This window comes from Zingiber officinale, chromosome 5B, assembly GCF_018446385.1.
Source record: "Zingiber officinale cultivar Zhangliang chromosome 5B, Zo_v1.1, whole genome shotgun sequence".
Taxonomy (NCBI): domain Eukaryota; kingdom Viridiplantae; phylum Streptophyta; class Magnoliopsida; order Zingiberales; family Zingiberaceae; genus Zingiber; species Zingiber officinale.
Window position 1 is genome coordinate 1379951 of NC_055995.1, and position 107858 is coordinate 1487808.

General features: G+C 40.1%; 9 protein-coding genes across 15 annotated transcripts; 7 read left to right on the top strand and 2 right to left on the bottom strand.

The window, feature by feature from the left end:
- The first annotated feature begins 5559 nt into the window (after positions 1-5559).
- On the top strand, positions 5560-6661 carry LOC121983852 (trihelix transcription factor ASIL1-like). The gene has a single exon (XM_042536504.1). The coding sequence runs from the start codon at positions 5636-5638 to the stop codon at positions 6551-6553; it is 918 nt and encodes a 305-aa protein (XP_042392438.1). The 5' UTR covers positions 5560-5635; the 3' UTR covers positions 6554-6661.
- Positions 6662-6803: 142 nt separating this feature from the next.
- On the top strand, positions 6804-9493 carry LOC121983853 (WRKY transcription factor 22-like). 3 transcript variants are annotated; one of them, XM_042536506.1, is made up of 3 exons: positions 6804-8596; positions 8669-8782; positions 8881-9493. In XM_042536506.1, exons 1-3 carry the CDS (start codon positions 8325-8327, stop codon positions 9212-9214), a joined length of 720 nt encoding a protein of 239 aa, XP_042392440.1. In that variant the 5' UTR covers positions 6804-8324; the 3' UTR covers positions 9215-9493. The 3 variants fall into 3 exon arrangements, with proteins under 3 accessions (XP_042392440.1, XP_042392441.1, XP_042392439.1); XM_042536507.1 differs by having other exon boundaries at positions 6804-8572; XM_042536505.1 differs by having other exon boundaries at positions 6804-8782.
- A 2733-nt stretch (positions 9494-12226) lies between these two features.
- Positions 12227-14007, top strand: LOC121983856 (interactor of constitutive active ROPs 1-like). 4 transcript variants are annotated; one of them, XM_042536513.1, is made up of 4 exons: positions 12227-12454; positions 12686-12763; positions 12863-12998; positions 13083-14007. In XM_042536513.1, the coding sequence occupies exons 2-4, from the start codon at positions 12750-12752 to the stop codon at positions 13926-13928; spliced, it is 996 nt and encodes a 331-aa protein (XP_042392447.1). In that variant the 5' UTR covers positions 12227-12454; positions 12686-12749; the 3' UTR covers positions 13929-14007. The 4 variants fall into 4 exon arrangements, with proteins under 4 accessions (XP_042392447.1, XP_042392443.1, XP_042392444.1 ...); XM_042536509.1 differs by having other exon boundaries at positions 12228-12454; positions 12544-12763; positions 12839-12998; XM_042536510.1 differs by having other exon boundaries at positions 12228-12454; positions 12547-12763; positions 12839-12998.
- Positions 14008-14180: 173 nt separating this feature from the next.
- Positions 14181-19192, top strand: LOC121983855 (sugar transporter ERD6-like 4). The gene is made up of 17 exons (XM_042536508.1): positions 14181-14627; positions 14729-14818; positions 14910-14969; positions 15075-15140; positions 15222-15287; positions 15381-15456; positions 15743-15807; positions 15891-15983; positions 16117-16197; positions 16281-16365; positions 16635-16681; positions 16789-16851; positions 16939-16998; positions 17170-17235; positions 17324-17383; positions 18624-18738; positions 18839-19192. The coding sequence occupies exons 1-17, from the start codon at positions 14181-14183 to the stop codon at positions 18949-18951; spliced, it is 1653 nt and encodes a 550-aa protein (XP_042392442.1). The 3' UTR covers positions 18952-19192.
- A 130-nt stretch (positions 19193-19322) lies between these two features.
- On the bottom strand, positions 19323-28456 carry LOC121983857 (peptide deformylase 1B, chloroplastic-like). Its single transcript, XM_042536514.1, has 7 exons — positions 28198-28456; positions 27953-28091; positions 25718-25910; positions 21410-21520; positions 20084-20146; positions 19703-19841; positions 19323-19616 (listed from the first exon to the last, which is right to left on the bottom strand). The coding sequence occupies exons 1-6, from the start codon at positions 28421-28423 to the stop codon at positions 19707-19709; spliced, it is 867 nt and encodes a 288-aa protein (XP_042392448.1). The 5' UTR covers positions 28424-28456; the 3' UTR covers positions 19323-19616; positions 19703-19706.
- A 1201-nt stretch (positions 28457-29657) lies between these two features.
- Positions 29658-36559, bottom strand: LOC121983858 (AMSH-like ubiquitin thioesterase 2). Its single transcript, XM_042536515.1, has 12 exons — positions 36308-36559; positions 36169-36233; positions 35842-35917; positions 35591-35767; positions 32946-32977; positions 32431-32614; positions 32141-32230; positions 31968-32030; positions 31778-31852; positions 30549-30611; positions 30115-30167; positions 29658-30033 (listed from the first exon to the last, which is right to left on the bottom strand). Exons 1-12 carry the CDS (start codon positions 36377-36379, stop codon positions 29850-29852), a joined length of 1134 nt encoding a protein of 377 aa, XP_042392449.1. The 5' UTR covers positions 36380-36559; the 3' UTR covers positions 29658-29849.
- Positions 36560-57050: 20491 nt separating this feature from the next.
- LOC121983859 (ABC transporter G family member 22-like) lies at positions 57051-60166 on the top strand. 2 transcript variants are annotated; one of them, XM_042536517.1, is made up of 9 exons: positions 57051-57189; positions 57300-57643; positions 57710-57780; positions 57854-58089; positions 58154-58493; positions 58561-58869; positions 58943-59236; positions 59315-59707; positions 59791-60166. In XM_042536517.1, exons 2-9 carry the CDS (start codon positions 57322-57324, stop codon positions 60004-60006), a joined length of 2181 nt encoding a protein of 726 aa, XP_042392451.1. In that variant the 5' UTR covers positions 57051-57189; positions 57300-57321; the 3' UTR covers positions 60007-60166. The 2 variants fall into 2 exon arrangements, with proteins under 2 accessions (XP_042392451.1, XP_042392450.1); XM_042536516.1 differs by having other exon boundaries at positions 57300-57780.
- Positions 60167-72261: 12095 nt separating this feature from the next.
- On the top strand, positions 72262-72857 carry LOC121987191 (basic leucine zipper 8-like). The gene has a single exon (XM_042541088.1). It carries the CDS (start codon positions 72281-72283, stop codon positions 72755-72757), a length of 477 nt encoding a protein of 158 aa, XP_042397022.1. The 5' UTR covers positions 72262-72280; the 3' UTR covers positions 72758-72857.
- A 19900-nt stretch (positions 72858-92757) lies between these two features.
- On the top strand, positions 92758-94507 carry LOC121987968 (1-aminocyclopropane-1-carboxylate synthase 1-like). Its single transcript, XM_042541669.1, has 4 exons — positions 92758-92901; positions 93019-93150; positions 93251-93411; positions 93502-94507. Exons 1-4 carry the CDS (start codon positions 92758-92760, stop codon positions 94466-94468), a joined length of 1404 nt encoding a protein of 467 aa, XP_042397603.1. The 3' UTR covers positions 94469-94507.
- Positions 94508-107858: the final 13351 nt, after the last annotated feature.

The window sequence follows — 107858 nt, forward strand, 5'->3', positions numbered from 1 at the left end:
GAGAGGATCATTTTGTTTAAACTTGTGTAAATATAAATTTTGTATGCAAAATTATTTATGTGGACCTCTTTCAAAGAAAATAAGCTACTCTAAAATGAAACATCTCCAATAACTTAGTCATGGTGGTTTGACTCACTATTACAACTAATTTCCATTAGAACAGAATCTATAGTATAAAAAGTCTATAATTATTTTCTGATGCAGCAAAGAAGCACATAACAAAAGCTTAGGTCACAAGCCAACAATTTGAATCATGGCAGTCATATGTTAATATCTTAACACAATTCCTGTCTTATGACTTTGTTGTCTTGTTGGATAAAGTATGATGAGGATGATATAAATAACTTGCAAATATATAGGTGTTTGTTTATTATGGTCAAGCAATCATGTAATTTATGCAATATTTAGTTATTTAAATAATGATTGAATCATGATAGAATTGTTTTATGTGCTATTAATTTAAATCAATAGTATTTTTTCATGTGGACATTTGACATGCCTGCCACCATTAGAGTTCATGGCTTTTGGAAGTAATGTTTTCTACATTCCTATGTAGTAAGGTAACTCATGTCGTCTTTCCTTAAATTTTAAATTTACTATATTGAATATATAACCAGAGCAATTCGTATTCTTTTTCTTTTCTTTGTATTGAATTTCCTTTGCTTTTGTCATCATTACTCAAAGGAAACATCATGGTTAGGCCAACTAAATTGTGCTTATTTCAGATCAGACTAGAAACTTATTTCAGATATAACAATTTTAGTCAATGTTATATTTTTATTTTTGCAGGTACCATTGGATCTTGACTATCGTCAATGAAGATAAAAATATGATATATTTATTGGACTCTATGTCTAATAGAAACCGAGACGAAGCATGGAATACTATGGTGACCAAGTAGGTAGTAGATTGTGTTGATTTTGAATGCATTCACTTATAAATATGAAAAATATAACTTTTTTACTTTTTAAAATGTAGTTAGGTCAAGATGTACAATGTCTCAAAGGGTATTGCTAAATCACCAGGTTTTAAACAATTGACGGTATGTATTGTACATATATATTAAGACATAAATGGATAGTTCTTATTATTTGGATTGTAATTGTTGTATTACTTTTTTGATTACATTATAGGATAATCTAAAACAAAGTGGTTATGTTGAATGCGGATATTGTGTGATGAGGTACATGAAAGACATAGTTGAATGTGTAAATCCACAGTTGGAGAAGATGGTGAGTTTCTTCTTTATGATATATAATGAATGTAATGATTTTATAAATCTAATGTATTTTTGTAGATTTTATAAATTTAATGCATTTTTGTTTTTTTTTACATAAAAGTTTGCAGGAACAATCAAGAATCAATATTACAACCAATCTCAATATGATGAAGTCAGAAGTGAATGGAGCAAATTTATCTACTTGTATCTAGGTGCCTAAATGGGTCATGTACGTTAGGATAAATATTTTATTTTACATTATGGATTTTTTGACATACATACCTGTGGATACACTTTTGGTTTGTGGATGTACTTTTTAGTTATGCTTGTGGATATATATATATATATATATATATATATATATATATATATATATATATATATATATATATATATATATATATATATATATATATATATATATATATATATATATATATATTTGTGGATTGATGGATAAATTTCTGGATTGTTATGGTATTTGTCATTTTGTGGATCTAATTAATACATTTTAATTTTGATGAAGTGAAAAATATTTTTAACTTCATCACATTAAAATTGTGCCGAAGTCAAAGGTAACATTTACTTCACCGCAGTTTAATAATTGCGAAGTCATATCTTATCAATTACTTCAGTATAATACAAAACAATGAAGTCTTGGTAATCAATTACTTTGTTAATAAATATAAACTATGAAGTAACATAATACCAATTACTTCGATAAATAAAAAATATGGCGAAGTTATATATTATATTTACTTCGCCAATCAATATAAACCGTGATGTTACATGTCATCTATTACTTCAACACGTTACACAACCGATGAAGTAAAAGATATTTTTTTACTTCAGCAATACATTTAAAGCGGGCGACGAATTCGGAGACTGCCACATCATGGCTGGCGGCGGCGGCTGAGGAAGCGGCGGCGGCTACTCCCTGTGCCTTGCTTGACCCAACTCCTTCTTTCCTCGCCAGCATGATGCAGGAATAGACGGCGGGCACGTAAATAATCGATCTTCCGGCAGAATTTGCTAGATCGACTCGGTTGCCTGGCTGACATTGATATAGACCCGCAAGTTTCCTTGTTGCCTTGGAGAAGGGGCTGGGGTGACTGAGGATGACAGATCACGTGTGTACTGGTGAAGGTCAAAGTTCCTGATTGGGTGGCATTTGACTGCCGTCTGTGGTCAAAGATTCCTGTTTTTTTTTTCTTTTGGCTAATTTTCCACGTCACGTGTTTATTATTTAACGAAGGATGAGCGTAGAAAAGTATCACACCAAGTAAACTCATCCTTATCGATAGCTTTAAAAAGAAACAAAATGATCCATGGAAAGCAACGCAACTAGCTGCCTTGAGCCTTCATCCTTCCTTGCTGCTGACAACGATAATAAACGATCGATGAATGAGAAAGAATAAAGGTTCGTTGCGCTTTGGTTAATGAAACCGGCAAATTATTTAAGTGACTTGAGCTGGCGTTGTCGAGCCGGAGCGTGGGAGAGAATGCCTTGAGGAAACGTCCACGTATTCCTGATATCCAGTCAACCACGGAGTCCAAGTCAATGCTCACTTGCAATGGCGGAGCCGAGTATGGGCTTACCCGGGTTATAGCCCGGGGTGTCCAGTTGATGATTAAATTGATTTTATTTCTTCATCACTTATATTTTGGATTTTTAAAGAGAGAAAAAGGATTTTTAATCCGGATGATAATTTTAGCTAAAGTGGGCTATGATTCCGGGCTCTGTAGTGATGCCCATAATCAATCAGGTGATTATATATATATATTGGTGGTAAAAAGACGATTACGTTCGCTCCTAGCGTTTTCGTCAATCTGTCCCAGAATCAACACGGAGGAGGTGGTGATTATATATATATATATATAATTTAAGATTTTAAGATTTAAAAATTGAGTTAGAATGAGTTTAAGTTAATAATATTTTAAATTTTTTTAATTATAATGTTTAAGATTAAAAAATTAAATCTAAACGTCTATTGTAGAGAGATGGCGTATACTGTAGAATTGTCTATTGTAGAGAGAGATAATTGCTCTGCTTTAGATCGTCTACTGGGAATTGTTTGTGCCTTGACTAAATGCGCCTCTAATGTACGATCGTCTACTGTGGAATTATTCATGCCTTGACTAAAATGTGCCTCTAATACATTGGAGGCGCCTTGCCGTTTGTTTTTTTAAAGGAGTGGAGGCACTTGAATTTAATTGTTTTGTTGTGGAACACTATACCTATGAGGATATAAAATTTTTAATTTTAAACATTATAATTCAATAATAAAACCTAAATCATAAATACAAAAATCTTATTAACTTAAATCAATTATAACTCAACTCCTAAATTCTAAAATCTTAAACCCTAAATTAATATAATATACTCCTGTGAACATTTAAAATTTTTAATCTTAAATATTATAAATCAAGAAAGAACCTGAACTTTAGAGAAAAAATCTTACTAACTCAAATTTATTATAACCCAACTTTTAAATCTTAAAATCTTAAATCTTAAATATATATAATATGCCTAAAAATAAATAAATAAGTAATAAATAAATATATATAAAGAATTATTATCCTACGAACCTATTGCTTTTGCGAAATGCTACGGACTTGTTGATGTGGCAAAATTATGTCATTTTTTTTCTAAAAATATCTGCGTCATTTTTTCTCCCTCACCAGGGGTGCCATTTTCGAGATCAAATCTTTTGTCCCGAAACTCTCCCTGTCCCTCTGTCCCACGCAGAAAACGACACCCGACTCGTGAGAAACACATGACGAAGGCGGAAACCAAAAGAGCAGACCGATCCGCTGGACCGATCAGGACATATCCTGATCGGTCTGGGAGGCTTCTGATCGGTCTGTGGACCGATCAGCCTATAGGTGGATCGGTCCACAGACCGATCCCTATTGCCCTCTAAATCCCATCGCTTCCTGATCGGTCTACAGACCGATCAGATAACTTACAGTGACTACTGTTTGGTTACTGATCGGTCACCAGACCGATCAGATAATCCACAGAAAGCTACTGTTTGGTTACTGATCGGTTTGTGGACCGATCCACCTATAGGCTGATCGGTCCACAGACCGATCAGAAGCCTCCCAGACCGATCAGGATATGTCCTGATCGGTCCAGCGGATCGGTCTGCTGACCGATCCACAGGCAACAGGCTAATCGCTCTTTTGGTTTCCGCCTTCGTCACGTGTTTCTCACGAGTCAGGTGTCGTTTTCTGCGTGGGACAGAGGGACAGGGAGAGTTTCGGGACAGAAGATTTGATCTGGCCATTTTCCACCTTTCTCCTCCCTCCTCCGATGTCGCGACCTCCCACTTAACTTCGCCTGCGACACCGGTATTTGCCTCTTCCTCCCCTCACCCTCTTTGCCTCCCACCGGATCCAAGCTCCCGATCATCGTCTACATCCACGGTGGCGGATTCATCATCTTCTGCTTCGCTTCCTCCCCCTTCCATGGCCTCTGCTCCCGCCTCGCGGTTGCCCTTCCCGCCGCCATCCTCTCCGTCGACTATCGCCTCAGTCCGCAGCACCGCCTGCCCGTTGCCGTTGAGGATGCTCTCTTTTGGCTCCGGGCCCATGCCATGGGGGTTTCTGTGGAGGGAAACCTCCCCTTCCCGCTCACCGAATGTACCGACTTCTCCCGCTACTTCCTCATGGGCGACAATGAGGGCGCGACCATCGCCTTCCCCGGCTCCCTCCTTGTGGCGGCGATCCAGAACTCCTTGGCCCCGTTAAGCATCACCGCCCTAGTGCTGGACTATCCTTACTTCGGAGGAATTGAGCGGACGGATTCCAAGGAGAGGCTGAAGAGTGACAAGATCCTATCTTTGGCAGAGAACAAATTAATGTGGGAGTTGGCGTTGCCAGAGGGCACCGACAGGGACCACGAGTACTCCAACCCATTCAAGAACAAAGAGAAGCTATTCGCCGAACTGCGTGATTTCCCGCAATACTTGGTTAGAGGACACATATGCGATTCCTCACCTACGGAGCCCTGTCCTCTTTGCGCCAATTCCTCCCTCCTCTCTGCGCCCATTCGTCCCTCGTCGCGATGTTAACTCTCGCCGCACCCTCTTGTGAGGGGTTCGGCGGAGGAAGATATTTTTAGAAAAAAATATGACCGATTTATCACATCAAGAAATCATAGCATTTCTCAGCAATATGTCCGTAGGATAACAATTTTCTCTATATATAAATATATATATATAACTAAAAATTTTAAATTTTCAGAGAGATCGTCTTACATGGGATAAAATATTTCTAATATTTATTAAATAAATTAATAATAACGGTATATTAAATAACGACACGGTCTAATGAGGCGCCGACGCAGAGAGGGGAAACGAGGCGAACGAGAGAGATAAGAAGGGAACGGAGGAGTAGAGTTTGATCCTGTAGATGGAGAGGCGGGATGCTGCGCCGACGAGGCCGCCGAACCCCGGGGCGGGGGTGCCTTACCGAGAGGACTGCTGGAGCGAGGGGGAAACCTCCGTGCTTTTCGACGCCTGGGGTGATCGCTACATCGAATTCAACCGAGGGAACCTCCGGCAGAAGCAGTGGCAAGAAGTCGCCGACGCCGTTAACTCCCGACGCGGCGCCGGCCGCCGACCGTTGCGCACCGACGTCCAGTGCAAGAATCGGATCGACACGCTCAAGAAGAAATACAAGGTCGAGAAGTCCAAGGTTGCTGACGGCGGCGAGAGCCAGTGGCCCTTCTTCTCCCGCCTTGATGACCTCATTGGATCCGCCCTACCTCCGAGCTCCGAGAAGCAATCCATGTCTCCGCCACCTCTCGCTCATCCGATGCCTTCGCATCGAAAAGGCTCTGCCTTGCCCGTTGCCTCCGCCGTTCGACCAGCGGAGCCAAAGAAAAAGCCTGGGGCTCCTATTTCCGCAGCTGTAGACAACGCTTTCTTCAGGCGTGCTGCTGCTGCGGCGGCTGCCGCAGCTGCAGACGATGATGACGACGATGAGCAGGAGAAGGAAGATGATGGTTCAGATTCGTTATCAAGGTCGCCGTCAAGGTCTGGTAGAGGATTGAAAAGGGCGAGGGAAGAAGAGGGCAGCGGCGTTCGCGAACTGGCTAAGGCAATCATGAAGTTTGCTGAGATATATGAGAGAGTGGAGGAATCAAAGCAAAGACAGATGATTGAGCTGGAAAAACAGCGGATGGAGTTTGCTAAGGCGTTGATGTTCCAGAAGGTGCAGATCATCGTGGATTCGCAGATGCATCTTGCCAAAATTAAGCGTTCGAAGCGATCTGATACTGGTAAAAGAGTTGATCTTTCACTCCACCCTACCCTAGCCCATTTGTAGGTTAGTTTATTCTTCTTCTTGGCCAATGCCTACTTGTGGTACTGAATTATCTCTTCCTAATGTGAATTGGAACTGGAGCTTATATTCATGCCATGAATTCTGTCTGAATTTTCCTTTATTTGCTAAGTTGATTTGCACAGTTAGCATCATTAGCATCACTGGATTCTATGAGGTTTTTATGCACTGTTGTTGAAGGTTAAGATTCACTCAGTTTTTATCTGATTAGGATTGGTTTACTGAGGTTTGGTTGTTGTAATTTAGTGTCACTTGTTGGATGTTTCATTGATTTAGTGGTCGATGATAAGTCCAATGCTAAATAAAAAAAATCACCAAATTTAAATTTGGTTTGATAATGTTAGCCATCCATATCCTAGTCAAATGGGAGATGCAATTTTTCCACTCAATAATTCTGACTTGAATAAAAAGGACACAAACTCTAGAGGTTCTTACCTTCTGTATATGCATCTTTGAAGGATAGTGTGTTCAATTGAAGGGCTTGCAACAAGTTAGTGAAACTTCCTGTACTATTGTTTCTTGATCGAGTGATTACATAAGATTTCTCTCCTTCAGTTGTGTTTTCCTAGTGTGTGTGTTGTTTGTTGCTACTTCTTGTGTACTCCCTTGATTGCTTTTGTTCTTCAACTTCATCCCATGTGAAGGATAAAAAAAATCTCCTCCTTCGTTCCATAGTCATGATCCTGGTAATGAACTTGTCTCAGCCAGTCCCCTCTCTCTCCCTTGATGCAATTTAAAGAGCTTGTCATGTTGCTTTTGAGCATTGTTGTGTTCTTGCTGCTCTAGATGAAGCTCAGAATCATCTGTCTCCTCCTATGCCTTCTATTGCGGTGAGGAAGGCAATGAATCTGTCATACTGGACTTATTCTTGCGCCCCTTATGCAACACGCAGCAATCATATCACCATTCCAGTAGGGTAGGAATGGTTACTTCATAGTTGATACCTCCACTCAGAAATTAACTATTTTATTGTTTGCAAGATCTATAGTCCCTAATTCTGTATAGCAGTGGCCCAGGTTAGCTAATCCTGGAACTGCTAATCTTGTCAGTCAGCATTTAATCCTTCTCTTGGATGTATCATTCATTTGTAGCTGGCTAACGAAGAGATGGTGGTGGACTTGGAGGATTCATCCTGATCCAGGAACGTTTTAGCTTGTTAATCAGAAGCATATAGACTATAGAGGGCCTGTAATTTAGTAGCTTTAGGAACGTTTGAATTAATTTAGTAAACTTCTAGCAAGATTATTCAGTACCTTCTGAGGATCTCTGAGATTTGAGAATGCTACTAGTTGCCCTGGATACCAAGTCCAGACCTTGATAAGGATATTGGAAGTGGGACATCCAACTACTTTTAATGCACGTGGAGTGTAGTGTGGGACTTCATTACCATGTAACGTAATATAGTGCTAATGGATAGGACAATGACTAATGAGGGCCGGAATAGATTATGACATGAGCACGTGAATCGTGTGATTCCTTGACGGCTTCTTCTGCCTACTAATTAGGATTAAGGCACCGATATAGAAGGAGGTAACATTGAACATCAGCCGTTCGATCAGCATAACTTTTTGACTTGTACCTAGAGTCAACGCTGACTTGGCGGTAGGTTTTCATGATCTTAGATTGTGTGAATCCATTATCCAGTCCCTGGCCCCACCAATTCGTCTAACAATCTGTCTCACCCATTATAAACACCCCCACCACTTCCCTCAGTTCCCTCCATCCGATTGAAGCTCTACTGGCTGACTCAGTTTCCATGCATGCTCCTCCCATGGACGACAACAACTGGGATCTATTCGCCGTGGTCAGAGCCGCCAGCTCCTTCGCCATTAGCGACTCCTTATCCAACTCCAAGGAGGAGGCTGTACGCGTTTCAAAAGACAACGACGAGGACGACGACCTTTTCGGCTTCGGTGAGCTACAGGATCCCATAGAATTCCATCGACGAGCATTCAAACAGCAGCAAGTGCTCTCTGATAGTCAGCAGAGCAGACGAGCCGAGAGGTTGATTACCCGTTCCAAACTAAGGTACAGATCGAGTCACTTTGCGACTCTCGCCTACCATTCGGTAACAGTGGACGCCGGTGAACTTGATCGCAGGAAGAATCAGCAGAAGAAGGTGAGCTGCCAAGTGCCGGCGGACGGCGCCCAGCCGGACCTGTGGGCATGGCGGAAGTACGGGCAGAAGCCCATCAAGGGCTCCCCTTATCCACGGTATAATGATTCTATGATTTGAAATTGATGATCGATTAATTTAGTTTTTGCTATCTTTGTTTCGATCGAAATTGATTGAGATTTTTGGGTGGAAACAGGGGATACTACAGGTGCAGCAGCTCGAAGGCGTGTGAGGCAAAGAAGCAGGTGGAGCGGAGCAGGGCGGATCCGGAGATGTTGCTCATCACTTACACGGCGGAGCACAACCACCCCGCCCCCGCCCATCGGAACTCGCTCGCCGGAACCGCTCGCCGGAAGCAAATCCTTCCGTCGACGATCTCGCCCGGCCAGGAACCGGCGAACGGCCGCGACGTGCACTTTTTGGAGGGCAGTGGGAACTTTGACGATCATTTCTATCGTTCGACGACGGCGCTGACTCTCTTCGATCCACCGGCGCCGGCTGTTGGCCACTCGTTGAGTTCCATCACTTGATTTGAATGATGTCGCCATCGAGCAGGTTTAAGGATAACGAATTGTATGCCTCCGCAAGCTTTAAAACGATTTATGGCTGCGCAAGCAATCCGGCGTAAGATCGCAACGAAAAATAGTAAAATTCCGGTGGAGGTCAACTCGCTGAAACAGAGATTTTTAAATATTTAGGAAATGGGTTGGCAGATCTACCCATGAAGTTGTTGTAGTAGCTCTGTAGAAGAAACCAGATTTGAGTTTGAACCTTACGTATCCTTTTTCGCTATCGCATTGCAAAAGGAATATGAAATTTCTCTAAACTACTGAAATATATAATTTTTAAAATTTCAGTTTTGACCGTGTGTACCACCAATTTTATGGCCCAACAAGATTCTAGAGGGAGTAAATCACGGTTAATGTTGGGCAGAATAGGTGACTGGGGGTCGAAGGAATTTTTGGCATAGCAGACCAAAGTTTTATCCCCGAGTGCAACTGGCGATCTTCGACTCCACGACTTCATTGGTAAACTACAGGCACCCAACCAGCTGATCCAGCCCGTGGGGGTAATTTTTTTTTTACCTATTAATGATATGATATGTGAAGAAGTAAATTGAAAAATTATAATTAACTACTATGGAAAATTATTCATTAGGTCCAAACCTATTGTAACAAGTTCTATCCCATTAAAACTAACTCAACCTTACCTCAGAGGCACTCTACATAAAGATCAAATGACAAAGGTGATTTCTTTGTTTCCAGTGTCCCCATCAATTCGTCCTTAGATTAACACGGTGAAAATAAATCATGAATGATTACTAACCATTATTATAAGTGACCAAAATATCAAGGAAGGTATAGTCGAACACACTAAATTTTAATCTCAAAATCTCATATAATAATACCTCATATTTTAATTATCGCACCGTCTCATAACACTATACATAAAGATTAAGTTAGTTCATAAGGCGATCAAGCGAGCGATTCATTAATGATTTTTAATAAATAGTTGAGGGATAATTAATCTTGTGCAACAGTAAAATAATATTATTGTAGGATTTAAAAGTCACATATTCAAATTTTAAAAATAACCTTTTACATACTAGTACGATAAAACTCAACTTCCATGGAAATTTAGTGAACTCTTTTATTAAAATATTTAACATTGATATTTTATATATTTTTTATAACGATTATTTTTACAAGTGAATTAATCATAGATGATTTATAAATAATCTCTTGTAAAAATATAGGATAAAATTATGTACAATGAATCTTTCTTTACAGGAATTTTTCTTCGGAATCTCATGTAACTAAAATTTCGTGCATCAAATTGCATTTTTTAATTAATCATAGATCAGTTCTATAAAATATTTTTTTTACTAATTCCAAGTAAATTTTGGAAATGCAGCCTTAAGTTGCTAATATACTGTGATGATAAGGTCAAAGGCCCGACCAGGAAAGTGCAAGTGGAGATGCTATCCACTGTTTCTGCACGTGTTGTGTGGGCGTTCACTAGATTCTTGTTAATGGTATATCGCCTATAGACATTGCATGTGGCGAATGGTGCACTTCTGATAGTGGAATGAGAGTAGAATCTTAGTTGGATACGATAATGAGATCGTGGGCTTAGATGGATTATGGATAGGATAATGAGAACATTCACATTTCACATGGCATCCCATTGGATTGGATATTTGGATTAGATTGGATGGGATTGGAGTGAGTCGGCAACGCGATATTATAGATGCAATGTCTTGGGTTCTTAGTTTAAGAGTGATAGTAAGTAATAATGTATAAAAGACATTGATAATGTAGGATCCATAAAAGAAAATTATAGGGAGATTTTTTGCTTGGGGAGAGAGTGGTGGGTTTTCATATTTTTCACATTTCATTGAGGTATCCTCTTATGTATGGTTAGCATTTCAAAGGTCAATGCACAACTTTAAACAAAAAAAAATTATCAATGAATCCATTTACAACGATGAAAAAAATTAAAAATGAATTGATTAAACAACATACAATGAACTTTATTTCGACTATAGAAAAAGAAAAGGACTTTTCTAATCCTAGTAATAATTCAAATACTTATTACGATTTATCTTCCTTGTCCCAAGCATATGTATTTTACAAAATATTACAAATCCAATTACTTAACAACCATCACTTTAGATCTGTACTTCAATATCACGGTACCCATCCTTTTAATCTCAGATGTGTCCGTATCAATGGAATGGGTGACTCATTATTTCGATGAATCATTTCTTCGGACAGAAAGAGATTATGGAAATACTTACTCGAAATCTTACTTTTCAGAGTCAGAGTTCATTGTGGAAGAATCTTCTGAGGAATTGACCATGATATATCTGATACATGCATAATATCTCTCAAAACGATTTTCATTTTATCCAATTTTATCATAAGTAATTCTTAAAATGAAAGTAAAAAAAAAAAAAAAAAAAGAATCGTTAGTCCTTAGTAGAAACTTGAGTAAGGAGTAGTTCCTTGTTTGTAGAGTTTTTCAAACAAACTATTAAAATAAAAAACAATTCCCTTTTTTGAAGTAACTACTTGAGCCGGATGAAAGGAAACCTTCATGTCCGATTTTAAAGGGGGGGGGGGGAATCCAATCCTACAAGAACCTATCTCGATTTTTCTTTTACTAGGCCCATAGCTAAAAAAACCTACTTTAATTCATATAAAACTCTAAACATTAGATATCCTTAAATTAATTGTTACTTAGACATCTACAATAGCTAGAATTCTATATAAATTTGTGGTAGTCTTCAATATATCACTTCAATGTCGTATTAAAAATATAAAAATGGACCTTTTATCAAACAAAATGGGTCTTTTATCTTTTTACGCAGTTTCATTGGCTCTATAGCAATTTTTAGGGTAAAGCCTCTCTTATTTATTTATTTATTTTTATCGTGCAACCATAAAATGAATCATATGAATTTATTATTATTTTTTCTTTCTTACTTTCTAGAAAGTAAAGTGAAAAAAAAACCAAAAAAAGCCATGGCAATATACGACAGTGGTGCTCCCATACTTTGTGACTGTCTGCCGCTGTTTAGAGAGGTAGGACATTGCAGCAGGGAGGTCACATGCAAATGTTCATCCGAAAGCAAGAAACTATGCCTCGAGCTTCACATGCTTTCACCTTCCTCCAGGCCGCTTCGTTCTTGTTTGAATGGATTTCCTTGATCCAACTACATCATTTCATTGACTGTAACGAAGATGGACGTAGAAGCTAAATCGAAGGTAACCAAAATAAACAGAAGATTTTGAGTTCTTGAGTGTTGAGTGGTGCCACTTCCTCATCCTGACTTCATCCTAATTTTTTGGGAAAGGAGATAAAAATCTTGGCAGCATGACTTCCAAGAACTTGAATTCCACTGTCGCATTGGCATTGGCATTGGCACAGAGTCTTCTGCTTTGTACAATATTTAAATGCTGCTGCTCGTTCAATCTCTTTTCATTTCCTCGAGACAGAGCGTTTGAATTTTGAACTGCAGCAGCAGCAGCAGCAGCAGCTTACGCTTTACCCTTGAATCAGATGCCGAGGTCGAGGTAGGGTTTTTTTTTTTTCTGTTTGTTTGTCTGTTTGTGAAGAGGCTTTGTTTAGATCCGAGCGATGAAAGGCAGGCGTTTTCTTTCCATGGCGTCCAGGGTATCAGATGCGTCGCAGCGGCAGTCGCCGCTCCACCTCAAGAGCACCGCCAGATCGGAGGCCAACGCCGCGCGCCGCCCCGCCGGCAAGGAACGCAGCCCCAAGGTGTCCCCTCGCGGCGGTGTCTTGCAAGAGGTAGTGTATCTTCGATCTCCTCCACCTTGTCCTCCGTCGGTGGGAACTAACTGATGTGATTTTGTGTGCGATTGGCTAAATTAGAGGAAAAGGGGCACGGAGCTGGTTGATATGGAAACCAGGCTGAGTAAGGTGCAGGAGGAGCTCAAGAAGCTGCGGAATCGACTGGCCTCGGCGGAGGTCGCCAAGCTGGAAGCCGAGGAAGCTCTCGTCCGGGCCAAGAAGCGAATCCCGGCAGCCCCACCGGCCCCCAAAGAATCAGGCGAAGAAGATGAGGATGAGCGAGAGCGAGAGAGCAGATCCGAAGGAGAAGCAGTTACTTCGCCAGAGACGATGGATGTATTCGAAGTCGTAATCCCAGCCGAGTCCGTGCCGGAGGAGATGAAGACGATGGTCGCGAAGGAAGCCGTGGGAGAGGACGGAAAGGAGAAAGAGGAAAAGAAGGGAGATCCATCGGTGGAAGATCTCGAAGCCAAACTGCTCGAGAAGGAGAAGGAGGCGGAGATCCTGCTCGAAGAGAACATGGTCTTCAAGACGCACGCCGCGGAGGAGGCGAATCGGATCGCCAGCGCCGCGGGAGCGAAGGAGACGGAGCTGCTGGCGAAGCTGAGTTCGATGGAGGAGGAGATGCAAGAGAGCGAGGCGAGGGCGAGGCGGCTGGCGGAGCAGCTGGAGGCGGCCGAGGGCGCAAAATCGGCGATGGGGGAGGAGATGAAGCGGCTGAGGGCGCAGACGGAGCAGTGGCGGAAGGCCGCGGAGGCCGCGGCGGCGGCGGTGCTGGCGGACGACGACGACGAAGTGGACAAGCACATCGCGGCCTGGGCATCGCCGCTGGCGATGGAGGAGGGCGACTGGAAGAGGAGGAAGGGAGCTGGGATTCGAATGTTCGGGGAACTCTGGAAGAAGAAGAAGAAGGGGCAGCAGAAGTGAAGCTCCGATGGCTTTTTTGTTTCCTTGGACTCTCTCTCTCCCCTCTCTTTCGCCACTTCACCGCACGCCATCGTCCATGCGGCTGCACCGGCTAGTCAAACTTACCCCCGCATAATTTTTTCAAAATGCAATTGCATTTTTGCCCTCGTACTCCCGTTTTTCTCAAACTGCCCTCCACAATTTATAATTTTCTATTTACCCCTCAAATTTAGATTCTACGGGAGGTTTATCAAGGTGGGGAATAATATGTAAATGAAATATACTAAACGTCGGAGGATATTTTTAAAAATTAGAAAATGGAGGAGGAAGACTATGCGAGCGCGATCACAGTTGTGTCCTGTTTTGTTCAATACGTCTCTTCTTCCTTCTCTCCCTCGATTGAATCCTCTCAAATCCGTTTCCGCCACGATGAGCTTCAGAGGGGAGGAGAGTGGGAGCGGCGGTGAGGACGGTCGGGGCGACCTTAGGAAGCCGTTCCTCCACACCGGTAGCTGGTACCGGATGGGCACGGCCGGCATGGGGTCGCGGCAGTCCAGCCTGATGGCTTCCTCCGCCTCCGTCCTCCGCGACTCCTCCATCTCCGTCGTTCTATGTACCCTCATCGTCGCCCTCGGCCCCATCCAGTTCGGCTTCACGGGCGGCTACTCGTCCCCGACCCAGGACGACATCATTTCCGACCTCGGACTCTCGCTGTCCGAGGTCGCCTACTACTTCCCTCTTCCATCTCCGTTTCTTATCCTTCTCAGAATTTTCTCTTTCACGCGATTGGCTTGGTGACCGATGTAATTCGATGCTTTCAGTTCTCGATATTTGGCTCCCTATCAAACGTCGGTGCCATGGTGGGTGCGATCGCCAGCGGTCAAATTGCCGAATATATCGGGCGCAAGGGGGTGAGACGAATCCAAAACCTTGTTTTGACTTCCTTTTTCAAAGTGAATTCCCATTTGGATGACTGATCAATCGCCATTCTTGGTGTCGTAGTCGCTGATGATTGCTTCCATTCCTAACATCATTGGATGGCTGGCTATTTCCTTCGCCAGAGTTAGTTCTTTTTGCTGTTTGTCTGCTTAATCTCACTTACTATTAGAAACCACATTTTGTTATTCTTCTCCAATTAATTTAGGCTTTTGGGATGTGTTTTTGAAGGACGCTTCGTTTTTGTATATGGGTCGGTTATTGGAAGGATTCGGCGTTGGAGTGATCTCCTATACAGTTTGTTATAGTTCTTATGGAAAAAATTTCTATGATGGAATTTGTGCATTCGAGTCTCCTGACTTCCTAACTATATATTAGGTGCCTGTATATATAGCAGAGATAGCTCCACAGAATTTAAGAGGGGCACTTGGCTCTGTGAATCAGGTAAGTTCAGGTCCTGAGCTGAACACATTCCTTATCGCAACAAGTTTGTTCTGCATCACATAAAGACCTAATTTTGGCCTCTGTCTTGTGTAGCTTTCTGTGACTATCGGCGTTTTTCTAGCTTATCTACTGGGTATGTTTGTTCATTGGAGATTGCTTGCAGTTATAGGTAATAATTTTGGGTAGCTTGATCCCAGAATCTCGATTTCATTTTGTTTACCATTTGCAACTGCTAAAAATATGCACTTCTCTATAATATTCTTTGTAAGACCAGCATGAATTTCTGAGATGTTTTGCACAGTTAAATTTGTTCTTGTATTTGATCACATGTGAACTTTTGTCTTTGCTAAATTAATCTCAATTGATTGCGCATCCAGCATCTGGCATCATTTCTAAATTAAATCATGGATCTGGCATTGGTGTAGATTGAACCAATTTTTACATATGCTTTTTAGGAATATTGCCATGTACCATCCTCATTCCCAGTCTTTTCTTCATTCCGGAGTCGCCAAGGTGGTTGGTAAGGTTTCATCAGATAATTGTCTATATCAAGAAGAACCTAAAGTTACATATTTAGATTTATCTTTTCCTTTATTTGTGCAGGCAAAAATGGGCATGATGGAAGATTTTGAAGCTTCTTTACAAGTTTTGAGAGGTTTTGATACTGACATCACTGTTGAAGTGAATGAAATCAAGGTATGGACTGCCTATCTCTAATTTGTGATGTGCAAACGTTTTACTAAATGTAGAAGTAAATCAGATATATAAATGGTTCTTATTTGAATGCAGCTTTCCTCCTGTTGACTAAATTTAAATTCTTTTTATGCAGAGATCTGTGGCATCGTCAACAAGAAGAACAGCTATACGGTTTTCGCAACTGGGACAAAGAAGATACAAACTTCCTCTTATGGTGATACACTACAAAGACTTATTTGTTCTTTTGTTGTCAGGAGAAAATCACATCGTTCTCATCATGAACTATGCAAAACACAGATAGGTATCGGTCTGCTTGTACTGCAGCAGATAAGTGGAATCAACGGGATCCTATTTTATGCCAGCAACATTTTCAAAGCTGCTGGTAATTAGCCTTGAGAAACTTAAATCTGAAATGTTTTATTTCATTCATCAACAGTCAATCTTATTATATTTTTCATCCTGTCAAATTTACTCTAGAATCTTTTTTAATTGGAATTTTATACACATTGAACTGTTAAGAAATGGGGGTTTCCATTTGTTAATATATGTGGATAAATTGATGTCAGTCTGTAATGGTAAACCTCTAAACCTTCATTTGAGTCAGATAATTCAAACATGTCCAATTTTGTCTGGATTTTTGTACTTGAACAGGGATTACAAATAGTGACCTTGCCACATGCGGTCTTGGAGCTATTCAGGTAGTCATTTTGAATCTCATTTCAGGATTTTAATATAATATTCTAAAGTTTCAGTGTCTCATCTTCTTACCCATCTTCTTACCAAAGGGACATCAACTATCTTTCAGGTGGTTGCTACTGGTGTTACCACATGGTTAACAGACAGAGCTGGTCGGAGAATTCTTCTTATAGTAAGCTTATGCAACATAAATTACCTTTTTTATGCATCTGTTTTATAAGTAGTAATAATGTACATGGAAAATCTTATCTGGTTGCAGATCTCCACTGCAGGAATGACACTAAGCCTTCTCCTAGTTTCTGTTGTTTTTTTTCTTGAGGTCAGTCTGGCAATAGTCAGTTTACTAAATTGATTCTAGTACAATGATTGTTTTGTGGCACAACTTGATGTTCCTTTTTAACGTGATCAGGCATCCTTTATACTTATCAAGGCATTCTTTGCTCAAGTTTATTTCAATAATTTTTTAGATTTTTGTAATTGTTGATAACAGGGAGTCTTTTCTCAAGAATCTTATCCATACCATGTAATGAGCATTCTTTCTTTGGTTGGACTTGTGGTATGTATATGTCAGCCGTGAGTTTGTCATTTTATGTAACAGAAGTCATTGTTTTGTAATCCCTAATCTGTTGTTTATCTTCTCATAGGCTTTTGTCATTTCCTTCTCTCTTGGGTTGGGAGCAATTCCATGGATTATTATGTCTGAGGTATGTGAGTTAAAGCTAATTAGTTTACTCTCTTCAGAAAGACTGCTGCAGGTTACTGGTGTTCTTGTTGAATGTATGGTCGGTTAGCACATTTCTCTGAAAGTTTAAGAAAAACTTATTAACAAAATCAACGATGATTCATCAATTATCCACAAACTCATTATATAGGTGCTTGTGTAATATACTTAATGACTCCGGTCTCACAAGAATCCTTTAATAATGGATATTAGCATGTATGTTCCTCCTGTATTTTGTTATACTTAATTATTTCAATATTGAAATATAGATACTTACAATCTACAATCTACATAACAAGTGTATTACATTTTATTTTCCAAGTATTCCACCGACATCTTCTTCCTTGAATGTCCTTGTGCTTATGTTAATTGTGGTATTTGTAGAGGACCTCAGATGACAATTGTCACAATATTTAGGGTAGAGGTACAAGTAGGTTATGTGATTGAGACAAGTCACTGCAAATTTTGTTTTAACATAAAGAGTTTCCTACAAGTATAGAAAATTAAGAGTAAAAAAAATAAATTTGAGATTTTATATGGGTTCTAATGTAGCATATTTGTCTTAGTAATGTCTCTTTTACCTTGATGGATCTTATTGTGTTTTATTGTTGTTCATTTATTTACTTTTTTGCAAATTATTGACCTTTACTGAAATTATTGAAGTTTTACTATAGAATATTGAGTCATTGAGGTGTCCAATTATGAATTTTATAGTAAACATTTTAATTGTGAAAACTAAGAAATTTGACTGTAGATTGCACTGCTTTATGAATTTTTGCTTGGTTGACATTTTGGATTTCTGAGAAATCTTTTTGTGATTTTATGTTGTATGCGAAGTTCACACAGAAAGTGATAAGCATTATTAGTCCTGAGTCTTACCCATGCGTCTTCACTTGGGAAGTTGAGTCTCAATAAACGTTGCGGTATTAAATTATATCTACTTATGAGATTTTTCATATGCGATATTTTTCATAATCGTTGTGGATATCTATATCAATGTAATACTAGAAATGTGGTACAGAGAAAGCTTAATCTTCATTCATGATACTGATCGTTTGGAATGTGACAATAACTTGCATATTGAATCTGCATACAATCATAGCCTCAAGGCCATTCCCTTGTAACATTCAAATTGCTATGTCCTATCAATTTGTTAGACTGACGATACTACTTAGCTAATATGTTTTCATCCTCCCTCGTGTATTATTTTATGTCTATTGCAGATACTTCCTGTTAACATAAAGAGTCTTGCGGGCAGTGTAGCAACACTTGCCAACTGGTTGACGTCGTTTGCGGTAACAATGACTGCAAATTTGCTTTTGAGTTGGACCTCTGGAGGTTGAAATCCCGTTACCATGTGCTTCTCTCTGAAAATTGGCACCTATTTTTGTTGCATTAACACAGGATTTTTTTTCTTCTTCTCTTTTATCTTTGCCAGGTACCTTTTTGATTTATGCAGTTATGAGTGCCCTCACCCTATTGTTTGTCATAATATGGGTTCCTGAGACCAAGGGAAGATCTCTTGAAGAAATACAATGGTCTTTTAGATGAGTTCTGTAAATACTCATCAAGTGTGCTCTTTATATCTACTTGACTCGAGACCTCGCGGGTTCTTGAGTTTGTTCAGCCATGGGTGAAGTACCAAGATGATCAAACCTCGGCTATTGCTTGTACCTGTTGTCTCTTGTAGTATATATATTTTTGTATCATGCTTGTTTAGCGAGTCCACTCAATTTTCATTTCCAGTTTTGCTAAATCGATATGGACATAAATAAACAGAAATGTGCTTTCACAAATTTATAGTCGAATAATGAACATTATCAATTCTTGGTGGCTTCAGAATTCACAAGTGCAAGGGATTTCTTGAGGTTGAAATTGTAAACACAGTTGAACATTCTATGTAACTTAAAAGCAGAATACCATTCTCAAGATCAATTCTCAAGTTTTTACCACCATTTTAAATTAAACTTTACATGTGTGTATTCCAGGATAAACAATCAATCAAGTTGGGTAACAAGAGGTATAGAGCATAAGCCATTAAGAACTTAGAAAATTAACATAATCTTTTCAATAAATCTTAACATGAAGCGAGCATAAACTATATGCATTTAGCGCAGGGTGGGATCAAACGATGCGACATCTGTAGGTTCCTTGTGAATAGGTCTGCTTGTTCCAGCCAAAAAAAAACCAAAAAGTTTTCAGCACATATTGACTTCCTGTAGATAGAGAAATTCAGCAGCATCAGTGTTCTATAAGAGAGTAGAGTGATATAATTAGATGAGTAAAGCACTAAACCACAAACTTGATCATCTTCTAGCAAAACCAGTAATCTCTTTTCTTTGAGCAAAACCAGCAATTTCCTTTCTTTGGCCACTGATGTTCTTATCAATGCTTTCAGGACTCTCAAGTCCTGTTGTGTTTTCATACTTCTTTTCCAATAACTGCAGGAATTAAAAGGACACTTGCAGACTATAAGTAATAAATTTGTTAGAATGCAAGCATAATAGCATAACAGGCCACTTGTTCACAATGTAGAAATCTCAATGAGCCATTGTATTGTCCATGTTTTACTGTGGTTGGTAGAGTGGAATCATAATCATGAATAGCTTGATGAACTAGAAAATAAAGCAACAGCACAATTGAATTTTGCACATCGACTTAAAGATAAATTCGTACTACTAACCTTCAGCTGTGAACGGATAGTTTCAAGAATATCTTCAGTCATCCGATCAAAGAAAAGAATACCCTGAAAGGTTGACATAAGGTATCTATTTTAGTAAGTATAAATACGCAAAGAAATTACAAGTAAATCTACAAGTTGGAGAGTAAATCAAAAGCAAAGAAATAACAAGTCGAGCTACAAATTGGAGAGTAAATCAAAGTGAAATATATGTAGACATGAAACAACTTAGCCTTTGTGTTCACCAAAGTAAACAAGAATGTGTTAATCCAAACTATTCAAGCCATTTACACCTCTCCGTTAAATTGTATTCAAGGTTCTCTTAAATCACTTTTGATTACGTTGCCTAGACTTTTGGTTCCCTCTACCTCTCATACCTTTAATTCTAATTGATTCGATTTGTTGAAGAAAATAATTTATTGGTTGTTTTTGTATATGAAAATGTCTATGTTGTCCTAACATATTTTCTCTCATTGCATCACCTATTAGAGCTACACCTAATTGCTTGTGATCAATAATATTTTTGAAATTCTCTTTCCCAGTAACACCACTAAGCATAAATCTGAGCATTTTCATCTTTGTTATCCTAACGTTTAAACATGTCATCTCCATAGTACCCGACACCGTGGCTCATAAACGATGATTGATAATACACAATCATACAAAACATTTTTTTTTTAATCTTAAGCGTCACAAGGTGCTTACACTAGACTTCAAAAGCTACTCTCTCCAATAGCCATCGACTCTTTGTGCTACAAATGAAATCTCCAGCATATCTCAAACTTGTAGGAATTTAATATTCATTTATCATTATAATTGCATAAAGCTCAATAGAGGGATAAGATTTATGTGGTTGACTTCCCTAATACCATTTGAATTTGAGGGAAAAAGTAAAAGGAAAATTAATACCTCATATAGATTCCTCAATTGATATATTAGATTCAACATGTTACATGTAGATGATTATATATTTACATAGCCATAAGTTGGTTTATCAACAGAATGGACATTACCGTATAATTTGAGAAAATTATTATTATTCTCTATTCATGTGTTTGATACTATGAAATTCAAACTATATCCAAATATGTTGCCTCATTAGTGCTTTTATGCATTATTGCGTCATGAGGTTGCAATTAACAAATTGGTTTGTTTAACTGGTATGCATATGGTGCATACTTATCTTATGACACTATTGTCAATGAAACAATTTTATAAACTTCAAAGATGCATTCTGTCAAGCTTTGGCTCTAATTCTTTTTTCCTCAACGCATTTGGAAACAGAGAAGCAGAAATATACATGGTAGAAATGTTTGACAGAGTCCATACCTGTAAATGATCAAATTCATGCTGAAAAATCCGAGCAGGAAGTCCAGAAAGATTGACTCTAAACCTTGCACCGTTTATATCTCGAGCATCAACCTTTATAGATGCTGGTCTCTGTAAGGGTAACAAGATTAATCGGAGTGAAGAAAGATTAATGAATGAAAAAAGTGTCCTGAAATGAACATGAGATAAACCATCATAATCACAAGGGTAAGATATTATATCTTAGTTGTAGGTCTAGCATTTAGCAGGTAGGACACAAGCAGTTAAGAGGCAGGGTCATAAAACAGTGTAAAAAATAGCTTCTAAAACATTTGAATTTAAATCATAATAACTACAGAAGCGCAGATTGAAACAAAAAGGGTAAACAGGTGTATTTGTATATTAACATGCAGTGTATTACAACAAAAAACTCACACGGATCCCATAGTAGACTGGTATTCAATATAGATTAGTGTTGAAATGCTGGATAAGGTAAGAAATACTAATATCCAAGTGCAATTTAAGTGTAGCACCAACAACAACAACAACAACCAAGCATTTTCCCACTAGGTGGGGTCGACTGTATGAATCCTTTTACGCTATTGAGCTCTATCTTCTATTATATCATCATCTATATTTAAATAAATTTTATCTTGTTTTATTGTTGCTAACCAAGTCTTTTTTAGTCTTCCTCTTCTTCGTTTGATATGCATGTTTATCATAGTTTCACATCGCCTAACTGGAGCATTTATTGGTCGTCTAAGTACATGTCCGTACCATCTTAAATGTGTCTCTCGGAGTTTGTCCTCAATAGATGCAACTCCGACTTTCTCTCTAATGCTCTCATTCCTTATTTTGTCCATCTTCGTATGTCCACACATCCACCTTAACATCCTCATCTCTGCAACTCTCATCTTATGCTCATGTGCTCGAGTCATAGCCCAACATTCAGCTCCATATAACATAGCAGGTCTAACAGCGGTTTTATAGAACTTACATTTAAGTTTAAGAGGTACTTTACGGTCACATAAAACACCCGACGCTCCCCTCCATTTCACCCATCCTGCTTGTATTCTATGTAAGACGTCTCTCTCAATCCCTCCATCATTTTGTAAAAATGATCCTAAATATTTAAATCTCTCGGTTCCGAGCAACTCGTCCTCTCCTATCTTAACAATTGTTTCATTACTTCTAATATTGCTAAATTTAAATTCCATATATTCTGTCTTTAATCTACTAAGCTTAAAACATTTCCCTTCTAGTGTTTCCCTCCAAGATTCTAGCTTAGCATTTACTCCTTCACGTGTCTCATCTACCAAAATAATATCATCTGCAAACAATGTGCGCAGTGAGTTCGTCCATAATTAGTGTAAAAAGATAGGGACTTAGGGCTGATCCTTGATGTAACCCTATCTTTATTGGAAATGATTCAGTTACTCCGCCTGAAGTCTTTACTCTAGTCGTTACATCCTCATACATATCCTTAATTAGTTCAATATATGTTACGCTAACACCTCTGTTTTCTAAAATTCTCCATATAATTTCTATCATAAGCTTTTTCTAAGTCAATGAATACCATGTGTAGATCTTGTTTTTGCTCCCGATATTTTTCAATTAATTGTCTAAGGAGATGTATAGCTTCTATTGTCGGTCACCATGGTCTCCTTAATCTTTTTATTACTTTTTCCAAAGTTTCATAGTATGACTCATTAGTTTAATATTCCTATAGTTTACACAATTGTATAGTCTTTGTTCTTATATAAGGGAACTAGAGTACTTATCCTCTATTGATCGAACATTCTTTTCGTTTTCAATATCATGTTAAATAATTTTGTAAGTCATTCAATACCTTGTTTCCTAAGCACTTCCATACCTCTATCGGAATATCATTGGTCCAACGACTTTTCCATTAAGCTTCTATTATCTATTTCTATACTCATTTGACTTAATTAAATTACCTAAGTTAAGTTGGTCACCTAAACCTTCATTAAAAGTTGATGAAAATACCTCTTCCACCGCTCTTTTATTTCTCATCATTTACTAATACCCTATTACATTCATCTTTAATATATTTTATTTGGCTAAGATATCTTATTTTCCTTTCTTTCACTTTAGCTATTCTATAAATATCTCTTTCCCTTCTTTTATATCTAATTTTCGATATAAGCGTTCAAAATTTTTATTCTTCATTCACTGCTTTCTGAGCCTCTTTCTTGGTTACTGTATAGTGTTTTAAGTTTTCCTCGTTCTTATAAGTATAAAATTTGTTACAGGTTATTCGTTTTTCCTTTACTTTCTCTTGTACTTTCTCATTCCACCACCAAGATTCTTTACTTAGTGGTGCATGTCCCTTTGACTCACCGAGTACACTCTTAGCTACTATTTTCAACTTTGATACCATCTTATCCCATGTTGAATTAGAGTCATCGTATATTTCATCTAATGCTTGTACTTCTACCTTCTCCTTAAATATATTTTGTTTCCCATCTTTAACTTCCACCACTTAATTCTAGGAATTGTATATATTTTCTTTCTATTGATACTATGTTTGAGACGTATATCCAACACTACTACCCTATGTTGGGTAGTTAAGCTTTCTCCAAGGATGACTTTGTAATCTTTACAAATCTTTCTATCCTTCTTCCTAACCATAAGAAAGTCAATTTGCGATTTATTATTCCCACTTTTGAATGTGACTAAGTGTTCTTCTCTTTTCTTAAAAAACGTATTAGCTAATATAAGGTCATATGCTATCGCAAAATCTAATATAGTTTTCCCTTCCTCATTCCTCGTTCCAAACTCATAACTCCCATGTACTCTCTCATATTCCTCATTTTTCACTCCGACATGCCCATTTAGATCACCTCCTATTAAAATCATTTCACTTGGTGGAATATTTTGTAATATTTCATCTAAGTCCTCCCAAAACCTTGATTTGGTAGCTTCATCTAATCCTACTTGTGGTGCATATACGCTAATTATGTTCATAGTTTCTTTCGCCACTATTATCTTAAGGGCTATAATTCTATCCCCTTTTCTAACTACTCCTACAACTTTATCCTTTAACAAATTATCTACAATGATACCCACTCCATTTCTTGCTTTACTCTTCCCAGTGTACCATAACTTAAAACCCGAGTTCTCTATCATCTTTGCCTTCTCGCCTATCCATTTTGTCTCTTGTACACACAAAATACTAATTTTTCTCCTAATCATCATATCTACTACCTCTATTGATTTACAAGTGAGAGCTCCTATATTCCATATTCCAAATCTTAGATTATTAGTTTTTCTATCATATTTGTTCTTATCTAACCTATGGTGTGAGAACTTTTGCCTATTTAACACTACACCCAAGTTCTCATGGAGATGTAGCGGTGCTTGCTGAGACGTTACAGTCGGACCCTGTAACGCGAACTCTTGCCGAGAAGTTACAGTCGGACCCTGCAACGCGTTCCTTCCGCGGAACAACCTAGCATTAGCACAATAGTTTAATAGATTCATTCATTGAATATTTGTCATAGTTTGACGCTGGCTGGCAACCTAACGCAACCCTCCTCCTTTATCCGGGCTTAGGACCGGCCATGACCGATCATCATGGGCGGAATTTAAGTGTAGCACCAATAGATGATAAATGAAAGAAAATAGGTTGAGATGTTCAAAGATCACTAATCAATTAGAGGAGTTGAATAGAGGTGTAAGGGTAGAAAAAGACTAAAAATATAGTTAATGTAAAAAATATATATTTTAATTGATTTGAATATTACAAGCAATATAACATTGCATAGAGCTCTACATAGATTTTTGGTCGACTCATTTGGCTTTGTTATACAAATTTGTGATAGTTCACCATCTAATATCATCCTAACTGATTCCAACCTAATTATGAAAATATAATTACAGAAATTATGATTTCCCTGGATGTATTTTCCTATGAATAAAAATTCATGCCTGAATTTTCAATTTAATATTTTTGGTTGACTTATTTAGCTTTGAAATACAAAATTCTGATAGTTCACCATCTAGCATCATCCTAACTGATTCTAACAGACTAACCTAAACATCAAAAATATAATTACACAATTTATGCAACTGCAAGATTGCTTTTGTGATCAATATATCTAGAGAATTCAAATAGAAAAAGAGAAATAACTACATTTGAACTCAGTCAATGGACATATAAAAAATATATGAAGCTCAAAAAGGAGAAAAATTACCTATCAGATCATGACTTCTTTCATACTGTCAAACACTCAAACTACAGGTTTGGTCCTAAAAGATAAATAAATGTGCTAGATAATAGAATGCTGAAGGTAAAAGATGTATTACCTCTACATCTGCATAAATTCCTGGAAAAGATAAGCATCCCTCATTGTAAAAAAAAGTGCGTGTTGAGGCTTTATACATTTTTGGGTTCACAAGAACAATTTCCTCTCCTTCACCTCGTTCACCAGCAGGATTAAATACCATAAGTTGAACATTCACTCCAACTTGTGGTGCTGAGAGGCCTACACCATCAGTTCTGCCCATAAGACAAAGATTTTCCAAGTTAAATTTATTGGGAACTCTTCAAATTATTTAAGGAAATCCTACCAAACAACAAAATTATTACAATAGAATCATCTGAATAGTCCTTGCATAGGAAAAAATTATATGCTAAAGAAATATACTACTTGATCTAATATATGCATGTGACAATCTATAGAATCTGTTACTATAGAAATTGTGTTCATACAGACCAGCTAAGTCAACAAGAAGAGTAAACGTCTCTTGCTCTACTCAACAAATGTACAATTTCATCAGCTCTAGTTGAATAGGTGTAATATAAAAGAGGTAAGTCCAAAAAACTTGTCAATAAATGCGCAACTTTATCAGCTTAGTTGAATAGGAGTAATATCAATGAGATAAGTCCAAAATGGATATGCCGGAAACTAAAAGATTAATCTCTAGAAAACTTCCATGATGTTTGAGAGTTTCTTGTATTGCAATCTTGTGACTTCTCCCCTCCTTACAAAACAATGAAGCTTTGAATTGAAAAAAAAAAAAATTTGATCACAGATTACCCTGAAACTGCAAGCGGTTGATGACCTTCCAAGTAGTTCCATATTTTGAGCTTTTGATACTCAAATAAATTGTGTCATCCTTTGCCTTTAGATCTGTGCTTCCTAATATAGGTGGGGATAGACCAGTCCTAGTGCAAGTCAGCACACAGAACAACTCAATAGGATCACAATCATTAAAATTGTGTTGGTATTGTGTGTTTTGACCAAGGCCGTCTATAAGAGTTGGTTCTGCCTGGTACTGCTCAAGATCATTGCCAACAACCACTACAACTGTAAGATGTCAGAATTGGCTATTCCATCTCCAAAAGTTAATTTAGTTGTTCTCACCCATTTCCAGCTCTATTATACTCCTATCAGCCTGCCTCTTATCCACCCATCTATAATCTTTCTAAATACTCTCTTGGGCAGCTCTCAACACTCTTAAATCTTCTTGAGGGCTTGATTTGTTGGAACTCGCAAGATAATTTTTATCTTTAGATGATTTTGCAGCTAGATATACTTTGATTCACTTCTCTTTTGTTTTTTTATTTAATATTGTGATAAATAAGTTTAATCGAAGGCGTTAAATAATTAAATCAAAGTAGACAAATGGCACCAAAAAGACTAGTCAATTATTACTCGTCGTCATTCGTGATTATGGTTAATGACCACCATAGGCAAAGCATATGCTGAATACATCGGTTACAACACAGGCATCACATGCCAAAGTAGCATATTGCTAGCAAATAGCCCCTATCATTCCACAAGAAATCAAATGTGCATAGCCTCAATGCTGATTATGTCATCAAACAAAACAGCCAAGAGCACTAGGAATCAATCAGTGAGCTTCTCAAAAAAAAAAAAAAAAAAAAAGGCAAAAGGGCAGCCGGTACACAAAACTCCCGCTATGCGGGGTCCCGGGGAAGGATCCATTGTGCACAGCCTTACCCTACTTTTTGCAAGAGGTTGTTTTCAGGATTCGAACCCATGATCTTTTGGTCACAAAGCAACAACTTTAACGTTGCGCCAAGGCTCCCCTTCCAGTGAGCTTCTCAACAACCCAAGACAAATTAAAAGGTGGAGTGGAGATGATATGAAGCACTATCTAAAGTTGATAGCTTCCTTTCATGATTTCTAAGCCAAATACTACTATGAGCTTTGAGCTTAGGAGAAGAATGTCAAAGGACAAGCACCATTGACAAGACAGAGACACTAGTAAAAATGTCCGATTGATCAGCAGTAACTATGAAGTGCTTAATAGAACTGCTAGTGTTTCAACTAGCTCCAGAGCAGCAGTAGAAGACCACCTATCACCACTTCGAGAGCTTGAGGTACCCTGGTTCTTCTTCCCTTTAATAAACACGAGGCTTCCAGTTGATGACATCAATTTTCACCTAAAGGTCTTTCTATCTCAAATTAAAAACAAAACGTCAACGAAATAAATCACCAGCAAACCTAACGCATTACTTTGTAGAAGTGAAAAATAACCACGACAACTCAAAACATAAGAAAAGTGCCATACTTGTACATGATATCGAACATCTCATCAACCAGTTTCCTCAAATTCTCGTCAAACGCACTAATACGTTTATTCCTCGCCCTCAGGATCGGGTCAGGGTACTCCACAATCTTCAAAGGCGACTCAAAGCACAGATCGGCAGCTAAATCGATCCAATTTCTCATCAATTACGCCGAAGAAAGAACACATTTTGTTCGCGTAGTGAACCACTATAACTAATTTAACAAAGTGAAAAAAAAAATACTTACGGGAGGCGAAGTCCCCGACCTGAGAAGAGGGACCGCGCCGGGCTTGGACGGAGACGTCCGCGAAGGGGGAATCGCGAACAACGGCTAGCGGTTGAGAGGAGAAGCCACGAAGAGCCGCCCCCGAGCATGGGAAAGGGAAGGGTCGGGGGAAGCAGGAGGCGGCGGCGCGGCGAGAGACGAGAGCGGCGTAGGAGAGGGCGGGCGAGGCTGAGAGCCGCGCGGCCATTTGGCTTCCTTCCTGTTCGACGATTTGCCTACCTATTGATTTTTCCACATTTTACTTTATATATATATTTCATATGGCGCGGACCGAAAACCTGAGTTAGCCGGACGTCCGAAAGGGCCTCAAGTAAGTCGGAGTGGTGCACCCGAATCACTTCGGGCGTCCGACCCTCAGGTCCGAGTATCTCAAACATTATATATACTAGTGTGATTGTGCACATGCGTTGCATGTGTAATATAATAATATATAAATTATTTGGGTCTTTGAAAATCTGAATTGTTTGGATTTTTTAGTATCACCCTTATAAACCAAGAATTAATTATTTGGGTAAGATTCATCAATTATTTGGATAAGATTCGTCAAACCCATACAATAGTGACGCTAGAGAATCCCAGCAACAGGCTTCCCTATGTAAAAAATTAATTTAATTTAATATTATACTTGTCTTAGTAAAAAAACTAAAAAATATATATTTTTTAACATCGTCGGCCTAAAATATTTATAGAACCTTATTTGATCATAGTGTTACCAATTTTAAGATATAGGACTAAAGAGAACTATATTTTTTTTATATAAAACAACCTTGATTGTTTTATATAAAAAAACAATCAACGAAAACCTGAGTCTCGAACTCTAAATCACTGATTGTTTCGCTTGTGGAATTACTAATAAACCTTGGAATTATTTTTAGTGTAAATAGAAAAAAGGTCATTAACGTAAATACATTTTAGGCTTCACCAAATTTAGTTAGTAAAGGGGAGAGGTTTTTAATAAAATAGTAAGATACTTCATATGGTGCGGACCGAAAACCTGAGTTAGCCGAACGTCCAAAAGGGCCTCAAGTAAGTCGGAGTGGTGCACCCGAATCACTTCGGACGTCCGACCCTCAGGTCCGAGCATCTCAAACAAGTCGGAGTCTGGGCATCTGAATCAGAGCCTCAAGTAAGTCGGAGTGGTGCACCCGAATCACTTCAGGCGTCCGACCCTCAGGTCCGAACACCTCAAATAAATCAGAGTCCGGGCATCCGAATCAGTTAGACCCTAAGGTCCACAGTATATAAAATCTCTATTCAGATATATAAATTGTGGCGCCAGACGAATGCTCGCAGTTTGCGGCTCCAACCGGCCCTTCTCTTTCTATTCAAATTTTTAAGTGGTCGTTATTTATTTAAAGGAATAGAACACTACAATAATTAAAACTATTGTTTCGCACTGAAAGTTAGTTAAGCGAAAAATGTTTTTAGCCATGTGAATTGCTTAGTGCAAGCAATGCATTTCATAACTACTCTTACAAGAATTTCTCATAACTTTGTTCTTCACCTAGATGCTAACAGTTAACTTAGTTCAGAACTCAATCCTATACATAGATTTGCAGTCTTTATATGTATATATATACATACACACATATCATATTATCAGCTGAAGATGATCAGGACGAGATTCGGAGGTCGATGATCTCGAACCGCAGGTTTGAATTTGTATAAATATTGGAGCAGATCTCGTAGATCGGACTACCGTCGGCGGTGGTAGAGTGAGGATGAAAATCCCTCTCGTTGCATTCTTTCAGAACAGCGATTCCTCCGGGATCGGTCAGACGAAATATTCCGCATCCCCTGAAACAAACAATTTGCAGCACGAATAGAGTCATTATGCATTTCATGAAAGAAAAGAAAAGAAAAGTGGGGATGGCAAACTTTGAAGGATCTGTTGGTGCCAAGACGATTGCTATTGCCTCGGGTAGCATGACCTGTAGGGAAAATTACCAATTTGTTTGTTAATTATAAGAATGGCTATAAAGCAATCGAGCTATGGTGCAGTTATCATACTTAAGAATTCATATTTACGCATGGGATCGACATACAAGACGATTCCCCTGTAACCAAAGCTCTATTCAACAGGCTAGACAACTGATAACAACTTTAAGAGTTCAATATGGAACTTCCAATCAATGAAAATAGAAGTCGATGAACTCAAGAAGAAAAAAAAAATTTCTCAGCTTGTTGATCAGCCATGTTCATTAAAGGCAAATATATTATTGCAGACAGATATAAGGAATGGCAGAGTTGAATTTATCAAGTGCAGTAGTATAATTATATCAAAAACAGAAAATAAATATGCCGTGGAGTACCTGGTATGAGTACTGAGTATGCAAATCTATCGATGACAGAAAGCAAGTTTGTGAAGGGTGTGTCTGCCACAAAAAGAAATTGCATGAGTCCAGAATGTTATGTTCTCAGAAAATGTAAATTCAGATTAACTACAGGCATAATGACAAAACCATTATGGATTTCTCTCGATGAGTGATTGAAAAATGGTTTAGGTTACAATATCAAATTGGAAGGTTAAACAAGGAGGAAGATTTGATTAAGACAACATAACATGGTTTTGATTCATCTACAATTCCAACCAGTAAGGAAGTAACAGTGTGCCAGTCAAAAGGGCTACTGTGTAATTAACTCATTTTAGAGCATAGCAAAAAAAGAGAATCCCGGAATATCCATTTTGGTTCCATAAGAGATAGTTATCTACATATTATGGATATATGAGAGCAATTAGTCCTATTTTCTGTGAATAATAGGCAACTTTGTATAGAACTATCCAATAAATTTACTCATTTTAAAACCAACCTCTTTGAACAAATTACATTAAAAGCTTTTGAGTAACCAAATGATGTGATGTAGAATTCAGAAAGAAAAAAAAAACACTATGAGATATGTTAAATGAGGAATGTGCTAGATTTATCACAAAAACATCTCTATTTCTATTTGTTAAAACTGGAAGCTCGCGATAGATTTGTTAAAATCATAAAAGCTTAGTGATTAGCTCTATTTCTTTAACACTTTTCTACTGTGTGGCAAGTTGATCAGCAATTGATATCTATATTTCATCTTGCAAAAAGTATTAGAATATATGGTTTAGAGCATATAGCTTATCCCCACATGGGGTATTTCTCTCTTAGTAATCATGTTATGGTCCTTCGGTCCTAGACTCTTAAATATCTGAGTACAATTAGTCCTCTTTTCATTGAACACTATTGTTAAATTAAAACCGACCACTTGAAACAGTTAGAAATAAGAACTATAAAGATTCATCATATAGATAGATCGCAGATGTCACCTAAACAGTTTTATGAAACAAACAATAAGGAAAAGGGGGAAAACCATTTGTGACTATAGTGTATTAGTATACTTTGAGCAAAGAAATAGTGACATTAAAAATTGTCCCATTTTTCTGACCAAAATAATAAATGATCCACAGAAGGAAAGTGAAAGACCATAGTGTATTAGTATACTCGGAGCCCAGAAAAAGAATAATAGAAGAGTATAGGAAATGCAAGGGAAGTAATAAGATGCTTACATGAATCCATCCTGCAGGATAAAGAGACCTCTCATCCAATATGGCATAAATTTCTTCCTCATTTAATGCCTGGCACTGCATTCATAGAAGGTACAATTGCTAAGAATAAAGTTATAATATCCCCAAATAAATCATGTATCACTGTGCAAACAACTTGAAAATAGATTATCCAACGAATATACTGACATACTGAATTGGAAGTTGACTCCTGCTTCGGTATTATTAGTGTTGTAATGTAGAATGTGTGATTCTTCTGCTCCAGAACAAATCAAGTAGTAAACATACATTTTAAATTCCAATAAAAAGGAATATGGTACCCTTTATCCTAAAAGATATTAGTAAAGGACAAAGATTTAGGCTTACAAGAAAAGCACCAAGAATGCCGCAAGTCTCTAAGTCCCTATGTGTGTTTTCTTTAGCAAGATCCAAAAATTCTTCAGTCAATTTCACTGACTGAAATGAGAAAGCACGTAGACATATAATTTTTAGTATGATACTAGTATAGATGAAACATCAAAACAACATAAAAAATCACCCCCAGTGCATATCTCAAACTCCTACACCTGCAGAACAGAATATGCCTACAGAAAGCACTAAAGCAGGAAATATATATATATATATATATATATATATAACAGAAAGTTGATGCTTACTATATGCATATCCTTAGTAGAATCTGAAGTTGAAGATCCTTCAGATATACATTTTGAATTACCATCGTTTGAACTGGGAAAAATAACATGAGAAACTTGCCCAGAAGAACCTCCCTCTTCTACCCAAGAAACAACAGAAGAAGGAAAGTAGTGCTTCACAACATGAACTTCATTGTCATCACCTCTGACATTTTCAAGAAATAATAGAAAAAAATAAGTAGTCTGAAGCTAGAATATAGAGCAACATTATATATTGCAATAAACATAATCTGCTATGAAACTGTTTCAATTTCTTCTGGTCAGCTTTGTAGGTTTTGTTGCCTGCACTTATCTGCATTGAACCCTTAATGTAGGTATGTTCGGAACTTATTCTACTACTCGCGTACTATTTATCTTTTTTTTTTCAAAGAAGTTTCAAGTTGTTCGTTCATTGGTTTTGACATGTTAAATTGGTATGATCCACAACAAGACAACATATGGTGGCATGTATATATTTAAAGTAACAGAGAAAATACCTTTGACATGTTCTTGAATCGTAATGTCCAATCTGCAGATACAATATCAAGATTCACAGAAGGAACTATGTGAAGGAAGTGTGAGGCAATCAGGAAATACATTGACCACCAAAGCTGAATGTTCATGTATCTCACAGAAGGAGACAAGACATTAAAATAAAGTAAAACAAATAAGGACATCAAAATTTAAAAATCATAGAGAAAGAACAATATATAAATGCTTCAGTTACCAAATTCAATTTTAAGTAAACCTTAAAATCCTTCGAATAGTGATGACATCATTAAATGGGCAAATATAAAGTAAAACAAATAACTGCAAAACAGTCACCTTTAGGACACCAAAATTTCAAAACCATAGGGAAAAACGATATATAAATGCTTCAGTTACCAGATCCAATTCTAAGAAAACTTTAACATTCTCCAAATTTAGAACGCATCATTAGATGTGCAAATTTTAAGCATATTCCAAAACTGAGAGTTCCATTCACATCTAATCGATAGAAATTGAAAATGACAATAAAGTTCCATGTGCTTAAACATGGAAAAACATGCCGAGAAAATTTCAACAAATTTTCTCTCCAGTCATCACATATAAATTATGAAATAATTCAAATATTAACTAATAAACATCTTGACATCCTTTTCCAGATTAGCCATGTTATATTGATGCCAAGGAAGCTGGTGCGTTGTGTTCAAAACAGTCCAGATTATCCTTGTTATTCAAAGATTATCTAATAATCATCTTAACATCCTTTAGGGCATTGTGTGCATCAATTATGAAATTGTTAGTGCATTGTGTGCATCAATTATGAAATCCGTAGTGCATTGTGTGCATCCACCAAAGCTAGTTGCATCAAAGTAATTTCTAGTCCTTACAATCAAAAGACACTATATGGAGTAATCCTGGATCATTGTAAGCTAGAGGGTTGAGATTTGGCAGCAACAAAGCAACCAGACTCTTAAATGATATTGATTTACTGTTCTCCCAAAACCTTTATCAGGAAGGCCTATTCCCTGATTCAACAGTGCTATCCATTTGACCAACATCTCATACTATTGGCATCATGATTTTGTCCCATAGAGAAATATAACACTAAATCCAGGAACTTCCTGGGAGGTCAACTGTCCTGGAATTGCTTTACACTCAGCATGCTTAACCACATAATTGTTATAAAGATCTTAGCTAATTCCATCAAAAGATGTCTCATTATTAAGAATACATGCTTAATCTATTTGAGAAATTTTACATTGATGGCCTAGTGCCTTAGAAGCCTGCCATGAGCTACACCTTGTCCAAGCTCTCTGCCCCATCAATCGCTCTCCACTATTGATAGAACAGGTCATAACAAGCTCACTGACTTCTGTTAGGTTCATCCTCGAACAGCAAGCCCATATTGGAAATTAAAATTGTATTACCTCTCAAATCATTGGTAGTCCTAATATATGGGATCCTAAAGCCCTTTTATATATTGACGATGCAACTTATTTTTCTAGCAAACTTTTTTAATAAAACCACACAATCTTATCTAAAAATTAAACTAATTTATATATTTTTTTCAAAAATAATAAAGACATCTACGCTATTATATTTTCCTAGACTTCTAAAAACATAATAAAAAATTGTTGAATATTTCAATAGGATCCTACAATGGTACCAATATGTAAAACTCCACTTTGACCAATATCTCATACTGTGAGACATGATTTTATCCATGGTAAAATATAACTCTAAGTTGAGGAGTTTCTCAGGAGGTCGCCCATCTTGAAATTGCTCTCCATGCAGCATACTTAACCAAAGAGTTTTTATGGAGAACTTAGTTAATTCCACCAAAAGGCAACTCATTAATTAGAGTGCATACTTGATCCTTTAAAGACATTTTACACCAATGGACTACTCACACTTTTTCCACTTCGTATGTGTTCTGATCCGTTCTTGCCTCTAGCATCCTAGAAACCTGCTAGGAGCCACACCTTGTCTAACTCAGTTAATTCTTCCAATAATCACCTCCGTATGTAGAATCCATACTTAATCCATTTAAGACACTTTACAATGACGCCAAATCAAACTTATCCTGCTTCGATGTGTGTTTGGGTTCCTTCTTGACTCTATCATCATTCTAGAGGCCTCCCAGGAGCCATACCTTGTCTGAGCGTTCTTGCCCCGACGATCACTCCCTTCCCTCATCAAACTAGTCACAACAAGGACCCAAATATAAACTCATGATTAACCATAATACAACAACCCTTTGCTTTAGAGTTTAGATCATAACAAAATCACATAAAGTAAAAAATAGTGGACCCAGGAGAACAGGTCAATACAAATCACAAGAAAAAAACAACACGAAGCACATGGCAAGCTTCCAAATACATGTCCTTGGTCTCAAGGCCTTCAATAGCATATTAAAATTTGATTAGACAACCACCTTTATCAGAAAATTTCAACTTCTGATAGAAGAACCCAATTCATACATGTACGATTTTACAAACAAGATCATCATCTCCCAGCAGGAACTCCTAGTTCCTTTTCTTTCCACCATTAAAATTATAAGGACATAAAGCATGCACAAGTTTAGTACAAAGTCAAATGGAAACTTCTTGTTCGTCACAGCAAATTTATCAAAATCTTGTAAGAAGTTAAAATGTACCTTCCCTTCCTTGAAGCTAGAAAAGTTCAAAATCTTCTTGGTCCACCTTTGCGATGTTGATCTGAAGTTATTTGCGCTATTCTTAGATCTCCTACCTAGCTGCGAACCACTTGAATTGATGTTAGTCGTAGCTAATAACTTCAACTTTTCAGCCTCTTTGGTCGACTCTTGTAGAATCTATAAAGCAATGGGTTTGCTATAAGAAAAACGAGGTAAACTTATTGTGTGCGCCGACCGTACAAATAACTCACTTTCGTATGACGAAGTTTTTCCTTTGACGAGTGCTTGGAGTAATTCCGATGCTGAGGAATCACCTGGGACACCAACCTGCATCGCAGACAACTTAAACCAATATAAAAGAGCAATTTGCACCAAGCGCAGTTTCCTACTACAAGGAGAACAATGAAGAACAAACTTTGGGACTTAGTTTCAAGAATCGTTGGGAAATTCGAACACGCAAAAGGCTACCTTCCAAGGTTCTTTGAGATCAGACAGACCAGAATCTCACCGCAGTATCACAACAGTAGAAAAAATAAATAAATTCGAACATCCAATAAAAAAATGAATGATTAAGATACCTGACGTAACGGTTAAGAGTAAGGTGAAGACAGTCTAAATTCCCTTCTTTCCGATAAACATCAGCCTAAATCCCAGAAAACAAAGATATGAATTCTCGTAAGCAAAAGAGAAACCCAAAGGAAGATAGGGTAATCGCACCTGCTTCAACAGTTGGTCGGCGATTCTGAAGTAGAAGGATACGGGGAATCGATCATCCACCGAGGGCACCATAGTGGCATCCAAAAGATCCCTCCCTTCTGGATCGTCGATGGCGGTCTTGATCCGAGCAAAGGAAAGAGACAAAGCGGAGCAAGACGAGGAGCTGTGAGTGGGGAGACGTGAAGGTCGGCTCCGAACAACGCTACGCCATCAACGCACGCGACGAGACGAGCTGATGGTGACGGTCCTTATCCCACACTATCGGCCGGGCACTAACAATGACCGTTTCAAAAAAACCCTCATTATTTTCTCCAATTATAAAAAGGCACTTCATCCAACGCTATCTCCTATCTGCCCACTAACAATGAGTATTTGAAAAACACCCTCGTTATTTTATAAAATTATAAAACGCACCTCAAACTCGTCAACTCGTCGCTATCCCACACTATCCGCCCACTAACAATGAGCATTTCAAGAACACCCTCGTTATTTTCTCAAATTATAAAAGGCACATCAAACTCGCCATCTCGTTTACGAATGGTTTGTGTACAGAAGGCGACAATCCACTCGAGAAAATCTCCAAGGTGCATTTAAAATTTATTTTATATATATATATATATATATATATATATATATATTAATTTTGTTAATAAAATATTAAAAATACTAATTAATTTAGCAGTAATAAATTATTATAATAACTTCACTGAAATAAAAAGTCTAGATAGAAAAGATCATTCATATAGATATCCTATTCAAAAATTTTATCTTAAATTTTAAATAGGATAATTAAAATTTTTTTACATCAGACACTCTATCCATTCCTTAAATTATGCATTTATGAACCGTATTTCTTTTAATTTAATTTCATTCCCTAAATATTATAGAGGAGAGAGAAAAATAAGGAAACTGATATATGATGTATTGAAAAATGGATATTCAAATTTAATAAAATAATTTTTTTACCCTAAATTATATATTTTGGATAGAAAAACTAATGTGAATACTCTTATTTGTGAACTAAGGTAATAATATACTTAGGATCCCATAAAAGTATTTTTTTTAAAATATACTTAATTTAGTTAGTAAATTAAACTTTCGTCAATAAAAAAATAAAAAATTATGGATCAAATTTTAATAATTATAAAAATAAATTACCAAACAAATCTAATATTAATAATAAAAATTTAAAATTATCGACCAAATTTAATTTGACAGTAAAAAATAAAAACTAACAAATTTAACTTTAATCTATAAAATATTAAAAATTATTGGTAAAATATAAAAAATAAATAAAAATTATTAACGAAATTTAATTTGGCTAATAGAAGGGGAGTCTTGGTGCAACGATAAAATTGATATTTTGTCATCAAAAGGTCATAGGTTTGAATCCTAGAAGCAGTCTTTTATAAAAAATAAGGTAAGCTCGAGTACAATGGATCTTTCTTCGGGATCCCGCATAGCGGGAGATTCGTGTACTGAATTGTCCTTTTTTAAAATTTAATTTGGCTAATAAAAAGTTAAATTTATCAATGAAAATATATCTGAACTAAAATTTATTTTAACCATAATTTTTAATATTTAATATCCAAACACATATATTTTATATATTTATATATAAAATTTAGTGAGCCCCAATATAATAGAGGCTCTGGGTATAAATTTTAATGGCTTATGAAGTGGCATTACATTTACATGTAACATTTAATCTATTTTCTTTCCTCTCTCATAATTTCCTCTTTCTCTTCTCTCCTCTCTAAAATTAATTTGGTAATAATTTACACAAGCTCTAAATTTGTTTATTTTGTTTTTTAATTTTAGTTTTTAAATTTAATAAAAAATTAATAAAATATAAAAGAAAATTAATAAAACACCCAAAATATTTTTCTATTTTTTATATCTTCTATTTTTAATATCTAATTATAAAAGATTAATAAATTTGATTATATTAATAAAAATTATTTTGGTATTGGTCTTTAGAAATCAGTATCACAATTTAAATACCAATATCGTTATGGTGTTGGTTTCCGAAGACCACCGCCACAGTATCATAAAAGTTTCAAATTATTTTGAACACTATTGAAAAATTCTTAAAATAATAAACGAGAACTTATTTTGACTCAAGTTCACCTAATAAACATATAGGAGTTAAAATGAGTATGATAAGAGCTCTCTAGGTCCATCAATGGATTTTGATCAAAATTCAGTAATGGATTTAGGAAATTTAGATTTCTAAAATCTTGAAATGAGATAGAAAAGGTGAGTGTGTAGAAGGAAAATATGGTGAAAAATCCTAGTCTTGAGTCCCTTACACGAAGTTATAGGGCTATGTCAATTGGTACAAAGTCTGAACTTTTTAAACATTTTGAGCAATGCTGAGAATCTTTTACGATGATAACGAAGGGTGCCCTTGAACTCTAGGACACTATAAAAATTTACAGGAGTTAGAATGAGTCTAATCAAAACTATCTAGGTCTATCAATAAATTTTAACCAAAGCCTATTGATATACCTAGATGACTTGGATTTTGAATTTTTATAATGAGATATAAGCGTGGAGTGTGTAAAAAGTAGATATGGTAACAAATTTTAGTTCTGAGTCTCTTACATGAAGTTATAGGCCTGTGTCAATTGACACAAAGTTTGAAACTTTCTAAACTTTCTCAAAAATGTTAAGAATATTTTACGATGATAATGGAGGACATCCTTGGACTCCAAGGAACGATAGAAATTAAACATATAGGAGTTGGAATGAATCCGATCAAAGCTCTCTAAGTCCGTTAATGAATTTTAATCGAAATTTATTAATGGGCTAGATAACTTGGACTTCTTAAATTTTATAATGAGATAAAAATATGAAATGTGTAGAAAGTATATATGGTGTCTAATCTTGATCCTAAGACACATAGACACTAGGTAAAATTATAATTCCATGTCAATTAACATTAACTGTGGTGTTAATTTATGAAGATTAGTATTATTATGGTGCTAATCTTTAAAAATCAGCCCATAGTGCTAGTCTATAACACATATAATTTTTTTTGAAAAATAGAAATAAGTAATAAACTAATTGCACGAATTAAGATGAAAGTTGTTTCTTCTACTGGCTACATAATTTAGTTAGCTTTAATTTGAGAAAACAAAATGAAATCAAGTCTGTCCAGAAAGATATTAACTAAAAGGAACCTAATTTATAATAATAATAATAATAATAATAATAATAAATAAATAAATAAATAAAAAGAGGTTACACATAATTAGTATATTGTTTTGTTTGTTTGTTTTGGAAGTTCGTCCGTGAAGAATTTAACTTGTGGCTCCAGATATGAGATTCGACAATTCATCTCTGTTTTACATGATGGACGAAGCAACATGCTGGTGTGTTTCGTTAAATATGATGGTAAAAGATAAATATATTCGTCTCTAATATTTTCATCAATTTATTTCAAGATTAATATGGAAAAATAAATTACAGATAATTATTAGCATGTAGAATAATATTAATACATAAAAAAAAATATTTACTTTAATTTTATCAAAATTTAAACTTCAAACCTAATAATAATAATAATAATAATAATATCAATATCTTATCTATTAATTATTAGACAGTCCGAAGGAATTTATGCTTCGTCAAACATGCTCAATATGCATAATAGATATCTATTATGCAAACACGCACAATATGCATAATAGATATCTGACCAAATTTGTACTTTGGACATACAATAATTAACTTGCTCCATGCGTCAAACGTTAATATCCGAAAATCAGGACCACGGTAGCACTGATCTTCGTAAATTAGTATTATTATAGTGCTGGCATTTAAAAATTTGCATCATAGTCCATGTTAATTAACACACGATCATAATTTCACCTATGTCTTAGGATCAAGATTAGATACTAATACGGTGACGATGAGGGGCTTCCGCCCCTGGTATAATATAATGATGAAAGTTAAAAGAGGTCAAAGTCAAGATGCTCAACGAGTTGATGGTGTTGACCGGTCGAGCGAATCACACTCCGACCAGGGATTAAGTATCAATCCATCGACATAAGAAATAATCAAACCGACGCTCAAGGGACACGCAGAAGCCGAGCTAAGCGGCTATCCCACTCGGCCAAGCAATAGAGCATGTGGACAGTGGGTTTCTGGCCAAACGACCATCCCGCTCGCCCCAGCAACGGACGATACTTGGACAGGGGACTTTCAACCAAGTGGCTATCCTGCTCGGCGTGACATCAGACAACGCGGGGATAGCAGAATTCTGACCGAGCGGCCATTCCGCTCGATCAAGCAACAAACACAACAGGATATCTTTAGATATCCTTTTGGGAGCTAGTGCCGCTGACAAGCGGCATATGGTCAGACAGAAAATTATACGGCAAAAGCTTCCACTGTCACTTCAGATATATGCTCGACTGGTTAAAGTATTGTGTCAGGGACACTTTATTGACACGTCTTTTCAGGGAAGCTTTGAGATGCACGCTCGCCTTGGGAAGCGTGCACGTGCACTTTTGGAGCTCTATATAAAGGGGGGTCCAATCATCAACGGAGGTATGCTTTACACGCGATTTCTACTGTTGCGCTACAATTATGGCTTCTTCTTACTTTGTCGGAGACTGACTTGAGCATCGGAGGACCATCGTCTGAGACCCTTTCCCTGGCTCGACACTGACGCTGCTTGTGTTGCAGGTGGGAGCGAAGTCCACCAGAGGTCAATAGGAGCACCACGTCCCCAGCATCAATCTCTTCGACTTTCAGACAGGATCATATTTGGCGCCGTATGTGGGAACATCACCTGAATCAAAGCCGAGAAGATGGAAGACGCTGGACGACTAACCACCGTAACGCTCACTCAGGAGGAGATGGAGATGCTAGTGCAAGCACGAGCAACAAAAATGATATAGCAACAACAACAACAGTAGGCGTTAGCCAATCGACTAGCACCGCAGCCTGCAACATCGGCAGCCGATAGGCGAGCGGGGCAAGAAGACCGAGCGGAGCAACTCTCCGTATGGGGGCAGAACCAAAGGCCGAACGACACCCAAGGGGAAGCACCACCCACGTCGATCCCCTTCCATCGAGCTTTGTTCCAAACCCCCTCGGAGATAGCCCAAGCGCATTAGGAGCGGGGATCATCTTCAGACGATGCACCCGTTCTGGATGCGCGGAAAGGTAAAGCGTCCCGAAACGCCGCGTCTCCCGAACAGATCAACAGGCAATTCTTAGAGGAGATCCTACAAGACTCTCTACCCCTATATTACACCCCGTTGGTGATTGGGACGTACAATGGGTCGACCGACCCAGATGATCATCTGGATCGATTTGACAATGAAGTTACGCTGCACCAGTACACAGAAGGAGTGAAGTGTAGAGTCTTTGTCACGACTCTCTCCGGATCAGCGCAGCGCTGGTTCAGAAGACTGCCGGACAACTCAATACGAAGTTTCAAGGATTTCCGAGCTGTGTTCCAGCATCACTTCGCCAGCAGCTGGCGCTACCAGAAGACAAACGTCAACCTCTTCGCCCTGAAGCAAGGGTCCAAGGAAGCGCTCTGAGCATACATTTAGCGCTTCAATTAAGTGACCATGGGCATCCCCTTGGTCTCGTCCGAGACCATGATGAACGCTTTCACCCAGGGGCTCACCAAGAGAGATTTCTTCCGATCACTCATCTGGAAGTCACCCAGGGACTTCGACCACATGCTCAAGAAGGCCAATAAATACATGAATATGTAAGAAGCACAGGCGACCAGAAGAAAGGAGGCGCCGACCCAGAGTACGACACTGACCCAGCGTCGACCGGCGAGTAGCCATCTGTCGCCCAAGGGGTCGAGGGCTGAAGGAGCACGACCGCACCAGGAGACCAAGGCACATGTCGTACAGCATGTGGCGTCCGGTCGGCCTAAGGCGTCGAAGGGAAAGGTATGGACTCCTATGTGTTTGTTCATTCCGCTAGTCGGCGATGCACAACATGCGGGATTGCCAGGGACTGACACCGATTGTCAACCGACCGGCTTCAAGAGGATACCACCGCCGATCACCTTCGCCTGATCAGCGACCACGGCACAAATCCGCTGAGCGTCGGGATGACAGAAGGGAGCCTGAATGCCATCACCATCACCAACATCAGCGGAGGGAAGACACCGATCCCCGGGCCCAACCGAGTAAGATAGACCATCCGCTCGAGAAGAAGAAAATAGGAACAACACTTCCCAAGGAGAAATAGACATGATCACTGGAGAGCTGACCGACGGTGACTCTAACCGAGCCCGGAAGTCATACGCTCAGTGGTTGGAGATCCATGTCGTCGGATGCAAAAGGAGAGGGTCGAAGGCCCCTAAATCAGCTTCGGCCCCAGCGATTTGGAGGGTGTCGAGGTCCCTCATGATGATGCTCTAATCATCCGAGCGATGATCGCCAACTACACCATTCACCGGACTTTCGTTGACACGGGAAGTTTGGTGAACATCATTTTTAAAAAGGCGTTCGATCAGCTGCAGATCGATCGAAGCGAGCTGCTGCCCCTGACGACCCCGCTATACGGATTCACAGGCAACGAAGTTTTACCGATCGGTCAAGCAAGGCTGTCCATCTCGCTGGGAGAGGAGCCATTGAGGAGGACCTGGACCACTAATTTCATAGTAGTGGACGCACAATCGGCCTACAACGTCATCTTGGGCCGACCGACCCTCAACGAGTTCTGGACAGTAGTGTTAACCTACTGCCAAAAGCTAAAGTTCCCAGTGGATGACCAGGTGGGCGAGGTCAAGGTCAATCAACTGGCCACTCGGCGTTGCTATGTGGAGATGGTCAAGACCGAGGCCAAAGCTGCTCGAAAGATGCCGCGGCTAGAGGTAAATGCTATCGTCGAAAAACCTCCCACTTTAGTATATGAAGAAAGGAAGAGGTCCAGATCCACCCAAGTCAGTCGAAAGCCACGACCTTCATCGTCGCCAACATGGAGGAGGAGAAGAAGGCAGAGCTGATCGCCTGCCTCAAATAGAACCACGATGTGTTCGCTTGGTCGACACATGAGCTGACCGACATCTCCCCGAGCGTGGCTTAGCACAAGCTTCACGTCCGACCGGACGCTCGGCAGGTCAAACAAAGGACAAAGGATTTCAACGCAGAGCAGAACGTGATCATCCAGGCGAAGGTAGAGAAGCTACTAGAGACTGGCCATATCAGGGAAGTACAATTCCCAAGTTGGCTTGCCAACGTTGTGCTAGTTTCCAAGTCAGGCAACAAATGGTAGGTCTGCATCAACTTCCATGTCTTAAAGAAGGCATGCCCGAAGGACTTCTATCCGTTTCCTAGGATAGATCAAAGGTGGACTCGACGGCAGGATGCGAGCTCATCTGCATGCTCGACGCATATCAAGGATACCACCAAGTGTCGCTCGCCTGGGAGGATCAAGAGAAAGTTAGCTTCATCACAACCGATGGAACATATTGCTACAATGTCATGCCATTCGGACTAAAAAATGTTGGAGTCACCTACCAGAGGCTAATGAATAAGGTGTTCCAACGGTAGATCGATCGTAATATGGAGGTATATGTCAACGACATACTGATTAAATTCCTCTGAGCTGTTGACCTATGTGTAGATATTGACAAGACTTACCGAAAGCTAAGGACATACGGAATAAAGCTGAAATCGAGCAAGTGTCTGTTTGGTACGAAGAGCGGACGCTTCCTGGGCTACATCATAATCGAGCAGGGCATCGAAGTCAATCCGAGTAAGGTCCAAGCTTTGCAGAACATGCCTCCGCCTCGGAACTTGAAGGAAGTTCAAAGGCTGACCAGTCGGATCACGGCATTGTCCATATTCATATCTAAGTCATCTGATCGGAGTATGTCATTCTTCAAGGTGCTTTACCGAGCCACGAAATTCCAATAGGACGCCGAGTGTGGCCGACCGCTGGAGGAGCTGAAGGAATATCTAAACTTGCTGCCTGTATTAGCCAAGCTAGTTGTGGGTGAGCTGCTCTGGATCTACTTGTCATTTAATGAGCAGGCGGTCGGGTCGGCCCTAGTTGGGCAGAATGGCCAAGAGCAACAGCCTGTGTATTTTTTGAGCCACATATTAAAAGATGTTGAGTCCCGCTACACTGGTCTCGAAAAGTTGGCTTATGCATTGGTACTCGTCATACAAAGGCTTCACCCGTACTTCCTAGCGCACTCAATAATAGTGATGACTAACAGCGCTTTGGGGAGAGTTCTTCTCAATCTGGAGGCGTCCAAACGGCTGATTAAGTGGACGACAGAGCTCAGTGAGTTCGACATTCAGTATCAACCCTGATCGACGATTAAGGTTCATGCCCTAGTGGATTTCATCATAGAGGTCTAGAGCGACGAACCGGCAGCAACATCGAAGATATATGTGGACGACTCGTCCACTCGGCAAGGCAGCGGGATCGACATATTGCTTATCTCACCATGGGAGGACCGAATGCAGTTGTCCGTTTGGCTGGACTACCGAGCCACTAACAACAAAGCAGAGTACGAGGCATTTCTGAATTTTAGCTAAAACTTGATTTCAGGAAATCAGAAACTCAATCGATCGGTCGATCGATTGAGGATGCTCAATCAATCAGTTGATCGATTGCATTGGGTTTTCCGTGAATAGAAGCTCTTGGAATCGATCAGCCGATTGATTGAACTTTGTGTGGATCGATCAGTTGATTGATTCAAGTACTTTTCTGAGAACATCCTTACTGAATCGATCAATTGATCGATTGAAAGGCTTCAATCGATTGAGTCCCAACTTCAATCTATTGAAAAAATTGATTTTTGACTGAAATTATCTAATTTCAATCCATTAAACCACGGTTAGACATGTTAACCATCCCTAGCCTTAAGAAATTTTTTTGTGAACATTTAAAGGTAGTTTTCTTGATGAAAATAACAAAGGAATGATCTAAGAAGACTAACTTGAAGTTTAGGATGAGATTGATATTCAATATTGACTCTTGAACCTTAAAACTTCAAATTTTGGATTTCCTAAAGTCTTAGGAATTCCAAGTCATTATTGGTGTAATGAAAAAAATTTTAGAGTGTGTTTTGAGAGGGAACTACTCTTTAAAAACATGAATTCATTTTCCACAAAACTATGGAAGGTTGTAAACTTTCGTTATCGTGAATGCTCAAGGTTGAGCATTGAAAAATAATGGAAGATTAGATATCTTCATTATGGTATGTGAATGCTCTAGGATAAGCATTTGAGGTACAATAAAGGGTATGAGGCCTTCATTGTGGTGTTGTGAACAACGAGTGAGGTTGTTGAACAATGTATGGATAACTCTTCAGACAGAGAGTTTTTAATGTGCTAAAGGGGGAGAATGTAGGATTTAAGTTAGGCCTTCATTACCTAAAAAGAGGGAGTTTATCCTTTGGGGAAGGGAGAGAATGAAGGAACCCCTCATTCATACTTTGGCATGAAGAAGAAGTTAATGTTATGAGATTAGCCTAACTTAAACGTATTATCAAACATAAAAAAGAAAGAGATTGTTGTTACAATTTCTCTAGGTCAAGGTTGACCAGGTTGACTAAGCTTGAATTGACTCAAGCTTAAATCTTGATGTTTGAGTTTTGATCTATGACAATGTATGAAGATTATAGGTGCAATCGTCCATTTGGAGAGATTGTTAGAGTAATTCTCCTCTGGTCAATTTGACTAGTTTGTTAGAGTAATACTCTGTTCATGAGATCCATGAATGTAGCTGGAGCATTGGTCATGCCAAAGGGCATGACTACGAACTCGTAGTGTCCGTATCTGGTTCTGAATGCTGTCTTGGGTATATCCCTTTCCTTAACCTTCACCTGATGATAACCTGATCTGAGATCTATCTTAGAGAACACTGCTGCTCCCTTCAGCTGGTCGAACAGGTCATCGATTATGGGAAGGGGATACCTGTTCTTGATCGTGACTTGGTTCAGTGATCTGTAGTCTATGCACAGTCGCATGCTTCCATCCTTCTTCTTCACGAACAATACAGGCGCTCCCCATGGTGAATGACTCGGGCGTATGAAACCCTTGTCAAGCAGCTCCTGTAGTTGCTCCTGAAGTTCTTTCAGTTCTGCTGGAGCCATGCGATAAGGCGCTTTGGAGATAGGATTTGTACCGGGAATGAGCTCTATCTCAAAGTCAATCTCCCTGTCTGGTGCTAAGCCTGGTAACTCTTCAGGGAAGATTGCTAGGTAGTCACATACGACTCGAACCTCTGCTAGCTGTTGGTTATTGTCCTGGCTGGCGTTGACTACGTGTGCTAGGAATCCTGTACATCCTGAATCCAGTAGCTTCTGTGCTTTCATAGCTGAGAGAAATTTCTTGGCCTTTCTCTTTGGTTCCCCGCTGTATTCAAATTGCACTGCTGCATCAGGTTGGAAGATAACTTTCTGTTTACGGCACTCTATGGTAGCACCGTATCTGATCAGAAAATCCATTCCAAATATAACGTCATAGTCGGTCATGTCTAGCACTATCAGATCACAAAAGAGCTCTCTGTCTGCTATAATGACCGGCACTGCTCTGAGCTAGTGCGTGGATGCCATAATCTCTCCTGAAGGTAGTGTCGTCAAAAACTGACCACTGAGTACCTCTGAGGGTATTTCTAATTTTTCGGAGAACATCCTGGCTATATATGAATGGGTTGCCCCAGTATCAAATAGAACAGTAGCACTATACTGTAAAATGCTAATCTGACCTGTGACGACTGTCGAGGCATTGGCTACGTCCTCTCTGGTGAGTGAGTAGATCCTCGCATTCGCCGTAGCTGGAGGGGCTTCTAATCTGCCCTGGCTGATAAGTGGACCTTCTAGAGCGGCCTGCATCTGATATAACTGAGCTGGCTGGCCTGCATACTAAATCTGCTGTGGCTGAGGAAGACCGGTCTTGTTCGGGCACTGCTTGGCCATGTGCCCTTCTTGTCCACATTCAAAGCATCCTCGTGTGCCCTTGCGACAAACCCCTGGGTGGAATTTCCCACAAGTAGCACACTTTGGATAACTGGGTCGCTTGCTAGATGGTCCTCCTTTTGGGTCACTCCCTGATTTGCGCTTGCTGTTGGAGTTCCCTTTCCAGTTAGAGTTGTGGCCTTGCTGTTTTTGAGTGTGAGAGTTTCCTTGGCCCTTGGACTCTGAGGAGACTTGCTTCTGCTGCTTTATGCTGTTCTGGTAATGTTCTGTGGTCAAGGCACTGCTCACTAACTCCTCTGAGGTTTGTGGCCTATGTATGCCACCAGCCACGTTCACTGCTATCTCTGGCCTCAGCATCTTGAGCATCAACCGGATTCGTTCCTTCTCTGTGCTGACTAGCTCTGGGCATAGACGAGCCAACCTATTGATCTCTCCACGACTTCCTTGGGGTTGCAGCTTGACGAAACTCAGTGAACTCGTCGTAGTGGCGGTTTGTAACCCGTATGTGAAAGAATTCCTCGAAGAATTCCTTCTCGAAGTCAGCCCATGACATCTGATTCACTGGGTGCTTCATTCTGATTATTTCCCACCACATGCGTGCATCTCCTGTCAGGCAGAAGGAGACACACTTCACATTTTCGTGTTCCGGCCAGTCTAGAAGCTCCATCGTGCTCTCCAGTGTTTTAAATCAGGCTTGTGCATCCCATGGTTCACTAGTGCCTGAGAAGTTCTCTGACTTGACTCGCTGCCACTGGATCAGATAGACTTCCTTTCTTGGCTCAGCTGGTGGGACTGCTAGTGCTGGTACTGGTGCTGGCGCTGGCGCTGCAGGCTGGGCTGATGGAACCTCTAATACTTCTGGAGTCGTCAGATTCGGTTCTGGGGTGACTGTGGGGGTACTCTGCTGATTAGCCTTTAAGGTGGCTATTTCCTGTTGTTGTTCAGCTAGCTGCTGCTGTAACTGAGCCACTAATGCTGTAAGGTCTGGGGGAGGCATTGAACTGCCTGCCTCTTGCTGGGGCTCAGTAGCTAGTGCCCTTCTAGCTAGGCGTCCTCGTGCCATTGCTAAAGACATGGAGAACAAAACATGAATAACTATTACAATCATAATTGTATAACTATTGCTATCATGTTATATACTATCACATACTAACAGGCATCAATTATTTATAAACATGAACTATAACAAGAAAGCAAGAAACATAAATAAAGTAGAGGTATTCTTACTTGGAAGCTGTAGGTTCAATGCTGATGTGTGTGTAGGAAGTATGGAACACTGCTCTGATACCACTCTGTAACGACCCGCCTCCTACTGACTAGGCTGCGAGGTCGGTCGCTACAGTTATGCTGCGCTGGACTATTAATGCGGAATGAAAACTGGCTAATTTAAAATTTTACTGAACTAAATGCTGTAAAGTAAGATAATCTATGCCTCTCGGATGGCCTGCTAGCTTTAATCAGGCACTTCAATCGATCCATAAATCGATTGGGCTGTCGGATCGATCCCGTGATCGATCCAGCTTGTTACTGGCACGGTACAACTCTCTGGATCGGTCGGCAGACCGATCCATATGCTCCCTCGCCTCTGTATACGGCTGGATCGGTCTACCAACCGATCCAGGAGTACCCTGATCGGTCGGCTGACCGATCAGTGAGCGTCGGTAATCTCTGTTCGCACAATGGATCGGTCGGCTGACCGATCCATAACAGAGGCCAACTCTCTGTTCGCGCATGGATCGGTCAGCTGACCGATCCAGCGGCACAACCCACTCCCTGATCGGTCTGTAGACCGATCAGAGTTCTGATTTCGGCCTGAAACTCTGATTTCAGCACTTAGGCGTGCCAAAATCTCACATATGAGTTATACACTACATGAGAAACATTCTAATATCATGAAACTAGTATTCTAAACTTAACATGACACATAGTTCACTGGTTCGTAGCATTACACAACTAAACGTGCATGAAAGTAAAACACTAAAGAGTTTTACGGTTTAAACTTGCTAAGTCCCCTAAGAATCTTTTATTCCAGTTCCTGCCACACACACCATCTCTGCATTGGCCTCCAGCTTCCTCTGCTAGTCCATTTTCCTTTTACCTGTATCTGCAGTATAAGGAAAATAGTATCTGTAAGCTAAAAAACTTAGTAAGAAACCATCTACCTCACTAAAACATGCATACGATGCAAATATGATTTTAAATCATGCTGTTTGAAAGGACATGCTAAGTATACTGAATAAACTAAATATGGCATGGCATATAAGCATACAATCATGGCATATCTAAAGCTGAACATGATATCAATCACATGGTATCAATGAAGAACTAAGCTGATACTAAAAACTGAGCTACTGCTAGGACTGTACTGAGTTCACGAACTAATTTGTGAAAGGTTGAAAACCATATACATATAGTAAGTGAAAATACTAAACATGCTGCTGATGGGCCCTGACAACTGTACTTGCTGTGCGCGCATCCCTAACTAGACCCGGGTTTGCAAGTCCCAAATTTAGTAGGGTTAACTAGGTTATCTAAACCTAGGGACGACTGTGGGAGTCCAACCCAATGGATATCTGATCCAGTACAGTGCCACTGAAAATAAAATACTGAAATAGTTAATACTATTTTGCTGAATCTAGGTTATCTGAACCTAGAACTAGGTTGTTGAACCTAGAGGCGACTGTGGGAGCCCACCCATTGGACCGTAGTCCCATATAAGCTAAAATAAACTAATTTACTGATTTAAATGCTTCTAATGCATTTAACTGAGCTATTAAAATGCCTAATTTGCATTTTAACTTAACTAGCTATTTTATCGAACACCTAGTGTGCCCCAACTCTCCCCTCTATTAGGGAGACCACTTCTAGGCACCCGACAACGTCTAGGAACCCCCACTGAAGAGGGAATACGTGTCCGACCCATCTAGAAGTACTCACTAAATCCCTAAATCTGCGAGGAGGGTCAAATTCACCCTATGCGTCGATAAAAACTGCATATAGCTAAACTAGTGCGTATAAAACCAAACGGAGCTACTTATACCGCAGGTGAGGGGTTTCTTACCTTGTGTGCTAGATTTCTTACAAATCTAATCGCTAGAAATTCCGGTGGAGACGACTTCTCGACGATTCGCTCGCGTCTACGTGTTCTTCTCGCGAAGGGAAACGTCCTTGTGCTGAAATCGTCGCCGGAAAGTGACCTTGGGGCCCTAGGGAGAGAACCCTAGGTCTCCTTGTGGTTGGCGCCGAGAGAGGGAGGAGAGGGAGAGGTGGCGTCGGTGAGTTAGGGTGAGGAGAAGAAAGTTGCCGAACCAAGTTTTAAAAATAAACCAAACTCCAACTTAAATTTCCTATTTATACTAAGTAATTAATTCGGCCAACCCAATTATAAATATAATTGATTCCCTTTCCTTTCAGCACGGCCCTGCTGGGTTCACCGGTTACTAAGGCTAATTAAAGGTTTAACGGACCCGAGAGGTCCCGGGTTTGATTCCCGCTTAAGCCATTTTACTTTTCTAATAATTTTTGCTACTTTCGCTATTCGGAAAATTCCGGAAAAATATCTAATAATTCATAAAAATCATAGAATATTTCTAAAAATAATTTGAGAATTTTCGGGCATTACAGACCTAGTAAGTGAAGCTACGCAAATGACCTAGTGAGTGAAGTAAGTGAAGCTAGGTAGTGAAAAAATCCTGGTGAGTGAAGTCAGGTGAAAGACCTAGTGAGTGAAACTAGGCAGTGAGAAAATCCTGGCAAATTAAGTCAGGTGAAAGTCTTAATGAGTAAAGTCAGACATGTGGAAATCCAGGTGGATCTAGGGTGACCAGACACATGGTGTTTGGAAGTTTAAGTGGGTTATGGAGGATTAGACATTTGGTACGAGATGGTAAGTCCAAGTGAGTCAAGGTTGACCGGACACTTAGCACGGCTAGAAAGGTCTAAGTGGGTCAAAGGATTGACCGGACATTTGGTAACGAAGTCCCAGTAGGTCAGGGTTGACCAGATGCTAGGTATAAGTGAATCCTAACAGGTTACGGTAGACCGGATATTGGGTTTGAGACCCTAGACTTGAGTTAGTCAAGTTAGGGTTGGTCAATCGATCAACCGATCAATCGAACCAGAGCCCAGTTGATCGATTGAGAGAACTTTGTGAGAAAGGACAACCCAATTAATCAGTCGATCGATTGGGGCTACGCCAATCGATCAACCGATAGATTGGAGGCCACTCACGCGAAGAGGATAGTGTACTCCCCAATCGATCAACCGATACTCCAATCGATCGGTCGATCGATTGGGGCTTATTTCTCATGAGATTGTGAGGTATCCTGAATCGATTGGTGAATCGATTCAGGGTTTATCTGCGAGAGCACAGAGACGCTCTGAATCGATCGATCGATTGATCAAAACCTCCCCAATCAATTAGTTAATCGATTGGGATATGATCATTGCGCAAGTTGCGAGGTTTGGATGACTAGGATCGCGCAGATCTAACGTGACAATCGATTGGGAGCATGCTCAATCGATTGGGAGCCTAGATTGCGGAGTATAAAGGCGATAGTGAGGTTCAAATACAAGACCGCTCACACGACACTTCTCCCATTTTCTTCCGCCAATTCTTGTAGTTGCTTGGAGCAAGGTCCTGCTGTATTTTCAAGCATCAAGAGGCAATCTTCATCAACAAGATCAAGCGAGAAGAAGGTTTTATCTGTAATCTTGTGTATTTACTTCTTGTTTGAGTTGCATTTTATTGTTGAGTCTTGTACGAGGTTTCTCCACCTCCGGTTGTTCCGAGAAGGAGAGTTTACGGTGTATGGATCCTTGGATTAATCATCTGTTCTTGAGATGGATACCAAGTAAATCCTTGTGTTAGCATTGGAAGCTTGCTTCGAGCCTATTCTGCTGCAAATCAACATCTACGAAGCAAGCGAACGAGTGCAAGAAGTTATTCACCCCCCGTCTAGCTCCTGAAGTGACCCAACAAACTATGTATTTGGTCATTTTCTTATTCTATGATATGTTTATACCTTGTTCTTATTTGATTGAATGTGTATAATGTGTGTGCTATTGGATGTCGGGGTTTGGTCACTATGAAAGGGAAATGCTTTAGATTGTATAACCATTGGTCCTCACGTGATAGGGGGTAACATTTTAAGCGGACTTTTTAGAGTCATTAACTTGAAAATGGGCTAATTCTTTACAAGGGAGGGCTATAATTCTTTGCCAGGAATAGCAAACTATTGATTAATGGGTTTTCTTCAAGTTAGTGTTAGGAAGTAGATTGTGTAATCTAGACTGTATGACCATTGATCCTCACATGATAGGGGGTAACATTTTAAGTGGACTTTCTAATATTACCTTTTTACTTAATAACATTGAAATTAGGGTAAACATTTCGATACTACCTTCACGGGATTGTATCGGTAATTTGATTATAATCCCTACAAGTATGTAAACATGGAGGTAGGAAAGTAAACAATACTTGGGGACATCAACTAGCTTTATAATAAAATCGAAGTCCTAAAATCGTTCCCCCCAATTTCATCTTCTCCCTTTAACCACTTGCCTTCTCTTAACTCCTTCTGCTCTAGGCCCTCTCTCAAACCTTCTCCTCTTACTCTCTCAACTCTTTCTCATTCTCTCTCAATCTTTTGTTTTCGTGACCAAACACAACTCTGATCTTCTAGATAACCAGTTTTGCAAACTCAACTAGTTCTTAATTGATAGTTCTTATAGATTCGATATTTTATTACTTGACAATAGAATCGTGCACTTGTGATTTTCCACATCAACGAGTTTATAATTTCGTGTATGAAACTTAGAACCAGGATTTCTCACCATATCTCCCTTCTACATACTCATACGTTTCATCTCATTTCAAATTTTTAGAAATCCAAGTCTCTTAGATCCATCAATGAATTTTGCTCAAAACTCATTAATGGACCTAGACAGATCTAATCGAACTCATTTCAACTACTATGTGAATGCTCAAGGTTGAGCATTGGAAAACAACGGAAGATTGGATATCTTCATTATGGTATGTGAATGCTCTAGGATAAGCATTTGAGGCACAATGAAGGGTATGAGACCTTCATTGTGGTGTTGTGAACAACGAGTGAGGTTGTTGAACAATGTGTGGATAACTCTTCAGACGGAGAGTTTTTAATGTGTGCTAAAGGAGGAGAATATAGGATTTAAGTTAGGCTTTCATTACCTAAAAAGGGGGAGTTTATCCTTTGGGAAAAGGAGAGAATGAAGGAAACTCTCATTCATACTTTGACATGAAGAAGAAGTTGATGTTATGAGATTAGCCTAACTTAAACGTATTATCAAACATCAAAAAGAGAGAGATTGTTGTTACAATTTCTCTAGGTCAAGGTTGACCAGGTTGACTAAGTTTGAATTGACTCAAGCTTAAGTCTTGATGTTTGATTTTTGATATATGACAATGTATGGAGATTATAGGTGCAATCGTCCATTTAGAGAGATTGTTAGAGCAATTCTTCTCTGGTCAATGTTTGACCAGTTTGGTGTGAAGAAGAATCAAGTATGTTAAGGTTGACTAGATACTTAATTGAGAAGTCCTAACTGAAAGTTAGGGAAGGACAAGTCCAACGGGGAGGTTGGCAGATGATGAAAATCCAAATGGGTCAGTGTTAACCGGATACTTGGTGTGGAAAGTCCTGGTGAGTGAGGTCAAACAGATGGAAAGTCTTAATGAGTGAAGCTAGACAGTTGGAAAGTCCTGGTGAGTGAAGCTAGGTAGATGAAAAATCCTGATAAGTGAAGCCAGGTGAATGACCTAGTAAGTGAAGCTATGCAAATGACCTAGTGAGTGAAGTAAGGTAGTGGAAAAAATCCTAGTGAGTGAAGACAGGTAAAAATCCTAGTGAGTGAAGACAGGTAAAAATCCTAGTGAGTAAAGCTAGGTAGTGAGAAAATCCTGGCGAATGAAGCCAGGTGAAAGTCTCGATGAGTGAAGTCAGACATGTGAAAATCCAGGTGGATCTAGGGTGACCAGACACTTGGTGTTTGGAAGTCTAAGTGGGTTATGGAGGATTAGACATTTGGTACAAGACGGTATGTAACGACCCGACTCCTCGGGCCCTTGGGCGGCCACACTGGCGGCCCATTTGGCGGTCCCTTGGGTGGCCCAACTGGCGACCCCTTATGTCGTCGACCAATGACCCTCGACCGTGCCGTTACTCACTAGGTCTTCCCACCCCTGACCAGTGGATTTTTGTCTTCCCCATGATTCGAACTCTAGACCTCCAGGCTAAGTACTAGAGTTTATGAATCCTAGTAGCCAAGTGAGCCAGTTGGGCCGCCCAAGGGACCGCCAAATGGGCCGCCAGTGTGGCCGCCCAAGGGGCCGAGGGGTTACAATAAAAAGACGCCTTTTTATTGTAACGATCAGACTCCTGGCCCCTTGGGGGCCCAACTGGCGACCCATTTGGTGATCCCTTAGGCGGCCCAACTGGCGGTCCAACTGGCGACCCCTTATGTCATCGACCGACGACCTTCGGCCGTGTCGTTACTCACTAGGTCTTCCCACCCCTGGCTAGTGGATTTTTATCTTCCCCAGGATTCGAACTCTATACCACCAAGCTAAGTACTAGAGTTTATGAATCCTGGTAGCCAAGTGAGCCTGGCCAGGATTCATAAACTCTAGTACTTAACCTGGAGGTTTGGAGTTCGAATCTAGGGGAAGGCAAAAATCCACTGGCCAAGGATGGGAAGACCTAGTGAGTAACGACACGACCGAGGGTCGTCGATCGACGACATAAGGGGTCGCCAAGGTTTATCGTGAATGCTCAAGGTTGAGCATTGGAAAACAATGGAAGATTGGATATCTTCATTATGGTATGTGAATGCTCTAGGATAAGCATTTGAGGCACAATAAAGGGTATGAGACCTTCATTGTGGTGTTGTGAAAGGAGAGAATGAAGGAAACTCTCATTCATACTTTGACATGAAGAAGAAGTTGATGCCATGGGATTAGCCTAACTTAAACGTATTATCAAACATCAAAAAGAGATAGATTGTTGTAATCTTGTGATTTACTTCTTGTTTGAGTTGCATCTTATTGTTGAGTCTTGTACGAGGTTTCTCCACCTCCGGTTATTCCGAGAAGGAGAGTTTACGGTGTATGGATCCTTGGATTAATCACCTCTTCTCGAGATGGATACCAAGTAAATCCTTGTGTTAGCATTGGAAGCTTCTCCCCAATTTCATCTTCTCCCTTTAACCACTTGCCTTCTCTTGACTCCTTCTGCTCTAGGCCCTCTCTAAAACCTTCTCCTCTTGCTCTCTCAACTCTCTCTCAACCTTTTGTTTTCGTGACCAAACACAACTCTGGTCTCCTAGATAACTAACTTTGCAAATTCAACTAGTTCTTAATTAATAATCCTTATAGATTCGATATTTTATTACTTGACAATAGAATCATGCACTTCCGATTTTCCACATTAACGAGTTTATAATTTCATGTAAGTGACTTAGAACCAAGATTTCTCACTATATCTCCCTTCTACACACTCGTACGTTTCATCTCATTTCAAGTTTTTAGGAATCCAAGTCTCTTAGATCCATCAATGAATTTTGCTCAAAACTCATTAATAAACCCAGAGAGATCTAATCCAACTCATTTCAACTACTATGCATTTATTTGGTGAACCCAAGTCCAAATAAGCTCTTATTTACTATTTTAAGATCCTGCTAATAATGTTTAAAACAATTTGAAACTTTAATGATACTGTAATATTGATCTTCATAAATTAGTACCATAGCGATATTGATATTTAAAATGTGGTGTTAATTTGTAAAGATCAACACTAAAGTAATTTTTATTTTATAATTTTTATTAATAGTATCAGTTTTATTAATTTCATTTTATTATTCTTTTATAATTAGATATTAGAAATAGAAGATATTAAAAGATAGGAAAAGTATTAAAATTAAAAATAAATAAATTTAGGGTGCTGTCCAACTTAAATTAATTTTAGAGAATTTATTTTCGAGGAAAGAGAAAGGCGAAAAAGTAAGAAAGATTAAATGTGAGGAAAGACAGAAATAGAAGTAGAAAGGTGTAAAATTGAAATCGCCTTTGGAGAAGAATTAATCAAACTCGGATCTTCCTTCTGGGTAAAACCAAACGCTAAGCATTCCCTTTGGAAATTTCAGAAACAACGGAGACAATTTCAGCATCTCACTTTACGTCTTCCTCGTGGAAAATATACGACTCGCTGTCTAATCGATCTATCTACGCGAAAAATCAAACGACAGCTTTTGGAACCGATAAGTCCATGTGTGCGCACGAGATTGCAGACGGCGAAGTTGCCGCGGCGATAAGGCTGTCAGTGGAACCGCCGCTGCTTTCGTAACGCCACGCATCCTACCAAGGCGGAAGAAAAAGATCCGAGGAAAATATTTTTGAAATCGAAATTTTTCTGCCTTTTCTTTTCCCCGTGAATTCGACCAGCCATGTCATCTTCAGCCCCGGGCGCCGAACAAGTGTCCGACAGCTTTGCATCGACAAGTGGCGCGAATTAATTCCCGATTTCTTGGATATTTTCAGCCCATCGAAAGACTGTACTGCACTACTGCTGATGGTATTATGGTTAAATATCAATATTTGATTAATTTGATTCATAAATTAATTGAATTAATTAAAAATTAATTTAATATTAATTAATCAAATCAAATTAAAATTTTATTAAAATTGAATTAATTAAATTAATTTAAAATAATAATAATAAATTATATAAAATTAATATCAAATTAATCGAATATCTTACCGATAAAAGAACAGCAACTGCAGTGAACTGTCTCTCCAATTCCCTCTGCCACACGACACCATGAATCGGATGCAGGTGGCATGTGCATAAAGGGGATGATGAAGAACTCAGTTGGCATCTGAGCTTGGATTTCCGTTTCTCTCACTCCACTCCTTTTCCATGTCCCGGTACCAATAATATCTGCTTTAATGTGTTCTTCCTCAGCTAGAAAGATTTCATTTCACTTCTTTTCTTGTTTCTGCATTGAATGCATCTATTACTACCGTAAAAAATACAGTTATAATTAGAGGCGCCTCCGGATGGATCCAGCAGACGCACCGGAGATGGCGCGGCAAGCTCCGAGCCCCAGAGCATCATCCGAGGCCGTGCCGGTCGCCGACGGCGGCCTGATCTCCGGGAAGAAGTCGGTCGGGTCTTCGCCGGGGAAGAAGGCCGGGTGCCACCTCAGACAGACGAGGAGCGGGCAGGTGATGAAGATGGACTCGGAAGAGGTCGGCAGCGGAGCAAGCCTGAGCCGAGCCTCCAGCGCGAGCTTGGGCTTCTCCTTCTCGTTCACCGGCTTCACCGCCCTCCCTGAAGACATAGTCTCTGATATCAGAGCTTTCCGTGAAATCGAAAACAGTAATTCAATTCATCCAAGATCAAGAACGGCTTTCCATTCCTCTGTTCATTACTTTTGGCTTGCAGGAGCTGATCTGGAGTCTGGAGAAACTAGGAGAAAGATGATGGCAGAGCCAACTTATCCAATATATCTTAAGGTAGTAGTAATATTAATTGCTCAATCATTCATACGGAGGCAGCCATCTTTTAATTACGTTGTGTTGTATGCAGTTTACGGATGTTGGATACAAAGTTCTTGAGAAAAGAATAACGAGTAGCACAGAGAAAGATATTCTCCGAGGAATTACAGGTTCAGCTAGGCCTGGAGAACTCTTGGCCCTAATGGGGCCTTCGGGCAGTGGGAAAACTTCACTCCTCAGTCTCCTTGGTGGAAGAATTACTGGTAATATTATTCGAGGATCCATCAGTTACAATGATGAACCGTATTCCAAGTCCCTGAAGGGCAGGTAAACAGAGAAGAACATGCTCGATCTCTTCTTCTATGATTTCACCTCACAATCTCTGTTTCAGGATTGGGTTCGTCACGCAGGATGATGTTCTGTTTGCGCATCTCACTGTAAGAGAGACATTAACGTACGCCGCTTTGCTAAGGCTGCCGAAGACAATGACGAGACAGCAGAAGGAAGAAAGGGCGATGAACGTTATCACTGAGCTGGGGCTTCAGAGGTGCCAAGATACGATCATTGGTGGATCCTTTACTAGAGGAGTGTCAGGTGGGGAGAGGAAGAGAGTGTGCATTGGGAATGAGATCCTTGTCAATCCTTCCCTGCTCTTCCTCGATGAGCCTACGTCTGGTCTCGATTCAACAACAGCCCTGAGGATTGTTCGAGTGCTGACTGAGATAGCTGAGGTGATTTTGTAGTTTTGATCTCTCCCTTATGATCACTATGCATCTCATGAACATGTATCTGCTGCAGTCGGGCAAAACGGTGGTGACGACGATTCATCAACCATCTAGTAGGCTCTTTCATAGCTTCGATAAGCTGATTCTGCTGGGAAAGGGTAGCTTGCTCTACTTTGGGAGGGCATCGAAGGCCATGTCTTACTTTTCGTCCATTGGATTTTCTCCTCTGATAGCAATGAGCCCGGCAGAGTTCATAGTAGATCTCGCAAACGGCAACACCAATGATGTCACAATACCGGCGGAGTTGGAGGTCAAAGGGCGGCCGGGAGAATCAGATTGGGACGGCAGAAGTGGCAAGCTATCTCCGGAAGATGTGCATGAGGTAAAAATTTGATTTTGCATCCATTGTATTTTATAGAACAGACAAACTAATGAGAAGGACTCCAATGGAACAGTATCTGGTAAAGACTTATGAAACGAGAGTCGCCGAGAAGAAGAAGAAGAAGAAAACTCTGGCTCCGCTTCCGATAAGCGAAGACTTGAAGGCTAGAGTTTCATCGTCGCGGAGAAGAGATTGGGGAGCAAACTGGTGGCAGCAATACTCCATTCTCTTCTGGAGAGGGTTGAAGGAACGAAGGCATGATTATTTGAGTTGGATGAGGATCACTCAAGTTCTTACCATTGCAGTGATCCTTGGATTGCTCTGGTGGCAATCAAACACTAGGACTATCAGAGATTTAGAAGATCAAGTATTCATTTTTACTTTCTTTTAAACAAGTTTCGAATATGCTTTTTTCTAATTTGCCATTCCAATTGAGCTGTTTCAGGCAGGCTTGCTGTTCTTCATATCTGTCTTCTGGGGCTTCTTTCCTGTGTTCACAGCGATCTTCACATTCCCTCAAGAAAGAGTGATGTTGAACAAAGAAAGAGCAGTCGACATGTACAGGCTGAGCGCATACTTCATGGCGAGGACGACGAGCGATCTTCCACTCGAGCTCTTCCTCCCTGTAATATTTCTGCTGATTGTCTACTTCATGGCGGGACTGAGGCTCAGCATTCCTCACTTCTTTCTCAATATGCTCGTGGTGTTCCTCACCATCATTGCTGCTCAGGGCCTAGGGCTGGCCATTGGTGCTTCGATCATGAACATCAAGAAGGCAACGACTCTAGCTTCAGTAACAGTGATGACATTCATGCTGGCCGGAGGATTCTTTGTGAAGGTAAGCAGTCTGGTGTGGGTGCTAATGATCATTCATGCCATAAACTCTCCGTGACACTACTGCAAATTTTGCTCTTTCTGCAGAGAGTTCCTGGATTCATTGCCTGGCTCCGTTTCCTGTCGTTTAACTATCACTCCTACAGACTGCTACTCAAGGTTCAGTACGACCACGTACCTCCCTCTCTAGATGCCCCCGAACTCGACAATGGCGTTAAGGAAGTCGCAGTGATGATCGCCATGGTGTTTGCTTACAGATTCTTGGCATATGTGTCCTTGAGAAGAATGGAGATGGCCAAGTGAAAAAAAAAAGATTAAATCGCCTTTTTCTTTAATTTCTTAGCTGTTGATCCAGAGCATTTTATAAGAACAACAGAGGAAAATGCTCGATCGAGTCTGACTTTGTAAATTATTGAAGTTCTAAGCTTTTGGAATGAATATAAAATCCACCATTAATTATCTTGAATTACAGTGCGCCTCATCAGAGTTTTGGGAGGTTTTCTTAGGAGATCGATCTGTTTTTTTTTTTTTTTTTTTCCTTTCTTTCTTTTAATATTTTAGCCCCAAATTAACCAAAATGAACAACCAAATTCACAATCAGATCTCCAAAAGATCTGAATAGAAAATTGAAAAAGAAAAAGAAAAGAAAACTGTATAAACTACCAGAAAGTAAATTAGCTACGGATGATCAAGCTAAGGCTGCTTGTTCTGGGTGTAGATGTAGTCTGTGTGCGCTGCAAGAGTTCTCCTCATCAGGCACTCTTCCTCTCCTTCTCCCGCACACTCTTCATCCAGTGCCTGATCCACAGAACAAGATCAAAGCCACAGTATCAAAAAGCAGAGAAATTTCTCGGAAATCACAACGCGCGCACCTCTGTTTTCTGCTGCTCATCGCTTCGCCATGGATCTGCCGCTGCTGCCTGCCTGAGGGAGGCATGGAGCAAGAGAAGAGAGAGAACGAGGAAAGCTGCGAACTTCGACATCATTTCTTGGCTGAAGAAGCAAGATGTGCTGTTGAATCAGGAATTAAAGCAGGAGGATCGAGAAGTGGGAGAGGAGGATTAAATACAGTAGGGTGTGATTGGAGTTGATGATTAAATTAAGAGAAAATTTTGTTTTTGCCTCTAACAGTTTGGTTACTTCTTAGCAATGCCATCCACACTTTTGACGCAGGACTTCGATTTCTTTTAAAGGTTTCCTTTTCTGAAAAGATTTTTTTTTTATCAAATAAAAATTGACATTTATATATTATGATTTCTTCCTTTTGTTAGTGTTAGAATCTCTAACTGTATGAGAATTGATCCCTTTATTATTAACAAAATTTTTTTATATGGTAAATCTAACAAACATCTCTTATTTTTAGTGTTCTTTCTTATTACTTTTTTCTCAATTTCACTTTCTCATCCAGCTCGTAGGATAATGGATATCCTAAGCGTGTCACCGTCAAATTTCAAATCCTAAAAATACCATTTAGTACATTTTCAAAACTATAATAATTTTAATATTTAAGATATTTTTAATATGCCAGATATTTTTTGGATTAAGATTCGTCAGTTTTATTTGAGAGATTTTTCTTAATTTTTAATAAAATTTATTTAATTTTATAAAATATAGAGAAAGAAGTGTTTTTTTTTAATTTCTTACTATTTCTCTTTCTCTCTTCTTAAATGTTATTTTCTTGCTAATTACTAGGATGTAATAAAGTCGAGTCAAGTTGAACTCTTGAATATTTAAGTTTAGCTCGTAATTTATAATTGAGTAGAGCTCGAATTTTATTTAACTAATATATTCATGGCTCATAAGTTTATTCGAACTTTTATCGAATTTAAACAAATTTAATAAATATAAATTATAAATTTAAATATTTATTAAAAACTAAATTATATATTTAGAGAAAATTATATTATTTTTATTAAAATTTATAATTTTATTCTAATAAATAAATTTAATATATTTATCTATATTTTTCATAAATATAGTATAAGATCTATAAATTTAATATCAAAACTATTATTTTTTCATTTAAAAGTTGATTCATGAGTTTACTAGCGAACATGTTCATGAGCTAACGAGCTGAGTATTATAAAAATTAAGTTTGATTTATTTATTTTAATGAATTTCACTAAACGAATTGAAACGAATTTTTATCGAATCACTTATAAGTAACTTAATTCATTTATACCCATAATTTAGTCCGACCTACTTTTGAAGTAAGAGGATAAAATAATATTTTAAAACTAGAGGGTAAATTATGAGAAGTAACACTCTTAAATTAATCGATTGGTTCAGACGTTCAGTGTTTGTCAGGATGTATGTTCAGCCGTGGATTTACGTTGACTTTTGATGTTAGGTCCGGAAGCGCTGTCGTTGGATTTGAAAGGTGAGCGTTCAGATTTCGATTTGGTCAAAGTCTACTATTTAAAGAACGTTCCAAATTTAAGGGGCCCTCCTATGTTGGATTCCATGATCCATAAATGATAGAAAAATAGGCATATTTGTCCCGATGTTTTCGCTACTTGGTTTAGGGGTATTCAAATAATGTCACAGTCAAGCTGGTTATTATAGAAACTCTTTGTTAGAGACACGTTACGTATTACAAAAGTCAACCTCTTGTAGGTCCACGTCGAATATAATAAAGATTGAAGTAATTGTCTGTTTATACAAATTGTGGATAAGAAACTGGAAAGATATTGTCAGCGTCTACAATTCAAACAGAAGACATGCAGTATTGCAGAAAAATGCAAGAACAAAGCCAACATCCGAACATCTTTTATAATTGTTGGATTTTAAGAAGACTTACTATAATGAAACCTAGCTAACATTGAATGAATGCACCAGTTTGAAATTAACGTACGTATGCATGGAAAAAAAATATATAATCTTGGTTTGTTGTTCTCTGATAATTACCATTATCGTTTACTTTGACTTCCATCGATTCACATCAGCCCTTGCGTTTGCAGATTCATCAGCCGAGTTTAATTATGTTAGCTAATCTTGTTGCGGCTAGCTGGAGATAATTAACAAGGGAATTGTCGAGTGTCGTCTACTCCGACGCTTTTCGAATTGTCGAGTGTCGAATCGGTCAAGTACTACGAGTGTCGAGTCGCTCGAATCATGGTTTGTCGGAACGGGCGTTTCGGCACGGGAACGGCTCACGCCGTTCCAAAGTTCCGATAAATAATGGGGCTTGCTCTGAAACGCCGTTCTCGGACTTTATAACGGTAAAGAACGGATTAGAACGGCCGGAACGGAACGGATCGAAAATAATTACCTCCGGACGAATCGTAAAATGACGTCGGAGGTGTTGGCTTAGAATCGATGAATAACACACCCACAACACACAGGAATCGAAGAATAGAGAAAATATAAATTTAACTTATGAAAGAAAATCTTACATCGAGATACCTTCTACACGCCTCTACAACTCTTTAAATACATCACAAATGATAAGAGCAAAGACTACGAGATCCATAAAAATAGGATCGGCTAACACTAAATCCATAAAAATATGATCGGCTGAGTAATAAGAAATTATCAAGAAAATAAATAAAAAATAAACTAACGACGTGGGGACTTAACCTTATCATGTATGGATTATTTTATCACATTACTCCCCTTAATCTTGACATGGTTGTAAATCACGTACACCGAGTAGATGTCGCATAGCAGCTAACTTCACTCCTGACAATGCTTTAGTTAATGCATCGGCTCGTTGTTCTCCGGTATTAACGAACTCAACCATAATCTGTCCCCTTTCAATACATTCTCTGATAAAATTAAACTTTGTATCTATATGCTTGCTTTGATCATGGAATACCGGATTCTTCATGAGAGCTATCGCAGATTTGTTGTCAATAAACAAAGTTACCGGCTTTAGCTCTACACCGGTTAATTCTCTGGCAAGCCTCCTCAACCACAAAGCATGGCAGGCCGCAGTTGCGGCTGCCATGAACTCTGCCTCGCACAATGAAAGCACCACTGTCTTCTACTCTTCTGCTTCTATGAATTCCAGGACACCAAACTTTCATTAAAATAGAAAGTCATTCTACTTGTGTGTTTTCCTCCCATCGAGATCGTCGGCTAAATCACTGTCCGAGTAGCCGAATATACCAATTTCCTAGGGTCCCTTTACGTAAACAAACCCAAAATAGATTGTAACTTTCAAATACCTGAGAATATGTTTGACCACCTTGTGATGCATGATTGTAGGCCTCTCCATGTATCTGCTCGCCATTCCGACAGAATATGACAGGTCCGGCCGTGTGTGTAGCAAATATCTCAGATAACCAATAATGTGCCTGTACTCCGTGGCGTCAACTGGAGCCCCTTCCAAGTCCTTATGCAACTGTGTCTTGGGTTCCATTGGATGCTTTGTGGCATTGCAGTCTGTCATCTTGAACTGAGATATAATTTTCTTGGCATAAGCTGATTGTCCAAGTAAAATTCAGCTCTTCTGTTGCTCCACTTCAATCCCTAAGTAGTAGGAGAGAAGACCCAAATCACTCATCTCAAATTTTGTCATCATTTGTTGTTTGAACTTGTTGATTTTCTCTGTGCTACTTCCTGTCACGATGAGATTGTCGACATAAACTCCAACAAGTATACTTGCTTCTCCTTCACCTCTTGTATATACTGCATGTTCTTAAGTACATTTTTTGAAACCAAGATCTTCCAGACTCCTGTTCAAATGCATGTTCCAAGCTCGTGGAGCTTGTCGTAGTCCATAGAGGGCCTTGGACAACCTGTATACCTTATGTTTCTGATTTTGTACTTCAAACCCTTCTGGTTTAGTGACATATATTTCTTCTTCTAACTCTCTGTTAAGAAATGCTGACTTCACATCTAGATAGTGTACCTCCTAGCTTTGATTTGCGGCAAGTGCAAGAATGACTTAAATAGTGTCAAGTCTAGCGATAGGCGCAAACACTTCTTCAAAGTCGATGTCTTGTCTTTGTACATAGCCTTTAGCCACTAATCTTGCTTTATGCTAGCTTAACGACTTTTCCATCTGAATCTTTCTTCAATTTGAACACCCACTTTAGGTCGATAGGCTTGTGGCCTAATGGGAGCTCAGTTAGGTTCCAGGTATTGTTCATCTCAATAGATTTCAGCTCTTTCTCCATTGCTTTGTACCAGCAAGTCTCGGTTGCAGCTTCTTGATAACATGTCGGCTCTTCAGATATCACCATCATCACCTCACCCCGCTTCTTCATCAATACCAACCATTCCTTAGTGTTGGTGTAGATATCAGCAATGGATCTAAAATGGACTGGTCCTTCATAAGACTCGGGTGAGTTTGTTATCGAAGGTGAGGAAGCTGTATGGGTGTTCGATGATGGTGTAGATAGGCTTGACGCTCCTGTCATGGGTACCATGGCTACTGCCGGTGTTGTGACATCTTCCGCTGCGGCCTCAATGTCTGCTACAACAATCACCTCGTCGGTGCCGAATGCATCCACCACCATAAACGCTGGTACCTTTTCTTCATTGTTGGCACCTGTATTCCATGTCCATTCACAATTTTCTTGAAACATCACATCTCTACTTACTTGTAGCTTGTCATGCCTTGGATTAAATAGACGATGAGCTTTGCAGCCTTCCTCGACACCCAAGTATACCATGAGTGAGCTTTTGTCGTCAAGTTTCTTGAGGTGAGGGGCTGCATTTTTCACATATGCAACACAACCGAACACTCTCAAGTGGGCGAGATGTGGCTTTCTCCCCATCCAAGCTTCAAATAACGTGCGCTCTCCTAGCACCTTAGTTGGGAGACAGTTTAACAGATAGACGACATGTCTAACCGCCTCTCCCTAGAACCTTGCCGGCATATGTGTACCCTTGAGGAGAGATCTTGCCATGACCATCACGGTGCGATTACGGCGCTCCATAACACCATTTTGTTGGGGTATGTAGGGAGTCGTGAGATGTCGCTCGATTCCTTCATTTTCACAGAACTGAGTGAACTCCGTGGATAGAAACTCACCGCCCCGGTCTGTCCGGAGTGTTTTGATCTTGTATTCAGTCTTGTTCTCCGTCAAGAATTTGAACTTCTTGAATGCTCGGAATGCATCATTCTTTGCTGCTAATATAAACACCCACATCCACCTTGTGAAATCATCAACAATCAGAAGAAAGTACTTGTTACCGGCTAGTGTACATGGTGAGATTGACCCGTAAATATCAGCATGGAGAAGTTCCAACGGCTTCTCCACTCTACAGTTTGCTTGGCACGGGAATGGCGACCTTGCATACTTGGCGATCACACACACCTCGCAAAGCTTGTTCGGCTGGGGCAATGGAGGCACATCAACCGTCAATTTCTTCTCCCCTAATAGCTACAAGTCATGGAAATTGACATGTCTGAGCCTTGTATGCCATAACCAGGTTGGATCTTCTAGGCTTGCTAGGAGACAAACTTGCTTGAATGTCTTCAAGGTTATCTTGTACAAGCGATTTTGTGTTCGCTTTATCAGCATCAAGAGCTTCCCTCTCCTATTAATCACCTTCATGGTATCTCTTTCCATGTGCACCTCGTTCCCAATTTCTGTCAATTGACCACGACTTATGATATTACTACAAAGTTTCAGAATGTAGTATACCTCATGGAGAGCCTTCTGATCATCGTTCTTGCATTTGAATACAACCGTCCCCTTACCCATGATCTCAATGATTGATCCATCTCCAAACCTCACCCTCCCGGTGATGGTTTCATCTAGTTCTTGAAACTTCTCACGATGGCCAGTCATGTGGTTGCTGGCACCGTTGTCAAGGTATCAGACGTCTTTATCTCCTTTATTAACGTCGTGGTACATCTTCGGTAGCAACCTATTTTCACTGAGCAGAATGGTATCCTGCCACTCACGCCTAGTGTCAGGCTCCTCGTGGGACATGACCATCATCAGTGTCGGCTCTTCATCGGTGGCGCAAGTGAGGTGAGCCTCATCATCACGACGCTTGTTGTAGCATTCGGACGCGTAATGCCCCATTTTCTCACAATTGAAACACTTTATACGGCTCTTGTCACGAGTGCCTCTGTCGTTGCTGCTAGTGCATCCTGCACTGTCTTGGCTCGACGTACCACGACCACGTCCGTGCCTCCGCCCATGCCATATGCCACGACTAGGGCTGCTGGATCCACGCCCCTTGCCTCCTAACGAACTGTCCACGTTGCTCCCCTTCTGTTGCATTTGCCATGTGGCATAAGTGAGTAGGAGCTCACCTTCAGTGTCGTTGGTGCTGCCGCGTAATCATAGTGTTCGTTCCTCGTATGTCTTCAGCCGCCCAATAGTCTCCTCAAATGGTATCATCTCAAGATTGTGAAACTGCTCAATACCGACAACAATAGGGAAGAACTTATCAGGGACAAAATCAAGCAACTTCTTTACCAAAGAGGAATCTTCAAGCGTGGCACCAAGAGTGGAGAACTTGCTGCTCATGGCGCTGAGTTTGCTAGCAAACTCATCAATCGTCTCGGTCTCCTTCATCCGAAGGGCGTCAAACTCGCTCTTCAACATTTGTACGCATGCCTTCTTCACCCGATCACTACCAAGGTACCTCGTTTTGAGGTTGTCCCAGACTTCCTTCGTCGTCTTCTTTTTTGCAATCTGGAGAAGGATGTCTTCGGGGATACATTGCAAGATGTATGCACGCGCATTTTTGTCCTTCTTTGTATCTACTTGGGTTCCTTCCACTGGCTCCACCGCCTCCCAAACTCTCTGGGCATCAAAAATCGCCTCTGTCTTTATTGCCCACACAGTGTAATTGTGAGGGCTTAGCATCGGATAGGAAAATGACACTCCGCCGTTCTCCTTCGCAGCAACTTGTGGGATGCCAGACATTTTTGTGGAATTGTGGATTCTTGGGTGTTCTATACTGCCAAGGCTCTGATACCAGATGTTGGCTTAGAATCGATGAATAACACATCCACAGCACACAGGAATATATAAGAAGAATAGGACAAATAGAAATTTAACTTATGAAATAAAATCTTACATCGAGATACCTTCTACACGCCTCTACAACCCTTGAAATACACCACAAATGATAAGAGCAAAGACTACGAGATCCATAAAAATAGGTTCGGCTAACACTAGATCCATAAAAATAGGATCGACTGAGTAATAAGAAATTATCAAGAAAATAAATAAAAAAACAAACTAACGACGTGGGGACTTAACCTTATCATGTCTAGATTATTTTCTCACAGGAGGTGCTCTAGCGTGTCCTGATCAGGAAACTGGCACACCGTCGAAGAAGGCGACAACGGTGTCGGCGATTTAGGCAGGGGCGTAGCCAATATTTAAAATTACCTAGGGCTGATCGTTGGTGTTGGTGTTTCGGCGACAATGATTGAGGCTGAGTCGTGATGACAGGGCGGAGCCGACGTCGCTTGTGGCAGGGAGAGCAACGATGACAAAACTATCAACGGGGATAACAATGAATGTGATGTCGTGGTGGTCAGAGATGAAGATAGCGACGGCAGGGTCGCGGCTGTAGCTGCGGCAATGCCCCACAGATATAGCGTGCTAATAAAGAAAAGGTTTGTCGTGGTTGTACTAATCAAGTCGCGGCTAGACGTATGCGAGGAGGGACAAGGAAGACAGCGACACCGGCTGCTCGTGCGACAGATAGATTAGTACACATAGGGAGGTGAAGCAACAAATAAGGAAAAATTTAGGTTTAATTAATTTTTTTTGACAATTCAATAAGGAGAAATAAAGAATGAAATGAAATTACTATAAACCATACGAGCTAAAATAAAATGAAGATAGGGCTGAAATAAAATTTTACTTGTAAATTTTAAAAAATGGATGAGGCTAGAGCCCACCCTAGCCCAGGGTGGCTTCGCCCTTGGATTTAGGGTTTCGATGCGTGAGAAGTGAGAGACGACTGAGAAGACGCAAGTTAATAAAATTTAGAACTTAGATTTTAATAAATAAAAGTCATTTTATAAAAATATAATCATTTTAATATAATAAAAAAGTCATTTTATTTTTTTATTTTTTTTTTAAAAAAAACTATTTAATCATATAAATTTATTTTCATATTAACTATTATTTATATTATTATTTTTTTTCTAAATAAATTTAATTAGATTAAATTTTAATTATTAACATTATATATATAATAGATTTATTATTATTATTATTATTATTATTATTATTGATCCGGATATGTGAGGGGGTCAAAGGCAATTAAGAGAAAGAAGAAGGGCATTTTTGTATTTGGACATTTAGGGTTTTCTTTTGGTGATTAAGGCAAGCACGAAGGGGGGAGAGAAGAGAGGGGGGGGGGGGCTCGCGTTTTTGGGTTGGGCCGCCGCTAAGGGGCGCGGTTTCTTCCTCCGCCACCAGGCTCGCACACGAGCTTCTCCCCGCCGACCGTGGCCGCAGCCTCCGCCGGAGATCAATAGCCAAGGCCTGCAGCTATTCCTCCCCTCCTCTCTCCCTCGTGGTGATCACCGCCTCGTCTTTCCCTTACGCCGGTTGCTGCTTCCTCCGCCCCTTAGCAATAGCTACCGCCGCACCTCCAGGAAAGGGATGAGGTGGCTTTTCTTGCCTTCGGCCGCCGTCACCAGGGAACGCGCAAGTCGGCCGGCATCTTCCCCTTCTTTTCGCCGACCTCATCCTTTACGCAGCTCTCCTTCTTTATCTCCGGCGTTGGCCACCCTCGATGGCACGGGATAGCTGCCATTTCCTCCTCGCACTGACGCGAACGCCATTGAGGGAGATCATCTCTACCTATAGTGGCTGATATCGCCTCTTCCAGCCGACGCCGCCTCCCTCCAGCGGTTGACGGCGACTCCCGCGCGCCACCGCCGCTTCCTGTAGCAGCCGTATCCGGCGACCAGCGCAGCCGCCCTGGGGCGACCACTGCAGCAGCCGCCGTTGGCGGCTAGCGCTGCCTCCGGCAGCCATCCCCGCTGTCCCCAGCGGCAGCACTGCCCCCAGCGGGCGCCGCCCCCCGGCGACCGCCACCGTCACCCTCCGAGCACCCGCCGTCCGAAGGTTCAGGTATCGTATTATGCTTATATTCCGGTCTGCAAGCCGGTAGAGTGTCCGGCCTTCGTGCCGTTGTTGCATTCCGTCCTGCGAGCCGAGGTTGTAGTCGGACAGTGCATCGTCCTACGGATCCATATCGCGCCCAGCTTCGAGCCACCGAGGCCAGCTACTCTCCTGGTGGACATTTATCTATTATTCGGGGTCACGACGACGCAGTCAGTTCATCCACCTATCCGAGGGCGCCCCCCTGGGCCAGGGTAAGTTCTCGTATTCGGTATCTGTTCATTTTATTGCTATACTATTATGCGGTTACTTATATGTCTGTGGGATTCGCCTCGAGCACCGAGGTACCAGAGACCGGGGGAACCCGGTCGCTGGATACAGGTACAGTTGACCGGAGGAGGACTTCAGACGACTTGGTCAACGCAGCGGACAGATCATCAACCGGGTCATGGGGATGCGGTCAACCTTCCAGACACGTCATTCCGGCTGGTTCGTCTTCTCAGCTTCCCGACAGGAACAATTATTATTATTATTATTATTATTATTATTATTATGTTGTTGTTGTTGTTGTTGTTGTTGTTGTTGTTTAGTATATTTGGCCTATCATATGCGTGTTTATATAGGTAAATTTTACCCCGATCGATTTGAACAATACAATTTAAATCCTGAATTTGTACCTCTGTACACTCACACGGTAGAAAAAGTCACTCCCCACGTATTTATTCACAACATATATGCTTGTATAATAATATAAATTAACCATCTAATTATAAAACTTCCAACATAGAACTAAAATACCCTAGAATCTCTTCCTTCCATCAATCTTTTCTTCCATTCACTTTCGCACAGTTCAATCTGATGAACTAAAGAAGGTTAAAAGAAGATTATGTCAAAAGTGAAATTCATCTTTCTAAGGGCCCTTCATGACTGCCATACACTATTAGGAGAGAGTAAATCAGGACATCGAAACTAGCTATCACATGGAAGGATAATTTATTTATCTTTGTCGGGATTCAATTCTTATTCAATTCTATAAATTTGTTATGTGATAACCAACTTAGTTATGTATGAGACAAAGAAGAAAAAAAATAATAAACTCAGTTAGCTTTATTGATTATTCCTGGGATGATCGGTCTAGTCCCATAGAAGTTTTCTACCGGCCACCAAGATAAATCGAGAAATGCGCGTGACGGTCAATCTAACATCCTTTGGTATTTAGAGAAATTTTTTTTATAAATACGTCATAGTTGAATATCAAACTATAAATATCTAGATGATAATTTTAATATCTTAACGCGGCATCATAATCCACCATAATCTCGTAAAGAAGCTTTTACTTGAAATTAATTAATACCTTTCTTTCCCCTACGTCAACCAACACACCACGTGCAATTAAACTACTCTTTAATTATATGACAGTATCCTTCAAATCAACCTACAGGTTGATCCCATGTTTGAGCTGTCAGAAAGACTTCATTAATCAGGTTCTTAATCACATTGAGCTAGAGTGCCAAGAACATCATGGTAAATATTAATTAGTTGCCACTTAATTATTCTCTTGAAACTAACTTTGAAGTTCAAAGTTAAGGGCGATCGATCATGATTGCATCGTTGCCTCACCTCTTCCTGACATCAAGGGCCATTCTTGTTGGAATCCACGAAGTTGCAGCTGTTAAGTAATGCACAAAAGGCAGGCAAAAGGAATAAAATGGTCCAAAAGTGTGTTTTCATTCATTAGCTTATCCAAGGTTCTGCCGTAGCCACAGTAGCTTGTAAAGTATATATTCACGGACAATTCTACTTTGTGTAGAATATATAAACACAAAACAAAAGGGAGACTAGGAAGGAAGAATATGAACCTTTTAGTCTACATCAGAGGAAAGTATATACATGCACGGACCACTTTGGAGATAATGTTCTTCCTGTTCTCCACTTTCTTCATCTTTAGCTGAGAACTGAGAACAGAGAACTTCAATTCAGTTTTAAACTTTGCTTGCTGGATCGAGCGTTCGTTTGTGAAGCAACTAGCAGTCGATCGAACAAAACAAAAACCGAACCAAATTGAGAAACTCTGAAATCCGCCATTGCTTATCGAAACAAAGAACGAAGCTTTGCGAAAAGCTTGGAAAGTCCCTTTGCCTCGAACCAACAACCGATTGGTCTGGACCTCTGGTCTGGTCCAGCCAGCAATAGAGCTCTCCCAGTTTATTCCTTCGCCGTTAAGCTAATATTCACCAATCTTTCGATCGAATGCTCCGACCGCACCAGCCGCGTTCCTGAGTTACTGATCTCGTCCGTTCATCAGGAAGGAAGCAAATTTTAACGGATAAGATGGAACTGATATATGTTTTGTGTATTGGGATAAACAGTCGATCCTAGATCCGTCATCAGCAGGCCGAATCCACAGTGCTCCCTGACTAGACCGGGCCCACTCTTATCCATCGAGAGATTCGGTGGTCGTGACACGTGGGTCAGGTCCCCGCTCGGTGGGTCCGACGTCGCAGCTTAAATGCTGCTCCCCGTCTTCCTCTGCTCTTCCCTTCTTCCACCGCCGCGCTCCGCCTGCCGCTGCTATGGCCGTGCTTGACTTCGCCGTCGACTCGTTCGAGCTCGAGTTCATCGATTCCCCGCCGGGACGGGCCAATGAGACGCCGCCTCCGTCGCCCGACGAGGAGCGCCGCCTGCGTCGCATGATCTCGAACCGGGAGTCCGCGCGGCGGTCCCGCATGCGGCGGCAGCGCCACCTGGAGGGCCTCCTGCGCGAGGAGGAGCGCCTCACGGCGCAGAACCGAGGCCTCTCCGACCGACTCGAGGCGATGAACTGCTACTCCACCCTGTTACGCCGCGACAACGAGCGGCTCCTCCTTGCGTCCGCCGCCCTCCGCCGGAGGCTGGCTGAGGCCGGCCGGACTTACAATTACCTTTTGCGCGGTCGTCTTAGCTGGATTTCCCATCCGCCGCCAGCGCCGCTGTCGTCGATGGCGGCGGGAAATGATCCGACGTTGGCGTCGCTGACGGCGCATGCAGGAGCCTTTTTCATTTCTAATTAAAAACGTGGCGGGAACAATTAACTACTGTTAATCGTATTATTATTTTTCTAATGTAAATATAAAAGGCAGTAGAAAATCGTATTAAATGGCAGTGTGAAGAGAGGAGAGAAGATTCTTCCTTTTCTTCCACTTTTATGGAGAAGGCTAATGGACGACGAGGAATTTACCATTTTAAAAAAAATCTCATCTGTCAGAAAATAAGCTTATTTTACGTGGGCAGAAACTTCTGCCATTAGTTAATTATAGACTAAAAAGATCTTTGATCAAGAAATCATATGCAATGTGAAACGTGGAGAAAAGTACGATGAGTGATATGGTTGAGATCGGCTAGCTGGTGGGTTGACTCCTTTAGATATCGGAATAGGCCATTGCAAGTAGGTTGGGTTGCCTTTGGCTCCTTTAGAAATCGGAATAGGCCATCGCAGAAGAAGGCTATAGAAAGAAATAACTAACTACTAACTAGTAAAAAAATATATCGTCTACCCTCCTCCTCAAGCTCAGTCTGGGTCCAATATAATCATATGCGACTCAGTCCTTAGGTTCGTAGATCTAGCATTAAGCCTTGTGTTGAGTTAGTAGAGTCGTAGCAAGGCAGCAACAAGCAAGAAGCCAAAACAGTTAGAATGTCAATAAGATGTCACTACAAGAAAAAAGATCTATAATGACACACATAAATATCCTTATAGTATATTTTTAATGACACTTAAGTTTTAGTGACATCATTTAAAAACGTCCTATAAAGTGATGTTGTCTTAGACCCTCTTTGCATTCCTGACATTTTATGATGTCATTATACAATATCAATGCTAACTTTAAAATTATCACAATATAGGTGTATAACGACAGTCTAAAATGTCAGGATAAATCATATTATAAAGATATTTATAAATGTCACCTTAACTAATTTATAATGATATTAATAAATATCATTATAATAATTTATAAATACATTTAAAATTATCATTAATATTTATTTAAAATATATAACTTGAATTAAATATTTACACATGCAATTCATCCACCATTTAGAATATATAGAAAAAAATTACAAAACAAAATTTAATAGCTAATAGATTTTTTTTTTATTTAATAATCATTTGAGTCGAATTTACAAATGTAATACTAATGATAAATCTTTTACATCCAAAACAACCAACGCCTACCCTATGAATATTAAATTTTAAAACTAACAAAGTCTCATAAAATAAAAATTCAGCTAGATGGATCGTTTTCAACCATTATATTGAGTCATAAAAATCCAAGTACCTGTCACCTACAAATATAATGTATATATTTGTATAAGTGAAATAAAATAATGAAAATACAAAATTAATAAAAATAATTCAAAATATTGTATATCATACCAAATGAGAAAAATACATAGGATTGTTCCGTATGCACCTAATAATAGTCTTCGCTTACTGATAACTGCAAACACCAAAGCAAACAATGAAAAATTTTATTGTCATGCATATTTCTATAACAGTATATGTGCACCAACAAAGCAAACATCATTAGTAAATGGAAGAGAATAATCACATCTATCAAGAACTATCCTTCAACGGTACAAAGGAAAATAAAGGAAATGAAAGAGAAGAACGAACAAGAATAATAAAGACTTTAAAGAAAAAAGATGAGTCAATTTCAAGCATATATAGCAGTTCATATAGCTTGTACATGTACTTACAAGCTAGGCTCATGCTCAAATGTAGTCTTCTTTCTATGGAGAGAAAAAATATCGTTGAATTCCATGGTGGAGAGGCAAACCTGAAAATTGGCATAAATATTACAATATATTAAAATAAAAAAATAGAACATACTTGTCAACATATTTTTCCAATCATGAATGTGAACCAAATTTTAATGGTCGGAGGGGGACTTCAGTCCTCTGACTATCACTTAAACCAATTGGAGAAAATGCATACTACACAAATTTAATAGAGCTTAGTTTATTCACACTTCTTTAAACTATCATCCTTAACTTCAATTCTACTTGAATTTAATAGTTAGTCACATACACAAAGAAATTGGTAAACCTTTGAACCATATATAGACTACTTTGACAAACATAAAGGAGCAGGAAAGACTAATACTTGTACTTTATGAACTTTACCAATAAATAAATAAATAAGAAGAAAAGAAATAAAAATAGTTCTAGTGCTTTAAAAACCTCAGCTAGAGTCTTTAATATTGTTCCACTTCAACACACAATGATATATTAAAATTGCCAAAAGGTTGTTTGCAAGGTTGCCCTACAATAAATGAGCTCAATGCTTGACCATATAGCACATCTCATTGGTATACCCAACTTAATAAGTATGGTCAAGATTACTGCTAAATCTAGGAATCCAATTTGTTTTCTCTTTTTAACTATAAATAAAATTCAATCATGCATGAAGAAAGAAAAAAAATAACTTGAACACAAAATTTCTAGAACAATATTTTTTGATTCATCAACTAGATTTGTAATATTTATAGAGAAATTCAGGAAACAAATAAAATGCTAGGCTACCATATAGCTAAAAATTAAAATACCAAGCAACACAAACAAGAAATGGGATGGAGCATCAACCATCTGTTATTAACCAAATCTGAATTAACAATGCCTTTAATAATGCCTTGTGAGGGGAAAAATGTAACCTTTGACCTGCACATGATAGATATTATCGAGCAAATTATATTGCAATTAAACAAAATAATGACTGTAAGTAATGTAGCAGCATACAGAGAAGAAACTTGTAAATGACCAAATATAATGGATCATTACATAAAAACTATCTCTTTGTCCCTTCCAAAGAATTGCATCCTAGGTTGAAGTTATCTCTTGAAAGAGTTTTCATAGCTCCTAAATTACCTACACTAAATGAAGGAGAGGAAGAGAACCAAAGTTTTGAATAAATAAAAAAAAAATAGTATCATTTTAGAATAATATAACACTGAAAGGAGCAGCAAACACTTACATTGGTTGTAAGCTAGGAAGCTTTGAAAGATCTACAATTGATGCCCATAAAGTATTCCTCGGAAAAGTGTTTAACGCGTACCTTATCGTGTCGCGATTTTCCAGGTTGTGTCCGATCATGTGGAGGCCATTAAGGATGTCCTTCAGTCGAGCGTGTAGTTGCGAGGCCGTCTCTCCGGAAAATATTTTTATATTAAATAAATTATTTAAGAGTAAGTCCCGTTTATTTACCTTAGATTCGTCGATCCCTTCATGTAGTTTGACTAGAGAGTCCCACAATTCTTTAGCATTGTCGTAGGGGTCAACTCGATTCAACTCCTCCATTGTGAGCCCGCACTGAATGGTGTTGATTGCTTTGTAGTTTAGTTGTGCCTTCTTGATCATTGGGGAAGTCCATTCCTCTGGTTCTAATGGTGTTCCGTCTTTCGTCGGGGGAGTGTAGCCTTTCAGGATCGTGAACCAGAGCTCGATGTCAGACTTCAAGTAACATTCCATTCTATGCTTCCAATACCTGAAATTTTCTCCTTTGAATAGTGGAGGTCGGACAATACTATAACCTTCTTGATACGAGTTTGACATCCTTGCAAGACGAAAATTAAAAGAAAAATATTTCCAAGACTTTCGTCTTGGGATTAGCAGTGCTTGAAAATTAGAAATAAGAAAAATATTCTAAAAGAAAAGAAAAAGTTTTAAAAATGCTTTGAAAATCGGTTAAGAACTTTTAGAGCTAACGAGGCTCTAATACCAATTGATAGATCGAATAGGTGCGATAGAGGGGGTGAATATCACATATTTAAAACTTTTCTTTTTCTTTGAAATCAGAGTCGTGCACAGCGGAAAGTAAAAGAGTAGACAAGTTTGTTTACTTCGTTCGGAGTCTAGCTCGACTGCTACTCGAAGGCCCGCGATCCTTGACCGCACCGATGGGCAATCACTATAACCCTTCTTTCCGAAATCTTCGGAAAGAAGTGGATCATACAGATACAAATATGTAAGATAGTAACACTTCTACTATCTTATATGAAATTAAGTGCAGTACAAATAAAATATACCGACAATAGTAATTAAAAGTCGAAGCTCGGTCAGTACTTCCGGACGGAGTAGCTTGCAGGACTCATGAAGACTTGTAGCACAGTCCGTATGCAGAGAAAAGCTTTGAGATGATCAGAAGAGTGTTGTTCCAGCCACAGACTTCGAGCCTTCTTTTATAGGTGCAATAGACGTTCGGTCGACCGATCCCACTGTTCGGTCGACTGAACTCGCTCCCTTCCTTCCCGGCTGGAGTCTGACGCTGGCTCGTTCTTTTGCATTTACTGATCATAAAGGGTTCGGTCGACCGATCCAATATTTTGGTCGACCGAATAGACTCTTTCTCTATTCGTCGAAATCAGCTGAGATTTGCACTTAATGACTCATTAATGTTGATTGGTTCGGTCGACCGATCTTACAGTTCGGTCGACTGATTTGGCCTTTTTCCATGTCTTGTGCTGAGTCACCACGGTTCGGTCGACCGATCTTACTGTTCGGTCGACTGATCAATACTTGATCTGACTCGGACTCTGTTCTGGTCTGATCTGAATACTGCACTGGTTTTCCCTTGTTCGGTCAGCCGATCTAGTGGTTCGGTCGACCGATCCATTCGGACCTACAAAACAGCGTTAAGCACAAATCTTCTGCAAAACAGATGTTAGAACAATAATATTATATTGCAAGAGTAATATGAAAGACAGTAGAACTGTCTAGATCTCAACTTTGAAACCTTCCCGGTTTCTTCAGTTGGATCAGCGACCTTAGGTTGTTCCCTTCGGGAACATGACCTCACTGTCGCTCCTCCAGTTAGTTTACCTCAACTTACCTGCCAAACTTTGATCCTCCAGATCTAGTTTGAGCTTTTCACTCAGCCTTAATTGGCTCGTCATGACTTTTCTCTTGATCTTCGGTCCTCCAGACCTCTCGATCACACCGCCAAGCGTCGGGTCCCCTCGACCCACTTGGACTTGCACCTGGGTTCCATGATCTGCTAAGATTTCTCCTGCCTAGCCTCCAGCTAGGTCTTTCTCTGTTGAGTAAACAGCCTGCACACTCAATCAACTTGTTAGATCACAACAAGACTTAACTTGAACCTTTGACAACATCAAAACTTATGTTTGATTCTGGTGCAACTTGCACCAACATATTCAAAAAATTTCATTGAAAAATCTTACTTACACTTATTTGAAAAATTATTTGTTTCTACATTATGTTTGTTTTACCCTATCTTAACTTGGGTTGCTCACATCAAAAAGAGGGAGATTGTTGGAACCCCAAGGTGTTTTGATGTGATCAAACAAGTTAAGTTAGGTCATGTTTGGTTTAACCCTTGTGTCTAAGTGTGCAGGAGCTTAGGAGTACAGGAAGTCGAGTGAAAGACGCGGCTAGTGAGAAGGACGGCACGGGGAGAGAGCCGACGGGCTTGATGCGTCCGAGGGACGAGGTACCGCGGAAGAGTACACCGGTGGACGAGAAGAACGTACGCGACATTCGAGGGACGAGAAATCAGGGAGGAAGGCTGCTCGAGGAGAAGGCCGGAAGTTACGTTCGGGTGAGCCCTATTCCGGATGGCCGAGATCACCCAAGATAGCGGAGCCGGAGCGGAAGACCCGGACCAAGGCGAGCTGAACCGGAGCAGAGGTCTTGGATGGAAAAAGTCAACTAGAGTTGGCTTTGGGGGTCCGGGCGCCGGAAACAGTCCGGGGCGCCCGGAACCCTTCCGGACGCCCGGACCGAGTTTTTATCTAGATCGCGGTCAAACCATGATCTGTGCGAAAGGGATAAAATTTTATCCACGCTAGGGCACCCGGAACCCTTCCAGGCGCTCGAACAATGCTATAAATATAACACTGATTTTCACAGTTAAATCAATTCACTTGTAATCCAATTTTCTGTGCTATACTTTTCTATCTATGCTGATAACGCTGTAATAGGCTACTCCGCCCGAAGGAGATCTTCAGATAGCGCGTCATATTCTCCTTGGATTAGCAATCTTCTGATTGCAAACCAAGTAACTCCTTTAATTTGTGTCTACTTTCTTTTAATTAGTCTCTTTGCTTTTTATTTACAAGTGTTTTTTATTTAGTTATAAGCCGAGAAAGAGTTGGTTTATTTTTCAGGGCAATTCACCCCTCCCCTCTTGCCGGCCTCCAAAGGGACCAACATTAAGTTCTCCTATTATGCTCATTTCAAATTCATTTTCCATTAATTTAGTGAATTCGTTTAAAAATTTAGTATTGGACGAGCCAAAAATTATGTCGTTTATATAAATTTAAGCTATAAAAATATTTTTTTCTTAGGTTTTAATAAGGTTTGGTGTATTTGTCCTTGGTTAAACCCCTTAGATATTAGGTATATTGATAGTCATTCATACCAGGCCCTAGGTGTCTATTTTAGTTCATATAAAGTTTTCTTTAACCTAAAGACATGGTTTGAGTAGTCTAATCCTCAAATCCTGGGGGTTGATTCACATAAACTTCTTCTTTGATGAATCCATTGAGGAATACAGACTTGACATTCATTTGGTATAACTTGAATTCTTTATGTGCTACATAGGCTAAGAGCATTTTGATGGATTCAAGTTTTACTACTGGTGCATATGTTTCATCATAATATAATCTTTCTACTTGGCTGAACCTCTTTGCCACTAGTCTACCTTTATTTCTAACTATTTCACCTTTATCATCTAGTTTATTTCTAAAGACCTACTTAGTATCAATTATAGATTTATTTGTGGGTTTAGGCACTAGTTTCCGGACTTAGTTTCTTTCAAATTGAGCTAGTTCATCTTGCATCACAATTATCCAATCTGGGTTAGGTAGGGCTTCTTCTATAGTTTTAGGTTCAATTTTAGAAATAAGGGCTATTTGATTTAGATTTCTATAAGATGATTGAGTTCGAACTTGTAACGTTGGATTACCCAAAATTTGGTCAGATGAGTGATTAGAACTCATCCTTGATGATCTTATGTTAGAGTCAACAATTGGTTCTTTGAAGTCACTTGATTTTGTCTAATTTTATTATCTTCATCATCTTCTTTATTTCTTATAATTTGATTATTATTTTCATTGATTAAATTAGGTAGGTTATTTTCTTCATAAAAAATTACATTGGTTATTTTTTTAACTTTTAGGGTATCCTTGTTATAGACTCTATAGGCTTTACTAGTTGTTGAATCCCCTAAAAAGATGTCAGTTGAAGATTTTGATGTAAATTTATCTAAATAATCCTTAGTGTTTAATATATGTACTTTACATCCAAAAACTTTTATATAATTTAGATTGAGTATTTTATTATAATATATTTCATAGGGAGTTTTATTGTAAAATTTATTAATTAATATTCTATTTTGAATATAACATGCTGTATTTATTACTTCGGTCAAAAATGGATTACTTAGGTTATATTCATTTAACATGATTATAGCAATTTTTTGTAATGTTCTATTTTTTCGTTCTACTGGACCATTTTTTTTGGAGTTCTAGGACATGAAAATTCATGATTATATTCATTAGTTTGATAAAATTGGGTAAACTTATGATTTTTGAATCCCCCTATCACTTCAATTCTTTTAATTTTGGCATCTTTTTTATTTTCTATTAATTTGTAAAAAGTGTTAAAGATTTCAAAAGTTTCATCTTTAATTTTTAGAAATTTTACCCAAGTAAATCTTGAGTAATCATTAATTATGATTAAGCAGTAGTGGTTTATGCTTAGTAACTTGGCTCCGTGTGAATAAATAGGTCTAAGTGTAGGAGCTCAAGTATTGAGTTGGTTCAATTTAGGTTTATTAATTTGTAGGTTGACTTAGTTTGTTTACCTTATTGACAAGTATTACAGATTGTATTTTCTAAATTTTTTTAATTTTGGTAGACATCTAACTAAGTCATTTTGACTCATTTTTTAAATGAATTTGATGTGAGTGTTACCCAATTTTCTGTGCTACAACTTGGTTTCCTCTTATTGTGTTAAAAGACACTTTAGTAAGGAGGTTGGTAGGTCAATTATGTAAATATTATTTTTCCTAGTTTCCTTAAGTGTAATTTTAGGGTTTTCAATATTTTTAATTAAACATTCAGAGTTAGAAAAAGTAACTATGTATCTAGAGTCACACATTTGACTTATGATAAGTAAGTTAAAATTAAATTCATTGACTAATAATATTTTTTGAATAATGAAATCGGAACTCAATTCGATATTACCTGTTCTGATTACCTTAAGTTTTCCATCGTTGTCAAATGCAGCTGATCCTATGTTCTTAAGTTTTAGCTTGGTGAACTTCAATCAATCTCCAGTTATGTGTCTAGAGTATCCACTATCTAACATCAATTGGTATAAATCATTATATTCCTACAATAAATTATTTGATTTGGATCCAATTTTGACGGATTATAAGATAAATTGATTGAATTCAACTCCTTAATTTTCCATCTCACCTAGTGTAGGTTGTCTATCATGTTATACCTATGAGTGATTGTGAGATGGTTAATTGAGTTTAACTAAAGTTTAGTTAGATTAATTAGATTTAAGTTTAATTTGATTTGATTTAATTAGTTGATTTTAATTTGATTTGAGTTAGATTGATTTTAATTTGATTTGAGTTTGATTAAGGTTGATTTGAGTTAAATTTGATTTAAGTTAGTTTTATTTAAATTTAACTTAAGTTAGATTAAGGTTGCTTTGAGTTAAATTTAATTTAAGTTAATTTGATTTAAATTTAATTTGAGTTAGATTAAGATTGATTTGAGTTAAATTTGATTTAAGTTAATTTATTTTAAATCTAATTTGAATTAGATTAAGGTTTATTTGAGTTAAATTTGATTTAAGTTAGTTTAATTTAAATTTAATTTGAGTTAGATTAAGATTGATTTGAGTTAAATTTGATTTTACTAATTTTTTATCTAAATCTATCTCACCCTTTTTTATATTATCAATCAGACCTTATAAGTTTTATGAAATGGTTAATTTTAATCTTCAATTTAGATTAACATCTAAGAATTAATTTATATTTGAGTTAGACTAAACTTTAACAGTTAGTCAATTAAACATTCATTTAAATAATTACCTTCCAAACTGTGACGAGACACTAGGTCTTCTTGGATATTGGAACAACAATCACTTATAGACAAAGCCTTTTAAAGAAATTAAATATTTAATTTTCTTTCTAAGAATTCTTGGTGTAACTAAACAAGTGTCAATCAAGCCTAAATCCTTATCTATCCTAATCTAAGCATGTATAAGGAAAGTGGTAAATCAAATATTAAACAAATTTATTTAATAATAAAAATAGTATTTCTATTGGCTCCCCCGGATCATAGCCTCGATATGATATATCAAGGTAGTAGATTTGATCCTTGGAGATCCAAAACTGATAAAGTCTAACTAGATTAACCAAGTTAGACTTAGAGACTCATGCTTGGAGCACTTTTCTATTTATTCGATTAACAAGTGATAAATAAGGTTTGAATTTATGTTTAGCTTTATACCCAAGTTCGGATCGGTTGTATATGACCCTTTGTTTCCCAAGAATTAGGTTAAGGTTCTTGAAACTCAAAGTAAACCGTTCTAACGAGTCCCTACATTCTTTGACTTAACTTTTTATGTTAGAATTTTCTTTCTCAAGTTGTTGGACTTGAGTTGAAGTTCTAGCCTGAATAGATTCGGTCAAGAAGCTTGGCTTAGTCATTTCCTTGAGAACTTTGACCTCCTCCTGGAGTGACTTGACTCGGAGGTTGGATTTAGCTAGTTTTCTAGATAAGTTCGAAATCAAATTATGCGATCTAATTAGAGAAATGCTTACAATTGATTGGGAACCTTCTGAACCGGATATGGATCCGTGGCTTTGTCTGGACTCAGCTTCCAATTCTGTCTCAGACTCAGATTTGATGACTTGTTCTCGGGCCAGAAGTGCGAGGAAGCTCATCTGTTCGATATCTTCGTCGGAGTCTTCTAATGAAGATTCATCCCACGTTGCCTAGAGCGTCTTCTTCTTCTACTACTTTTCGTTTCCCTTTGGTTTGGACAGTTCACTTTGATGTGCCCCTTCTTGTTGTAGTCGTAGCGGGTGACTTCAAACTTGGCCTTTGTGGTTGGACTTGGTTGTGTTGTCTTTAACTGTATTGCCTTCTTGATCTCGTATTTTGTGAAGCCCTTCTTTTTCTTGTGCAATTTTTGTACTAGGTTGACGAGCTCCATGGTAATTTCATCGTCGTCTTCTGAGTCCGATTCGTCTTTAGACTTGGGTTCAGTTTGGCGCTTGTTCTTAGACTCCTTTGTCTTGCTTGTACCTGCAATTAACATAATACCTTTCTCGACCGAACATGCATTATATTAGTCTGTTCGTGAAGTTCAAATTCTAAAAATAACTCATCTAGTCTAATTAAAGAAAGGTCCTTAGATATCTTGTATGCATCTACAATAGATGCCCACAAGATATTCCTCGGAAAAGCGTTAAGGGCATACTTGATGATATTGCGATTCTCTACTTTTTGTCTGATTGCGTGGAATCTGTTAAGCAAGTCTTGGATCTGAGCATGGAGTTGATTTGCTGACTCACCATCCTGCATCTTAATATTGTATAATTTATTTAAAATCAAGTCTCGTTTGCTTACCTTAGTGTCAAAGGTGCCCTTGTGCAGCTCAATTAGCTTTTTGCATAATTCTTTGGCACTATTGAAGGGACCGGCCCGGTTCAATTCCTCTTTGGTTAAGCCACATTGAAGGGTCTAGGTTGCTTTTACATCAGCTTCAATTTTCTTCATTACGCTTTGATCCCAATTTTCACAGGATACTAGTTTTCCAGTGCCGTCGTGTGGAAGTGCCAAGCCGATTTGGATGATGATCCACATCTCAACTTGTGTTTTGAGATAATACTCCATTCGGCTCTTCTAGTAGTCAAAATCTTCACCAGAGAAGAGTGATGAGCATGTGGTGCTATAAGCTTCTTGGTAGGCCATTTAAAAATAAATCTAGCATAAAAAAAAATAGGCAGACTTGTCCCAAGACTTGATCTTGGATTAGCAGTGCGGAATAAAGAGTTTAAAAAAACTTGAGTGGTGTTGCGCCAACTTTGAAAAAAAATAATTTTGAAATTGATCAGAAGGGGTAATTGTACCGATTCTAATCGACTCAAAAAAAATTTAAAACCAATACCACAAAAAAATTGCTTGATGGTGGTTTTACGGATTTGAAGCGGTCCCGCTCTAATACCAATTATAGGATCATTGCACTAGAGGGGGCGCTGAATAGCACTTGTAGCTTTCACTTTCGTTTAAAAACTTGAGAGATAAGTGGCAGCAGAAGAAAAGAATAACAGTAAATAATACACTAACACAACTAAGATTTACTTGGTTCGGAGCTTGTGATAACTCTTACTCTAATACCCACACTCGCTGAGTGCTTTCAATGGGCAATCACTAATCAATCGTAAAGAATTACAATATGATTTAAGTAGATGCAAATTCAAATGAAAACAATACCAACGACTTGAAGAATCAAATCTTAAACGCAGTCGTCGGAGCAGCTTTCAGGCGTCGTAGAGGCTTTATCATAGCAGCATACAGAAATGGAAGATACTTAGAATGTTGTCCTTGAGGTGCTGGTAGAATCCTCCTTTAATAGCACACTCCGGGTGCCTGGAACCTCTCCGAGCTCTTGGAACCTCCCCGGGCACCCCCACAAGGCTAACTTAGTGTGCTCTCATCAAAACTCGATATGCAAAAATTATCCATCTCCAGGCATCCAGACAATGATGTCGCTCTGCCAATCATCGTGTGCCAGCTGTTGTTCGGATCATTTATTGGTCGTCCGAGCTCCAAGAGCAACACTAGGCGCTCGGATCGCGAGGGTGCCTGTCGGGTGAGGCTCGCCGGGGGCTGCTGTTCGACGAACGCATCTAGGGCGCCCGGAGCAGCTCCGAGCGCTCGGACCAGCTTTTTCAGAATTGCCTTTTCTACAAAATAAAGTTAGTCTAGGCAAATAATATGTAAAAATGACAATATTTGACAGCTTTTGGACTGTCCGGTCCTGAGTTTGAGTTTCACAGAAACTCTAGGTCAGATTGACGCCTACTGTTTCCTCTTCGAGGAACGTGTCCTCACCTACTCCTCTCAGAAAAAATTATCTTTTGCCAGACTGGTCCTACAGACTGTCTAGACTTTTGATCAACATCCGAGACTTCAGGACTTCATGCTGAGCGTCCGATCCACCACCCATCCAGTCTTTCACCTAGTATCCGCGACCCCCAGAATTTTCACCTAGAGTCCTCGACTCTAGGATTTCACCCAAAATCCTCGACCCACCAAGACTTCACCCAGTCCCCTAGACAAGAACTTCGTTGTTTAACCGCGGCTAGGACTTTCCTTTGCTTAAGATCACTTAGAACTTTCCTGTACACTTAGTTCAACTTATTAAATAACAAGATAGTTTAACTTTAAACTCTTTGTCATAATCAAAACTTAGGTTCGATCGTCTGGTACTTTTTGCACCAAATACTTCTGTCTGTGGATGAAAACCTCATTTTACAGTGTCACTGTAGCGTCTTTGCACACATCTCAAAGCGTATGCATGTTTTTCAAAGCGTTCTAGGAAAATATAAGTAAAAAAATATCCCTGACATCTTTCCTTAAACAAGCACACAAATCTCTGATGTGACAAGCTAAAAGTTTCTAAAGTACGATTTGTCTACTAGACATGCTCTGTTGTCAGTGGCATAAACTTCTAAAAGGGTACGATGAGATATGTAGGTGGGTCCCACTGTAGGCCGACTAGAGGTCACTCGGCAGGGACATCCCAACTCGATCGTACTGAACAAAGCGATTTTCCTTCACTCAGCTTTCCTGTTGTCGGAGGGTTGTCTTTTGTCAGATCGAACATGCCGTTCGATCGGCAGGAACAGTGGTCTGGGAGATTTACTATTTGGCTCTTAACTCTAGTCGTAAGTTTTCAGAGGATAGTCGTTTGGACGATCATGTCCAACTGTCATTGGAGGCCCATTAAGCCAACTTCGCCTGATCTGTGGACCTGGGTTTTTGACTATTTTGACTTTGACGTCTACATTAGCCGTTATTCCCCACTTTAACCCATCTTTGGTGGGCCTCGTTCTCATCACCGTATCAACTATTTTTAGCTCAGAATAATGAAAACATCAAATAAGAGAATTGAATACAAGTATTGTATGAAATAAAGAAGATCAGGGCTCTATTTATAGCCCACTGATCGAAAATAGTCATTTGTTGGCGTGACATCTCCAGGCACCTGGACCCTCTCTGGGTGTCCTCGACTGTGCAAACTTTATCTCCATGTAACGACTTCTCAACAGTGAAATTTTTTCTGTAGGTGGTTCGAGCACCTAGACCAGTCAGCCTAGTGCCGACTCATCCATCGCCTTCTCCAATCTCTAGCTTCGTCTCTGGTGGCTTGGATAATCCTCCGGCCTTCCAGAGTTGACTCACTCAAACCCAACTCTGCCTTCTCCTCGAGCAATCTTCTCCTCCGATTTCTATTCCCTCAGAAGTGCCGCATACATCCTTCTCGCTCCACCGGTGTACTCTTCCCCAACTTCTCTTCCCTCAGATGCATCGAGCCCGTCGACTCGGTCCCCATGACATCTTTCTCATCCGCTGTGTCTTTCACTCGATTTCTTGTGTTTCTAAGGTCCTACACACTTAGACATAAGGATCAAAACACCATAGGACTTTACTTAACTCGGTTGATTATATCAAAACTTACCTGGGGTACTTACACCTAGAACTTCACGAAGAGACATCAGAGGTTAAGTTACTGAGATGGAACTTGCTCAAAAATTAGTTGACCAACCTTCAACTGAAAGAAGGAGAATTAGTCGCTCAACTGCACGCCAAACTAAAGGAGCTGATCACCAAACTCACCAATCTTGGAGAAACGGTAACGAACAAAGACTCACTAAGGTATACTCTTAATGCTTTCCCGAGGACCCCAAATTGGACATCAATAATTGACTTCTACTATATCTCTAAGGATCTAGGGGTAAGTATGTTAGAAAGTTTATTTTCTACATTAGAACTTCACGAATCTAGATGCGTAGGACTAAGAAAATATCCAAGTTAGAACATTGCCCTAAAAACAAAAAGGGATGAACCAGACTCTAAAGCTTCTCTCAACGAAATGAAGAAGATTTTCTAGTAAGAAAGTTTTTAAAAATTTTAAAATCTAATAATTTTGACAAGAGACAGGGAACAAAATCTTTTCAGAGTAAAAGGAATGTTTGGTGCTATAACTACCAAGAAGAAGGATATATCAAAAATAACTGTCCCGCGGATTAAGAAACACATGTAAGCTAAGTTTTATGTCAATTTATTATCTTTTTTGTTATAATTTTAAAATAAAAGTAGTATTTTTCATCATGAGTACTCGTTTTTGTCCATTTACATTTAAAATATCTATTTCTGAATATATTTGATTGATAAAATCTTTTCGAAGTAAAACATTGAAGATATAACATTTTTAAAAAATTTTTATGGGCTCGAGGGTTGGCCCGCCTAACACGCAACCCGCCTTGGTTAGGTTGGGTTGGAGATTACCCAACCCGCCAAGATAATGGGTCGACCCTCCCCGCCCTGCTCCACCAAATGGCTGGCCTGCCACAGACCGACCCTTCCCGCCACAGGTTGGTCTGTTTTACAACTCTACTCCAGTTGTCTAGAGTTGAGCTCACTCGAATGCAACTCCAGCCTTCTCCTCGAACAGACTTCCTCCCCGACTTCTCGTCCCTCAAATGTGTCGGTCGTGTCCTTCTCATCTATTGGTATACTCTTCCGCAACTCCTTGTCCCTCAGATATACCAAGCCTGTCAACTCATATTCTATGTCATCTTTCTCGCTAGCTATGTCTTCCGCTCGACTTCTTGTGTTCCTAAGTCCCTGCACACTCGGACACAAGGCATCAAATACACAGGGCGTAACTTAACTCGGATGATCATATCAAAACTAGTCCGGAGTACTTATAGTTATCAACTTTGTCTTCTTCCTTGATCTGTAGTAATAAAATTGACTCTTCAATTTCTTGATTGTCAACAACAAGATGAGTCTCTTCTTTAATATCATTAGTATAACTATGACATTCTCAAGCATAGTGACCCATTTTATGGCAAGTGTAACATTCAATTTTAGTCTTGTCATACCTTCTTCCAATTGAAGTTGGATAATAGTCTTGTGCTTTTTCTCTTGCTCTTCCATAATATCTAAATGATGATTGACTTCTTTCTTCTTGATTAAAGTTGTTTCTTTTTTCCTCACTTGGTCTATTTTGGTCATGTTCATGTCCTCTTCCTCGCCCATAGCCTCTTCCTCGACCACAATCTCTAAAATAGTTGTGTCCTCTTTCATCATTCTTTAGTGTAGTCCTAGCTTTGATAACTTGCTCCAATGGCTCGTCTTGTCTTCTTTTCATTTTTTTTCTTCATGGGCTTGTAATAAGCCTTCCAATTCTTCAATAGTCATTGAATCTAAATTTTTTGTTTCTTTAATGACACACAATATAATCAAAAGTTAAGAATTAAAGAACGAAGCACCTTTTCCACAACACGTACATCTTCTATCTTATCTCCATATCTCTTTAATTGATTGACAATTGCTTTCACCCATGAATGATAATTCATGATGGATTCTGACTCTTTCATCTACAATGTTTCAAAATCACATCTTAGTTATTGAAGTTTTACCATCTTTACTTTGTCAACACCTTAGAGAGACTTTGCCAATATCTCCCAAGCTTCTATTGAAGTAGTAGCATGGGCCACTTTCTCAAACATGGAATCATCCAAACATTGATGGATGAGAGTGTGGGTTTGTTGATCCTTCTTCTTTGTCTTTGACAAAGAATATATCTTTCTCTACTTAAGGTAAATTATCTTTATTTTGAGGCTTCACATAGCCTTCCTCTACCATCTCTCATACATCTTGAGAACCAAGTAAGATTTTCATCCTTAAACACCACGTCTCATAATTCTCCTTTGTGAGATGAGGAAAATGAAAAGAAGAAGCTCCATTGTTAGCCATCACTTGAGCACTTCTCTGATACCATTTTGTTAGAGAAAATGAAGATGGGGATCTTTATAGAGAGGAAGAGAATTAGAGGAGAAATCAATAACAGTTGTTTCTTAAACTTCTTGATTGATAAAAATATCAAGTACAAGGACATATTTATATATACAAATAAAACTCTTTAAGAAACACATACAAAAGACTTTTTAAGAGACACTTCTCTTCATAAACTAGATGCTAAAAATATGCTCTAGAAATATCCTCTAAGTTAATGAATGAATATTCATTCATCTACAAAAGATTAAGTTTTTTATTTCAACTATTTTAAGTTGTTGAACACAAGAAGTGGTCTATGAAAATGTATGCATATTGGACTAAGATTTGATCAAAATTTGACAGATCAGCAACATGAACTTCTGATGCTAATGCAATACATTTGAAAGACTTGTGAGACAATAAGAAAGATTAGAGAGATGAGCAAATGGTTGAAATGGGCTGCTTCCTGCAATACATTTGGTCCATGCTCCAGGCCATTGCCCGGCCTTTTTGCGTTTGTACTGCTTCCTGCAGTTCCTCATAAATCACACAAGTACAATTCTGTTTTCTACAGCAACACAGCTCCTGTCAGGCATGTGATTCATATTATTGGAGAACCACTTGAGTCCCTTTCATCTTCCCGGAGACTCAAGTTCACCTGTACATGGTTGCTTTTCTTTCTCAAACAACCTGATTGGTACCTAGGCAGGTGATAAGTTCACTTTCTCTAGAAAGAATTGAGACTTTCTGCTCATTTGATCATGCACTACTTTGAACGTTCTCTTTGAAAGAATTGAGCCGTCACTCGATGAAGATGCAGATAATTGAGGCTTTCTGCTCCGCGACTCAGATGCCACTCAAAAGGGAAAACGAGTGAACCAGTTGAATACTGCAGCTTTTCTTGACTTATCATCTGGCCACTGATGTAGCTCTACTTTCTGATGCCTACACTTGCATTTTTGTTTGTCAGGATATCTGATATCCACATTCTTATCTCTCAGATCATGAACAACCAGTCATGCTGCTGTAGTAGTCTGTTTGACTATGCTTTCTCAAACGAAAATCATGATTTTGCTTCTGGTTTATTAGTTCAAAGAGACAATGATGCATGGCTACTTAAATAATTGATACTCTGGCATGTGCTAGCTACTCCTTTCCCCCTTCACAGTTTGCCATGGCCATGGCTTTCGGCTTCTCGGAGAGTTCGAGTTCCGGTCAAGGCAAGGAAGACGTCTGTGATCGGTCGACAAGCTTGTCCTGTCGAGGGACTCATGTTTCTCGTGCGGTAGCCTTTGGCATGTTGGCTTGTCACTTGCCTGGTGTATTTTTGGCCCAATGTCCTAATTTTGTTCTTGATGAAAAGGCAGTGACCCCGGCCGGCCACTCAAACCCCTGTTCAGAAAAAAATGGCAGAGCCAAAAGAGAGTCCCAACTATTTGGACTTCCTTCCCGGATGGCAAAACCAATCAGTGTGCAGAGTGGACAAGATGGTGTGACCCAGAGTCATCTCTGGATCACCATTATCTGCCAGCTCCGACTGGAATTTTTCCACTAATGAAAACTTACTCGAGTCATTATTAATGGCATAGAAGATCCACTACCTTCAGAAGTTAAGATGGCAATGTTTCAGTTGTTCTTTAATTGCTAATGGAAACCAATATTGAATGAATGATAAGAAGTTAAGATGCCAAGTAATTAAGAAATGGATACAAGTAGTGGGGAGGGGGACTATGACAAGCCCTTCAAATGGTTGGTACTCCGACAAGTAAGCCGAGTGTCCCATTGAGATCTATCTACAGCCGACCACTTCTTTGGAGGAGCTCCTACAGATGAAGCATCATGGAGCCCTGTCTCGTGGCTTTCTTTCTTCTGTAGACTGACTACTGCTAGCTAGTGTGCTTGATTTGTATGTTAATTGAGTCAAAAGAATTGAACTATAGCACAGTTTAGAATGGAAGAAGAGGGTCTTTCAAGATGAGACAACCTCATATGCCTATCATGGCCTACTCTTCAAGTACAAAATCCAGGTCACACTTGTTGGTCCTGGGGGGGACGAGGCCATCATAAAAGGACGAGTCCTCCAGGTTGGTTTCGGGACAGCAATTTACGTTGCGCTCATGGCTTCTACTCGTGTCGATCGATCGATCGATATAGCTGAGCATTGCTATCATGGACAAACTCTAAAGCGAGGTAAGTCTTGGAAGAATGATGGGGGTAGCTTGATCATGATAGAGTTAGTGGGAGAGGATAAGCTGGAAAGGTAGCTAGCTAGCTAGCTAGCAAAGCTATAGCTCCCTGAGAGAGGAATGGTGAAAGGAAGGAGAAGCAGGGCCTACTCCATTGAAGAGGAAAGCAACGGAAGAGGTGAGATAACATGTAGGTTTGTCAACGAGGGGTACAAATTGGGTCCCTGACCCTTCAGGCCCCCCCTCCCTTCTCCTCTTCCCCCCTTCTGCAGCGCCATGTGCAGCCACACCACCCAGATGCTAACAGTGCGTGGCATGCCGTAGGGCAGGCAGGCAGAGGTAGGCGATCGAGGAACCCAATTTGATGACAAAATGGTCCAGTTTGACAGGGGAAGAAGCTAAGTGCGACTGGTCAGGGCTACGTGTTGCAGGCCATGCACTCATGCTGCGAGAGTTTTGGGGGCAGGGGACTAGCTTGCTAGCTCGTTGGTTTTGGCACATTACGACACGATGTCTCCGTTGATACGGTAAACACAGAACGACTAGCTCCATGCAGACCTTTTTCTAGGTTTCAGACTCATCGATCGATCGATCGAGAGTACCAACAGCTGTTTAGTTTAGTTTAAATTACTGCATGCATGCGAGGCGACTGTAGATGACGACGATGCCAGAGTGGCTCAGAGAGAGGAGGGCAGTAAATGACAACGTCGTGGAGAGAATTATTGGTGAACATTGATTGCCATGGTTGACATATAATATGCGGACTGCAACTGCAACTCGATCGATGATGATGATCTAGCTACGAACACCGAAACAGATCTAAATTCACATGAACGATCGATGAGACACTGCTCCAACATCAACCTCCTGCGATCGAAGGTCATGTCGCATTGAATGTGCAGGTTAGAATGTCATGCCCATGTCAATTGCGAGATGCCTGCTTGCCTTCGTGTGGAGGGTGCACACACTAAAGCCGATCACTACGTGAACATGTTAGTCACACCTCATGTTCACTAGTCTCCTTGAACCTTAAGATGATGAATAAGATGAGCACTGATGAACTTGTCATTTTGATTAAGCTCTAGAGCCTTCCTTAATCCTCTGTCATGGTCCCCTTCCTTAATAAGGAGACTAGTCAATTGGAGGCCCATCACGCAGGGGGAAACTGGAAGTGGGTAGAGCCCACCAAATCTTTTTCTGCTTGAAGTGAAGTGAAGAAAAAAGATCATAAATCATCCTACTACTGCTCTAGTCATTTGGCAATGGCAGTAATCCTCTTCTTGCCAATTATTGTAATGACATCAACAACCTTTCTCTCTGATTATAATGGAAGGGGTTAAATTACTACAGACAGTATCAGTACTGATCAGGAATTCAGCTCCTTTACTGCTGGATCATGAGTAGCTAGATTCGGAATTGAAGTTATTTAATTTGATGTCAGTCAATGCTGGATTCCTCCCTCTGCTGATTGATCTCTTGGGTGTGGGGTTTAATCGTCAGCGTGCATTAATTCTGCCATGAAAACTGCTCCCCATGCTTCTCTATATATTGAACCTCCTACAAACCCCCAGCCACAGCATTCTACTACTATAATAGCAAACAACAACGTACACAGAGAAAAATCTAGGCTCGCCTTCCCTCTCCCTCCCTCCCCGACCTCAGAGTCAGAGAGAAATCTTCGACAGTAGATTGATTATATAAGCAGTAGCAGTTGCGGTAGAAATCCATCTATATATATTTATATATATATATATATATATAATGGTCCAAATGTTGCTCTCGAGGAAAGCTGCATGCAACGCCCATGGCCAGGATTCCTCCTACTTCCTGGGATGGGAGGAGTACGAGAAGAACCCTTATGACCCCAACACGAACCCCACCGGTATCATCCAAATGGGTCTCGCAGAGAACCAGGTCCGTATAATTGTTCCTACATACTCCACCCATGCACCATCGACGCACGCCATGCATATATTATTCACCAAATATATATATAATTGTATTAATTATATATTGATTCGATCCTTGCAGCTCTCTTTCGATCTCATCGAGTCGTGGCTGGAGCGCCACCCCGACGCCGCCGGCCTCAGGCGAGACGGCGCTCTCGTGTTCCGCGAGCTCGCTCTTTTCCAGGACTATCACGGCCTTCCACAATTCAAGAAGGTATATATATATATATATATATATATAATTTGATTCGATTCGATTCAATTCGATTTGATGATACACGTGATTGATTATATATATATATTAATTAATGCAGGCATTGGCGGATTTCATGGGCCAATTGAGAGGAAACAAGGTGGAGCTGGAGTGGCGCAACCTCGTCCTCACCGCCGGCTCCACCTCCGCCAACGAGACACTAATCTTTTGCCTCGCTGAGCCAGGCGAAGCATTCCTCCTCCCTACTCCTTACTACCCCGGGTAAGTAAGTGAGTTAATCGATTGATTAATTGTAGTTTAATCGCATAATTATATTGATTAATCGTTGACTAATTAATAATATTTGAACAGGTTTGACCGGGATCTGAAATGGCGGACCGGCGCCGACATCGTCCCGATCCGTTGCTCCAGCTCCAATGGCTTCCGCATCACCAGGCGCGCGGTGGAGAAGGCCTACCGACAAGCTCGCAAGCAGAGTCTGCGCGTGAAGGGAGTGCTGGTCACCAACCCTTCCAACCCACTCGGCACCTCGCTCACCGGCGGCGAGATCCGGACGCTGCTCGACTTCGCGCTGGCTAAGGACGTCCACCTCATCAGCGACGAGATCTACGCCGGCACCGCGTTCGCCGGGTCGGCCGGCGGCTACGTCAGCGTCCTCGAGGTCATGCAGGGGCATCCCCTGCATTCCGACCTCGCCGGCCGCGTCCATGTGGTCTACAGCCTGTCGAAGGACCTCGGCCTGCCGGGCTTCCGCGTCGGCGCGCTCTACTCCGGCAACGCGGCGGTGGTGGCCGCCGCCACCAAGATGTCCAGCTTCGGCCTCGTCTCCTCGCAGACGCAGTATCTCCTGGCGGCTCTGCTCTCCGACCGGGACTTCACCGCGCGCTACGTGGCGGAGAACAAGAGGAGGATCGCGGAGCGGCACGGCCGGCTCGTGGAGGGGCTCCGCCGCGCCGGCGTGGAGTGCCTGGAGAGCGACGCGGGCCTCTTCTGCTGGGTGGACATGCGGCCCCTGCTGCTCGCCGACACCTTCGAGGCGGAGATGGAGCTGTGGCGGAAGGTGGTCTACGAGGTGGGGCTCAACATCTCGCCGGGATCCTCGTGCCACTGCGGCGAGCCCGGCTGGTTCCGCCTCTGCTTCGCCAACATGACCGCCGACACCCTCGACGTCGCTCTGCGCCGCCTGCAGGACTTCGTCGCCTCCTCCGGCCGAGGCGGCGGCCGCCACCCCGCGACCGACGGCCGACCGAGGGGGCCAATTCGCCTCGCAAGGTGGATGATGATGGGGCTATCGTCGTCGTGCGAGAGAGGATATTAATTAATTAATTAGGAATGAAATTATTAGGTAGATCGATAGATGGATAGATGGATATATGGTAGTAGTTGTTGTGAATGTGCATGTGCATTATAAATATGTCCATCATCTTTTGTTCCCTGTTTCTTCTGAACAAAAGATAGAGAATATTTCTTCTTTTTTGTTTTTCTAAATTTATTTTAGATTTTTTTTTCTTTAATTGGAGCATTGATTTGGATGTGCCCAAGGTTGGGTTAATTCGATCCTACCTGTACATGCACTGCCCCAACTTCTCACATTGGGATGATGGGACCCACACTTAAGTAGTGGGTCCCACCACCTCATTGTGAGAGGTTAGGGCAGTGCCTGTACAGGCAGGGTGAAATTTACCCCAAGGTTGGATGTGAGGACTTGTTTTCGAGTAGCTTGTTTGTCTGAGTATGGAGAGAAGCTTCTTGAGAGTTCAAGTGAAGAGTTCTTTCTTGCCTTTTACACCGCCTCATCTTTCATTATCCATTTTATATATACAATTTTGATATCATATCATCCTGTCTCAAAATAAAAAGATGAAAAGTTGAAAATATGAAAAAGATAAAAATACGACAGTTTCATTGATCGACTATAAACCTCACTCCGTTTTATAAAATAATTAATGCCAATATTGAGTTAAGAAAAGGGTTCTTGGTGTTAGTCTTCTAATGTTTAAGTCAATCACTGAAATAGTGAAAGAAAGCGGAGCAACAGTAACTCTAACGCAAATAATGAATCTCGCGTACATCTGTCGATGATGGACCTTCTTTATATAAAGCCTTGGTGGATGACGTGTACACTCTCGAGACATGAACACGTTCTCCAATATGTCCTATGAAGGGATCTGCCAAGAAAGTACCTTTGACATCATACCTTAAGAGAGCATGCATATCCCTGACAAGACAGTAGAAGCTTCTGTCGTATGATCCGTCTGTCAACCATGTCTCATGTCAGCGACACTACCTCCCAGAAGGATACCGAGAGATACAACCATGGTCCCATTGCTTGGCCGAGCAAGATAGCTGCTCGGCCGGGACTCCTCCGCTCCATCCATGGTTAGGTCTCACTCCTTGGCCTAACGGGTAGCCGATTGACTAAGACTCCTCCGCTCTATTGGCCTTTGTCGCTCTTCCCTGCGATGACTATGTAGTAACATGCCCTCCCCCGTTCGAACAAGCTATTCGGTCTCCTCAGCGTCCTGCTGTTCCACACTAAACGTCGGATTATTTTATCATATTATCCCGAGATAGACGGGTGGTCCGCTCGGACATGTCTCTCACCGGTCGGGCACTAAATACCCCGACTGACCGTTGCAATTGTCCTTCGTTCGACTCTTTAACACATTGGCGTTGACCACCTTGATTTTGACTTCCACATTGGCAGTTAACCCCATGCGAGGTGGACCTTCCTATATCGTTGCATCACAAGCTTCTCCCTCAAGTCTAGTAGAAGGAGGTTACAAGTCTGATTGACTGGGCAAGTAGTGTCTCCGGTGTCTTACACGACCGATCGGACCCTACATATGCTCCCCAGTTTCTGATCGGCACAAACGTCTTCGTCATTCAGTTTCCTTTCATCAGGCTGGGTTCGTAGCTACCACTCAGATCACGTCTCCCCAAGCAGATGATGCATTGGTCGTTCGTCTATGTGAAAATCCACTATCTGTGCTCGGTCAGGGTGATGGGCGACAACACATGGCGAAATTTTCTCCTTTCCTTACGCTCCCTCAGCTGAGCGTCCTCACGTCATCCAAATTTCTTGAAGATCATACAAATCTTTGATCATTATGGCCGAGCACTCGGTCATACCTCTTAATTAAGTCACATTAATGTCTTCTGATAGTTGAATGTCACGTGTCCCACTTTCTACCGCCGCACGTTTGACGTGACAGGGGGATATCCACTAACGACATGACAGATGCATTTTTAAATTCAACGGTTAGATATTCTCTTAGTTTTCGCAACCCTGGATCGGACGGTTCAGGTCGATCGGATGGTTCAGGTTGATCGGCCATGAGGTTTATAAACCTCACTTGAGTCGTCGTCTTCTTCCTTCCTCACACTTTCATCTTTAAGCTTTCTCCGCAACGCTTCGCTTCTTCTTCCTCTCCGGCGATCTTTCATGTAAGATCCTTCACTTTTTCTCATTTGAATATGTTCGTTGTTCTTTCTTGACCCATTTTTCGATGGGCAGTTCCTCGCAACCCCCCCCCCCCCTCCCGTCGTCGTTTCTAGGCTCTGATATACTTCCACCGAGTCCAGGTTCGACGAGAATGACATTGAGAGTCTGAAATCTGCCTACCAATTTCCTTCTAGCTACCAAATTGATATTCCTTCTACCTTCGATCAGCCACATGAATCACCGCCGGGTTTTTATGTTTCTTTAAGGATAAGTTCACCGTCAGTTTGCGGTTCTCTGTTCATCCTTTCTTTTCCACAGTCTGTAAATACTTCCATATTTCTCTTAATCAATTAGTGTTGAACTCTTTTAGGCTATTGTGTGGGATCTTAGTTCTATTCCGTCTGCATTGCATTCCTTTGACTCCTCGGCTCTTCCATTACTTTTATTATCCAAAATTATTCGAGCCGGGGACTTTTTTGTTCCAAGCCTGAGTGGGCTTGATCTTCTTTGACAAAATATCGTCCTCCAATAAGCATTGGAGAGACTACTCCTTCTTTGTTTGCTTTCTCAAGCGGCCAGACTTCTCGACTGGCTGATAATTGGAAGTGATGAGCCCTCCATCGCTCAAGAAGTACAAAATCTGATCAGACTATCTCCAGACAGCTTCAAACTTAGTCGGTCAGAAGTACCACATTCATAAGCTGCTGTTGGAGAGCGTCCTTTCCGTGTTCGGCTTAAGCCTGATCCATATGAAGCTTTCGTCCAGCCTAGGTATGCTCTTTCTTCCCCCAATATTTGAATCAAACTCATTTTTCCTCCTCTTTTGCAACTTTAATCATGTTGCGAGCATGTCTGGCCGGCAAGTGCAAGCTCGAGGAAGCAAAGATGAACGTTGTGGCCATGGCCAAGCTAGAGAGTCGCGACCTGCAACCGGTCGGCTCCCACGAGCATCCGCTCGGCGACGAAGAGGGAACGCAAGCACTAGGGAGTGGAGGGGGAGCCAGCTAGACGACTGCTAGCAGAGGGGGAGCTACAGCGGACCTTCCTCCCGAATGACCTTCAATGCTTCCGATTGCGGTGGCTTCGGAGTCAGCCACTTCCGACGAACCCCTGCGACAGCGCAAGAGACATCGCCAGAACTCCTCTGCTCCGTCCATGGTTAGGTCTCGCTCCTTGGCCGAGCGAGGTAGCCGCTCGACCGGGGCTCGTCCGCTATGTTGGCTTCCTTCTCTCTTCCCTGCGGTGACTATGAAATAACATGTCCTCCCCCATTTGGGCAAACTATCCGGTCTCCTCAACATCCTGCTGTTCCACACTAAACGTCGGATTATTTTATCATATTATCCTAAGTTGGACGGGTGGTCCGCTCGGACATGTATCCCACCGATCGGGCACTGAATGCCTCGACCGGCCGTTGTAATTATCCTCCGTTCAGCCCTTTGACACCCTAGCATTGACCACCTTGACTTTGACCTCCACCTTGGCAGTTAATCCCGTGCCAAGTTGGTCTCCCTATATCGCTGCATCATCCTACATATCCTTATATGTGTGGTGATGGACGACATCTGATATGACCCCACTTAGCCTTTGTGCTAGTTTGTAGAAATCATCGCCTTAGTGTTAATTTCTACAAATAGAACCAACACCAAAATTATAAACTAGCACCACTTAGTCTTAGTGTTGATTTGTAGAAAACAACACAAGGTGGTGCTGATTTTTACAAACTAATACTAAGATGGTACTGATTCTATATGTACAACAACTCTCTTCTTTCTCATGCATGTAAGATGATGTTGGTTTGTAGAAACCAGCACTAAGTTGGTGTGCTAGTTTCTACAAATCAGCACCAAGTGGTGCACCAAGGCTACAAATCAGCATTAACGTAGTGTCGCTTTCCACAAATTAAAGGTGGTGCAGATTTCTACAATCCAACATCACCTTAATGTTGATTCATAGAAACTAGCACAAAGTAGTGCATTAAGGTTACAAATCAACACCAAAGTGATATTAATTTTCTACAAATTAGCACCAACGTGGTGCTGATTTTTTCTGTAAACAATACTAAAGTGGTGCTGATTTCTATAAATCAGTATCATCATGGTGCTGGTTTATAGAAACCAACACCAAAGTTTGTAGAAACCATCACTAAGTGGTGCACCAAGGCTACCAACCAGCATTGGTGATGGTTTGTAGAAATCAGCACTAAGATTAGTTTGTAGAAATCAACACAAAGGTGGTGTTGATTTCTTCAAACTAGCACCACCTTGGTGCTAGTTTGTAGAACCAACACCAAGCAGTGCACCAAGGCTACAAACAAATATCAAGATGGTGTTGTTTGTATAAACCAGTATTATCTTACATGTAGAAAAGAGAAAAAAGTTATCGTGCATGTAAATGAGAGAGATTAAAAAATTTTAATTTTAACTATGTCAGATCATCCACATCGAATGTCACCACCACTGTCCACCGCCACTCATATAAAGATGTACCGATATCATTATTGTTTATATTATATTATTTATATATATATATATATATATATATATAAAAGATCCATATAACTTTTTTGCTTAATCTATATAATATTTTGTTTCCAACTAAAAGATGGTTTCTATATACTTTTTAAATTAAAAAATTTGACTTTGTGACATAGTTTGCGTTTCTAATCTCTCTTTGACTTTTGGCATAAGAATGGTTACTAGTCAAACTTGATGGATGGGTTTATAGAGAGACATTAAATGAATAGCCCTGCAAAAAATGGTACCACTTTCACATAAATTGCTATGAGGACCTCTCTACAATTAAATTAATTAATCGAAATAAAGAGAAGGAAAAAGAATCATATTTGTGGTCCAGGATCAGCATATATATCATTGAAATGTAAATTAAACATTGTGTTCTTATTAAGAACAACAAATATTTTAAATTGAATCAAATGTACATTTACTTTCAAGTTGAGATTCACATTAGGCTATAATTCAAAACATAATATTACAATTAGTGTTCGAATTTTTCTCTAGGAACCAAAATAAATGTCATCTATATGTTGGTACAGCGGGATCGGCAAGAGGGGAGGGATGAATTGCTTGCAAATAAAATAAAACCCTCCTCGTTCTTTCAACTCAATAATAGCAACAATAATAAAATAAAACAGAAATAATAGTAAAGGAGAGAAAAGAAGACTCAAGGTTTTACTTGGTTACAACCTAAATGGTTGTTAATCCAAGACAGTTGAAAAAACACATTACGAATCTCCTTCACTGTAGGTGGAGAAGTCATTTTACATACTAAGAAAGCTCACAAGTTGCAAGGAATTGATTACAGAGTTGATTGCTTAATTCCTAGCTCCAGGGGCCTTTATATAGCTCCTGGAAACTCTATCTCGAGTCTTGAGGGCGCCTCCAAAGGGGTTGAGTAGGGGTGTAATCGAGTCGAACCGAGTCGAACTCTTGGATGTTTGAGTTTGACTCGTTTATAATCGAGTCGAGCTCGAGCTTTATTTAACGAATATATTCATGGCTCACGAGCTTATTCGAACTTTTATCGAGCCTAAACGATCTTAATAAATATAAATTATAAATTTAAAAATTCATTAAAAACTAAATTATATATTTTAAAAAAATTATAATATTCTTGTTAAAATTTATAATTTTATTCTAATAAATAAATTTAATATATTTGTCTATGTTTTTCATAAGTAGAATATAAAATCTATAAATTCAATATCAAAACTATTAATTTTTTTATTTAAAAGTTGATTTATGAGCTTAACGAACATGTTCACGAGCTAACGAGCCGAATATTATGAAGCTAGAGCTTGGTTTGTTTATCTTAACGAGCCTCATTAAACGAGCCTAAACGAACTTTTATCGAATCGAACTTCGAATAGCTCACGAGCGGCTTGGCTCATTTACATCCTTAGGGTTGAGGGTGCCTCCAACCGAGACATTGGATAAAACTTTATCCAAAGTCGAAACGGTCAAGTAGCCTAGGTCGAAGGCGCCTTCAATGGCATTGAGGGCGCCTTCAATGTTAAGGGTGCCCTCAATGCTGTTGAGGGCGCCTTCAACCTGCATGGTATAAATAGCTTCCAACTTCTCTTTTTCTTCGTCTTTCGAAGTTTCGATCGCTTGGGTGATTTCGGTCAATCAAAATATGGCTCACCCGAATCCAATTTCTGGCCTTCTCCTCGAGCAGGCTTCCGTCCCGGCTTCTCGTCCCTCGAATATCACGCACGTTCTTCTCGTCCACTAGAGTACTCTTCCGTAGCTCTTTCGTGTTGGAGCAATCTGGGTCCCTAGGTTTTAATGTTTAGGCAAATGTTTAAGTTAGGTGTATTGTTGTATTTGATATGCATTGTGAGTGTGCAGGATACAGGTACAACAAGAAAAGTCCAAGTGTAATCTTGGCAAAGGAGGAAAGTCCAAGGATGAGTCTTGGCGGTGTAAGTCCAAGCATGTAGTCTTGGCAACGTAAGTCCAAGTGTGATTTGGCAATGGATGAAGTCCCGAAGGCGTGACCTCATGGAAAAGAAAGACCCGACAACAATGACAAGGCCGATCGAAGCTCCAGAAGGCAAGACATGAAGGATGGGGAGACATCCAAGGGGCGCAAGGCTGATGGAGGAGGCTAGAAGACTATGTTAAGGTTTGTCAGGCAAGGACGAGTGCTGAGTGAATGTACTCGGGGGTTAAATCCTAAGATTAGGGGTTACTGTAGCAGTACTATAGCGTTATTGTAGCAGTACTGCAGCGTTACTATAGCAGTCGACTGGTGGTTTCATCAATCGACTGGTGCAGTCGACTGGGAGCGAACAGAGGGCTGGTATCAAGTCGTTGGGCTGTAACGGTCGAATTTCCACAGAGGGTAGTCGACTGATGATTTTGACAGTCGACTGGTAGGTAGAGCTGTCAGACAGGTCAACCCATGGCGGGGCGGGTCGGCCTGTGGCGGGCCAACCATTTGGCGGGGTGGGGCGGGGTGGGCCGTCAACTTGGCGGGTTGGGAAATTTCCAACCCAACCCAATCCAAGGCGGGTCGCTATCAAATTTTTTAAAAAAAATTAAAAAAATAGTTCATATCTTCAATGTTTTACTTTAGAAATATTTTATCAATCAAATGTATTCATAAACAAGTATTTTAAATATAAATGGACATAAACAAATACTTATGTTGGGTCAAAAGTACTATTTTTATTTTAAAATTATAACAAAGAAAGATAATAAACTGACATAAAATTGTGCAACGAAGAGGAATAGTAATTAGGACTCCTGGCTGTGCGTCGAGCAGTTTAGATCAGTGATACCCTAGCTGTGCGTACGTAAACGAATCAAATAAGAAGGTCATCTACTTTTAAGAAGGTCATCTTGTTTGGGTACACACACCAAGCTCTTCATTGTGCATAATGTATGTTTCAGATTTATCCCATAAACGAATCAAATAAGAAGGTCATCTACTTTTAAGATTAATCGACTTTGTGTGCATATATATTTCTGTAACTTTTGTCTATCACACTCAACTTCACAAGAATAGACTTTTCCTAATTAGTATTCCTCTCAACGAAGAAGATAATGAAATGCTACAATTTAACCTCTGGTACTCTCGCAGTTGTAGCATTGACTACTGATATAAAATGCTTACATGTGTTTCTCAACCCGCGGGCCAACCCAAGCCCATCGCGGGTCGACCCGCGCAGGTCGTGTGCCTAGGTGGGTCAGCCCATGGCGGACTTGGGTTGATAAAATTCCAACCCAACCCGCTTAAATTGTTTGGCAGGGAGGGCCAACCCGACGGGCCTAACCCAAATTAACGGCTCTACTGGTAGGCGGGATTTTCCAACCCGTGCCTATATAACCAAGACTTTGGAGCTTGGCTGAGGTTGACGAAATAGAGGTGGTTAACCCCTATTAGTAGTATACCTGTGCCCTAACATCTTTGTTGGGGTTGCAAGGTTACAAACATAGTCTCATATTGGAAACACATGGGAAAGATCATGGGTTTATAAGAGAAAAGATATCTCCATTGGCATGAGGCCTTTTGGGGAGAGCCCAAGAGCAAAACCATGAGGGCTTAGGCCCAAAGTGGGGGCTCCTATGTTTGGATCAAGAGGACCAGACACTAGGTAGGAAGTCCTAGTTGCAACTAGGCAAGGAAGTCCTAGTAGGTCGGGTGGACCGAGGGGCAGAAAGACCTGGTGGGCCGAGGATCGGACGTGGGAAGCCTATGGTCCTTTGTTTGAGGGGGGGATTGTTGGGGTTGCAAGGTTACAAACATAGTCCCATATTGGAAACACATGGGAAAGATCATGGGTTTATAAGAGAAAAGATATCTCCATTGGCATGAGGCCTTTTGGGGAGAGCCCAAGAGCAAAGCCATGAGGGCCTAGGCCCAAAGTGGACAATATCATGTCATTGTGGAGATATCTAAATTCTTTTCGATCCTACAATCTTAAGTGTTCTTATGAGAGTTGTGATGAGGTTTCTCCACCCACAAGGAGCTACGTGAGCTAGTCGGAGTTTACCGAGGAGTCATCCACCGACGGATCTGAATCGTCCACCTTACGGACAGCCGTGGAGTAGGAGGTCTAATCTTTGAACCACGTTAAATGATCATGTAGCTTTGTTTGCATTTCTTGTCTTGTATTTAGATTAGTTTTCTATTTGTTTGTGTTGGAACCCCAAGGTTGTTTTGGTGTGATCAACAAGTTAAGTTAGGTCCTGTGTGTTTCTAACATTGTATCTAAGTGTGCAAGAGCTTAGGAGCACAAGTAGTCGAGCGGAAGACTCAGCTAGCGAGAAGGACGGCACGCGGTGCGCCCGAGGGACGAGGCACTACGGAAGAGTACGCCGGCGGACGAGAAGGAAGCGTGCGGTGGTTCCGAGGAACAAGAAGCCAGAGCGGAAGACTGCTCGAGGAGCAAGAGACGCAGCTAGCGAGAAGGTCGGCACAAGGTGCGACCGAGGGATGAAGACTGCGGATGAGTACGCTGGCGGACGAGAAGGAAGCACGCGGCGATTCCGAGGGACGAGGAGCCGGAGCAGAAGCTTGCTCGAGAAGACCGGAAGTTGGGTTCGGGTGAGCCCTATTCCGGATGGTAGAGATCACCCAAGCGAGCGAAAGATTGGGTCTGAGGCGAACGGAGCCGGAGCAGAAGACCCGGGCTGGAAAAAGTCAACAGGGTTGACATTTCCAGCCAGGGCGCCCGGAACAGTCCGGGGCGCCTGGACAAATAAGGAAGTTTAAATTTTAAAATTTTTCACAGGATCAAGTTTTGACTCGATCCGAACATTGGGGGATAAATTTTATCCCCCCCCCAGGGCGCCCCGACCAAGGCTATAAATATAGCTTTGGTCCAGAAGCTTTTTAACAATCAGAACTCAAGCAATTCTTTCAACACTTGTACTTCGTCTGTAGTTTAGCTTCTTTTTGTGCACTTCATCGTTGTACGAGGCTTCTCCGCCTGAAGGAGTTTTTAGTGCGATCATCTTCCTTGAATTAACAACCTCCCCGGTTGTAACCAAGTCAATCCCCGTGTGCCTCGTCTTTTTTTGATTTATTTTCTGTTTAGCTAATTTATGCAGGTGTTAGTTTAAGAGTTCGAGAAGGGTTTGTGTTTTTTATTTTCAGATTATTTAACCCCCCTTCTAGCCGGCTGCCGCGATCCAACAGTTTGTTCGTATTTCCGCTGCGTAACTAACAAGTATAGGAAGAAGCGATCGATTTGGGTGAGACGCTATTCACCCCCCCTCTAGCAGATGTCAAGGTCCCAACATTTTATCCTTCAGACGCACCGAGCCCGTCGGCTCTCTTCCCGTGTCGTTCTTCTCGCTAGCTGTGTCTTCCGCTCGACTTCCTGCGCTCCTAAGTTCCTGCACACTTAGACACAGGGATTAAAACAAAATAAGGTCTAATCTAACTTAGTTGATCACATCAAAACAACCACTGGGTTTAACAATATATTCTTCACAAAGGATTTCAAGAAGGGTTTTTTCACTACCTAAGCATTGATCGAATAAAAAAAATGAAACGCAAAGTAAATTTTATTGGATAATATGATATGGGGAACAATAGAACATTGCTCCATAGCTAAGCATAGAAGAATTGGTAGGATTCATGACTCGGTTAATGCGACCCTCAATTTGTCTGATTCCAGATGAAACTTGGATCAAATTGGCTGACCTATGTCTGAATTCTGATCGAGTCAACTTGCTCCAATTGAGCTCAATCCAAATCAATCTGACTCACATATAGATTAAGTCTAACCTATAAGAATTCAAAGGACACGACCGTTAGAGAGAAGGCGACAGTTACAGAAGTGCACGTTATAGAAATATGTCATTGGTTATAACGGTGCAATTAGGGAAAGAGACACACTAGAGATGTCACCTTTAGAGTCTTCACCCTTATATAAGATAATGGGTGATACATGATTAATCTAAATTTTAAAAGGTCATAATTTTTAATTTAGAATTCGAAATTAGGCTCTAACAAGCATGTGAAATTTTAAAATTTATATTTGTTATCGAAGAACCCACGCGTAACCTCTAAATTTTAAACCCAAATTCTACCATTTAAGTTTTTTTTTTCAGAGCAATTTTATTATTTTTAATGATTTCAATTTTATAGATTAGAGTTTGTTTACATAATCATCTTATTTTTGTAATTTCATTTTAGAATTTTTGTTGAAATTTTTTTTTTTCTGATGAAACTTTCTTTCCTTTTCTTTATAAAATAGGAATTGGAATTGAGGGTCATATGTTAGATTTTTCTTTTTTCCTTTTTAGGTCTATATAATCATTTGTATAGCTGTTGAGGAATTACTCCTCCACAGTAAATAAAATTTCTTTTTCTTGGTAATTCTGACAAGTTTTTTTTTTTAATTTTTTACTCTCTTTTTACTCCGATCTCCCTTCTCATTTGCGAATTAGATAATCATATACTGTCCAACAAAATAACACATTCAGAGCGGATACTAAGAGATTAAGCTTTAAAATTTTTCTCTTCGCTATTCTCTTTTCAATAACTCTTTATGTCAAATTTGATTTTAGCATCGGAGTGATCTTGTCAATGTACACCTTTGGTTCCCCTTCTAACCTCATTCCAAGTCTTTCTAGACCTACCAATAATATAAAATAAAGAATTCAACTATATTTATAAGAAAAGAAGATCGGAAGGAATTACACATTAGAAGAACAAAGACAATTTATCCGGTTCGAAAATTGAAGAGATGGAAAGTTGAGGATATGATGTTCTCACTGATCATATGTAGATTTCGTTTGGATCTGTAACATAAATTATGTCAGTGTCGAGTCAGAAAAGGGGTCCTCGGTGTTAGTCCTCCGACGCTTAAGTCAGCCACCCACGATGAAGTATATGGCGGAGCAACAAGAAAACTGTAGCACAAACAGTGAATATCGCATATATTGTGTACCTCCGCCGATGCTTGGATCCCCCTTTATATAAAGTTCCGGTAGCGCGCGTGCACACTTCCCAAGGTGAGCACGCTTCTCAAAGATTCTCCTGAAAAGATTTGTCAGTAAAATGTCCTTGACATAGTACTTTAACGTGCCGAGTATATCTCTAAAATGACAATGGAAACTTCTGTCGTACGATCTTTTGGCTGTCCATGCTTGGTGTCGACGACACCAACTCCCAAAAGGATGTCGTTGGATATCAAAGGGAGTGTACTGCTAGATCAAGCGGGTTGGCTGCTCGGCCGGGATCTGGCCGCTCCGGTGTCCCGTCCAGTCGGCCAGAGCCTCGCTACTTCTGCACCTGTGTCCGCTCGACCGAAGATCCACTTTGCCACTGTTACTGCCGAGATTGGTTGTCAGGTCGAGCGGGGTAGCCACTCAGCCGAGGTTGAACTATGTCGTATCAAGCTCTGTTGTTTGGCCGAGCGGGATAGCCGCTCGGCCAGGCTTCTGTACCTTATTCTCCGCTCGATGTCCAATAATTCATTAAGCGTCAGTCGTTTGACTCCTCCCCGTGTTGAAGGCGACAGCGGATCGGGGTCTTCTTCCTTAATCGGGGCAGGCTTAGTCTGATCGGGCGATGTTATCCGCGTGTTGACCGCCTTGACTTTAACCTCCACCGTGGCCGCGGAGTGGAGTTCTTCATCATCACCGCATCAATAATCATGGATCCTTTGAAGTTCATATTTATTAATCACTATATAATTCTCACTAAACGTTCATATAATTTTTAATGGAGCCCTTATTTTTTCTCTAAATGAGACGTATAATCATGGGATATTAAGTTTCTAGACGGCTCATTATAAGCAATTCTAACATCCAGTAAAAAACTTCCATGAGATCGAACCAAACCAATTGCCAAAGTTCAGTATTACCTAATTCTATGTTGGTTCAATGGAGCAGTTACAAGTGAATGGGCCCATCGATTGGAAATAACTGCCGGAAACCGGCCCATCATGATCATCCATTCCTCATTAATGAAAGGTTGCAAAATGGCTGCGTTCCAGATCTCAATCATCGAGATTCGATCATCACGACCGACCATTTTTCTCTCTATATATAGATATTATTAATAATTATTATTATATTTTATTTAGATTTAAATTTACGAAGCGGTAAGATTGGTCGGTGACTGCGAAATCAATGTCTTTCCGCCGCCGGGCTCGCCGTTGACGAAATCCCGTTGACTTCTGCGAGATCTAGTTGTGGGCTAAATAACTTCCGACCGGCCGTCCATGATTTAATTTAATGTTTTTCTTTTTTTTTTGGGTACAAATTGGACGGAGAAATTGGTTAAAGATTGAGTTGGGGATGGGATGAATTTAAAGCGTTCGTTGGTTGAGGATTTTTATTTATTATTATTTCTCGTATAGTTTTTTTTTAAGTAGAAATTTAAATTTAATAAATAAAATAAAATAAAATAGATATTTAGAGTTGATGAGACATTTGACAAGGTCGGTCTTCTTCCCGCCCAACCGGAAAACTTCCGCAACATGAGCGTGTCTGATACGAGTGAACGTGAGTGACATCGAAGCACATTAATTGCCCTCGGTGGGGGCCACCAGAAAAAATTACCTTGTTAGTGAAGAAATTATTTTTTAGAAGCTTCGTGTTGATTGTTCATGTTAGTTTTTGAGTGCCTCTAGGTAAAATTGAGTTGGTTAATGCGATTTAGAATTACTATAATATGATAAAAATTTGAATCTCAATAAAATTAAAGAAAAAATTCTCTTCGTACTAGTCAATTATAATTTTTTGATTTATCTCCTCATATATGGTTGTAGGATTGA

Bases quoted from the DNA above. Each gene is read 5' to 3' on its own strand.
- LOC121983852 (XM_042536504.1), top strand. From the start codon at position 5,636: ATGGAGAGGCGGGATGCTGCGCCGACGAGGCCGCCGAACCCCGGGGCG.
- LOC121983853 (XM_042536505.1), top strand. From the start codon at position 8,325: ATGCATGCTCCTCCCATGGACGACAACAACTGGGATCTATTCGCCGTG. The intron at 8,783-8,880 runs GTATAATGATTC...GGGTGGAAACAG, and splicing joins AAGGGCTCCCCTTATCCACG to GGGATACTACAGGTGCAGCA.
- LOC121983856 (XM_042536509.1), top strand. The intron at 12,999-13,082 runs GTAGTGTATCTT...TGGCTAAATTAG, and splicing joins GCGGCGGTGTCTTGCAAGAG to AGGAAAAGGGGCACGGAGCT.
- LOC121983855 (XM_042536508.1), top strand. From the start codon at position 14,181: ATGAAATATACTAAACGTCGGAGGATATTTTTAAAAATTAGAAAATGG. The intron at 15,984-16,116 runs GTATGGACTGCC...CTTTTTATGCAG, and splicing joins TTGAAGTGAATGAAATCAAG to AGATCTGTGGCATCGTCAAC. The intron at 16,198-16,280 runs GTGATACACTAC...TGCAAAACACAG, and splicing joins GATACAAACTTCCTCTTATG to ATAGGTATCGGTCTGCTTGT.
- LOC121983857 (XM_042536514.1), bottom strand. From the start codon at position 28,423: ATGGCCGCGCGGCTCTCAGCCTCGCCCGCCCTCTCCTACGCCGCTCTC. The intron at 21,521-25,717 runs GTAATACATCTT...TTACCCTTACAG, and splicing joins GAATTTATGCAGATGTAGAG to AGACCAGCATCTATAAAGGT. The intron at 20,147-21,409 runs GTATGGACTCTG...TCAACCTTTCAG, and splicing joins ATGAATTTGATCATTTACAG to GGTATTCTTTTCTTTGATCG.
- LOC121983858 (XM_042536515.1), bottom strand. From the start codon at position 36,379: ATGGTGCCCTCGGTGGATGATCGATTCCCCGTATCCTTCTACTTCAGA. The intron at 35,768-35,841 runs GTGAGTTATTTG...ATTGCTTTATAG, and splicing joins AAAAACTTCGTCATACGAAA to ATTCTACAAGAGTCGACCAA. The intron at 30,168-30,548 runs GTACTCCACGGC...TTTTCCCTACAG, and splicing joins ATACTCAGTACTCATACCAG to GTCATGCTACCCGAGGCAAT.
- LOC121983859 (XM_042536516.1), top strand. From the start codon at position 57,322: ATGGATCCAGCAGACGCACCGGAGATGGCGCGGCAAGCTCCGAGCCCC. The intron at 57,781-57,853 runs GTAGTAGTAATA...TGTTGTATGCAG, and splicing joins CTTATCCAATATATCTTAAG to TTTACGGATGTTGGATACAA. The intron at 58,870-58,942 runs GTAAAAATTTGA...CCAATGGAACAG, and splicing joins CTCCGGAAGATGTGCATGAG to TATCTGGTAAAGACTTATGA.
- LOC121987191 (XM_042541088.1), top strand. From the start codon at position 72,281: ATGGCCGTGCTTGACTTCGCCGTCGACTCGTTCGAGCTCGAGTTCATC.
- LOC121987968 (XM_042541669.1), top strand. From the start codon at position 92,758: ATGTTGCTCTCGAGGAAAGCTGCATGCAACGCCCATGGCCAGGATTCC. The intron at 92,902-93,018 runs GTCCGTATAATT...CGATCCTTGCAG, and splicing joins TGGGTCTCGCAGAGAACCAG to CTCTCTTTCGATCTCATCGA. The intron at 93,412-93,501 runs GTAAGTAAGTGA...ATATTTGAACAG, and splicing joins CCTACTCCTTACTACCCCGG to GTTTGACCGGGATCTGAAAT.